The 132141-nt window shown below is 44.8% G+C and overlaps 1 protein-coding gene across 3 annotated transcripts; it reads right to left on the bottom strand.

Annotated features, from left to right (window-relative positions):
• Nucleotides 1-22008: 22008 nt before the first annotated feature.
• Nucleotides 22009-130197, bottom strand: LOC138491986 (gastrokine-1-like). 3 transcript variants are annotated; one of them, XM_069618884.1, is made up of 8 exons: nt 130148-130178; nt 129701-129770; nt 129571-129605; nt 28989-29042; nt 28197-28334; nt 26398-26508; nt 25094-25232; nt 22009-22331 (listed from the first exon to the last, which is right to left on the bottom strand). In XM_069618884.1, exons 6-8 carry the CDS (start codon nt 26488-26490, stop codon nt 22237-22239), a joined length of 327 nt encoding a protein of 108 aa, XP_069474985.1. In that variant the 5' UTR covers nt 26491-26508; nt 28197-28334; nt 28989-29042; nt 129571-129605; nt 129701-129770; nt 130148-130178; the 3' UTR covers nt 22009-22236. The 3 variants fall into 3 exon arrangements, with proteins under 3 accessions (XP_069474985.1, XP_069474986.1, XP_069474984.1); XM_069618885.1 differs by lacking the exons at nt 129571-129605; nt 129701-129770 and having other exon boundaries at nt 130148-130197; XM_069618883.1 differs by lacking the exons at nt 129571-129605; nt 129701-129770; nt 130148-130178 and adding an exon at nt 38384-38472.
• Between the last annotated feature and the right edge of the window lie 1944 nt (nt 130198-132141).

Raw genomic sequence — 132141 nt, 5'->3', positions numbered from 1 at the left:
GCCCTTTCCCCTTCCTGACACTCCTACAACTCTCCTAGGTCGCACGTGCTCACCTTAGATAGATGAAAGCGGCGCTCTCCATCCTGCGTCTGTGCAGGGGCGCTGTAGCCAGTTACTTCACTGGACGATAGTTCAGCCTTTTATTGCGGAGGTAGAGTCCAGAAGGCAAGACCGTCGTTAGCTGCACGAACGGTGAGTGCCTTATATGAGTCTTTTTATTGTCCTTTCAGAGCCTTGCCTCTTTGCAGGTTCGGTATGCTGATCCGGTAAGTGGAGAAGTCCGGAGTTTTTGCAGGCAAGCAAAAGGTTCATCTGAAGTTAAATCCCCTTTTAAAAGTCTTTTTCCTTTTCTTTCAGGTTGCAGTGCAATCGGCGATGAAGACTGATACCGAAGGATCGTGCCGGAGGATGGACAGGTATCCCCACTTAAGGTACGTGAGTAGAAATGGAGTCCTGAGCTCTAATAATGTCCTTCTTGTATTTTTACAGGTGCGGACAAATGCCGCTGAACGGAGCTCGCGGAGACCGTGGCACAGGTAAGCAGGTATCACGGAGTTATCGCTAACCTGTATTCTTTGTAGTTGCAGATGGCTGGAGAACGAAGAATCGCAGCACGAGGCCTTGGAAGGCGCCGGAAGGTGGTAAGAGCGGCTCTGGTACTTTCTCGTGCTACTCTAATGTTCTCGTTTTCCTTTTCAGATGTCGCGGAAGGCTGGAGCTGGATTCAGGAAGGTAAGTTGAAGATTTTCCTGTTTTCAGGTGCAGAAGAAGAAGATCAGCTGGAGCCGACACGGTGAGCGTCCTGCTGCTATTGCAGAATAACGCGAAGCACGTGAAACCAATCGGGTGTGGTTTAAATAGCCTTCAGTAGTGCTTAGGCGTCTTCTTCCACAGCTTTCAGAGATAAGAAAAGAGTTCCAGTATGTAATTCTTGGGAGTGGTGCTGGCCCCACCCAGCAGTTAAAGTAGTCCCTGCAGGATTGGATGAAGAGTTCATCCTGCAGGTAGGAAAGCAGCATGGTCTGCAGGAGGTAAGTCCACCCAAGCACCAATCCTTTTTATATGAGCCCGGCGCTTCCAGTGCCGGGACTGGGTCCCTTTATGAGCATGAGCCTGGCGCCGCTGGCGCCAGGACAAGGTCCAAAAGGCCCCTACGGGGACCGGCTTGTGCCTGGAATAAGGGTCGTGACCCTGCTTCCAAGGATGTTGGGCTAGGTCTGACACCTTGGAGGCAGTGGTCATGACAGCACCCCCCCTCAAGGCCCCTCCCAAATTGGTCTTCCTCGGAGGCTTTGGTTTGTTGGGGCAGGTCCGATGAAATTTTCTGATTAGACGAGAAGCATGGACATTTTCTGAAGGTTCCCAAGATCTCTCCTGGGGACCATACCCTTTCCAATCAATCAGGTAATACAGTTTCGACTTGAAAAACTTAGAATCCAAGATGTTCCGAACCTCGTATTCGTTTTCTCCGTCTACTTGGATTGGCTCTGGAGGTTTAGTCAGACGGGTTCCGGGTTGCATAGGTTTCAGGAGTGAAACATGGAAGACAGGATGTATTTTCATTCGAGTGGGCAATTCTAATTTAACCGCCACAGGATTTATCACAGCCGTGATCGTGTAGGGTCCTAAGTACTTTGGATTGAAGGTGCGTGGTCCTTTTAGAGACAGATGTTTAGTAGATAGCCAGACTTGGTCTCCTACTTGGTACTGAGGGGCCTCTTTCCGATGTTGATCAGCACCTTTCTTATAAGATTCTTTGGCTCGTTGAAGGTGTGCGACGGCTTCCTTAAATGTTTGAGTTATGGTCGCATGAAGATGGTCCACAGCGGGTGTTCCGAGATCTTGAGGCGGATCTAAATTAGAGGTCCGAGGGTGAACCCCATACAACAGGAAGAAAGGGGTTTTACCTGTTCCGGTATGTATTGAGTTGTTGTACGCATATTCAGCAATCCAAAGAATGTCCCTCCAAGTACCCTCTGATTGTTGTAACATGCAACGAAGATACTGTTCCAAAGTTTAGTTAGTCCTCTCAGTCTGCCCGTCAGTTTGATGGTGGTGGCTGGTAGAGAGTCGCGCGTCAATTTGTGCAAGACGACAACAACTTCTCCAGAAATGGGAAATGAATTGGCTCCCTCGATCAGAGATTAGGACTGAAGGGAACCCGTGCAAGCGAACAATGTTTTCAAGGAATTCTCAGGCTAGAATGGCAGCTGTGGGTAATCCTTTCAGTGGAACAAAATGAGCCATCTTTGAAAAAAGATCAACAATTACTAGAATTGTATTATATCCGGAACAAGGGGGTAAATCCGTGATAAAATCCATTGAGAGGGTGTGCCAAGGGCACGGTGGAATGTCTATCGGATGCAGTAGCCCGGCTGGTTTTTCTCTCTGGCTCTTGTTTTGTGCACAGATGCCGCATGAGGCCACAAAGTCTTTGATATCCTTTCTCCAGGACGGCCACCAGAAATGTCTTTTAATTTTTTCGGAGGTTTTGGCTACACCCGGATGTCCCTCTATTAAGGAATCATGATAGCAGGTGATGACCTGTTTCTGTAAGTCATCACACGGTAAATAAAGTCTGCCTTGGAAGTATAATAGATCTTGATCTATCGTAAAATCCTTTCCCTTTTGCAGCCAAGTCAAGGAATCTTCGGGAGTTATTATTTGCTTGATTTTCCTTTTTATGTCGTCAAGAGACATTGTGTTGATGACTCCCAAAATCTTTTGTTCGGGGATTATGGGTACTGGTTCTGGATTAGCTGCGAGTTCGTTAACGCCTATTCGTGAAAGGGCATCAGCTTTTCCGTTTTTTACGCCCGGCCGGAACGTAATCACAAAATCAAATTCCGCGAAAAATAAAGCCCAACGGAGTTGTCTTGAAGATTGGGCCTTGGCTGACTTCAAATATTGGAGGTTACGATGATCAGTAATTACAGTGACAGTGTGCCGGGCTCCTAGGAGATAATGCCGCCAGGCCTTAAATGCGGACTTCATTGCCAGAAGTTCCTTGTCCGTGATTGTGTAGTTGATTTCCGGGGCCGAAAATTTGCGGGACCAAAACGCCACAGGGTGTAATTGGTGTGTTTCAGGATCTCTTTGTGACAAAACTGCCCCCATTGCAAGACTAGATGCGTCGGTCTCGACGATATAAGGAAGTTCTGGACGAGGATGTTTCAGGACTGGAGCAGAAATAAATTTGGCTTTCAAATCTTGGAAGGCTTGTTCGGCCTCTGGAGTCCACTCGAATTTTTTGTTCTTTTTTAGGAGAGCCGTGATGGGTTGGACTATTCGAGAGAATTCGGGGATAAACCTTCGATAAAAATTAGCGAAGCCCAACATGCTCTGTACTCCTTTTACCGAAGTCGGAGACGGCCATTTGGTGATTGTATCCACTTTTCTTGTGTCCATGTGAACACCGTTGGGTGACAAAATGAACCCCAAAAATTCGACTTCCTTTACATGAAAGGTACACTTTTCCAACTTAGCAAATAAACGATGGTGGCGAAGCCTCTGCAAAACTGCGGTGACATGTCGTCGGTGTTCATCTTCTGAGGAGGAGTATACCAGGAAGTCATCAATGTAGACGACTACACAAACATCAATAAGCTCTCGGAGAACGTCATTCATAAAGAACTGGAAGGCGGCCGGTGCATTACATAATCCAAAAGGCATTACTTGATAGTCGAATAATCCGTATTTTGTGCGAAAGGCCGTCTTCCATTCGTCACCCTCCCTGATTCGTACCAAGTGGTAAGCTCCTCTGAGATCTAGTTTTGTGTAAATGCAGGCGCCTTTTACTTGGTCCAATAGTTCGGAATCAGAGGCAGCGGGTACCTGTTTTTGACTGTAATCTGGTTCAGGGCGCAGTAATCTATACACGTTCTCAGGTCACCTTCCTTTTTCGGGACGAAGAACAAAGCTGAAGAAGCTGGAGATTTTGAGGGACGAATAAATCCGTTAGCCAGGTACTGGTCTAAGTATTGTCTGAGGTGAAGATTTTCTGGCTCAGTAAGAGCATATATTCTACTGCACGGTGGAGTGGATCCGGTATCAGGTCTATCTGGCAGTCGTATGATCTGTGCGGGGGCAAGGTGTTGGCCTGATCTTTCTGGAAGACATCACTAAACTCTTGGTATTCAGGAGGCAATTAGAGGTTCTCGGAAGCGATGGCTGCCAGCCTGATGTCGGGCCGAGAATAACAAGTTTGGGCGCACTCTGGAAACCGGATCACCTTGGCTCGCCAGTCGATCTGAGGATTGTGTTTTTCCAACCAAGGAACTCCTAGAATTACTTGAAACTGCGGGGCCTTGATTACGTCAAACACGATTCCTTCCCGATGTCCGTCCTGGCAGAGCAGCGTCACTTCCACGGTGGTGTGAGAGACTGGTCCGGAAACTATTTCTGTACCATCCACTGTAGTGATTACATCTTTTACCAATTTAGGACATAAAGGAAGATTCATCCTAGTTGCCATATCTTGGTCCATGTAGTTACCGATTGATCCGCTATCAATGAATGCCTTAATAGCATGCATACGATTTGGTTGGTCGGGGCTTATGAGGACCATGGGCAGTACGAAATGCGAGGTCAAGGAACTGGTTTTTACGCTCGGCAAGCGGACCTCTACGCTTGCCGGGCGAGGTCGTTTCCCGATTCTTGTTGTTTTGCATCCTTATCGGAAGCTCCCAAGGCTTTCTTGACCGGTTTTACTGAACAATCTCGAAGGAAGTGTCCAGACTTCCCACAGTAGAGGCACAGCTGTAACTGTCTTCGCCTTTCTCGTTCCTTTTGAGTTAAAGGTCCTTTCACGATGCCTATCTGCATGGGTTCCACGGAATCATTTCCTTTAGCAGGGTTTTGAGTCTTTGAGAACGTCCGGGTTTCAAATCTGGAGCGATCGGCCTTTCTGTTCTGTAGTTGATGATCTAATTGAACTACTAGGTCGATATAATCGGAGCACTCTTGCGGAGGATTTACCACCTGTGCTAAGACATCTTTAAGTTCTCCACGAAGCCCCCTGTGGAAAAGTGTGATCCTCTTGTCTTCTGGCCACATGGTTTCAACCACCAGTCTGTTAAAAGATGCTATGTACGCCAGGAGATCTTGGTTACCTTGTCTTAGCGATAGGAGTTCATTGTCCAAGGCCTGCCCTTGTGAGTGTCGTGCGAACAACTTTTCCATACTGGCCTGAAAGTCTTGGAAGTTTTGGAGGACCGGATCATCCTGTGTCACTAAAGGAATGGACCAATCAGCCGCATTGCCACTAAGATAGGAAAGTACAAACGCTACTTTAGCTTGGTCAGTTGGGAATGCAGCGGGTCTACACAAAAAGTGCAAGCGGCATTGGTTGATGAATACTGCGTAGCGTTTAGGATCACCTGAGAAACGTTCTGGTGGAGCCAGGGGCACATTCCCTGGCAGATTAATCTGCACCGGATTGCTTGAGGTTGTAAGTGGATAATTCCCTCCCGAGGTAGGCAAAGGTGCTTGCCCAGCTTGAATTTGTAGCAATTGCCTGGCCAGGTCGTCCGCTCTTTCTTTGGAAACGATCAATTCCCTTCGTAAGGCATTTGTTTCTTGACGAGATGCATGCACCTCGGCTCTCAGCTCCCCAAGCAATTGGGCCAATTGGTCTGTATCCGAGGTTTCCATTGCGCCTGGGTGGGATATTTGTGGTAGGCTTCGCGTTCTGTAACGCTCACCTGAATCCCTCGGAGGCACGGGTCTGGTCTGGGCGTTCTCCGAACCTTCCAAAGTCACTCGCAGGTCTTTGGCACCACCCTGGAAGGGCCCCCTCCTTACTGTGATCTTAATCTGGAGAGTGAGATGTCTGTGGGCAGAGAAGAAACAGGGGTTAACGTCTGCCTGACGGGGTTTCGGCCCTTTCCCCTTCCTGACACTCCTACAACTCTCCTAGGTCGCACGTGCCCACCTTAGATAGATAAAAGCGGCGCTCTCCATCCTGCGTCTGTGCAGGGGCGCTGTAGCCAGTTACTTCACTGGACGATAGTTCAGCCTTTTATTGCGGAGGTAGAGTCCAGAAGGCAAGACCGTCGTTAGCTGCACGAACGGTGAGTGCCTTATATGAGTCTTTTTATTGTCCTTTCAGAGCCTTGCCTCTTTGCAGGTTCGGTATGCTGATCCGGTAAGTGGAGAAGTCCGGAGTTTTTGCAGGCAAGCAAAAGGTTCATCTGAAGTTAAATCCCCTTTTAAAAGTCTTTTTCCTTTTCTTTCAGGTCGCGGTGCAATCGGCGATGAAGACTGATACCGAAGGATCGTGCCAGAGGATGGACAGGTATCCCCACTTAAGGTACGTGAGTAGAAATGGAGTCCTGAGCTCTAATAATGTCCTTGTATTTTTACAGGTGCGGACAAATGGCGCTGAACGGAGCTCGCGGAGACCGTGGCACAGGTAAGCAGGTATCACGGAGTTATCGCTAACCTGTATTCTTTGTAGTTGCAGATGGCTGGAGAACGAAGAATCGCGGCACGAGGCCTTGGAAGGCGCCGGAAGGTGGTAAGAGCGGCTCTGGTACTTTCTCGTGCTACTCTAATGTTCTCGTTTTCCTTTTCAGATGTCGCGGAAGGCTGGAGCTGGATTCAGGAAGGTAAGTTGAAGATTTTCCTGTTTTCAGGTGCAGAAGAAGAAGATCAGCTGGAGCCGACATGGTGAGCGTCCTGCTGCTATTGCAGAATAACGCGAAGCACGTGAAACCAATCGGGTGTGGTTTAAATAGCCTTCAATAGTGCTTAGGCGTCTTCTTCCACAGCTTTCAGAGATAAGAAAAGAGTTCCAGTATGTAATTCTTGGGAGTGGTGCTGGCCCCACCCAGCAGTTAAAGTAGTCCCTGCAGGATTGGATGAAGAGTTCATCCTGCAGGTAGGAAAGCAGCATGGTCTGCAGGAGGTAAGTCCACCCAAGCACCAATCCTTTTTATATGAGCCTGGCGCTTCCAGTGCCGGGACTGGGTCCCTTTATGAGCATGAGCCTGGCGCCGCTGGCGCCAGGACAAGGTCCAAAAGGCCCCTACGGGGGCCGGCTTGTGCCTGGAATAAGGGTCGTGACCCTGCTTCCAAGGATGTTGGGCTAGGTCTGACACCTTGGAGGCAGTGGTCATGACAGTGCTACATTCTCACTCACTCCGTGCTGACCCTGTCTCCAGCTTTTCTTTTCATTCAGCACCTCGAGTGTGTATGTACCACTGCTAATTACATTCAATTTTAGTTCATTAACTTTACCATCAGCTTTTCTTGGAACTGGGATAACTATATAGTGTCTGGGTGCTTTTCTGGGACCCAGGCGCTCATTATCAGGTGGGTGCACTGAAATTGGTATGCTTCGAGCACCGATAAAAATGCAGTTCTGATAGTCAAAAACAGAAATACAATGATAATTACTACGCATATCAACATTATAGACTTATAGCACAGTTGGCAGCATTTCCTGTTACTGTTCCGGGCCCCCATCTCGGACATAAGTCTATTTTCAGCGTTTACTTCTTTTATTACTCTGATTTCGTTGCTCAAACGTTCATTGAATTTCTAAAGTGACGAGGGATCCTCAAGTGTCCACCCTCTTGCAAGTGATGACAGTAGTCTCTAGATATAGAGTATAGTTATTTTGCTAGACTATGGAAAAAGGTTACGCTAGCATCTTTGGCACATCACATTCATTATGCATATCTATGATAGGTAGGATCCTGGTGCAGTCCGCGAACTTGCTTTGGCCCTGAGGACCTGCTAGAACCTATTCAATGTGAAGGAATGAAAAGATGCAACTGCTAAAAAATCACACAAAAATAAAATGTCATAAAATAAAACAAAAATAAAAATAAAAGTAAACATGGAAAAACAAAAAAAAAAAACGAGAAAAAGAAAAGAAAAGCAAGAAGAAAAATAAGATGCTTTAGTTCTCGTTTCTGCTCTTCTCGATCTGTCCCACAGCGAGAAGATGAAGAACTGTGCCTCTGTCTCCTCGATCTGTCCCACGGCGGAAAGTCTCACTGGAATCTCCTTAAGTATTCTCGGTGGAAAGTGGACAGTTCTATCTGGAGCATTATGCCGTGGAGGAGTGTGCCCATGTGTGGGATGTTGGCTTGATCTCTGAGGAAGGTGATGACGTCAATGTCTGCAGGCCTTCCCACCATTTCCGGATAGTCTGTGACTAGACTGAATAGGACATTATGGGCCAGCTGGGTGTCCTCGGGCGATAGGGACATTTGTCCAGTTTTGCTGGGTCCTGATCACAAGCTTTTCTTTTGACTCAAACAGTCTCTGCACTTTCCTGTTGTGTGGATTGCCACCAGGTAATTTAGTTTAGTCCACAGCTGGTTCAATTGCGGTAGGTTTCTTGGGTCTCTGATGAAAGTGCGTGTGTCCGTGGTTCTTCCGACAAGTGCCAGACACTTCTCGATTATTTGAAAGAACAGTGCGAAGGTGAGTTCATCAGTGTCTAGCGGTGGTGGAAGCATTTGTGTCCTTTCGCTGTGCTCTGGTAGCTCGGTGAAGGCTTCCACGATGACAGTCAGCAGTTGTCAGATTACTTTCTTGTTTTCAGGATCTTGAATAAAGTCTGTGACACTGGTTTCTCTCTCCACAAGTGATGGAAATGATATCACCACCAACTGGAAATATGTGAGCACATCCCACTTGAGATTTCTGCTGGAAGATACCATAAGTTCTGAAAACAAAGTCTCGACACTGGTTGCTTCAGGATGCTGTGTTATGCTCTCAGAAATGTCTTATTTGCGGTCTATCAGAGTCTTGATTCTTTGTACTACTTGAGCGTGACGTGATTTCAACAGTTTGTTTTTATCAACGTTGTTGTGGCTTTGTATGTGTAGTTTTCTTCTTCACCCTGCAACTGTGATGCACAGAGTGTCCGTATTATTGTTCTTTATCACCTTTCTCTTAGTTTGAGGAAAAGTCTTGTTTCGAAGCCACAATTTAAAAGAGAGTTCTTTTGCCTTTATTTTGCTGCTCACGCGTCCTTCTTCCTCACCATGGATCTTGTCTGCATGTGCTGAGGTTCTTCCCCGTTGTCTGTGGTTTCTTCACGGTTGAATGCAGATGGAGGGCTTTTCCCTATATATGGTTTAATGTTGTTTAGGAAGAGCCATGCCCTTCTTCCCTGAAGCTTGACAGCTGAAGGGGTGCAGTCTTCTACGATGAAAGGGCCATTGAATCTTGGTTCGTCCCACTTTTTCCTTGTAAAGTTCCTTATAAGTACAGCATCACCAGGGAAGATGAGAGGCGCACGTAGACTTTGCGCAGTGTCTGTTTCAGCACTTCCTGTTGTGTTTTGTGCTGCGCTGCACCCTTTTCTCCGTTGCTTCAGATGGCCTGAAATGACAGAGACGCTGGATGTCATACAGTTCAAGTAATCCTGTATCTCTGTTCCCAAGACCTCTTTTGTTTGCTGGGCATCACATCTAGCTCTATCGCAGGGGATAAAAGGGCTCCTCATTCTTCTGCCCGTGACTATCTCGTGCGGCGTGAGATGATGGTCAGAACCGGGTTGGTTCCGAAGTGCATACAATGCCAGTGGTAGACAGTGCAGCCATCCCTTTTTTAATGTGAGCTTCAACTTGGCTATCCTCTCTTTTAGCAAGCCGTTGAGCCTCTCACATATGTCATTCCCCTCCGGATGATATGCTGACGAGAACTTGTGCTTTATACCAAGCAACAAGCTGATTTGCTCAAACACTGAATTGACAAAGTGAGCCCCATTATCTGACCTCATTATCTCACACACCCCCCATCTAGGGAACACTTCCCTCACCAGAAATTTTGCAGCACAGGTAGCGTCTGGGTGTGTACAGGGACCTGCTTCTATCCATCTAGAGAATGGACACACCACCACAATAAAATACCTGTACCCATTGCACACTTGAATCATGTCGACATAGTCGATGTGCAAGTGCTGGAATGGCCCGTTGGGCCGGGGGATAACTCCTCTCATTACTTTTAATGTGTGCCCAGTGGTGAATTGCTGGCAGATAATGCAGTTCACCATGAAAAATGCAACATGCTCTGCTAAATTCGGTGTAAACCAGTCTTCTGCGAGCGTTGCGGCAAGATTTTCTTTTGTCATATGTATAGGGTAGTGTAATTGCTCCAATGCTACCTTCAGTAGGGCGACAGGCATTACTGGTTTACCAGTGCTGTCTTGCCTCCACAATCCGTCAGAGGGGCTTAAAGAGCACCCTCAATGCTTCCATACATTCTTTCCCTCTTGAGGTGCCTCCCCCTGGAGCTCCATCAGCTGAGTCTGCCCCATGTTGCTATAGGCCTCTGGTGTGGCTCGTGCTACCATCATCCTTTCATGGGTACGTGCCACCTCCACATCCATGACTGTTTCACTCTTGGATGCCATCCGCTTGGCTTCCGTGTCCGCTTCATGATTTCCACGCGACACGAAATCCATCCCTTTGGTGTGGGCGGCGCATTTCACGACCGCTATGCCCACTGGGAGCTGTAGTGCTTTTATCAGTCTGTCCAATAAGGCTGCATGTTGCACTGGCGTGCCATCCACCCGGAGGTAGCCCCTCCTTTCCAATGTGCTAAGCCTGCGTGCACGGTAGATGTCACAGAGGCGGAGTCACTGTACACCGTTACTTTCTGGTCTGCATGATTCTCAATGGCGAGTATTCGTGCCACTAGTTCTGCAGCTTGTGCTGAATAGTGAGATGGTATTCGCACACTGACGAGTACCTGAAACTCTCCATTCGCTAGGTGTTTCACCACGGCCACGCCTGTGTATCTTTGTCCATCCTCTTGGTCGATTCTTGATGAACCGTCAATGAACACAATCTCACCACCTGTCAGGGCATTTTCCTTTACCCTGGGAATTTCATCATAGTATTCCTCATAATTCGCACAGTCATGTACAGGTTCTCCGTCTGTGACTGGCTCAGCTATGAACGTAGCTGGGTTTACTGTTTTACATTGAACTATTTTGATCGATGGGTTAGAGATGATCACCTCATATGTGGATGCTCTCTGAGATGTCAGCGTGCCCTTTGGTTTCTCTAGTATGGTGAATAATGAATGCTCGACGTACAAAGTCATGGAGCACACAATTACAATGGATGATGCCTTCTTGATGACGAATGTGGCAGCAGCTAGATTTTGTTCATATGGGAAGTGGCCCCTTATAACTGGGTCCAGACTCCTGCTGTAATACACTAAGGGCTTATACCCCAGCGAGGTTCGCTGAGCGAGTACCGCTGTCATAAAATTGCCATTGGTGTGTGAAAACAGGTAAAATTCCTTTGCATAATTTGGAATCCCTAGTACTGGGGCCTTACAAATCGCCCCCATGAGTTCTGCAAACCCCTTATCCATTGCCTCAGTCCATTTGATTTTCTCATTTGTCGCCTGTGCCTTTTTTAGGGCCTGAAGCAAGGGTTTGGTATAGGAGCTATAATCGAAGACCCATGCTCTGACATAACTGCACAGGCCTAAGAAGCTTTGCATTTGTTTTATCGTGAGCGGCTTAGCCGTGTTCATGATAGCTTCAGCCCTTTCTGGGGTTTCCTTTTTCCCTTCATATGAGATCAGCTGGCCTATGTACAGCACTTCTTGGTGACAGTATTGTAACTTTTCCTTATCAACTTTATATCCTTTCTCAGCCAGGATAGTCAGTAGCTGGACAGAGTCTCGCCTGCGTTGTTCCTCAGTGACGCTGCAGATCAGAATGTCGTCCACATATTGCAAAACGACACTGTCTACCGCAATATTACTTAGGTCCATTTGCAGGACTCCATTGAAATCTTGTGCTTTTCAGACGCATTTGTCTGAAAGTAAATGATGTCAGGTCTTTCGAATCATGGTGCAACGGGATTGAAAAAAACGCATTTTTCAAGTCAATCACCGTGAAATATTTTGCCTCAGTGGGTATGTTGCATAAAATTGTGGATGGATTAGGGACTAGAGGGAACTCGGCTTCAACAATATTGTTTAATGCTCTTAAATCTTGGATTAAACGCCAAGATCCTCCTTTCGATTTCTTGACGGGGTAAATCACTGTGTTGCAAGGTGATTCTGACGTCACTGGGATGCCCTGCTCCATCATGGCGCCAATTGTCTTCGCAATCCCTTCATCTGCTTCTCTGGACATGGGATATTGTCGAGCTCTTGGTAAAATTGCTCCTGGTTTCAGTTTCATTTTCACTTCATCTGCTCCCTTCAAGAGGCCCACGTCATAGAGCCCTGTTGTCCATACTGTGACAGGTACTTGGGCTATGTCATCATCAAAGTATTCTGGACGTATCAGTGCCAACATCATTCTTTGTGGCACTTCTCGTTTGATCATTTTGACCCAAAATATGAGACTCACTTCCACCCTTGTCTCTTCTAGATCATGGTGTTCTTCGAACAGATCATCATCAGTGACATCAGTCACTCGATACCCTTTTTCGATGGCGATAATCGTGCACCATTGCCTACCTTTGTCATCGTATCATTCGACCAATACCACTTTCCCTCGCACTGCTGCAGATTGTATCATTCAGGGAAATACTTGTCCCTCTTCTTCATGCATCGGTATTCTTGGTCTGAATAGGAACTCATCAGGTGTCCTCATAGTTCTATCTATGAGGCCTGGCAATCCTGCATGAGCACCCGCACGCCGTATGCGAAGACTTCTGGCTCTAATGGTATAGCTCTCATGGCTATACGTCCTGAGTATGCTCTGATCATTTCGCACACGTTTGAATAATGCATTCCTGGAGTGGAGCACAATATACTATTCTCAGTAAACAAGATTGTCATATTCAACTTTGTCATCAAGTCCCGACCCAGGATGTTTACTGGGGTCTGACGTGAATACAATAAGGGCACATTCATTTCACACTCTCCTACAGAGACTGGGAGATTATCCGTAAAGGGAACACTACTGTGAGCTCCTGTGAAACTCTGAGTATCTATGGCTTCACCAGACAAGGAAGACTTGCCTTCTCGTATGCACAAGCGTGTTGCACCCGTGTCAACTAAGAAGGAATATTCTTTACCCCCTATGACGACATCCACCCTAGGTTCCCTACTAGGGTCTGGTGTCACTGATAGGATAGAGGACATCAGAGTCCCCCGTGAGCTGTCCTATTTCATGTATAAGTTCGGCCCATTGTATACTTGTGGATTTCCCCCATTTCCAGGGTTGACTCCCCCTCAGAGTTAGTGCCCCGAGGCATTTGCGGTGGTTTCTGTTGGGACTGTCCCTGCTCCCACTACTTCGAGTGACATCCTCAGTGTCATACAGCTGAGTGCTCTCCAATCGCTCGTCTTCCCTTCCTCCTTGGGAAATTTGTTCCAGCCCCATCTTATCATATATTTTATCGATCGTTTCCCTGATGCTTCTGGTGTCGAAAGTCATCTTCAATAATTGTCCCACTTGTACCTTGACTGAGTCATTCGCAGGAAAAAATTCTTCTATGTCTTCCCATTCTACAACAGAATTGGGTTTTTTAACTTCCCGCTCCAAATATTCAAGATCCCGTGCCCTCTGTCTGCACTTACGTTCTACTTCCTCATCTATTTCCTTGCGCTTCCTCGCTTCTTCTCTAGCCTTATCTACTTCCCTCATTCTTTCGTTTCTACATTCCTTTGCCCTTCTAATTTCCTCATCTTCTCTTCTCTTCACTCTCTTCTCACGTACCCTTTGCTCTTCTTCCAACCTTTGCTTATTCTGTTTGTGCAGGTCATAGGCTGCCTTCTTTTTGTGATCTAGCTGTTTCTCTTGCTCTTCGCGATAGAGTTGTTCTCGCCTCAGCCTATCCATCCTTCTTATCCTTTCGTCCCTTATTTCCTTCTCTTTTCCTCTCTCCCTCCTTTGCATCTCATCAGACCTCTCCCTCGGTCTCACACCATCACTTCCTTTTCCATCTAGTTTCAACAATATCTGCCCTCCCATCCATTTGTCTTTTACAAATGTTATCTCATCAGTTCTACCTTTGTTTCCCTTCCATTTCTTTCCCTCCCTCTCCTTAGCGAGAGGTGCACTAATCTGTACCTGGTCCTTCCTTTCATCTTTGCATCTCTCCTTGTCCCTCGGGACTGCGGAGGTAAGATTGCATTCTTGTTCCTTTCCTTTATTGTCGTCACTACTGTATGTAGGCAAGTCATATGCGGGATTGCTATACCCCGTGGCTGCCTTAAGTTCTCTTAGCGGGTAGAGTCCCTCTGAATTACTTCCCTCGATCACTGGCTCAGGCGGGGCTGGTGGCGCGGTAGGCATCTCACCCCCCTCCGTGCATACGTTTAATATCCAGTCAGCAGGCGGTTCTTCCTCCTTCGTCTGTTCGAACATTTTCCAAAGTTCTAGAGCAGCGAGGCATTTCTCTAATTTTTTTTCCCGTATATTTGGCATGCAGGTAAGTCATCATATGTTGTAACACGGATTTAGATAGGGACCCATTCTGTGGCCAAGGCATAAAAATCTTGTGGGTGGTACCCTTAATCCACTATGTGCTGTAGTTTTTAAGTTTAGGTGCATGTTTAGGTAACTGCTTACACAGATGCACAAGTGGGGTAACCTTTTCCATTCTCACTTTCGTTACCACCAGTATTTATGCAGCTTTGATCCAATCAATAGTATGAGCGAGCACCAAATACGCAAGCTCCAATCCACACTTTTCCAGCCAAACTGTATACTATCAATTTACTCAACACCATCAATTCATTGGCGATTCCCTCTTAGTCACGGAATCACGTAAAAACCAAATTTCATTTCAAACAACCAATAATGCAGTTCTTTTACATTTGACATACAACAGAACACATATGACAGACACTTGACAGACTAGACGGACACCAGCTGGTCATACATATACCTGCCTTCTAATGCATACCCCGACATGGGGTTTAAACTAACTCCTTTGATGCATTTTTTAATGTCACCGTAGTCTAATTGTCCCTCATTATGTGGGCAATGAGTTCACGTTTCTTCTGACCACTGTATTAAAGTGCAGGAACAAGGCGAATCCTTTTGTTTTTATCTCAGGTGCCCCCCTGGTAACCACTCGTTTTTATCTCAGGTGCCCCACTGGTAATCACTTGTTTTTATCTCAGTTGCCCCCCTGGTAACCACTAGTTTTTATCTCAGGTGCCCCCCTGGTAACTACTTTTTATCTCGGGTGTCTATCCTGGTAACCATTTTTATCTCTTATGCTCGAGTCATTGTCCCTTATATATATACAGTCTTCTCTACTTCTGACTATTTTATTTTTTTCTGCGCCACCCTCCGTTACCTTTCCCTTGCTTGTTCTAATTCTTACAAGACATTTCCCAAAGTGACGAGTCTATTGTTTCACTCACCGCTCGCATCTTTTCCTCTCTGGAGCTTCGGGATCACCGCCCCTTCCTCTTTAGCCTCTTGCAGTCTTTTCGTCCGATTGGCTGCCCGTGGGAATGAGAAGGGTCATGCTTGGAAAGGCGGGTTCCTTCAGACCCACTGCAGATTTTATGGACTTACACTATCATTGTCCACGGGAAGCTTCTCAGTCTACTCAGCCGGAATGGCGAAAGGACTTGTGATATTGCCGAAGGCCTAGAGTTACTTCGTGCCGTCGGTCTATAGGTGTTTTAGAATTATATAATCAATAATCAATAATCGATGGGCGAAACCATCCTCATGCTACCAAGTGTACAGGAGGGCGTTTTTTTCCACTGACGGGCCCATAGGTCAGTGCTCACCCTCTAGTACCTGTAAAACAAGATAGCTGCACCACGTGAGGAATGGGTGGTGCAGGATTCACTTACTCCAACACGACTCAATAATGAGTAATTTGGCAAAGGGAAGTCTGTTTAAAGACAAGTACATCAAACAGGGAAACAATTGGAATCCAGCATCATGGCGAGCTCCTGTCTCGCTTCAACTTCCTCGGACTTCAGTTGAACAGCAACTTTTATACATAAAACTCAACATCACTGACGTCTAACTCTACTAATTCATCATGCAATATAATTGGTTAGGGAAGGTAACTTAAGTATAGGTGCAATATCTGTATATGGTAACAGAGCATGCGGATTGGATAACTCTTATCGGGTGGGCGTCTATCCCCAACCCTCTACATCACACATGATAGACGTCACTACAACCACGACGTCCCATTGATTCTACTATCTATAGGACCCTAGATAACTTGGTCCATCGTGATTGGGCACGTTACACCCCAGACGTAAATCTCCATTTTAATTAGCAGCATGCAGACTGGACACTCAGGTGCCTAGTGTCCCAAGATTCACCCTGCCTCCCTTCCATCAATCAGGGCTTTTGAGCTATGTGTCAGTTAGTTGGCTGGGTATGGCCTTGAAACTGTAGCCTCTTATCTGGAGAAGTTATGGCACCCTTGTATCTGGGTGATATCAGACATTGGGAATTATTCGCGCCTGACTGGTCACATGCTTGTTCACTGTGAATCTGCTTCAGTTTCTAGCTTTTCGAGTATTTGATTCTTCTTTAGCCTCGCCACCTGCCTGGGCCCCTCTTATCTTGACCTCCACGGGGCAGGCTGGTATGTTCTGAAGTTTCTATTCTCTAGCGTTGCCGCTCTCCCCCTTTCCTTGGGTTGCCCTATGATTCCCAGGCATGAGCTGCTTTTTGTTGAGTTTCGATTCCGCTCTTCTTCCTGGCTTCAGCTGGAATATGAAACCTGGCCTAGTAGGCCTCTGTCCGCCTGGGCATACTTCTTCTTACAAAATGGAGTCGCACTTGTATAATGTGCCGTATTGAGGTAGATATTTGGTTGGCGCTTGCCGCTCTATCCTTCTACTAAGCACTGCAAGCTGTATCGTTCTCTTAACTTCTTGCGTTTCAAGCCTATTTACACGCGTTAACTGGTTGGTTACTTCTGTCTTGTCTCATCACAACGTTTCCTTATGGTTTAACATTGTCTCTTTCCTGTGTCCATTACATCTATTTTTCATAGCTGCTCGCACCGGCGTGTTATTCTTGATAGCTGCTTTCGTTCATTCGCGAGACTGTCCAGGCCCTTGTGTCATTTCCACTGGCCCTCCATTAAGGCTTTTTGGGTCTCTTTGTGTTCCGTCTGTAGGTACTCTTCATTTCGTCTCAGCTGCTGGTATGGTTGCCTAACAGGGTATCGTGCAGCCCATGGCTGTCTGGTTATGGGTGCTTCAACAGGTACGGCTCTTCTGATGTACACTGGGCAGAGTCCCAGCGCGGCTCTCTGTTGGTTCATTTGCTCTTCATACGTCACATACCTTGGCGAGTATGCTCCTGGTACCTCGAACTGGGGGGCACGGGTGCAGGCCATGCTTGGGACCGCCTCTACACTTTCACTCTTTCTCTCATGTTTTCCTTTGTTCTCTCAATATATTTCTCTCACTAACCCCATCTCGTTTCTTCTCCCCTAGCCCCCTCTCTACCTCTCCCTATCTCCCTCTCAATCTCGCATGGACTCTTTTGAGCCCTACCTCTCTATCTATCCTTTTCACAGCTTCACCGTTTTCACTCTTTCTCGCTGATATTTCCTCTGCCCTCTCAATCAGCCTATCTATTGCACTCTCCTTTTCTCTGCCTACCTCTCTCTGCCCTCGTTCTAGCTCTCACATTGTTGTCCTTTCTCTCTCTCTCTCTCTCTCTCTCTCTCTCCCTCTCTATTCCCCTCTCTTTTACAGCTCCCACTCCCTGTTTCCTCTCATTCTCCCTTTTTTGCTCTTTCTATCTTTTTCAACCTCTGCCTATCACTCTTTCCTTCCTTCTGTCTTTCTTCCTCTCCCTTGTTTCAAGGTTGGTGTCTCTGGACTGCTGATGTCTGCCAATGGCAGACCGCTGGTATTCAAAGAAAGAAGAAAAGTGAAGACAACAGATGTCACAGCCATGAAACTGTCTACTGTTCTCCTGCTTTCTCTCTGCTTTCAGGCCTACTGTTGTTAGGTGGCTGATGTCTGCTACTGGCAGACCGTTGTGTGATGTCATTGTTGACGTCAAAGAAATAGCAAAAAGTGAACATGATGGATGTTGCAGGCATGGGACACACTAATGCGTTCTTTTGTTCTATCCAGTGCTTAATTTGTGGGGGTGTTTGCCAGGACCCAGCCCTGGCGCTTATTTCTGAGCCCTGGCACTTATTGTCTCAGACCCAATTCCATTGTGATTTGGTGTTTTGGCAACTTTATTATTTTAACTGTCAGTCACCTAAGAAGCACCTATAAAATCAGAGCAAAATGTTAACAATGGTTGTGTTTAAAGAAACATTTAAATATTTGACTCAAATAAACTATTGCCTCATAGCAAGGCACATCAAGAATGTTATTTTATGTTACGTTGATTGGAATTTGTAAATCACACATCTGCCATAGTCAGTACATCCAGCAACCCCAATGAGCCAGTGGGAGTTGCAGATTTAACCCCAGACCTACCGGAACTGAAGGGAGTAGCCATGGGTTGTGGCAATCCGTCCCGATGTGTCATGGGTGTTCTTGAAAATATTTGAGCCCTGGCACTTATTTTATCACAAATTAAGCACTGATTATATCTCCTTGCGGCCTTAGTGTTGTCCGGCTGCTGATGTTTGTTGGTTGGTGACTGGAGTCACCGGATTGCCGCTGTGCAGGTGAGAGGGTGAGCTGGTGCATGTGCTTTGTGATGGGGCTGCACCAAAGAAACAAACTCGTACACTATCGAGATTGAATGACCCACATCTACCCCGGCTGCCAATGTAATAGTTTAGTGGGGAGCCGACATGCTTTTTCTCCATTGTATCAATTGTTGTCTAGGTCCCTATCTGCAGGGCGGCTATCTTACAACTTGGCACGGAGCACCGCCTACTAAATTCCAGAGACCGCCTCAGATTCTTTCAACCTATTTAGTTGATATGAGCCCCCGAGCATCGAGTGGGGGCCCCAACAGCTACCCTCCAAGTTGACAGTCTTGTCACACAGCAAACCATTTTAATTTAGGACATTACATGGACGCTTTGCGGCATGCACATTACATGCTACCCTTGCTGGTGCCCTCAGGCCATCTCCTCCCTCAGGCCTCTCGTAGCATCCCGCAATGTTCTTATAACCTCATTGTCTTTTACTCTGCCTTTGTCTACCCTAGCTCCTTGCTCACAAAGAGCAATTAATAGCATTTCAGAGGACGTTTAGTGTTTCAGCCACCGACCCGCTGCCCGTCCCGTGATAATCTGCAGCTATTAATCCCCTTAATGCATTCCTTTGTGTCCAAATTTAAGTACCTCATGGATGCCTCAGACTGTTTTTCCTAGTGGCAGACATGGAGGGGTCCAACATCTTGTTGAAATAGGTCGCCGTGAACATTGACACACTGGTAGATACAGTGTGAGGGCAAAAGCTACACTTGCTCTTTAAATTCTTGTCCTGATACTAGTCTTTCAACACACCCAGCTAATCACAATGAAGCCCGTTTTGTGATTGACTCTTAAATTGATATTTTCTTGCATGATCTCTTTCTCTCCATCGATCCGGGAGGGATAGTGTGAGCAGGTAATGTGGCGTCTGCCTTGAGTTGTGGTTTATTCTTCTGTATGCAAATAAAGATAGGACAGTCATCCCTGTGTAATGCAGGTCCTACAGTGGCTTTGATGGTGTGATGGTGAAAAAGACTATACTTTACATGAGATAGAAGATTCAGTGGTTTTGTTCCCTTACTGCCCATTGTTTTTTTTCAAGTGACTCCTGGGACATTTCTAAGCTATATCCTTTCTATGGATCAAATCCCAGCTGGTGTCAGTTTCTATATAAGTTCTATTTTTAGTTTGGGCTATTAGATGTTGCTTGCGACACCTTTAAGCAGAAACTATTGCATTATAGTACAGATATGGGGAAATGGCATTTTGTATTGTATTGTATTGTATCGTAGTTTTCATTTATATAGTGCCTTTTACCATTATTATAGTTTCAATATGCAGGTGGCTGAACATCCTTGGCGACCGAAGTCCAGAGTGTTGGAGGTCATGGAATACGATTAAGATGCATGTGTGCATTTGGCAAATAAAGCTTTTCAGGGCTGGCCAGGCTCCAGTAGAGGGCAACCCATGAGATCCGGCATGTGGATGGGTGCTGGGAGGGGTCCGCAGATGGCGTGAGTTCTAGAGACTTGCTATATGTCCTGCGTGCCCATATTTGTTGTAGGTCTTCACTGAATACTGATGTCAGCGATGTTGAGGCGTAGTCTGGTCTGAGTAGGCTTAAAAACATTAAGTATCCATCTAGCAGGAATGTTGTTGTAGGTCGTAGCTGCATTGTACTGTGAGTGGAAGGGTAGCCGTGCCTGCGGTGGATGTCCACCAAAGTGGTGCATTTATACGTACCGAGAGTACAGATGGAGCTTATCTTTGATGTCGCTGTGTTGTCAGAAAGTCTGTGGAAAAAGACCAGCTACCCTCGTAGATTCTTCTAGGCAGTATGGGGTGGGAGGGCTACCCTTAAGTCTTTTAGGAGCGATAGACTGGCTGGCCTAGTAAATCTACCCAGTGGTTACCAGAGAATTTAGGATGGATGGATTCTCTAGGCACCATGAAACGGCTACCTTTATAGTCTTACTAGATATCTTCCTGGTTCCATGTATGCTGCTGACAGCTGTCTACTAACTGGGATATCAGGATACCAAGGCTGAGTTAGGATCTTTAAGTTTAATGAACAGATTACCAGCGTAGATCTGGGGTGAAAGGCGGGCTAACATTGTAGGTGCAGCACAATTGACCATTCCCAGATCAGATTAATGCGCACACTGGCCACCCTCATAACATAAATGAGGAGGGATACATGGCCTGTATGTATTGTTTGGTATTTGACCACCCCTTGACTGCCGATGGCCGTGCTAATCCCTGTGGCCATTCCCACCCGGCCTTGAAGCCTTTGCATCAAACTTTGCACTCAAAGTGCCTGCCAGTGTTTTTTCAAAGCAGTCTTCTGAGATTTATTTGACTTGTAAACCTGCTACTGGTGTAATAAAAATGTCTTACCAGATCTGCCTTCAGCCACTCGATTTATACGCATTCTGCATGTCCTTTATTGAGGACGTGCTACAAACAGGCAATGACAAAGCTATGAGTTTTGGCTTTTGCATAAGTGTTATGCATTTTCCAGGCACTGCTATTATATGCCCATTTTTCAGCTGCTGCGATCAATGGCCAGCTAATAACACTACGGCTTTGCCTTGCAAGTGCCTTTCCCATGTCTACACACAAACCCAAACAGTTGGCATTGCCTTCTAACAGGACCTGAAGAAAGGCCTGCAGAGTCTGTGCAACTCACCGTCTGATTGAATCCGTTTGCCGAGGAGTCTCAGATGTCATTCGGTGCATGTTTCTCCCTGGCGGGGACGATTCATTTGAAAAACCTCATAGTTAGCTGCTTTGGTTGAGGTGCATTTTTGTTCTCTTACAATGAACCCACATTGGATGTTTATAGGGCCGGCATGGCCGGGCTGACTGCCTGTCTGTTTATCGCCCTAGAAAAAAGCGGCCTAGAATTCTCAAATTGCAACAACAGCTTGTATGTTATGGATGTTTTACAGGGCTCAAGTCGAGGGTACACGCGGGTGGGCGGAGTACCCCCACTTTTTCAGAAGTCCCCCCACTTTTTTCAAAGTGCACCTTGATATGCTAATTTATGGTGATACCACATGCAATTGGTATGTTAATGAGTGACCGCACTTTTTTATTTAGAGCTTGACCCCTGATGTTTTATATATTAAACCATCTGTGACAAACAAGGGTAGACTGTGACAAATAGTCCTGTGCAGACTATTTGGGGGAGGGAGGCGTTAGGCATAAACACATATATGCATCTCGTGTATGGGCACTAAATTACCAAACCAGACATCCGTAAAACCATTCATTCATTCATTCATTCATTCATTCATTCATTCATTCATTCATTCATTCATTCATTCATTCATTCATACATTCGTTCTGTTCATTCATTCGCTCTCGTACGTTTGTGAACACTAGTAGGTGACATCAATACCTGCAGAACAAACACATCGGAAAAGTAGAGAGCCAAGAAAAGAGGACCGATTGAACCACATTCTTTTTTATTTGCTACACAAGCACACTGCCGTTTGGACCCCTTCTTCAGAATGTTAACGTGCACGGTAGATATGCAACACGCTCGTGCCACCATCCGACTTTCTATCTTTGCTGTTAAATTCCACCGGGGGCATAGCCTCTGTGTCCACGGTGAAACGGCTCTTCGTGATAGGAACGCGGACAGTGCAGTAACAGGAAGAATTGCTGGGGGGACTTAGAACAGGTGCACACCACCGCACAGGCCGACGTTCAGGAAGAGGAACTTGGCTCCTACACAGCCCTGTGCGCCAATCCCTTGACTCCGTGGCCCTGCAATTGAAAGAACGAAGTTAATTTATTTGTAAAAACAAATCTATTCTCAATACAGTTGCATTTTTCCCCAATATCACGTCAAAACAGAGACCATGTACGCAAGGAGGACTTCCATCAAAGCCAGGCCCTGCTGTGTCATTGCAGAGCAGGAACTTTCATAGGGCTTGGTCCCTGCCTCGAAAGGGGCAGGCTAGGTGCTAGCTCTCATCTCTTGTGCATCAGACAACAACCAACCCCAGATATGTTTCAACCTCAGCAGGTGCCAGTGAGGTATTGCTTGGGACTTTAGGAACAGTAAGGGTAGGACACATTAATTAATTTGTTTTATTACGCACTTAACACCAGAGAGCAGTCTCTAAGTGTGGGACCGGGATGCAAAACTGTGTTGCTCTGCCTTCCCTTGCTACCAGACCAATGCGTTGCAGGGCTGCCTCTTTTTTGGTTGGGACAAAGGGCCTCATTACAACCCTGGCTATTAGCACCATGGTCCATGCCGAATTCCGCCATGGTGGATGGCGGATTTACCGCCCCATTCCAAGGTTGGCGGGGGGGTAAATCCCCATTCACCATGGCCCCTTCCCCATTCCCATTTTTGGCCTATAGGGCTCAATGGGAATGGGGAAGGCGCTAATTACGGCACCGTAAATTACGTTGCCGTAATTAGCACCAAGGTCCCTTAGCAGGTTGGACTTTAATGCCTGCAAAAAGTAGGCGTTAAAGTGTGAATCGGGCGTTAAGGGTTTAACGGCGCCGCAGCCTTTTACGGCGCCGTTAACCCCTTAACGCCAGGGTTGTAATGAGGCCCAAAGACTTATTTGCATGAGGCCGCTCCCCTTCTTTGTTGAAGTCAGCCAATTTGGAGAAGGTATGCTCAGATGTGGGTTACTCACGCATGAATCCAAATTAGGTCTTGACATGTGCAAGGGGAGGCGGGGGGGGGAGTCAGGGTTTTCTTTTGCAGATGTAATGCGACTCAGTTGTTCAGACTGAACTGCCACTTTCGGGGTGGCACTTAGCCTAATTTTCACACAGGCTTTACCCAGGGCTTTAACTGGGGTAAGAAATCGTGGGGTGGGGTGGGGGGCTTATTTGGGGCCATGGCTTGTGGGATGGGCGTGGCCTTAAAAACATACACAAACCATAGTAAGTTACGAAGGTACGCAAACATTTTATATATTTGTATGCGTACCTTTCCGAGATGTCTTTGTCTGAAAAGCTTTATAAAAGATGACTTGAATTGTGCACTTTTCAAGCCATCTTTTATAAACCTCGAAATATGTCGAGGAGTCCCCAGGTTAGCCGAGGGTTAAAGACGCCCCGGCGACCTCGAGAAACAAAGGGGTAGTAACTTCCTCTGGTGACCTGTCGCGTGAGGGGTCACCAGTGGAAGTTACAGTGACTGACAGAAGTGTCAGCCAGCTACAGCGACGCTGTGGCTTTCTGGCACTTCTGTCAGCTTGCCTGACCTAATGGCGGACGCATATACCGTCGCGGCTGCAGCAGTAACAGGATAATGCATTCTGCCATTGTTGTGGTGGGACCAGGGGGCCCCGGTAGGGCCCCAGCTCAACCCCACTTTTAGGAGACTGTCGGTGCCTGGCACCGACAGGCCCCGGCCCACTTAAAGCACTGACTTTACCCTTCTGTTATGACCCAAAAGGCTGAAAATGGGTGGTTTGGAGGGTTTCCCACAACAATGCCCAAATGTATGCTCTCTCCAAAACCCTCGATCGATTTTTTGTTTAGCATTCTGCAGCGGGCGAATTAACACGCAGAGCTATCTAGATTGCTTTCAAACAAAATGATTATGCTGTTTCAAGGCATGCATCAAGACACACTGAAGTCTTATAGGACAAATACACAAGTTTCCTCATCCGCTGTTTTTAATGCTCCCCAAGGGCACTTCAATATAATCCACACAAGACCCACTCTGGCTCTCCTTACAATCACTCATAAAGCCTTTGCAAACATTGTTTTAATGAAGCTTATATATTTTTTGCACTTTATCGAGGCCACCATCCAGGTCTTATCTGGTGGCCGTGCGAGCACCCTCGTGGCGCTGTAGTCTGATGTCTAACTTAGTCATTTTGGATGGTAAAACAGTAAAGAAAACATTGAGACCTGTTGCAGAGAACCTTGTGTAACAATTAGCTTGCAGCTTCGAATTCTGGCAGGTTGGACCCAGCTTTTCATCATTCTAATGTTCAAATATAGTTGACAATACTAATATGTTATATACAAAGCACTTTCGCCAAAGCACCTTACATAGAGCATGTCTATTCACAATTATTACCCAACACAAATTGGTAGTGATTATCAACCTTGGAAGGATGAAATGCTGAATTAGCCTTGCTGGGGTTTGAACCTGTAATCTGCAGGCTACGCAAAGATTTGAGCAGTGAGTGCTGAACCCACTGAGCTACCACATTTTATCCAAATATTAATACATATTTCTATTTAAGTGCCAGGATACATTATTCTTGTGAGTGCTACATGAATGGTCAAAATTATCAGTACTTTGTAAAAGGGTTCAGTTCATACCTTCGATTTCTTTTTGCTCGGAGGGAGATAGAGAAAGAGAGAGAGGGAGTACAACTGGCTCAGGGCCTTGTCCTAGAGCATGCCTCCCACCAGTACCCACACCCATCTTTATATTCCCTGGAAGCACCACAGCAACGGGCACCTTTCTCCAGCCGTAGACTGTCAAACCTAAGGTTTTCTGTCTGGTGCAGTTGCCCAGTGCTCTCCTTTCAACTTACCTTCGTACTCGACGGCCCAGTAGGTGGGGACATCCCAGCAGAGACCCTGGACCGCGCCGGTAAACTGTGAAAGGTTGCTGACTTGGTCATTGGTGATCTCGTAGTGCTTTTCCAGAGCCTTCAGGTCTTTCTTCAGGTCCTGTTACAAGACAGGCCCCAAAAAGAGGTTATTTACAATCTGACAGCAGATTCGGTGTTATAGACAATGACGGATGCAAGACACATTGAGAGCAGATTAGTATGCGCAACTAGTACTCAGCGTGTAAGCTGCAGAAGAGCGCAATTGACCATGAGTGACACAGCATGCATAGAGACACTACAGTTTAGATAGTGTGCTCGCATTAAGATGAGATAGAGAGATGGATAGATAGATAGATGACAGGTTATTTCTAATGCGCTTAATACCCAGAGGTTTCTAAGCACGGACGCGGGGATCAAACCTGTGATGCTCTGTGTCCTCTTGCTTCCAAGGCAAGCACGTTGCCGCTGAGCTATCCTCCCGAGACAAATGGATAGAGAGATAGATGGATAGATAGAGAGATAGAGAGATGGATAGATAGAGATGGATAGATAAAGAGATAGATAGATGGCTAGATACATATATATCCTCCCGAGACAAATAGATAGATAGAGAGATAGATGGATGGAGAGATAGAGAGATGGATAGATAGATATAAAGAGAGATGGATCGATAAATAGATAGATATAGAGAAAGAGAGAGAGGGAGAGAGAGAGAGAGAGAGAGAGAGAGAGATGGATAAATAGATCGATATATAGATAGATAGATACATAGATAGACAGATAGATGGATAAATATATAGAGGGATAGATATAAATAAAATGCAATAGTCACAGCATGCTCTTCATTCTAATTTGTAGTTGTAGGTAGATATCATGTTACACAGGAAGCAGAGTTTGGAGTGAGTCAAAAAGTCCCTGCTCTCCCTTGAATTTGACGACGAAGAGCACTTTATAGTCATACCATCAGCGTATGTGTTATATGGCAGGCTGTTTTTTTTTCACATGTAAAATGGATTAAGGCTATAACCTGACCTTGACAATTGCACTCCACGCCTGCATTAGAGTGCCTGTATGTATTAGAACCATCCTTTAATAGGCCAATCCAACTCTGCCAGCTCCTTTTCCAGTGCAATGTACTATGCTCTGGTGCACCACTATCACTGGTTTTTACCACCGGAGAACCAGGCTCTGGATACATAGAAACTATTATTCCAAAATGCTATCCATCAACTCATGGAAGGGTGCCAGCAACTTAGCAAATTCCTTAAATTAGCTAAACTTACCCTCTTGCTGTGGATGAATTCTTCAAATCGTCCGAGTTCTGGGAAAGAGCTGAGGTGCATATGGGCCACCACACAGATACCTCTGTAGGGCATGTGGTAAGCGATGATGTTCTGCAGGAGAAAAATAGACAACAGTGTTAAGTGCACAATACCTTGTCTGCTAAATTGGCTCTGGTGTAGATGAGCAATCTCTTGTGCTGGTATTAGGATGTTTTGCGGCCGTAAAAGGCCATGGTGTGTCCTGACTTGAGAACGGGGAAGTAGTCGGCAGTTTGACTCAAAATTCATAGCATGGCTCCCCACACTGTGCAGTGACTGGAAAGTAATCGCAGAAAGGTACAGACATCCGACTAGTGCATAGGAGAAGATGGGATGCTATGCCCATTCAACCAATACCTGGAACTTCTTGCCCACCACATTGCCGCTCTCTCCCCCAACTTTCAGTGCTATGCGGATGACACTCAACTCATTTTCAGGCTCCCTTCCGCCACCTCTTCTCCTTCTCTCACCTCTGACTGCCTGTCTGCTATCCAGGAGTGGTGTGCTGCCAATGATCTCTGCCTTAATGCCAGTAAGACTGAGATTCTCCTCATCGGCACACCTGCTCCCTCCTTTCCTGTTACTCTCTGGCCGGCCTCTCTTGGCCCTCCTCCTGCTCCCACCTGTGGGGCTAAAATGTTCAGGGTCATCTTCGACTCCACACTCTCCTTCTCTCTTCACATCTCCGATGTCTCTGAGAAGTCACACTACCAGCTACACCTTCTCAGAGGTATTCTTCCTTTCCTCTCCTTCCCCCAGAAGTTCACTGTCTCCAGAGCACTGGTTCTCTCTAGGCTGGTCTCCTGCAACAGCCTTTTTCAAAATCTGCCTACTTCTACTCTCCGCCCTCTGCAACTCATCCAGAACAGAACTGCAAGACTTGTCCTTGGCCTCAAGCCCAGGGATCGTATCTCTCCGGGACGGAAATCTCTGCACTGGCTCCCAGTGGCTGTGAAGATTAAGTTTAATACCCTCTGCATTGTCCACAAGGCCTTCTGGGGCCTGGGGTGTCAATACCTACAACTCTCTCTTCCTAAATATCTTCCTTCTTGAGCTCTTCTCTAATCCGCCTCCAACTCCCTCAGGGTTAGTCACTTCTCCAAGCAACGAGTTGGCGGTAGATCTCTTTCTTCGGTTGGGGCTTCCCTCTGGAACAGCCTCCCTGCCTCCCTGAAACTTGAGGAGAACCATCTCCGGTTCAGGAAGCACTTCAAAACTTTACTCTTGGCTTCTGCTTTCTTTCCTCCTCTCCCCTGCTGAACACCTGGCTGAAACTGAAACTGCACTGGTCACCTGGCCACCCTCTGATCTCGGGCCCAGGTCCCCCCCGCCAGTTGCACCACTGCACTACCTCCCTGATAACCCCCCCGCACTTGGTGACTGTATTCTGTATCCCTACAGTCCCCTACCAGCACCACTTGACACCTGATGTCTGTACTTACCCTTGCAGTTGCGGTGGCACCTGGTGAGCTGGCTGCACTTTTTACTTATTCCGTATCTATTCTATTTTTTTATTTTATCTAATTTTTTATTTTTACTGTCACTCCCATGTACTGCACTGCCCCCTCCACACCCCTGCACTTTTCCCCTACCCCCATCCCCTGTACTTGTGCTTGCGCAATCTCAATGTTACTGGGCCTAGTAAGATCGTTGTCTCTGTCTTCCCTCTGTTTCCCCTCCCTTGCATCATTGCGCCTTGAAACTGTGTGTATAGGCGCATTATAAATGCCATATCATGTCATATCATGCTTGCTACTTACCTGGTTGTAATCCAGGACAACGTTGCTTGTGCGACGCCCAGCATAGGCATTGAAAACAGCCACGTTGGTTTGTCTGTTGATGTTCACTGTCTGGTACACATTGCCGCCGTCGTTCCCCTGGTTTATTATCTGGATTGACTATGGAGAGAAGACACAAAAAACAAAGGTTAAAAACAGAATCAAGCTGCAGCTGGAAGGATGCATGCATGAATAACTGGATGGTTTTAGTTTAGAGAAGCGGTGAGAGAGAGAGAGTGATGGACCATCCGCTGCTAAGGTGCAGGGCGGAGACCTGTGCACACAGGGTCTGAACAGAGCAATGCAGACTTGACTTTGCTGGAGGATACACTGCGGTCCGAGGATACAGAAAGAAATGATGTCCCATGGCAGCAAAAGAATTAAAGTATGTACGCTGGGCTTCTGCGGAAGCGTGTGTTTGTGTGTCTGTGTGCACATGTGTGTGCATGTCTGCACGTAAAACAAAGAGTTATGGTAAGAGACCTTTCAAAGCTAGAGATATATAAGAAAGAGTAGTGAGGTAGAAATAAAAGAAAGACTGAAATAAAGAGGCAGAATGAGGCAGACAGAAAGAGGGAAGGGTGTTTACACGAGGGAAAGAAATAGAGAAAAAAAGAAATGCAGACAGAAGGGCAGAGACAGAAGGTAAGAAGGGTAGAGGATGAGGAGCAGAGAGGGAAAGAGGCAGGGGGAGAGAGGTGCGTGGAAGGGCCATAGTCTCGGTCCTAGCCTAAAGGGCGAAGCCTCGGGCACTGTTTCATTTCTGGCTCTTACCTCGTCAGCTAATGCTGGTGCCAAGAAGACTCCCAGAAGCACACCCACGAGAATCTGTGTTGGAAAAGAGAACACCTGTGAGTGAAACAGATAATTCTGATGCTTGCCTGCCCAAGCACTGACACTCTTACAGAGGCAGCAGTCTGCTAGGCTGATTACTGTCAGGCCCATCTACATACCAATATGATTGGGCGGTGTACATCCTAACTATATGCCTAACTATGCCTGTCTTTTCCTTAAATGGGTCTATCTATGCCACTTAATGGCTGTCTATTGATATGCCCAGGTACTCTACCAATATGTCGATCAGGCCCTACGAATATGACAACATACCATACCATACTGATATATCACCTACCTACCAATTTGTCTTTCTATCCGCCGATATTATATTGTATTGTAGTTCTCATATATCTAGCACCATTTCCCCATTTGTATGGCCTGAATGCGCTTTGTGGTTGGAACGCCCTTGGGGACCGAAGTCCGTCTATGGGAACATTTTAAGAATTTACTTTAAGATGCGTTTGTGCATTCTGCCGGGTTAGGACCTGGGGGGCTGGCTGGGCCCTAGTAACCACAAATGTCTCTATTTACCTCACAGTTATGTCTACCTACCCACCAGTATATCAACGCAACCCCACTGTGATGTCTGTCTTCCTACTGATTAGTCAGTCCACACTGGTGCAGGGAGCACAAACGTATGCAGACCATAGATAAGGAAGCTCTCACACAGGCCAGGCTGTATGGCAAGTTTCTCAGTCCTGCTGAAATACCTGTTGTTTGGAGAAAAGTAGGGCTGTCCTACTGACAGGGTGGGAGAGGTTCAAAAACCACATATTTTGCCAAAGGTGTCAGTGAAGCCTCTCCCTGTTCTCCCAGGAGGCGACTCTTTGACAGCCCCTGCCACTATCATCACAATCCTACATCCGTAGCCCTTCCATAATGCAGGGCTTGAGCTGCAACAATCATGAAAGATACAGCTCTGACCAAGGAAAGTGGACAGGTTCTCCCGAACACTACATGGCCCGCGAAAAGCTCTAAAGTTGGGGACTGAGCCGGCCATGTGTTCCGTCCCCGGTCCAGAAAAGATTCTGGAGTGAGAATATTGTACTTCCCATGCTTTTACGTTGGGATTGGGAGCAGGGCTCAAGTCGAGGGTACACGCGGGTGGACGGAGTCCCCCACTTCTTTCAAAGGACATTTTGATAGGCTAATTTATGGTGACGGCACATTCAATTGGTACTTTTTTTTAGGACTTGACCTCTGGTTTTGAGTAAAATGATATATCACTGTGTAAAAAAGTAATTCACATTTTCCAGCAAATGGAAGCATATTCTAACTCTAACGCCGGTATTGGTGTTGAATCTTTACTCCTGTTCACCTCGTGATGCAGGCGCATGTAAGGATGCATAATAAACCCCCTCTTCAGAGCCGCCATAATAACATTGGAGCCGCTTCCTGCAGCTCAGCTTTTCTGGCCGCACTGGTCTGAACATATCTGTGGCGCTATATGCAGATTTGGCACTACATCCTAAAGGTGTATCCTGTTTCTGTCAGTTCCTCCCTGATATATCTCATTATACTCCCCCTCCACCAGCTGGTTTACTTGTATCCAGGCAGCTATCACCTACTGTAAAGAAGCCCTCTCCTGATTACACTCCCATCGCCCAAAATCTATCCTATGAAGGCCATTATGGTAGAACTGACATCCCAATTGCTTAATTAATGAAAATATCAATACAAAATGTGTCTTTTGATCCCTATTTCTTTTGTTCAGAGTATTTAAACTCCCTCATTGTTTTGTTGGAAGTATTTGCCTGATTTTAGGGAGCAAAAGTGGATCCTATACTGCTGATCTGCAGGGCTGGTCCCTGCTCTATATCATTGGTAAAACAGAGCGCGCGCGCACACGCACGAGCGCACACGCGTGCGCGTAATGGGACTAAACCACACCTCTGCATGCACCTAAGTGAATGGAAATAACATCACAGTCACGTATTTAGAGGCCAGAAAGGCACACCTGTGGAATAGTGGTATTTGAGTAAATGGGCATGCCACATTCTCTCACATAAAATGAACTGTGCAGATTTTTTGAGGCATCTACTTAATTTCACCCTGATCCTTTTCCGTCTACAAACTAAAATATGGATATCCCTGGTAGACCCAACTCTCAGACAAGTCTAGGCACTCTAAGAATACCACTAAAATATGTATACTCCTGTTGGGCACACAATACGCCAACTCTCGGACAAGTCGAGGCTCTCTAAGAATTCCACTAAAATATGGATACCCCATGGTGGGGACGCGGTTCGCCAACTCTCAGACAAGTCTAGGCACTCTGAGAATACCAAAGTGGGGATTTATTATAATATAATAGTGTTTTGTAGGCTACTCCATCTTCCGTCAGGCCTGCCAAGCCCACTGTTTTAACAAAGAAATTTATCAAAAGAATACGACGCTTAATAGCCTTAGAAAAATTATCTGGAGTACTTACTGCTGCCCTCATAGTGTCTGCTGCGCGGCACCTTTGGGAGTCAATAGTTAGGAGGTGAAATGCCAGCGATGGTTCAGCTGCCTAAAGGCTGTGCTCGCCTTATATGCCCCAACACAGGCCCAGCCCACATCCCTGACCCCCACACCCTGCACCACAAATATTTGCCTACCTTGTGAAGGTGCCCGCGTAACACCAGTATCAGAACCATTTATTTGCCAAATAGGACTGGTTTGGATTTTGGCCCCGAGATGGCCCCACCCAGTGCCTCGTACTGAGAGTTCTAACAGAGTCGCCTGGAAAATCCGGGGGCGGGCTATGATTATTGGGTGAGTGGGAGCAGCCTGATAAATTACAGAAAAGGGGATGGCATTAGTGTTTGGAATCAAATTAATTTAAAGGGGCAGCATCGGCTGTGTGTGCAACTGTATGGCCAACTTGTGCCGTGGTGAAATGGCATAATGCCATCCATTAATGGGTGAGTGGATACGTTTCCATGAGTCACCCAGTGTTAACAGTGAGCTAGAGAGCTGTGTGATTTGCACACTGCATTCTGAATCACCTCGGTGCCCTATGGCCCTTTTACAATATGTGCATTTAAAACATTGACCACTTGCCTGGTGCACACTACTTTTACTAAATACCACGAGTACCATTTATTGGGGTGTTAATAATAATACCTTTTATTACAGCACTCAGGAGGACTCTGCATGAAGTCATATAAGAGCACGCATTATTGTTCATACAAACCTTCCTCCTGGACTGGATTGAAACCATTAATCACATGTGTGACTTAACTCTAGCAAAATCATTGCTATACAACGATGGACAGTGCCTTACATCTTGTTGAAGAGGTTGTCATTGTCCAAGTAGAGAAATAGCACACACCACACACAAATTTGCGAGAATGATAGATTGGAAGTTTGTGGAGTTCTGTAAAGTTTCAGCCAGGGGACTAAAAGGCAAATTACAAAAGAAAATGCTAACGTGGGATTTTGTGGGGCACTCCAGTACCACCTGATAAACCAAGGAAATAATACAAAAAAAAGGTAAAAGAAACATTTGAATGTGGATGGATTGATAGAAGTTATTCATTTTCAGAAATGACTCAAGTCCTCCACTTGGAGTGAGAGAAAGAACATCACGGAATACCCAGGGATGTTATTAGAAATGAGTACACACAGAATAGAAATGCTGATGCGCCCTAGCACCAATAATGTGGGCAGAAGCATTGCCCTGAGGGAAAGACAATTCACTGTTTTGCTTTGACTTTTATTGATTTATACCACGCTGTCCATGGACCCGAAGGCTTAAGGGTGCCAATACAGAGAACAAAAACCAAAAAACACGAGAACCAACAACAACAAAGGTATAGCATGAACACATCTGGAAAACTAGGAAAAGTTAACTAAAAAGCCAAGTCTTCAGTTTCTTTTTAAAAGCATCAATTGATTTGATACCCCTTAAGTCACTGGAAAGGGGACACCACATGAATACAACTTCAAGGCTATCTGTGGAGTGCTCTGGAGTTGTTCTTTCAAGAGCAGGGTCTTTCGGTCCTTTGCGAAGTGCAGGAGTTTGAGGGGGGATGTGCGTGGTGACATGGTGGCAGCATTTTGATTGATGAAGGCTTTTTATTCCACCATCTTTGTGCATACCAGGAGAAGGCCTATTTTTCTAGTCCTCACTTTCTGACACATCTTGGTTTTCAGCCTGATGATGTTATTGCTTCTGGTGGAACTGAAATCGCTTCGATGCCATAACCCATGGCAGGAGGCACTATACAAATGCAATATAGCATAACATTACTAAATAATTATTTGACCTTGTAATGAATCAACTTCCGGGGCACCAGTAGTCCAGGAATGAATATCGCTTTCTAAACCATCAATCAGCCCCACACCTATTTTACACCAGAAGGGATCTGAACAGATTGGAAACACAAGTAAATTATAAACCTCCTTGTCCAATTTTGGTAACGTGAATGGAACGGCAGGCCAATCTCCAAAAGGTTGTGGATCATTGGTTAGTTGCATCACAGTGAAAATACAATTATTATCCAATGATAAAAGGGACTGTCCTGTCAAGGTTGTATAAACATATCTACTTTATTATTATAACAACAGACAGTTCTAGCACACTACAAAATGCAACGCCCCCTGTAAAGGAAAGAGGAGGACAGACAGCTTCAAAGAAGGAAAAACAATGCACTCTGGATACGGACAGGAGGGTATTCGTTATAGTAATTAATCACAATAGTTCAAGGATACTTGATTTTAACACAAAGGGAGCAATGTGCCGTAAAATGTCACTAGGGGCTTTCGGAGAAGGACCAGGGGGACAGAACCACAATGTGCCTTGTGCTTCTTGTAATTCTTAGTGTCCGACAGTGTAGAGTCGGTTTTAGGGTGCTTGGTAGCTTCTGCGACACAGGGCATGACGGGAGGCAGCTTCAGGTATCAGGCGGCAGGCAGTTCAGCGAGCGAGGCTGGACGGACGACTGCAGCCTGGCCTACACAGCGGCTCAAGGTCAGGAATCGTTGTCACAGTGCTAGTCGGTTGGTCTGAAGCACTGGTCGAGGCGTCTCGGATGGCGTGAGCAACGGCGGTGTAACAACAGTCAGTAGGGCAGTCAGTTACACCTCAAGGGGCTCGACTGGCTTGTAAAGGCCCTTTAAGGCGGAATTTGGTAGATGCTTGTCGACACACTCCTCCTAGCTTCTTCACTGGGCTTGTGTCGTCCTTTAAGGTGGACTGCCCAAAGCTGAGGAGGGTGTTGCAAGCAGCTGCCTTGTGCTAAGTTTGGTTCAGAGACTCTTTAGCACTTCCCACATAGGAAGCTTGCTGCACAGCCTGTCATGGCACGCTGTGTGCTGGCTGAGTAATGCTTCTGGAGCTGCTGGAGGGTCTTCTGGATTCTGTATTTCCCCCTGTTCCCTGGTAGATGTTTAGTTGAGGAATGGAGCTGCTGGAGGGTCTTCTGGATTCGGTATCTCCCTCTGTTCCCTGGAAGATGTTTAGTTGAGGGGTCTTTCTTCCCTCTTGGATGTCCTGGCCTTCCTTCACCGGCAGAAGATGTAAGGCAGACTGCACCATCAGCCATGGTCCAATGCTGAGTTCTTCTTGCTACTTCTTGCACAGTCTTCAGATGATCTTCCCAAAAGAGGGGCTCAGCCCTCTTTTAAAGCCAAATGGGCCAGAGTGATTGGTGTAGGCTAAGCCAACTTTAATGAAACAATCCTGGGTCTCCACCAACAATCTCCTGTATGCATGAGGACATAACCAGAGTGCTTTGCAACAGAAAAGGTAAAGGGGTGAAAACATGTAATACTAAGTTCTACCCATCTTCCTGTCTGTTGTGGATCAAAGGGTCTCTCTAGTTATTGGAGCTCTCTGTGGTTCCTGATTATAGCGGAAGGTCTCCCTTGAAGTTGCAGCGAGAACAGACATTCTGTCTCCATCAATCCACACACTTGTACTTCTATATGAGGTCCCCCTGCGGGAATCACTACTGTAAACAAGCAGTCCCAGGCATGACACTTCACTGCCCTTGATACTGAAGGGCGGAAGCTGGCTTCAGGTTGACACAGTGCATATCAAAGGTTGTTGGGGTTTTCCAATCCTTTGTTAGTCCTGCGACCAGGCTGCCCGTAGGCCTGTTTTTAATTAACTCTGATTAGTATGCAAAGCTGCCACCAGTAGAGCTAACGAAGGATAGGGTGGATCCATGGAGTCTTTGTTAGTTAATTTGGCTGGCCATGGCAGGAGGAAGGTGTTTCCTTCACCATTCTGAGATGCCTAGATGTACTCTTGGCTGTCATATTCCAACTAGATATCACAGGGTGGAGGGGCCTGTAGGTTTTGTCCACCCAGAGTACACAAGTCTATGTGTATGTCATGCAGTGAGGATAGGAAAATGTGTGCAGTGCCCTCATTCAATTTCAGTAAACATTTCCAAAAAGCTCAGGCGTGCGCACACCAACCGTGTAGATGGTCGAATTCCTCACAGGCCTTCGAAGCATAGGCCTTTGTTATCATGGCTTTGCAGGTGATGTAGGCAGTTTTCAAGGTGATGCATGCCGGCAGGGGTAGCCAGTGCAGCTCCTTGAAGGAGATAAAGGGGGATGTGATTGAATTTATTTGTATATGGCACTTTGGATGGCTTTTAGGGGTGCCAAGCCAGACGTTGGAGCTAAGGTATCAGGCAAATCAATGAGGATGAGTAAATCGTGTCTCAGTTTGAAGGAATTCTAGAGTCCTGTTTCTTTGAGCATGTATCAAAGCATCACTGAAACCAGATTTTTCTTTGACATTCTCGTTAGTGTAATTGTTCAGGGCAAGTGACCAACAAATGTGCTCCTGTGTGGGCTCTGAGTACAAGGCCCTGTGATCAGGATGAAGAAAAGTGAAAAGGGAAGAAGCGGCATTTATATCGTTAAAGTATCAGGATATGTGCCATGACCTGATGACAAGAGTGCAAAATACCGACCATGTCAAAATAAGGGAGCAACCATATCGATTTAGCTTGAAGATTTATAATGGTGAAGGAATAGAACTGAGAATTCTTTTGGAAGGTTGATTGTCTTCATAGAATAAGATTGAAATGAATATGGGGCGATATATTTGCATCAGGTGAAATATAATCAATAGAAAATCAACATTCAGACTTCCATCATTTGGAGGTCAAAATTGTGGTCCTCCTTACTTTTCTACAAGAAAGACATGGAAATGTAGACAGGAATCTGAACCCGCAGACGGGCTCGTCCAATGATGTCCCCCAGTTGAAGAGCTCCAGAATTGAGCTCCCAGAATTCCAGGGTGAGTTGTCACAGGACTCTGGGTAGACAGATGCCCTCGGACAACAATGGGCATGATTTATGCTGCCATGCATATGCTTGCATTCCACCACATTTCTGAGGCAGCAAATTGACCTTGCCAACCTTTGCATGGTTGCATTTGCAAGGGGCCAACGCATTGCTGATTCTGATGCCCTGCACGTGCCCAAGCCAGACTGACAGGCAGCCGGCAACATTGTCCATGGAGGACATGGACAGGAGGACATGAAAACCACGTCTCCTGCCTGGCTTGGAAAGCTCATGTATGCTGCAACGTAGCCGCTCACGAAAGGTTCACATGAGGGGATTTCCATGGACAAAGACTGCCGCCGAGACACGTCAATGGGTGTGACGAACAGCTAATGCTCACTCTGATCTGAGGACTTGCGAAGATAGAGGGCTAACCAGTAATCCAGGGTGGACTGGCCTATAGGGAACTCTGGAGATTTCCTGCTGGGCCTCTGAATCATGTACCTCTTTTGTGTGGTTATCTATTTTATTTCCAACCGTTTCCATGGAAGTGGGGTTGTGCTTGCTCACACTGTCTAATATGGGGCCACTTTGAAAAAAAGATCTCGAGGGTCTCTTCTGGTTCCCCGTCCACACCTGACTAAAACCAGCGTCCTTTAAACTGTGGGGCTGCCCCCCGCCCCTTGCGAGGGCCCAAAGGATGACCCAGGGGGCACAAGGCTCTTCCAAAAGGGGGACGCTGACGGCTTTTAATAGAAAATATAAGCATAAATGGCATTTGAGGGGGCTAGCAACAATATTTTTACTCATGGGGGGCTCAGCATACACAAGTTTGAATACCACTTCCTTAAACCTGCATAGGGCACGTTTATATTGAGTAAGTACCAAGCAGGCTTACTTACCACCTGCTATAAATGCTCTCAATTCGGTTGTACCCCTCTTTAAGACAAATGTGCATTTCCTAAAGATTTAGGGCCTGATTCACAAAAGCATTTTATAATAGTGCAATCCCATAGGAAAACACTCTGTGAATAAGGCCCTTCAGTTTTCAAATAAGATTTTCTTTTCATATTTCGTTGTGTGATCACAAATACGTAGTATCATCACAAAACTCCCCACCCTTCCTGCATATTCGGCCTTACAAGTTCGGCAGCGGGTTATATGCTGCACCACCCAACTATGAGTTAGGCAGAAAGTTGGTGGATTCTCTAGCAGCTATGGGCCGGAGGTAAATTCGCCAATTTACTGCCCAATTTCAGCAGAATTACCACTTGCGGTAATTCTGCCGAAATGCCCCATGGAGTTCTATGCACTCCAATGAAATGGAGACTTTCGCCACCACCGCCACTTGTAATCTGGCGGGGATACTGCTGGACCAAGTGGTGGTAACGGTTATACAGTTTGGTGGTATCTCAGCAGATTTACCACTGATATACCACCAAACCTAAAATGAGGCCATTAATGTCATGCGCAGTTCTGCATCACAGGAATTGGCTTTGTAAGTTTTCTGTTAACGTCATAATGATGAGTTGATGAGTTTCAAATACAAAGGATGACAACAATCCAGTGCATACATTTTATTGGAACAGATAAAGTAACAGCCATGCAGCTTTCGTCACACACCGAAGGGGTACTGCAGGGGCAGTATAACGCACGCTTCAGTCACACGAAGAAGAGTTGAAGCACAAGCAGAAGCAGCATCCGCTTCTCACACACACATACACACACACACAGAGCACATACAACATGAAATCTGCAACTCAGTATCACTCAAAAGCACTTGCACTGATAGCTTCAGGCGAAGTCTTTTGATTTGCATGAGCTCCCTTGGTCATGTGACTTCACCTTCTCTCTGGTATGATAAGGTATCAGGCGTACATTGTGTGCTTCACCCACCCCACCTTTATTTATACAAACCACCCAGTTTGAGTCACTTGCATTACTCAAAGGGCCTCAATAAATTAGTTTTACCCTACAGAAATATCCCAGCCCACCCATAACATTTTGTAAGCCTTTGTTTCCTGATAACGGGCGTCGGAGGTTCGCACTCTCTAACATGCGCTAGCTTGGGGGATCTGTTGACAGAAAGAAAACAATACCGAGAATTACGAAGCATTAGTACCCGGCACCTTGCATCCACGGGAAATACTGAACGTGGATTGGCTCGTTTCCGAGCCATACCACAGTGTAATCCTGTGGATGCACATACGTTGTTCGTGTGCCGGGTACACTCTTTTTTTTTTTTCAAGGCAACCTTGGAAATGGAGAAGGGACCACACGTAGTCCCTTCTTCCTTTTCAAGGTGGCCAGTTTCCTCCATTTCATTAGTACAGAGCAGCTTGGCCCAAAATGGTGCCCTGTTGCTACAAAATAATGAGGCAGTACGCACGCTCTAGTGTTCCTAGAACTAACGCGTACTGCAACAAAACCTTTTCAAACGGCAAAATAAATGCTGCTTGAAAAGATTTTGTCAGCCATTAGTGTTCTGGGGCTGGGCACTCTGAAAAACTAGTTTACCGAGCCTGCGGACCCCGGAATACTAATGGCAATAAGCCCCTCGACGGTGGGACAAAACTGCCTGCGATAATGCCCCCGTGGCCTTCGTTAACTATGCCCTGTAACTATGGGCTCCGGGGCGGTTTACCTGGGGCGGTATTGGCCCACCGTCTCGGCGCTTATTGCCACAGTGAAGGTCCCTGTGAAGGTTCCAGAGAACCTCGACAGTGTGGCAAGAAGAATAGCACAGGGAATGTTCCGTCCACTGCAACGTGTTGTGCGGGAGAAACTCTCTGCATAATTACTTATCCCAACTGCTCCACTCACGCAATTTGCATCCCTACATCATGGTGACAGAGACATTTAGCTCGGGCTATACTGGGCGTTATGGTCCCCAATAGCTCATTACCCAGCACAATGCAGTGGCAGAGGGCAATCTCTTTCGACATTACTTGTTTTAAACAGAATATTTTATCATCACTGGGTGGAATGTTTTAATAGCGTTATCTATCTGCGGTAAGGGCCATACCATACATGTAAGAAATCTCCTTTGTTTTTACCAATCCCCTTCCCATAAAGATCCTCAGCCACTGGCAAGTTTCCTGTCTATTTTCCTTGTCTCCCCAGGTTTATCCCTGCAGAGGACTGTTCCTGTCTCCTTTTCATGTGAGCTGAATTTTATTTATTTATTTATTTCAGCATTTATTTCAGGGCCCACAACCCTAAGGCATCTAGGCGCTATCTATGCTCATGTTATCTGTCTTTCATTTAAATAACATCGCACACATAGAGCAATCATAAAGGACCATGGATGTCTGGTGTATGTCTGACAAAAATGACTACTGCTCTGCAGGAGTACAGGAGTACAGGGATGAGCAGTGAATACAACTCCTACTCAGTCAAATACAATCATAAAGGTGACAAGGACACAGCCTGACAGGTATGCGTCCTTTGTCTCTTATGGAAGTGCAGGCCGAGGGCAGGCTAGACACTTCAGGAGGGATGTGAGCTGGTCCATAAGCAAACAAAACAACAATAGTACTGTAGTTCCAAAATAAAAAAATGTCCAACCAAAATTCTATAAAATTAGGGCTTTTCAATTAAACCAGAAAATACATACAGCTAATAAAAACACTAACAACCCAACCCTGAAGGGGAAAAAAGAGCGAATGCAGACTTTGGGACAAAGGGGCATTCTGATTTTGATGACATGCGTGCAGGCAATCATTACAGCAGCAATTGACAAAGTTACTGAGAATATCTTTCACGAGGTAGAGAGGCAGGACCTACAAGCCACTAGCGCTCTTTAAAGTGGGCCTGGGAGACATAATCACTTCAATTCCTTAGAATTCTTGTCTTTGGGGCTCAACAGCTTTGGATCACGCTTCTAGTCCCTTTAAATGGGTTGAGTCGGCATCTAGACATCGTGTGGCAGTTATTCCGACTGGATCGCAGGCTTTGAGACAATTGATTCGAGACGGTCCATCGATGAAATGCAGTCCTATAGTAGTGATAGAATTGAATTTGGATGAAGGAACAAGGCGCGTTGAGTCAAGTTAGCGTCTTCAATAGGTAAAAGTGGTTCAAAAGGGTTCCATAAAGAGATGCACTTCTTCAGTGGTAATCTGCTCAAAAACACTGAAGTGAAGGCAGGCGATGGATCTAGTCAGTGGATCGACAGCTCCTGAGGGTATTCAAAAGGTGGCGATTGTCACAGGCCTGGGTGCTGGCAGTGTCTTGAAAAGCACCACAAAGCTGTCAAGCCAGCTCAACAACATCCGGAAGCTTGAAAATAGTGTCTAGAACTAGTGATTTCAAGGGTGCTGGTGGGATCCTGTCCAACTTCTTCAGAGACAAGGTAAATCCTTTCTTTTGCGCTGCCCAGCCTGGAAAGTCCCAGAAAGCACTTGCAGGGTTATTCTACCTCCATTGAGCAGGTCCTGGGTGCCAGCGATCTCAGCTGAAGTGGACCTTTTCCAGCCAGCTGTCACCCCAATCACTCTCTTAGGATGGTTGTGGAGAAGAGCTTACCTCTTTTTTGGAAATTATGGTTGTCAACTCTATTGCAGAGGATTTGGAACAGATAGTACTCAACCAGGTTCCACATGAATCCTTCTTCTTCAAGTGTCCAAAGATGAATCCGCTGGCAGGAGGGTCTCCACTTTTTATAGGCAAAAGAACACAACAGATTAGTTCCCTTCTAGGCTTCTTCATGTGGTCACACCCTAAATGCTGTTTCAGAATATTCTTGCCTGGTGATATCATACCCAAGGGGCTTAGTCTGAAGGAAATTTAGGGGACATAAGGTTTTGGGAACCTTTGAGAAATCAAAGATTGTCAATCCCTTCTCTCACTGGAAAGTCCAATCCCGGACTGCTGAACTCCACCCCCTTCCTCTATTTGCCTACATCAAAAGGTCTCTGGTAATTATCAGCCTGGTGTGACTTTTCCTGGCCCTTTAAAGCTAGCCCTGTGAAGCACTGGACCACTGCAAAAGGCTGTCAATACACAGGAGACATTGTTCAGGAAGTTGGCAAATAATCGTAGCTGTTAATAAAATGACATCAATAGGTTTTGGCCAATATAATTAGAGAATCCTAGAGTTGAAGAGATCAGCATGTCATAACAAGTTATGGCTTGCATTTAGATTTCAGATCCACGGCCCACATGTATTTAATTTAATGTAGGCTTAGGATTGCCCACAATAAAAAGGCAGATACTGTCATGCCAGCCTTTTGGTCCAACATTTGCTGGCAGGAATACACATGCCATTAAAGCACTGCCATGTTACTAAAACACAGGTCAGCCCCTGAGAGGTGTAGGTAGACATGCTCAACAAAGTCATATGTCTGCACTGTGCTTTTTCTAGCATTTTGCATTATGAATGGGGGACTTCACCAATCTGTGGCTCCCTTCATGGTGTGGTGATATAGCTAGCCACATGTGTAGAGAGGACAGGGAGGATCTCTTATTTCCTCTCTGGCCTCGCTGCAGGGACCCTCTTGGAAAATGGCTCTTCCCTCCGCCATGTGGCTATTCATGCAGCCGTGCTCAGTGGCTCAGTAAGGCAGGCGAGGGAGGAGAGGGAGGAGAATAGCACCCTGCTGATTCACATAGGTGTACATTAAAGAAGACTATAGCTTCTTGACAAAAGGGTCACCATGTTTGAAGTGACCAGAGAGTAGAATGTAACCTACATCCCCAGGCCTTGATTCCTCCCCTGAGGGGGAATCTGGACATGCCCATCAATGAAAGCCTCAGTGCAGTCAAAGAAAAGGAAGCTGGGTTCTCTAGTTAGACAAACTGCATTGGATATGTTATGGTCCCCTTCAATAAAAGTACTTTAAGTAGTGTAGTGAGTGACCAATATATGCTGACCCCCATGATGGATTTCTGGTTTCATTTGTATTGCTACTTTTATCTTGGTCTTTTGTTTTGGTTATGTTTTCATTTCCTTGTATTTGGGTAATCGTGGCCATGGCATTCCTGGCCCCTGGTATTACCTGCTTCACATCTATCCCTGTATTTCCAAGTGGGCATGGACATGCTTATCTCCTGTAGTTGATAACCAATTAAAGATGGAACCTGTGCCTCCAGGAATGGAGTATTAAAGGGACCCTCACTGAAGATGACTCATTGAAGGACAAGGCTTCTTTGGAGGTTCTTTAGAACTATTCACCATTTGCTATTTGCTAATTTCACCACCACCTGAGGACATGCTTTCTCTCATTCATGCCCTTAGATATCCACTGCCGGCTTTGCTCTCGGTCTATCAAATTGTCTAAACTGACCATCACAGAGCTCTCACACTCTCTATAACGACCTCCCAACTGCTACTTGCTTACCATTCGCACCAGAATCACAAAGGTTTTCACTGGAAAAAATCAGGAGACGTCAGTGAACTTCTCATATTTGCACTTGCTACCTTATACTTGATTCACAAAGCTTAAAACTGGAGCAAATCTGGAGATTTTATTTATTTATTTTTATTTTTTTTACATTTGTAGAGAGCACTGCAGCCCATAGACATCGAGGCGCTATTACCTGAAGGCGTAAGCAGCAAGATTATGTAAACATAGGAAACATAAGTTACTTAGTTACAGAGAGAGGAGCGGAGCATAGTTACAAATGACGTTCGTCTGCCTGTAGATATAAAGGCAGGTAGGTTTAGACAAACAGCCTAGTTTTTAAGGCTTTGCGGAAGGCTAGGTGAGAGTCAATCCCCCTGAGGAGCGAAGGTAGGGCGTTCCAATGTGAGGCTGCTAGGGCTGAGAAGCTCAAACCGCCCGCACGTACTCTACAAGTCTTGGGGGTAGAAATCAGGTTGGTGTAGGCAGATCTGGTGGGCCTGGCCGAGGTGGGTCGTGAAATTCTCTGGGCAAGGTAGGGGGGAGCAAGGTCATGAAGGCATTTATGGGTGAGGGAGAGGGTTTTAAAGATGATCCTCTGCCTAATGGGCAGCCAGTGGACCTGCCTCCTAAGGTCAGAAATGTGGTCTTTCCTGGAAAAAACTGTAGCGGCCCTGAGGGCGTTGTTCTGGGCAAGCTGGAGCTTAGCGATGTTTTTACTGGCGGTCCCACCAAGGAGTGCATTGCAGTAGTCCAACCTGGATCCTATGATGGCCCTAGCAATAGTGAGGCCATTTTGTGAGGATAGGAAGGGTCTTGCTGCGTAGATGAGTTTGGAGTAGTGTGCCGATGAGGAGGCTATGGCATTAACATGCCTGTCCATGGTGAGATTAGATTTGAGGTAGACTCCTAGAGTCTTGACTGTTTGGGATACCACAATCGGTATGTTGTCGGTGGTAAAAGAGGTGCATTGTTTGTCAAGGTTGCCTAGAATGGTTGGTGACCCAATAAGTAAAAGCTGGGTCTTCTCGCTATTGAGACAAAGCCAGTTGTCTGCCATCCAGGCTTGGATGGTGGCGTAGATGGAGTTGAGGATGTTCTTGTCCAGCTCATAGTCACCTATAGCACTTGGGTGTCATCCGCATAGTTCGTGTATGAGATGCCCATAGAATCGAGGAGATTGAAGAGAGGCCATGTGAACAGGTTGTAGAGGGTGGGTGCTATGCAGGAGCCCTGGGGCACCCCACATTTGATGTGGCTAGGAGATGCGCATGCTGAGTCCGAGAAGACTTTCATGGCCCTTTCCTGTAGGAATGAGGTGATCCATGCACATGCTTTTGGGGAGAAGTTGGCTGCTATAGAGAGATGGTGGCAGAGTGTGTTGTGATCAACGAGGTCGAATGCTGCAGATAGATCGAGGAGGAGCACGAGTGCTGGTTTGCCTGCATCACGAATGTCATCCATTTGATTTTTCAGGTCAAGTAGAGCTGTTTCCGTCCCGTGACGAGGTCTGAAACCAGACTGCCGAAGGCCGAGAAGGCGGTGCTCTTCGAGGAATTTTTGGACTTGATGGTAGGCCGCTTTGTCCAAAACTTTCAATAGAAAGGGGACAGTAGTGATGGGCCTGTAGTTCCCTGGTACTGATGGGTCAAGTGAGGGCTTTTTGAGGAACGGACGGACCCAGGCTTCCTTAAGATCAGTTGGAACATGGCCAGACTGAAAGGATGCATTTATGAAGGCTGTGAGGAAGGGGGCCAGAGTAGGACCGTAGTCTTTGACTAGCTGTGCAGGGCATACGTCACCTTTACAGTTAGATGTTTTGATGGTTTTTAAGAGCGTGATGACCTCAGATTTAGTGATGTCTTTGAAGTCGAAAGGCGGACAGGAGTGGGCTTTGGTCTCTTTGTTGGTGTTAGTATTCTGGTTGGCGATTAGGAGGGTCATAGCTTTTTGGTGTGCCTGAATTTTAGTTTGCAGGGTATTTAGTTTATTAAACATGGCGGATTGGATGTCGCCCTTAGGCAGATGTTTGTGAAATGCATTTGTATGTGAGAATATTACAGATGCTCCAATCACCTCCAGGTAAAAATAAAATGGAGAACATCATCATCGTCTCCATTTAATTTTTTATTTTTTATGAATGGAATGTGCTTATTAATTTAGACAATATACACATACTACTTATACATACGGACTACAAATACCTTTTTAGGCTGCAGACTATAAACCATAGTAACATGCCATAATATCATAATATCCATATCATTTTTGTATTCATCCTATAGTCTTGCACAATGAACCCACTACCCAATACAAAATCCAATGTAAAGCTGAGTATGGTGAATAACACATACAGACAATGCAGCAGAGCACAACCACAACAAGACAGAAAGAAAGAAGAGGAAGAAAAAAAATATGTTTTAAATGCATTCCACACATCCTACAAGTTCCCTTCAAGGCAGAAGACCTTATGGTGAAATGTGTATTTTCTGATTCTTTTCCTCTTGCTTTATATTTATGTTTATGGAAATTATATAGCATTTTCGCCATAGTTTTTGTACACGTAAAAAATGGTACAATCATGCAACATCATGTAATTAAGAAATGTTTTCAGTATTACCAAGAGGTCACAGTGGATCCATAGGAAGAAGTAGAAGAAAGAAGGAAATGTTCTTTAAGTGAAGACTGGAAAATAGCCAAGGAAGAAGCAGGTCCCTCATTCATAGGTTAAGAATTCCATCATTTAGGAGCCATTGAAACAAAGCCACGGAAAAAGGATTGCGCACAGGGAGCAAGGGGAAAAAAAATGATCTGCAGAATGATGAGAGTGCGAGGAAGAACATCGAGAGATACAAGACGATAGACACACGCTAAACCATAATCACGTTTAAATACTATACAAAGAAAATGAAAAAGAATATAGTAATGAAACAGAAGCTAACAAAGGGAAGTCAAAGAATAGTCAAAGAATAGAACGAGAGGATATAGATAATTGAGGAGATAAGTTAAGTTAGGGATAAATAGAAAAGTTAACCATTGAGTGAGGAGGCACAAGAACAAACCCCAGGAGAGGAACCAGAAGTGCTGAATAATATTCAAGTGGTGGAAGAGTGAGAGTAGTGGTCAGCTGTTTAGTAGCATGGAAGGTAAGGAAATGTCTTATTTTATCAGTTTCATGTAGAAAGAATAGAGCCAAACGTGCTCTACGGTAGATGTAAAGAGAAACAAAAGGAGAGGGGTCAAAAATGACCCATAAATTGCGAGCAGATATAGAAAGCTGAAGGTGAGAAGGGTTGGGGGTGGGGGAAACCAATAAGGGAGGTGGAAAGGGAGATGGAGAAGAGGCAGGAAAGTAAAGGACTTGAGTTTTAGACTTTTCTTCTCATTTACTTCCAGGTCTGAGGCTTCCTTTCCCAATGTGTTATCTGAACTCACTGCCCAGCTCCTACTAAACACTGGTCCAACTCCCATCTTGGACGATCTAAACATTTGGGTGTATGATCCCTATACCCCAACACTATCAAATATCTTTTCACATTTAGATTACCTGGTATTCGAGCCTGGCATTCCACCATCCTCCCCGAGATCCCTGTGAACTTGCCACGTTTCTGCCAAATTCAGTATCTTTCTGCCATCTTGCTCCCATTCCAGCTCTATGTCGCCCCTAACTCTGTAACGCGGACCTGAATACGTGGACTTTCAGGGGTGGCCGAGGAGCTCCACGCCACCCGCCAGCAGATTCCTAATGTGCTTCTAAGAGCTTAAAAGGGCATACATGGGGGAGGGGCAGGAGTGTTGCCAGCTACTCTTCCATGTGCGAGTGGTTTCTGTGTCGCTGCACTCTACTTTCAGGAGCTGAGACTGGATATCACCTGCAGCATGAGGGGTGATTATTGGTTGTGTTCTGCATGACACTACCTCTCACCCGTATGTCCCTTAAGCCCACTCCCCTTGCTTGTACCTGCGTAAATTCTTGCGAGCGCTGTGGAGTTGCGTGGAGCCGTTGCTTCACTGTATCCAATGACGTGGTACTGCTAAAGTCGACTCCTGCTGGCTCAGGACGTCTCTCCTCAGTGTCAGGAATGTACTGTTGTTATGGTCTTTATTGGTATGCAATGTTCATGAGCAGCTCACTAATGGAAGTGAAGCATGGGCAAGTCCCTGCAGAATCACCAAACCAGTCTTTACAGGTGAGTCCAAACAATTTAAGTCTTGGTAAGGTTACCAGTGGGTTTAGGGTGCTCCCTCGTGTTGCGTTGTGACCCAGGTAAGTCGATGGATGGTAAGTACAATCGTAATGCAATGTCCAGGCGTTCCGGAGGTAGCAGGTAAGGTCCCTCATTGGCCTCCACGATGCTGTGTAGCGCCTACGGCCCCTGGCGAAGTCGGTGATATGAGCTGGGAGACAGCTCACACGAGGTGGTGACCTCGTTAGATTTTAATAATGCTAAGCGCGCACCTTCGGAAAGGTCTTGCTTATATATGGGTCAGGTCCAAAATGGCTGACGAGATTATACATTTGTGCGAGAGTTTGATTTCGGTCCTGCACATGTTTTCTGTGTTTTCTGTCTTCTGTGGCCCATTGCCTTGTCTTCTGGCCATTTCCTTCATCTCCACTGGTGTACTAGTTGCTTCCAGGATACCAAGTGGGTATGTGTTTTCCCGTGTTTTTTCTAGGGGGCGTGGATGTTCTTGCTGCTGTGTGTGATCTTGTTGCCCAGACCAGACGTTTGGAAGAACCGTCCTCCTGACAACCACATCCACCCCATCCAGCTGGGATTCAAGTCACACATTTAACATGTATATGCTTGCCATTATTCAAATCAGAGAAAGAATACTATACTGCGACAATAAGCAAGGCTGACATTGATCATTAGAAATATTCCCCATTTGCAGGTACGTCTTGATCATCAATAATACCACCTGCATCTCTTCATCTCTTCATCCCTACTGGTCAGTACTCTTTTCGGCTAATCAGCCCATCTGCATGTACATGTCTTACCCAGTTTGTGTGCCTCATTCTTCAGACACCCCGAACCGCTGTATCGCACATTGAGGCAGGTGATGATGTACCCTCCTACTGGAAGACTGTTGGTAACACTAGTTATCAGAGCCTCATAGTGCCACCTGAATTCCGGCTGTAGGGATTTTTTTCCTCCCATATGTCGTTTTATGGTCATTACTTACCATATGCACTTTTGTTTTGGGGCATCATACAAAGCTTTCCATTTGCTTTAATACTGAGCTATGACCAGCTATCTACATATAGGCATCATTATATATTTTTCCGCACAGGTGCACCTAATCTGGCAGTTGCGTTGCCACACGTCAGACTACTGCAACACCATACATGTGTGGTAGTTTTGGCAAGTACGCATTTACCAGGACCTTGATGTCTACATGCGGTTCTACATTGAACATAGGTGAGTTTGGACCCGCACACCTGTCCACATTCTAACCCATTCTTAGCATCTTCCCCTTTCATTTGCCCTCCCCTCTGCTCCCCCATTCAAATGGGGTTATTACTTTTGGTCGCATTTTGGTCGTGGGACCCACGTTAAGGTTTTTTTTTTCTGGTAGCAGGGGTACAGCAACCTTGATTTTATTTTCCCCGGGAACTTTTCTTACTTATAGTCAGAATTTTTTTTCCCTACAATTGGGACTTTAAACTTGGTCTGGAGTCTGTTATTTGGGACATTTTTAACCATTTAGTTTATTGCATATTCCATACATATAGACCTTGCCACCTTGCTTGACACTTTCTCCCTTTCTACTTTGTTGTCCTCTCCACAGCAACTCTTCATTTATTCTTTCTGTCCTTTCCTTGAATCATAGGGTCTTGTCACCTACTGTCACGAAATGGGGATTTATCCGTAATGTCCAAATCACTTTTTAGTTCTGTTTCCTCCCCCTCCTTCTCACCTGAAGAAATATCCTTGGGGGTTTTCTTTCTTCTTTCTTTGACGGATGATTTCTTTTTATGAGATACGGTCTACCACGGAACGACGCCACCCTGGTTGCGGAAGACTTCCGGAAACCAGTGGCCCCGGGACTGTGATAGCCAGAACGGGGAAAAAGCCATGTAGGCAAATAAAACCCAGAACCTTCTTGCAGGAGGGATGGTAACCACGAGGCACTGAAGATCGATGAGTGACACGATAGCTGCGAGCAGGCAAGTGCGTGTCAGACTGCGGAACAGGGACTGAGAGTAATCCCCTGTAGAAACCGAAGCGCTCGGGGAAAACCTCGAGAAGGCGCCGCTAAGAGCGACCCCACTGGAAAGGAGAGACGAGAAGCCGAGGCACAAATACGCCAAAGCTTCCCGGAGGGCAGTGCAGAGAGACAGAGAGAGCGAAGGGAGTGGAACGGAGTGAGGGTTCCAGCAGGTAATAAAGAGAAGGTACGGAGAGAGGGGCGAGGACCCAAGGAAAAGCAGGGCTCAGCAGAGCCTAGAGAAATGAACAGGACCGTGACAACAGCAGGATAGCGAAACACACACAGTTGCAACGCGGCGAGTCGACAGCAACTGAACACTGATATACTGAGAGCTGCCATGTTGGAAAAAGACTAGACCGCAGCTCAGAAAACGTGTCAAACGTAATGGAACAAATGATGGCGGCCCAACTTCCATCAATCCCAATGCTTGGTAAAAAAGGGGCACATGATAGTATGCCCCCCTCCAGTGCGGGAAAACCCTGGTTAACCCTGATGGGCCCGATAGAATTGTTTAACCAGACGGGGGGCATGTACATTGGAACTAGGTTCCCAGGAGTCTTCTGATGACGGGTAACCCTTCCAAGAAAGCAGAAATTCCAAACTTCCATGATGATAACGGGAATCCTTGATCTTGGCTACTTCATATTCTTTCCCCTCAGGTCCTTGTTCCTCCACCAAAGGACCCAAAGGGGCTGTCGGAATGTCAGCCAAAGCCGGGCGTAACTGGGAAGCATGAAACACAGGATGAATTATTTTCATGCTGTTAGGCAGCTGTAGTCGGAAAGCGACCGGATTTATTTGAGAAGTCAATGTATAGGGTCCCACAAACCTGGGTGACAACTTAGATGGGTGAATCCACCGGAGAAGAACTCTGGTGGACAGCCAGACCCTTGATCCTGTCTTAATTGTGGGTGCCTCAACACGTTTTCGATCTGCCAAGCGCTTGTATCGATCTCGAGCTTGAATCAGGGCTGTCTTGGCCGTTCGGTGTGCTTCCGTAATTTGCTGTAGACGGTCCTCAATAGTGGGACATACTGATGTGGAATCCGAGACTGGTAAAATACTTCTCGGATGTACTCCGAAGGTATTTAAAAAAGGACTCAGTCTCGTGGCAGAATGGATGCAATTATTATAAGCAAATTCGGCAGTAGGTAATAGATCGTACCAGTTGTCCTGTGTATCATTGCTATAGCATCGAAGATATTATTCCAATGTACCATCGAGTCTCTCGTTCTGCCCATTGGTCTGAGGATGGAAGCCAGAGGATAGTGCTCGTTCGATACCCAATCTCTGACAGAGTGCTGTCCAGAATTTCGAGGTATATTGACTTCCTCGGTCCGAGATAATTTTAGTAGGCAATCCGTGCAACCAAAATATATCTCGTACAAATACCTCAGCCATCTGGGAGGCCGTAGGAATTCTCGGGAAGGGGGAAAAATGAGCCAACTTAGTGAGTGTATCGATAGTGACCATGATACACGTGTGGCCTCGAGGTTCTGGAAGGTCCACTACAGAATCTGTAGAAATCTGTTCCCAAGGGACCTTGGGTAAGGGAATCTGTTCTAATAATCCGATGGGTTTTTTATTACAATTCTTGTTCCAGGTACATTGAGCACATGCTTGGATGTACTTCTTTATGTCAGAGGACATTCCTTGCCAAAAGAACGATCTTTGAACTAGAGCCTCTGTGTTCTTCATACCCCGATGCCCTGCAGTGGGGTGGTCGTGACACCCAGATAACACCTTCTGCTGCAAGATGACCTTCGGCAAGAACAATCTCTTGTCATCAAAGCACAAACCATCTCTCATGTCCACTTGAATATGAGGTGAACAAGAAACAGGTAATGGTGCTTTAGTGGTGGCGGACCTGACTTGAGAGAGGAATGACGAGACAAAGGCAATAAATACTCTGTCGGGAAACAACCTTTTGTCTTGATTAGGTTGAACCAGAATGGGTGCCAAACTAAATCTTTGCTTCAAGGCCAGAAATGCTGTTTCAGCTGCAGGAGACCAAACAAAGGGTTGATTTTCTTTCTTTAAAAGAGTGGTAATGGGAGCTACTGTGGCAGAAAAATCTTGAATAAATTTCCTGTAAAAATTAGTGAAACCCAGGAATCTCTGGACCTCCTTTATAGTCTTCGGAGATGGCCAGACCAAGATGGCTGAGACCTTCTTATTGTCCATCTTTATCCCCTCTTGGGAGAGTATAAATCCCAAATATGGGACAGATGAGACAAGGAATTCACATTTACTGGGTTTTACTAAAAGATGGTTCTCTTGAAGACGATGGAAGACTTCGTGGAGATGAATGATGTGATCTTGGTGGGTTTTTGAAAATACCAGGATGTCGTCAAGGTAAATGATCACTGAATGAAATAACAGGTCTGAAAAAGTGCGATCCATGAATCGTTGAAAAATGGCAGGGGCATTGACCAAACCAAAAGGCATGACCTTATACTCATACAGGCCGTAGGGTGTTCGGAACGCAGTTTTCCATTCATCACCTGTCCGGATGTGCAAGAGATGATAAGCATTTCTTAAGTAGAGCTTAGAAAAAACTGTGGCTCCTCTCACAGCTTCCAGTATGTCTGCAATAAGGGGCATGGGGTATCTATCACGAATAGTTACCAAGTTGAGCCCACGATAGTCAATGCAGGGTCTAAGCTCCGTGGAGTCTCTCTTAGCGATGAAAAACAATGGGGCACCAGCAGGAGATTTTGAGGGTTGAATAAGGCCATTGGTTAAGTAGGCGTCCAAGTATTTCCGGAGTACTTCCTTTTCTTTTAGGGACAGAGACAACATTCTGCCAAAAAGGAACTAAGGCATCAGGTACTAAATCGATGGCCCAGTCTTCGGGACGGTGTGGAGGAAGATCATGCTCTGCCTTTTCCATGAAGACTTGATGATATACCTGAAACTGAGGAGGAATCAAGTGAATAGTTCGTGATTGAGCTTCGACTGATTGTAGAATCGCAGGTTGGTAGCTTGCAGATTGTAGGCAGTATTGTTGGCAATGAGGTGAAAGGAAACTGAGGGTATTTTTCGACCAGTCTATGGTGGAATTGTGTAGACGAAGTCAGGCAATGCCCAGGATGATGTGGAAATGAGCTGCCCGAATATTCTTGAAGGAAATTTCCTCCTTATGCTGTTTAATGATAAGGTTGATCAGTTTCGTGGAATGGGTAATGGGACCTGAGCAAAGAGGAGTACCATCAACTCCCTCTACCCTGAGATCTTCCTGATTGAGAATGCGCTGGATACCCATCTTCTCAGCTCAGCCCACAAGGTGTCCACAAAATTTCCAGCTGCTCCGCAATCTATGAGAGCGGGAGTCTCTACTGACTTATCCCTCCAGGACAAGTGTAGAGTAACCACCATCAAACGGGTGTCTTCTGACTGCGTGGAAGGTGTGATGGATAATGAAACATAGGGACTTTCTGTAATTCCTCGAACCGTGGTCCCCCCTAGGTTCGAGGCACCCCGTTTCCTGACCTTTTTGGAGGGACTTCGGGACAATTCCGAAGCAGATGCGAAGAGGATCCACAATACATGCAGAGACCTAAGTCTCTGCGTCTCTTCCATTCTTCCTGAGCAAGTGGAGCCCTCATGGATCCAATTTGCATTGGTTCTTCCTTGTTTAGGGTTGTAGATGAAGGTGAGGGAGGTGGAACGGGGGCAGGAAAACCTGTTATTCCTTTCCCTCTCTTCTTCTCTTGTCTGCGTTCATTTATTCAGTGTTCCATCTGTAGGACTACTGACACAAGTTCTGAGAAAGAGGTGGGACTGGGAACTCTTACCAATTCAGCCTTTAGTTCCTTCTTGAGACCTCTGCGAAATATGGTGAATTGCGCCTGTTCTGACCAGGTGAATTCGGTAGCTAGTTGCTTAAACTTTGTGATGTAGGACAAAAGATCCATCTGGCCTTGGTGTACCTCCAGGAGCTCCTCACACGCCATGTAGGTTATTTCTGGTCTTTCAAAAGTCTGTCTTAGCTTGGTAAGGAATGCTTCCCAATCTTGTAGGACCGAATCATTTCCGGTGACCAATGGGTTGGCCCAGGCCAAAGCGTTTCCGGACATATTGGAAACTGCAAACCCTACTTTGCTCAGACCTTTCGAGTATGCTGTGGGTCGGAAGGCAAAGTACACATTACAGGCTTCAATGAATTCTTTAAGTGATTTAGGTGTGCCATCAAATCTACCCACAGACAGAGGTAGTGAAGGGAGATCAGAACATGTTTCCCGGGTAGACACCAATTGTCTAAGTACATTGTTCTCCACCTTAAGGTTTTGTACTTCTTGATTGAGATTACGGACTTCCACATTAAGGGACTGGACTGCCGTAACCAATTCCTGGAGTTGTTCAGGTGTAGCCATCTCGGTTTGTTTTTGGCATTGCAAACTGTCAAGAATTGGGGATTTATCCGTAATGTCCAAATCAATTTTTAGTTCTGTTTCCTCCCCCTCCTCCTCACCTGAAGAAATATCCTTGGGGGTTTTCTTTCTTCTTTCTTTGACGGATGATTTATTTGTTATGAGATACGGTCTACCACGGAACAATGCCACCCTGGTTGGGGAAGACTTCTGGAAACCCGTGGCCCCAGGACCGTGATAGCCAGAACGGGGAAAAAGCCACGTAGGCAAAAAAAAAAACGGAACCTTCTTGCAGGAGGGATGGTAACCATGAGGCACTGAAGATCGATGAGTGACACGATAGCTGCGAGCAGGCAAGTGCGTGTCAAAATGCAGAACAGGGACTGAGAGTAATCCCCTGTAGAAACGGAAGCGCTCGGGGAAAACCTTGAGAAGGCGCCGCTAAGAGCGACCCCACTGGAAAGGAGAGATGAGAAGCCAAGGCACAAATACGTCAAAGCTTCCCAGAGGGCAGTGCAGAGAGACTGATAGAGCGAAGGGAGTGGAACGGAGTGAAGGTTCCAGCAGGTAAGAAAAAGAAGGTACGGAGAGAGGGGCGAGGACCCAAGGAAAGGCAGGGCTCAGCAGAGCCTAGAGAAATGAACAGGAGCGTGACAACAGCAGGATAGCGAAACACACCCAGTTGAAACGTGGCAAGCCGACAGCAACTGAACGCTGATATGCTGAAAGCGGCCATGTTGGAAAAAGACTAGACCGCAGCTCAGAAAACGTGTCAAACGTAATGGAACAAACGATGGTGGCCCAACTTCCATCGATCCCAATGCTTGGTAAAAAAGGCGCGCATGACACCTACTGCCCTGATGAAGGCGGATTACTTCCTTCTGGTTTGAAAGAAAGATTTCATGACTGCCGAAACGCACATTGTGAGAGGGGAACCTTGCATCTTGGACTGTGGACCTTTGGATGTCCTCCATTTTAAGAACACTTTTTCTAGTTAATCCTCTAGTTTTTCCCCCTCTCTGCATTGGCAGACCCAAACCTTAGATTAGATCAATTCTAATTATGGTGCTTTGTTGTGTATTTTGCAAAGTAATAAGCTTTATTTTTGATTGAACAGATACATTGAGTATGAAATTAATTGATGTCTTTCTCCATGCTAAATTTGCTCTTTAAATCTCTAATCGCTTGTTTGATTATGTTTTTATATTTATTTTTATTTTTACTTGATTTCCTGTTTTGAGTTTATGTCCTTCAATGTATGCTTTGTATGTTTAGGTCCCAGAATGGTTATTCATTTCATTGATGTTGTTTCAATATACTTTTATGAGTTGGATCATACTGTATATCATTGTTTCCTAGCATAACAAAACACTGTTTATCTATTATACTTTTTGTAAATATAACACATCAAATGATACTTTACTCATTCTTCCTTTTCTTTTGACTTGATGGCGTTATTCTCTCTTCTTTTCTTTCAATTATATTACTGTGCCTCTTTTAAGGCTCAGGTAATGTCAAGGTGTCCTTTGTTTTGTATGATGGAATACAGCTAGAATTACCTTTGCGGTTTAAGAGGATTGGACCAAGTAATTGTATTGTAATAAGTTTAACCTGATAGCGCCAATCTACGACGCACCAGTATCTTTTGTTGGTTAGGGATTATGGCAGCTCATGTCAAAGGAATGTTTGATTTTGCAGATTACAGATCACACACTCGAACTGTATGAGACCTGATCCCCATTGATCCCTGAACAAGCGGTTCAAAATAGAAACATGACTTGCTCAAGGTGGCGGATGCTCCTGGTTAGTGTTTCTCCATTGGCAACTTATATATTGCCACAAGGACACATAACTCTGCCTATGGAGAGGAGCCTAAAACAAGGTTTTCACACACACTGCCTAATGCTGCTCTCTGAGTGTGTGCCAACACAGGTGTAAGGGGCAAGACAATTAGGTGCAGTGTTCCTCAAACGGATCTATCGGGTAATTTCGATGAAAAAACTGCAAATCCCGAAATACCACCTGATTCACTGCATATATATATATGCATGGGGAGACCCCCAGCACTCCCATAACCCTCCACATTTGTTATTAACTTTACCCAACCCCTTAAATATATATGCAGTGAAGTGCGTCATCCTAAATTTGGTATTTTGGGATTTACAGTGATTGTCGGCGATATTTTGGGGAGGATAACCCTCCAACCAGGGACAGATCGACCACAATGGGAGTCAGGGCGTCAACCCACCACTCATTATAGACGAGCCAAGCCAGCTCAGTGAAACATTGAGCACTCCTAAACCGCAGCAAGCAGCCGAGAGAGCATCCCTGAGCTGGCCTAACTGTCAAAGGGAAATGTGGATTCCCTTTGACTTTTTACAGTATCCCAGTGTGCATGTCCAATGGACCATGGAAGGCCGTGGGTGTTTTGCTTCCTTAACCTTGCACAGACAATTGGGAATGCAGGATGGGGTACTGCAGGCGTGAATATGCCTATGGGGTGCTCTTGATTGGTTGGTTCATTCTCCCTTACTACGATTGGTCATGCCCAGATATTTGAGGCAAACTTTTACACCCTCCAATTTAAAAATGCTCCAGCTGCGACTGCCTAGGATGAGGATTTGTGATATCACCCACCATCCTAATCCTCAGTTTGGAGCCTGCCTTTAAGACTTGTTCATGCTAAAAGGTAGAATGGCCCTAAATCAAGTACAGCACACCAACAATTTACACCACGAAATTAAAATATCTCGGGACACCATGTGTTGGAGCCAAACTCCACCGGAAAAGATGCTAAACTTCCCATCAATGCTAAGGGCCAATGCAGTTAGGTATTCTGTATTAAAAGGTATATACACACACTGTTAATAACTCAACAGTCTCTGCAGTGGCCCAAACTAAGGAGAGCCGTTCAGAGCTGTTATGTTTTCGGAGCTGAATGGTGGGCGCAAGAGGGTGTCAAAGTGTTTACCTCGGCCCGAGGCTAAGGCCTTCACTGACGGCATGTATTTCCCTGCCTACAAGCCCAACAACTCGTTTAATGTGTGTATTTTTTATTTTCTTTAGATAAATTCGTATATGCATTATGTCAAATACATTTTTATTTTTTATTTTATTGTACTTAGCTCAAAATTAGAACCTTTCACAATAAGAAAATTAAAAAAAAACAATAAGCAATAAACAATTATCACTCCAGTATCGTACTGTCACATAATACATAATTAAACATATAAAACCACATCATATTTCATAGTTTCCCAAAAGTCTAGCTAACAAGTTAATATTTCACAATTCATCGACAATAATTATTTAAAAAAAATAGTGTTACTCTAAAATGTGAACCCCTAAAATTGAGAAACAGTAACAGCCTTAAATAGTCCTTAACCTCGCCCCCACAACATGATCTGTATTGACATGCCAACGGCAAATGAATGCCAAATTAATTGCATCTCGCCAAGAAGGCCCACTTTCAGCTTCAACTCCTCAGAGGCATTCTCCCTTTGATCACCATCTCCCAGAATCTCAATGTCTCCAGAGCTCTGGTCCTCTCCAGGCTAGACTACTGCAACAGCCTCTTACCTGATCTGCCTAACTCCTCCCTTCGCCCCCTTCAACTAATCCAGAATAGGACAGCAAGCCTTATCCTTGGCCTCAAGCCCAGGGACCGCATCACTCTTGCCGCAAAACCTCTCCACTGGCTCCCGGGTTGCTGCAAGTATTAGGTTCAAGAACCTCTGCATCATCCACAAGGCTTTCTCGGTTTGGGACCCCTCTACATCCAACTCTCTCTCCCTAAATACCTACCTGCTAGAACCCTTTGGTCTTCAAGCTGTAACTCCCTGCAGAGCAGATGCTTTTCAAAGCAGTGAGTGGGGGGTACATCTCTCTCCTCTGCAGGTTCCCCCTGCAATGACCTTCCTGCCTGTCTCATACTTGAGCCAGATCTCCTTAGGTTCCAGAAGCTTCTCAAGACCTTCCTTTTCTCTTCTTCCTTTCCTCTCCCTGCTAATGTCCCTGTCTGATACTTGACTGACTGCCTGGTTCCTTCAGAGTGTTTAGGGCATCAGCCCACCCCCCCCACTCCAGTCTACCCCTGCACTTAGTCTCCTCGGACCCCCACCCTTCTACCTGCACTTGCCCTTCCGGACCCCTCCCTCCACACTTGCCTGGCTGGGACTGCAGCCTTGTTCCCTTCCAGCCCGTTAGCTCGGATTTAGCTCATGGACCATCCTTCCCCTACACTCTCTGCTTTCCCCCATCCCTGTCCACCTGGCCTCCCCGGCACTCACTTTCTCTCAGACCCTCCCGCTGTAACGCGCACTCCCCCCTCCCCTTTGCACCTCTCTCACTGCATATGCATGATCCCAATGTTACAAGGCCTAGAAGGATAGTTTTTTGTTGTCCTCCCTATTTGTCCCCCACTCCCCTGTCTTCTTGTAACTCAAAACACATTGTTTATAGGCTCGTTATAAATACCCAATCAAATCTAATAATAAATCTCCCATGCGCAGCTCCAGTAACCTCAGACACGTCTCCTAGTGAATCAATGAAATCCACACTGGTTCATAAGGACTAGCATCATTTTATCACAAGTGCAAATAACAATTTGGCTAAAAAACGCACGTTCTCAAATATTTCAATATCTTCATATAAAGGTTAATTGCTATTATCTCAAAACAACACTTGCCAAGACTGATTACTGTGAGAAATAATTTTAGTAATACCCATCACTTGTTATCCTATCAGAATAAAAGCAAACAAGTCAGAAAAACAGCAACAACTTATAAATGCCCCCTTTATTCAACCTCACAAATACTCCATCCAAGTACTCTCGTAATTATTTCATTTACCTGAGGGTTTTAGGACTTGGAGAGTATGGTTGTTATGGAGACACATGCCGGGAGACCTGCTTCTCCGAGGGAATCCTTGTGAATGGGAAATTGAATCAGCCTGTTTAGATTTACTCCCCCATATACAACCCCAACCCCAAATGAGAGAAACAAGTTTACTAAATCCTTTCCTTTAACACTCAAGGAGATATTTATGTGTTTCCTTGGCTGTTCATCTTTGAACTGGAACAATGCACTCAAATAGTTAGTGTGCTTTAATATGAAAACAGAATTCAAAGATTCCTACTTCTTCAAGTCTTTTGAGGAGTGTTTCATGGTGGACTGTGTCGTAGGTTGCTGATAGATCTAGTAGTATTATTGCTGATTTGAAGTTGGAGTCTGAGCTGGTTTTTAGATCAACCCATGTAGATAGTAATGCTGTTTCCATTCCTCTCATGGGTCTCAAGACGACTTGTGCCTGGTCTAGTATCCAATTGGTTTCTACATCTTCCAGGATACATTAGTAAACATAGCTTTCTAGGAGTTGTGCCACATAAGGGATGTTTGAAATTGGTTGGCAAATGTTAAGGTCTGCCAGGTCTTCAAGAAGTGTCTTGATGTGTGCCGATTTGAAGGTTCATGGCACATTTCCTGTTGCTTGTGAGTGGTTGAAGAGAGTATTCTGTAGGTGTTTTTTGGGTGAGGATGGTCTTGTAGATATCTTTTGGGCAATGAGCTGTTGGCGAACCGGCTCTGTTGCTGTAGTCACTAGGCTCATGAATTTTTCTGTCGAAATCGGCAAGTAGTTGATTAGTGTTGTACTTGGTTCCGGCATTGGCTGGTTCAAGGAGCTATTGTTGTTTTTGTGCCTTCTCTTGATGACTTGCTGGATGTTTGTGATTTTGTTGTGAACTGGTCCGCAAGCTCATCGCAAAGGTTTTGTGAGGATGTGGTTGTGTTGTTACAGGTAGTTGCATTTCTTAGCCCGTTGATGAGGTTCAACATCTCTTTCTGGGTGTTGCTTGCTGGGTTGGGTTGCTGGGTGATAGATTAATTGTAGTATATGTGCTTGCTTTGACTATTTCGGCTAAAAGTAGTCATATCTGTCTTTTATATATAATTTATTTCTGTTGATCGTAGTCCCCCCCCCCATTCTTGTACCAGTTTCCTGTTCGTTTTCTTCAGGGCTCTGAGGTGTCGTGTGAACCATCTCGCCATTATTTTCTTTAGCAAGCGGGTGAATGTTTTTTCCGATGCAACGTCATCTAGTGTTTCTGGGATTCATTTTTGGATTGTCTCAGTTCTTCCAAATTCGGTTAGCAGACCCATGAATAGAAAAGGGGGTATCCCTTGTACTTTCTGGTGACATTACCAGCTCGGGTATGTGCACATGGATTACTGAAATGTTTGCTTCACGTACTTGTATTAGCTGTAGGAACACTATATGACGTGACATGGTTCTTGGTATGTTGCTAACCACCATGCATGGCAGTAATATTATGCCCACTGATATAGGCACCCTGCCTACCTGCATCAGCCACACATCTTGGAATATGTATACTTGGGTGAGCCTTTTCTCCATGTCCTATATTGACCCCAAGTGCACTGGCACACAGTAGCCACAGTGACAGTGACAGCGTATTTGCCAGCATGGTGACTTGCACATTGCAGACTGCATTTATGCTTTTTTTGCCTAAAATGACCATGCATCATGCTTGGCCATCTTCTAGTTAATTTCACTTCAGTCAATGTTTAATGTAGATATCATTTCCTGAACAGTTCAACATGGAAAAGACAGATCCACGATAAACAATTCACCTGCTGATCAGATCTTTGTCAGCTTCCTTGTACACACTGGGACCCCATGTGACCGGGAAACACCATTATAACACTATGGGACTCTAGCAGCAAAGCTTTCCTGCATCTTGCAGAGAAGTCTGTCACTGGTTTCATGTAGCTTGCTCCGGAGACGACTGATAGAAGGGGGCCACTAGTTTCACGTGGCTGGAGAGATGGATATCGGCTGGGTCACAATAGTCTTTCCTCTCTTTTTTCACTCAGAAATGTGCACGAACAGACAGGGGTCACAGGATCTCACACTGCAGTTTCTAATTGGACTGGGTGGGGTATTACCTACATTTTCGTTATTCCAGTATGTGTGATAGCCCATTTGCATCAGCCATTCACAGATCTTGCAGACGTTCACTCATTCATTATTTAAGTGTGCACTTATATATGGTGCATCCTAAGCCCCCAGGGTAGTCTGAGTATTATGCAATGAGAACTAGAATTGTACGAAACATAGACATATAGACATAGGGTTGACGAAAATCCCAAAGTGGAACAATGGGGAAGAGTGAGATCACATGCAATGGATTGGAACAGGAATATTTGGCATATTCAGAAAAACATGTCAAGCATAGTTCACATAATTGTGAAATAGAAAATAAATAGGTAATTAACTATTAGTGGAGAAGTGTGTAACTCTTAATGGGCAAGAGCAGGTTGGAACTAGAAAAGAATAGCTGAGCACTCGACATTCTCCAACATAGGATGTACCCCCAGTCCTGTACCCTTACTACCGCATGCTTTAGCCAGGGGTGATTGAGGGCGCCCTCTCACTGGCATGAGCGCCATTGTTGGCACACTGGCGTACAAGGACACAGTCTCTGTCAGATAGATGACCATCATGCAAAACACCTGACATCTTAAAACTCAGGGCACATTCAGTCTTAGCATGTTTTTAGCACACATCTAGACTATGGTCTTCTGGCATCAGGGAGTGTTCAGTGAGGAGCCATCAGATAGAAAAAGTCCCCAGAGACCATAACAATGGCAGCTGTGACCTACATACATGCCAAGCACTGGGGTCCTCCCTGCAATAGTCATGGAGGTCTCTCTGCGAGGTCTCTCTGCATTACAGTAGTTTTACAATTATCTACAACAGGGTAGTCTGTGAACAGGTAATGCAATCAGTGATATTATTTTCCTAAGGGAGTGACAACTCAACAAAAAGAGCCTAACATAGGGCGTGTGAACCCGTCAATCCTCTGATACTCTTAAGGCGTGGAGATTGGGACCCCCTTGATAACACATCAGACTCCTGCCTGCCCTCTGGCCACCTATGACTAACTTCCTAGGTGCATAATGGTGAGTCAGCACATCCAGGGAAGGAACACTGGTAACCTTGGCAGGAATGTGAATAAAATACACAAAAGGGGTGCCTGCTTGTAGTCCAAGGTCCTTCAGGCGTCATATACTCAAAACCAGGAAGAGGGATTTGGACCTAACGGACAGGGAATAGCCGCTTAGTACATTTATTTTTTCATAAATACCAATAAATGTTCAAATTTCATTTCTAAAATGTATTTATTTTTATAAACAATTCATATATAATGTTAAAACATTTAAATAAACAATTCAATATCAATTCAACTCAGACTGATTCACTCCTACCATTCATACTGTTTTTACTTTTTGGAACACACTACTAACATTTATATTTTAGCCTTATATAAAAAGGCCTCTTGTTTTATTAACATAATTCCACAATAGTCCTCCATCCACTGTTCTGATGGTTCCGTCTGTGTGTGTTTATCACGCAGACTTTAGTCTACACGTGTTTCAGTTGTCTATTTTCGGGACGTCAATATTCGTCGACCCACAATTGATACAACCTTCTTCAGGACAAGATTAATGGGAGCTTGTTTATTCCCACAGTGATCAAGTAGGGTGAGTATCACCACCTAGAATACAATATAAAAGTTTAGAACGCTAAAGACTAACACAGCATTTAAAACAAATTTTAAATCCATTCGATATTGGCTATTCCCTCTTATTTGGAACACAGTAAATGTGAAAATATGATTCTCAAAAGTAATCATAGTGCAATATCCGTGAGTGATTACCTTTCCACCCACTTATATTACTACCTGGATAAATCCTATTTGCATTTTTTGATTAATGGCCGTCCTATTCTACCCACCAACCTAGATGCAAACAAACAAACCGTTCTATTTTAGAAACATTTGAGGAAAAAGGGCCAATTGTATTGTATAAATAGAGGGAACCATTTGGATTCCATGTTAAGTAAGTATCACGTTCTAAAAATAGAACGGTTTGTTTGTTTGCATCTAGGTTGGTGGGTAGAATAGGACGGCCATTAATCAAAAAATGCAAATAGGATTTATCCAGGTAGTAATATAAGTGGGTGGAAAGGTAATCACTCACGGATATTGCACTATGATTACTTTTGAGCCCATGTCACTAGACACCTACTGCCAACCAATGCACCCTTGCGCATCACCCAACACACAGCGTCACCAGATGCTCGTGCACCCCACATGCAGGTGGATAGCATGCACCCGTGCGTCAGAATTGGAAACTCATACCTTAGTGAGACATCAATAAGCGGTACTTAACCTAGAATGACAATTAGCTTAAAACTAGCAAAGACCGTATATAATCAACTGACCCCTGTGCTTAAAGTCCGGACTTAGCCAACAATATCCCAGTGCCTATGTTTAAGCTTGCTTGTTCCCCAAGTGCTGACTCACGACCTATACACCTCAATATACCTATATGTGTCCCGAACATTGGAGACATTAAATCAACAATCACACACATTTTTTGCACAGTTCTCCGAGGCCACAGCACTTAACATAGAGTTAATTGAAAGCAACGCAACAACAGCCTCGTGACAAGTAAACCCCCCGTTAGGGAAAACTAAATTCAACCCCAATCTAGACCGAGGGCAGGGTAGCTACTTCAAAACCCTACTCAAGTAATAGCCATGGATCGGCGTGATTAACTTTACAAACCTAACATGACTGAAGCAATCCAGCCAGACTCGCCTGACCCTAGTCCCTGTTTATAAGATTGTGTGAATGTCCAGCTAGTCCGCGGCAGATTGGCCAGAGGAGCTGCAGGAGAAACCATCTCATCCTGGGGGTTCTCCAGAGGTTGCAGTTTCTGTTCCCCAAATAGTTCCTTGAATGAGGCTAATCCTCCCTGGAATTCCAGTCAATATTAGAGGAACATTCCAAGAGCTCCCCTAGGGTGTGCCGTTCATTGATAGGATAGGATGTGCCGTTACACCTGTCCTGAAGAATGTACTTTTCTGGTGCACTAGTGTAAAATGCTGCACCTGCCAGGACCTCGCCGACAGAGAGGCGCCGGAGCACGGCGAGACATGCTCAGACTGGCGTAGCATCAGCGCATCAAGGAGACGCCCCTGTTTCGCTGGGAATTGGTCATTCATTCATTCATCCATTTGTTATATCGCCTTTCACCATAATTAGTTTTCCAACATGCTTTTTGGTTCAACACCCTCAGAGGGACAGGAGTCCGGAGATTTGGGAGACATTGGAAGTTGCTGTTATGTTTTTCGGCCGAAAAAAATCGGAAAAAAGCAGAATGCACCATTAGTGCGCATTCAGCAAGGGAAAAAAACAAAGCTCATAATGTCGTACAATGTGATCAGGGGTTCTGGGGATGTCCCCTGTCACTTTAATTCGGCATTAAGGGCCTCAGGGGTTTTGGTGGTTTCCTCCGCTCCCATGACATTGATAGGGGTGGACAATAAAGTTTAAAAAGAAAAAGAAAGAAGAAAGGACCCTGCGGCGCCAGCTCTGATCCACATTAGTGAGCGACAACTGACGCTGCAGGGATAGAGGGAAGTCAGCAGCACACACAGAAGTGTGCTGCCAAACAAAGGTAAGTAGGAGTAAAAGAATAGCGGGTATGCGGGAGAAAGTGATCTGTGTGATCACTGCGCAGCGCAGTTTTCTAATTCGACATTTTCGGATTCGGTATTTCGCGCCACGCAGTAATCACGTAGATCACTATTATGCGTGTGTGCATTTCAGCCGTTAAAGTTATTTGAGGGTGGCCAAGACCTTGCTATTCATCCATGTCTAAATGGAGTGTGCATGGGTGGAAGTATACTATGGACTAAAGGGGGGGATTGTGTTTAAGGAGGTAGAGAGTTATGTGGAAATTTTATTTGAATTTTTGTCGTTAAAAGTAGCTTAATTCGTATGGCAGAGGTGATGTACAATAGTGTTTGTGTTATATGCGAATTGAGTTAGCTGTAAAAACAACAATGTCTACTTCTTGGGTGACATCTAAGTACAAGGAGCAGTACTACATTTCACAGGCGTTCTAAGAGCTAAATGCATGAATAATACTCACCCTATCAGGGAACTAATTATTGTAAAATTAAATAAACCACATACGGAGTCGCACAAAATAAACAATATAAGCTTAGTTTCCTCTCAGTCGGGGAAACAGCCAACTTCCGGTTCACATCCTGCTTAGGAAGACCATGCAGGACTTTGCTTATAAAGTGAACATTCAAAGACATCAACTCATTTAAAGTGGCATTGAACAGTATAAAGCGCCCAGCCACTTTACTGCCCAGCCCCCATTAGTGTTATATCACTGTAGCTGTGGACGTGCTGGCAGCCGGTTGTAGGAACAAAGACGCCAGCACAGCCTCATGTGGCACCCACCCGCGGTCTGTCACGAGACCATTTGCCTATACATGGTGCACCACAAATATTCAGGATTCTACAAGCAGGGGATGTCTGGTTAGTTTAGGTATGATGTTGCATGGGCGTGCCAGTGGCACTCAATACTAGGATAAATGTTAAATCCAAACCCAGATGTACCCACTCTGATGTTAAATCTCTGATTGGATCCAATATGAAAGATGCCTGAATTGAAGGAAACCCTGTTTTTCCATACCCATGTGCTGTGCTCCTTCCATTGCTCCTGCAGCCTTAAGTACATTTGATGCTTGCCAAGTCAAAGGCTGCATACTTGGAGGCACATATTGTTTATGTAAAAATATTTGTATTGCCATTTTTAGATAAAATAAAGTTAACCACTCCCCCTCTACCCCCCCCGCCACCCGAGCAAAGTTGTGATATCATAACTTCCATTTCACAGGTGATTGCTAATTTTCTTATTTACATAACATTCAATATCCTCAAATTGTGAAGGCACCATTGCCTTACAAAGTTTCCTTTAAGAAAATTCAAGACCATTGCCCAGTCCTGTTGGAATCTCACATAGTCCCCTTGTAGATTATACGTCAACTACTCCATTGCCATGAAGCCCCACAGTTTAAACAGCCGGTCCCTTATTGTTGGTGGCCGCATCTGTTGGCAGTAGTTTGCTATCACCAACCATGCCGCTATGACCATCAACATAAAGGCTTTACTATGTAACTTGCTTGACAAGCAAATCAAAAGGTAAAACAAGCCACACATCCATTCTCTAGGTCTCAAAATTATATCGGGGGTTACCATCGTCTTTATCTGGGTTATGAACACAAAGTTTCTCCAAACTTGGGCACTCCCACCAAATATGTCTCCAGTCCCTTTCGTGCCACAGCCCCTCCAACACGTATCCCCTTTGTAGGAAACATTGTATGTCGTCCCTCAGGGGTATAATGCCATTGGACCATTATTTTAGCCCACGCCTCCCTGACCTGGATTGACCTTGTCAGTTTGGGAATGTTAGCCCATAGATGTTTCCAGTGCACCCTTGGTAGGTCCACCCCCAAAGTCTTTTCCCACTTATACATGTATGCCAAGATCTGTTCTAACTCCTCCTCCATTACAATAGTGCATAACCTTGACACCATTTGTCTATTACCCATATGAGTGGTAATACATTTCTCTAAAGTTGTGAGCTCTCTCCCCGCCACTGCTTGTCCCCCTGAACTAGCTATCCAGTGTCGTATTTGGTAATACTCCAGCCTATCCTTCTCCGATAAACCCACCAACTGTTTGCATTCCTCAAATGTATAGATGTCCTCGCTCTGCATCATATCCCGTAGCTTTGTACATCCCACGTTCCACCACTGTCTAAACTCCCCTTGCGGGTTCCCAAATATTGGAGTAAATAGAGACAGGCGTGTAGACACATTTCCCCTTTCTATTCACCGGTCCCATATATCGCAAACCACTGCCAGTACTTGGCTGTTCTGTGTATTTTGGGGCCTATCCTGTCTATGCAGCCAGAGGACCCCTTACAAGGGACACCCCTCTGCCGCCCTATCCATCCTTGCCCAGGGTTTTGAGGTATCACCCACAAACAATTTGTGAAGTACACGCAACTTCGCTGCCTCAAAATACTTCCCAAAATTCAGAAGGTCCCCTCCTCTGCCCTCTGTAAGTGCCATTAGCGTACACAAACGTCAAGGTTTTGTTTCACCAAATAAATCTCAACACTATCTTATTCAGTGCCACAAAGAATGAAAGTGGGACCGGTATCGGGACAGCTTGAAAGTAGTAGAGTAATCTTGGAGAGTCACCATTTTAATAGTAGCAACCCTTCCCAACCATGAGATTCTAAGCAGGATCGATTTCCCTAGATCTTCCTTCACCTTTTGTAGCACACTTGTTTATTGCCATCGAATATCCGTGAAACCTCCTTAGTTATATTGACACCCAGGTATTTAATGCATCTGTATGCCCTTGCAAATGGAGAGTAGGAAGCTAAAGCCTCTTTCTCTGTTATAGATATGCCCAAACCCAGCAGCTCCAACTTCCCCATGTTAACCTTGAGGCCTTCCACTCGTTCTATGTTTGCCAATTCTTCCACCAGTATCGGTATTGGCTGTTCAGGATGTGTTAATGTTATCAATATATCATTTGCGAAGGCCACTATCTTCTGATCCTCCCCCCAGCCTTGCTCTGAGTATAAGCATAAATGGCTGTAAATATATAGCATAGAGAAGTGGTGACAGTGGGCATCCCTGCCTCGTTCATGATTTATATCTATACTGCGGGACATTTGTTTGTTAACCGACAGGATTATCCTAGGAGCCTGATACTTTGCCCGTAGCATCTGTATAAACTTAGTTCCCATTCCCATTTGCTTGATCGCTGCGAACAAAAAGGCCCACTCCATCCGATCAAACACCTTGTCGGCGCTAGCGACACTAACACTGCTGGAATCTGTTCAAAGTTCACTTTTTCTATTAGGTGAATAACTCTCCTAATTTTGTCAGAGGTTTGTTTTCCCATATTGAACCCTAATTGATCAGTATTGATCAAGTCGGGAAAGAGAGGTGCTAACCTCGCTGCCAGAATGCCAGTATACCGTTTCGCATCTATATACATCAATGCGATGGGTCTATATGACTCACATTTCGTTAAGTCTTGACTTGGTTTCCCCAACACCACCACCTTTGCATCCGTCATAGTTGGTGTTACCCCCCACTAGCCGCCACTGCATTGAATACCTCTGCCAGCCTCAGAGTTAATTGCCTAGCATATTTCTTATAAAAGGCTGCTGGAAAACCATCTGGTACAAGCGCTTTATTCAATGGCAATGCCTTAATAGCTGCCGCCACCTCCTCTTCCTTTATGTCTCCATGTAAGATGTCCTGCTCCCTAACCATTATCTTTTATACTGATATATCTGAGAAATACCGATGTATTTCCTGTGAGCCGGGTTGCTCTGATGTATATAATGACTCATAGAATTGAGTGAAAGCCTCTATTATAGCTCCTGTATCGGTTGCACTCGATCTATCAGAAAGTATAATACGTTGGATCGTCCTAGCTGCTTCTGATCCCTTCAGCTGTCGAGCTAACTTGTCTGCTTTATTAGCATGCACATAATTCCTCTGTTTGGTCAATAACGAAGATCTCTCTGGCCTGCGGGTCTGCAGCAAGTCTAGCTGGCTATGTAGCTCCTTTAGCCTTTCATGTAAATCTCTCGTTCTACATTTAACTATAGCCTGTTGGGTATCACATAATCGAGCTTCTCTTCCACTCTTGCCCTTTGTTTCTCCTGGTGAGATCGGAATGCAAAAAGTCCCCCCCCGGATTACTGCCTTAAAAGTGTCCCAGGTCCCCTCTGGCGATACCGCTTGCTTATTATTAACAGCAAAATATACATCAATCTTGTCCCCTATCACCTCTACTGCCGCCACATCACTTAGTAGTTCAGTTGGAAACATCCAAGCCCACAACCCCATACGCAGCCCCATATCCCTAACCGTCATCAACATAGGGGCATGATCACACAATGATATAGACCCCAAGTCTTATTCCTTTACCTCCCCCATTAGCCCAGCTGTTACCCACATATAATCAATTCTAGACAGAAATTGGTAAATGTACGAGAAACACGTATATCTGCCTTCATCACCTCTCTTAGTCCACCATATGGCACATAGTGTTACAATTTCAAAACATTCCTTTAACGCCCACGAGGGGAGTAATGTCACCAGTGCCTAGTCTTGCAACAGCTGTACATGTACTCCATTCACTCAGATATTTCCTTTCACTCTTGCCGCCCACAAAATGTTTTCCTTTAAGCCATATGATGTTACAGCAACCAAAACATCCCTAGGTCTAGCTCCCGGTTCCCTTCTCCTCGGGCGGACTCTAGGAACTTGGTCAATTCCTATGTCTTCCGGCTGTACGTTTCCAAAGCATTGCTGAATTGTACACTTCAAGTCTATATCCAATATTGTCTCAGTTAAACTCTTCACCCAGATGTTTAATCCTCCGTGATCGGTTTTCTAAATCCTCTGCCTGCAGTTCCAAGTTATGTGAGACTCTGACCAGTTGATCTAGTAATTCACTGTTCTACCCTACCTCATCTGACATCTCTGCCAGGCCCTGTTCTGTGACAACCACCCTTTCGCCTAGTTCTTTCACGTTCCCTTTAACGTCCGTCAGGGAGTCTCTCATTTCTTCTCGCAATGATGCAAACTGTTCCTGGAGGTTTTTCTTGCTTTTCCCTTAATGTCCCTAAGGCATTCCTTAAGATCTTCCTTACTGAAGGCCATCTCTCTCTGCTCCAGGGCATCCCGACTTTTATCCTCAGTGTCTTTCTTTTTGGTACTAGTTGTTACCTCTCCGCTGTGCTTCCAACACCGCTCCAATTGTTCTATCTGCACAGTTTGGGCTTGTTTTCTTCTGGCCAGTGTGTCATTTTCTTTAGGCTTTGGCATCTGGGAGGGGTCTTTTGCCCTATATATCCTGTGTTTCTCTCAGTCACCTCTTGCTAGGGGGCAGCCCACCACTTTGTGTATGAGCCTCTCCTCCACTTCGGAACATCTTATTTATTCACTCTCCTATATATTGAGTCTCAATATATCAATCTCTCTGCACACATTGTCCGGCGGTAATTCGTAATTCTTCTCCTTTTCAATGCTTTCTACACTTCCAGCTATTTTCCTTTAGTGGCACCCCCACGCATCCTGCTGTAGTAATTTATCCAGCCACAACCCACTGTTCTGCCTCCTCCAGGGCACTTACCCTCTGGACAGCTTCACTCTCGTCTAGAGGGGCGTGCTTTCCAATTAACTTTCCCTCAGGTAGTCATTTGCACCTTTTCAACTTGGCCCCCGCTCTTTGCTTGTCCCCTCCTCTATCTGCTGTTATTCACCCTTATTGCACCATTCAGGCTTTATCTCCATAAGCATGAATTGCTGCAATGACCTTTTTGTGTCCCCCTCTGGCTGCCTACCTTCCCAGAGGCTTTATTCTTGTCGCAATCCGTTTGGGGAAATGTGCCTCACTTCACTGTAATCGGGATCCCCTCTTCAATCAGTAGCACCGCTGGGCCCACCTACCTCCAATACCCCTTTTTCTCCATTCTGCGGAATCTTCACTTTGCACGATGGGGGCAGGGGGCGAGCGCCTCTGAGTGTCTCCTGCTGCTCCCTCACTTCACTGTGTGGTTTTGCTATCGCCCAGCCCACCTTCGGGGTCTGAAGCAAGGCCTGCTTATTTAGCCCAGAGGGGAGTAAGGGACTAACAAGTCCTTACTCACTGGTAGACGTCTTGGAATCCTGGAGGCACATATTTTAGAGCAGCTTTGAACTGTGGTAGACGGAGGGGATTCTCAGCACTCATTCCCCTTTTCAGCCAATTAAAAACAATAAATATAATAGAATGGGTGACGCCTCTGGGGCTTGGCAGGTGGTCTATCTGGCACTGCTCTCCCCACTAAAATCCTCCTTACTTGCTAGGACAGTTGCTCACGATCCTGAGGGTCCTTTTTCTGCTCATCGCCAAATGTAGTGAAGTTAAAGAGGATGGAAAGTGTACTGGATGGACCCCAGCCGGCCCATAAGACTGGGGGTCTCCAAACAGCCCTTTAAGATGAGCAGCAGAAGCCTTGAGATAGATGGGGATGCAGATTCATACTCTTGCACTAAATAATAATGACAACCTCATAGTTTAGCAAAGGAAGTCCGTTTAATAACAAGTACAGAAAACGGGGAGTGCAATGACCATCAGCAACCGCTCGATTTTCCTTCTCGCTCAAACTCCAATTAATTTCAGAAAAAACACAACATTTATACCCAAAACTCATCAGCATTGATGCATAATCTTAAAAACCTAACATGTAACTTGATTGGTTATAGGAAGGTAACTTTAACATAGGTACTATATCTGTTTATGATAACGGGGAGAGGGGATTGGATAATCAATGTCAGGTGGGGCAACTAAGCCCTTCCTTCAAACTGGCCACTGCAAATGTCACTAAAAGTACAATGTCCCATTAGCTCTACTCTATAGGACTCTAGATTACTCTGTCCACTATGATTGGGTTGGCATCAACCCCACTCATACTTTTCCATTTGCACTTAGCAGCATGCAGAATAATCAGCCAGGTGTAGGGAGTAGGTCTGCACCCCAGCTTCCCTCCAATTATGGTACAATCATTCATCACCTCAGTGGCTTTCTGTGAAATACTGCTTTGTAGTTTGGTCTTGAGTCTGCTTCTTGGTCTGAGAAAGTTAAGGAGTATGGGTACGCAGGGCTCCATGCATAGGTGTGAAAGTCTCATCCCTTCCTGCCTGCCTTGCCTCGTGATTAGGACACCGTGAAATCGGCTTCTTCTTCATTCAATTTTGTGTATCTGATTAATTCTGCCAGTCATCTACCATCTGTGGCTTATCTTGACCTTTCTGAACAGGATACTCTGTTCTTTTTCTCTTTAATTGTATCCACTGTTAGCTGCTTCCAGCCTGATATGACCTTGGCTTCTTGGCATGGTTACCTTCAGCTGGGTTTCTCTCCGTCTTAATACTTGATTTGTTTGCTACGGCACTCTCCTCTTGAGACCTTTAGTAACCTCTGTTCAATTCTACTCATGTGCATAGTGGATTTTCACTCATCTATAAAGTACTTTTGAGGTAGATATATGTATAGTTGCCGCTTGCCGCAATCTATTTTATTACTAAGCATAAGCAAGCTTCACGATTTCTTTGCTTCTTGCGGTTTCTTGCATCTGTACACATTTAAACTAACTTAATATCTTCATCGTGCATATGGCATAAGTTTCTTCATCTTGAAATCAACTGTTTCACCTTAGGCTCAAGATGTCACTTATCCATGGTATTTCATCTCTTTGTCAGTATTCTCAGGTCATTATATCTTCTATATGTGCATCAGTCCGATTTCTCATGACATCACCATTCGTCTTCTTTTAGTATCCTCTTGGCTTCTTCAGGTATTTCATTCTGACAAACGTCTTTTTGTCTTGCCTGTGTATATGGTCTTCTCAATGGGTACCTGTTACGCTCACCTGGCTCCCACAGGGGCGTCGATCTGAACTGGACAGCTGCGTCTCCACCAATGTGATGCGTAGTGCCGAGATGACGGACTGGACTGGCCCACCTAACTTCGTTTGCTTGGCCCACAGGAATAGTCTTCTGATGGTTTGGAAAGATGAGCTCTCCATCCTGCCTTGAGCACAGGGGCGCGTAGATAACCAGTTGCTTCACTGGCTCAAAGGAATTGGTGAGTTCCAGAACAATATTGACTCTGAGATTTCTGGCAAGACGCCGTAAGTATATAGTTCATAAGAGTTCAAATGTCTGACTTTCACTCTTGTCCGATTCCTTGCAGGTTGCAGCTTGACCCTAGCGAAGAGTTCCTTGTGGCAACTGGTAATATTCAGGTAAGGATTTGTATTATCCAACACAGTTCGATAAAATAATGTCAGCATGTAACCTTATTCAGGCGCTGAGAGAAAGAATGAAGTCTCGGGGAATAATGCCTCCGGCGGTAAAATCAGGTAAGTCTATTGTGGTGAGGAGGTTTCCTCTTGTTTGTCCCTTTGTTTCAACTTGCTGTCCTTTTGTTTCCCCTTAGGGGCCGGGGTACAGCGAGGATGCAGTGGAAGCTGCGCCGACCCGTGAAGAGGAATAGTACCCCCGGTGGTAAAATCAGGTAAGCCTATGGGGGGTAACTAATATTGCCTCTGTTTATTCCCTTGGCTCACCTTGCTGTTCTTGTGTTCCCCTTAGGTGCCGGAGTGCGGCGGGAACATGCAGAAGGATGCAGTGGAATGTGAAGATGCTGCAAAGGCCGGTGAGTTCAGCGCGGCGCTGCAGCAGGCGAGGTGACGCATTTAAAATAACTTCTTTCTTCCAGCTCGAAGGCGCGGTGGATCGGGAATTCAGGCAAGGATCAAAGGTATTGCTCTTGTTCTAACCTTTTCTCCTTCTTTCTCCCTTTTTCTAGGAGCTCCAGACTCGAGGCGGGCGTGGCAGAAGACTGGATGCAGACTTGCAGGCATGGTGAGCGTTACGCTGCTGGATGCAGAATAACATGAAGCGTGTGCTGCTCTTCGGGTGTGGTTTAAATAGCCTCCAAAGTAGTTCCAGGTAAGTATTCCTCCCCAGCCCCACCCGAGTAAAAAATAGTCCCTAGGTAAAGTAGTCCCTTCCAAGCCTCTTTTGGCTTGGAGCTCTTGCAGCATGGTCTGCATCAGGTAAGTTTGCAGCATGGTCTGCATCAGGTAAGTTTTAATCTATGAGCCTGGCGCCTATGGCGCCAGGACTGACTCTCCATATAAACCTGGCACCATAGACGCCAGGACTGCACCCAAATAGCTCCTAGCAGGGGTTGTTGGGCTTGCTTGGAATAACTTGATACTTGCTTCTGGGGTTGCTGGACTTGGTCTGGGTCCCCGGGGGTAGGCATCATGACAGTACCTTACTGTCCAGGTTTTCTTGGGTGTTGGTACTTCCTTTGGGTTCCATATCCTTATCACTCCCTTTAAACATCCTGCTGTTCTTACATGCTCATCTTTGTTCCATGTCATTAGTTGACATTCTCCACTTGGATTGCAATAGATCAATTTTCCCACATATTTTCTATGTTTCTTCGGATACTGAAACTTTGTTCCTTCTGGTGCATAAATGCTGGCCTTCACAAAGTCTCTTATTTCTTCATCAGTCAGGTCTTTGGGCTTCCATCCTGACTCGACGTCAATCATGATTTTCATCCCTATGGCCTTTTTCGCAGTTATCTGGCACTGAGAGATTATTATCTTGATAACACAGAATCCAAGCAATATCATCACCAACAAGGCTCCCTGGAACTTGAACGTGTCTGCCATCCATTGTGGAACCCATGAAAACAGTGATCCAAACCAACTATCATCGTCGACTTCGCCAACTTCATTTATCATCTGATTCTGTAGTTTTGTCAGCATACCTATGGCTTCTGTTAAGGTTCCATTTTCGTCATCGTGAGATGGTATAAATGAGCAACGTGATTCTCCGATTTTTGCACAAACACCTCCATCCTTAGCTATGATCATGTCTAGGACATATCTGTTCTGGAGAGTCATTAGTCGAATTGCTCTGAACTCTTCTTTGATTGCATTGAATCCCTTTATGGTTGTGTTGATGGTCTGCAGTAACTCCCACCTGGTTATCTGCAACCATTTAGTATTTGCTCCAATCTGAACTTTTGGCATAAGGATTGTCGTGAACACTGATGAGGTCAAGCTGAACAACCTGCGTTCGTATGGGATTGCATGAAAGGCTTCTTCTGATTGGGCAGAGAAGTAATTCTCTCTCTTCATTCGGCTCATCAGTTCCACAGATCTCTATTTCCTCATGCGAGCATCTGATTTCGGGAAACTGTCAATATTCAGGTCGCCTTTTGGAATCACCAGCGCTGGAACATGGACATTCACCAATGTGAATATACCTCCCCAATTCTTCGGCAATCTGATAAATGCTTTGGATCCACATGCCCAATAATGATCCATGATCACTGCAGTACTATGTACCATTGCTGTAGCATCGAAGATTCGTCCAGAGTTCTTATTTTCCCCCATTTTTCTTGTACCACTGTTTCTGAAGCACAGTTTGGAATTCTCTAATGGCACTATCTTCATGGGTCCTCCTCTGTCTTCGACCCATGTTAGCAGTCTTGCCAGTCTCGGCCATAATGGTTTGCATATCATCTGTGCATTTTCAATGGTTTCCTTATAGTATCCAATCATCATCCATGCTCTGCAGATCACTACTCCTTTCTCCCATCCGTCTGGTGAAAGCACTGTTCCCCAGATTTGCATTTGACCTCTGTTCTTCCATCTTCGAGCTTCTTCTGGAGATTTCCCTTTGACGTTCAGCTTTTTGTTTGTTTCTCTCCTAAACTCCGCTCCTTTAACTCCAGGCTTTTCATTTCTTATCACAATGTTCTTTGTTTTGCCATTGTTTCTTGTCTTTATGTCTTGGACATAATCATCTTCATCATCTTTATCTAGATCAGTCGCTTCAGTTGCCCATTTGAGTGATGCATCACTCTCCATGAACTGGCCTCTGGTTGGGGACTTACAGAATTCCGCCTCCGGAATTACCGGGTCACCGGGGTTGTAATGCCCCAGTGATTCTGGGAATCACGGAGGTAGAATGGTATTACCGGTCTGGCGGCAGCCTGCCGGTTTTTCCAGCACGGCTACTGCCGGACTCGTAATGAGGCCCAATGCCTCTTAACTGTTTCACTCCAGACAAAATGTCATTCCATTGTCAATATACACAAGAGTGAAGTCCTTCGCAACACCTTCACAATCTGTCCTTCGAGGAAAAGTTTTACAATCTTCTCCCGTGATTCTGCTGATGATTATAAAGTTCAACCTGCATTATGATACCATGCAGGAGCATACTCATCTTTGTAGAGTTTGCTGGGAATCTATTGAAAGTGAGGACATCAACACTGGCATGTCTCCCCACAAGTTCTGGAAAGTCTTCAATCAAGTGAAAAAATATGTTACTAGCTAGTCTGCTATCTTCTTGTGACAGGGCCATTTGGCTTGTCCTCGCTGTATTCCAGAAGCAAAAGAAACTGCTCTACAATCACTGTGAGCAGCCTCCTTATTGTCTTTTTGTTTTCAGGATCTTGAAGAAACTCTGTTATGCTTGTGATTCTTCTTCCAATGACGGGTATGACCTCAATACTAACTCGAAATAGATCAGAATGTCTTTGGTGAGGTCACTATTGCGTGACACCATGAGTAAGTCCAAATAAGGCTTCTGTATCAAAAGAGTTGGGATACTGTACTCTCTTTCAATTTATGTATACTCGATCAAAATCTGGCATATCTTTTCTTTTCAAGGCTTCAGTGTGCCTCAGTGCAAAGTCCAAAATCAACAAACTATTTTGTGGCTTATACGAGCAATTCTTCTTCTTCACCCTGCAACTAGGATGCACAGAGTGTCCGTGTTTTTATGTCCCTTTTTCTCTTATTCTGCTCAAAGGAAGTGTCCAAAACTAAGCCACAACTTGCACAAAATGTTCTTTGTCTCTGCTTTGCTGGTCATGCGTCGTTCTTCCTCATCATGGATTTCGTCTGCATGTGCTGTGGTTCTTCCCTGTTGTCTGTAGTCTCTACGTGGTTGGGTGCGGGCAGAGGGTCTTCTCCAATGTATGGCTTGATGTCACACAGAAAGATCCAAGCTCTTCTTCCCTGTAGCTTGACTGCAGAGGGTGTAACGTCGTCCACTCTAAAGGGGCCGTTGAACCTTGGCTTGTCCCACTTTTTTTTGTGTGGTTTCTCACCAGGACCGTGTCCCCAGGGAATACTGGAGGAACACATCATTTTGGAACTTGGTCTTTTGTAGTATCTCCTTCTGTGTTCTGTGCTGCCCTGCACCCTTCTTGTTGTTGCTGCAGCTGTCCTGAAAATACAGTAAGACAAGATGTCATGCAATTCAAGTAATTTTGCATTTCCAATCCTAACACTTCTATTGTTGGCTGGGCATCACATCTAGCTCTATTTTGAGGTGTCAATGGCGTGCGCATCCTTCTGCCTGTCACGATTTCGTGCGGCGTAAGATGATGGTCAGAACCAGGCTGGTTTCTGAGTGCATAAAGTGTCAGTGGAAGACAGTGTAGCCATCCCTTCTTCAGAATAAGCTTCAACTTAGCTATTCTTTCCTTTAACAATCCATTAAGCTTCTCACATATGCCATTCCTTTGAGAATAAAACGCTAAAGAAAATGTGTGCTTTATACCAAGCAACAAGTTAATCTGTTCAAATACTGCATTAACAAAATGAGGACCATTGTCTGACCTCATGGCTTCACACAATCCTCATCTGGGAAACACCTCCCTCACCAAGAATTTGGCCGCAGAGGTAGAAGCTGGGTGTGTACATGGATCTGCTTCTATCCATCTAGAGAACGGACACACCACAACAATTAGATACCTGTACCCGTTACATACTTGAATCATATCGACATAATCGATATGCAAGTGCTGAAAAGGCCCATTAGGCCTTGGGATAACTCCTCTAATCACATGTAGTGTATGCCCAGGCGTGAACCGCTGACAAATTATACAGTTCACCATAAAAAATGCAACGTGTTCTGCCAAGTTCGGTATGAACCAGTCTTCACCAATCGTTGCTGCTAGATTCTCCTTTGTCATGTGCGCTGGATAGTATAACTATTCCAGTGCTATCTTTAATAAGGCTATATGCATCACCGGTTTACCAGATCTGTCTTGTTGCCACAAGCTCTCTGAGGGGTTTAAAGAACACCCTTGTCGAGTACATGGGTTCTTCCCTTCCTGTGGTGCCTCCCCTTGGAGCTCCACTAACTGAGTTTTTGCCATTTTGCTGTAGCCTTCAGGCTTGCTTCGTTCAACAGTCATTCTCTCATGCACATTGGTTATTTCCACTCTCATGATTTAGTTGCCACACGCGTAGCTTCAGTGTCTGCTGCTTGATTTCCACATGAGATAAAATCTGTCCCTTTCGTGTGGGCAGCGCATTTCACGACCGCTATGCCCACAGGGAGCTGTAGTGCCTTAATGAGCCTGTCCAATAAGGTTGCGTGTTGCACTGGCGTTCCGTCCACTCAGAGGTAGCCCCTCCTTTTCCAGCGCGCTAGGCCTGCGTGCCCTGTTGACGTCACATAGACAGAGTCACTGTACACCATCACTTCCTGGTCTGCGTGATTCTCGAGTGCGAGTATCAACGGCAATAATTCTGCAGCTTGTGCTGAATAATATGAGGGTAATCATGCACTAATGAGTACTTGAAATTCACCATTTGCCATGTGTTTCATCACAGTGGCACCTGTATAGCTCTGTCCATCATTTTGATCTATCCTCGAAGAACCAACAACAAAGACGATCTCACCTTCAGCCAATGCATTTTCTTTCAATTTGGGAATCTCATCATAGAATTCTACATAGTTTGCGCAATCATGTATTGGCTCTCCTACAGTGACTGGCTCTGCTATAAACATAGCTGGGTTCACTATTTTGCATCAAACTATTTTTTAATCATTGGATTTGATATGACCACTTCATAAGCAGAAGCTCTCTGGGATGTCAATGTGCCTTTTGGTTTCTCTAAAATGGCAAATAGTGCGTGCTCAACGAATAACGTCAACAATGGTTGTAGCCTTTTCTACGGCAAACGCTGCGGCAGCTAAACTTTGTTCGCACGGGAAGTGACCCCTCATCATTGGGTCTAAGTTCCCACTGTAGTATGCAAGCGGCTTGTACCCCAACGTGGTTCTCTGTGTGAGTACTGCTGTCATAACACTGCCATTCATGTGTGAAAACAGGTAGAATTCCTCTGCATAATTGGGAATCCCTAAAACTGGTTCCATGCAAATGGCCTTTTTTTATTTCAACAAACCCTTCTTCCATGGTCTCGGGCCACGTGATTTTTTTATTTGTTGCCTGTGCTTTCTTCATGGCTTGTAACAAGGGTCTGGTAAAGGAACTGTAGTCAAAGACCCATGCCCTGACATAGTTGCATAATCTGAGAAAACTCTGCATTTGTTTTATCGTGTGTGGTTTGGCTGTCTTTGAAATGGCTTCAGCTCTTTCAGGGGTATCCCTTTTCCCCTCTTGTGAAATTAGCTGGCCTATATACAACACTTCTTGTTGACAATATTGTAACTTCTCTTTGTCAACTTTATATCCTTTCTCAGCCAGTATAGTCAATAGCTGACTAGAATCATGTGTGCACTTTTCCTCTGTCGTACTGCAAATTAGAATGTCATCCACCTAGTGCAAGACAACACTCTCTAATGCGATATTGCTTAAGTCCATCTGCAGGACTCTGTTGAAAATCAAAGGAGATTCACAGTACCCTTGAGGCAGCCTTGTGCTTTTCAAACAAACTTGTCTGAACGTGAACAATGTCAAATCTTGTGAGTCTTTGTGCAATGGGATTGAGAAAAATGCATTTTTCAAGTCAATCACTGTGAAATACCTTGCTTCAAAAGGTATATTACATAGGATCGTTTGACGGGATAGGGACTAGAGGGAACTCGGCCTCTACTATCTGGTTTATCAGGCGTAGATCTTGCACTAGCCTCCAAAACCCCCCTTTCCATTTTTTCACAGGGTAAATCGAAGTATTGCACGACAACTCTGATGTCACTAAGATGCCCTGCTCCATCATGGCAGAAACTGTCTTAAAAATCCCTTAATCTGCTTCTCTAGACATGGGATACTGTCGTGCTTTTGGTAAAATTGCTCCTGGTTTCAATTTAATCTTCACTTCTCCAACTCCTTTCAGTATGCCTACATCATAAGGGCCTGTAGTCCATACCGTGACAGGCACTTTTGCCATATCGTCATCAAAATATTCAGGACGTTTTTGTGCCAACATCATTCTCTGAGACACTTCTCTGTTGATTATTTTTTCCAAATAGATGAAATTAACCTCAAACTGTCATCTCATCTTCACTTGTTTGTTTTTCAAACAGATCCTCATCAGTGACGTCAGTCAATCTGTGACCTTCCTCAATGGTGATTACTGCACACCATTGTCTGCCTTCATCATCACAACCATCAAGCAGAACCTGCTCTCCTAGCACTATGGCTGTTTGTATTGTCAAGGGAAACACTCGTTCCTTTTCCTTGTGCATAGGTAGTCTTGGTCTGAATAAAAACTCATCTGGGGTTCTCATGGTTTTGTCTGCAAGGCCTAATAGCCATGACATTAATATGCGCACTTCATAAGCGAATATTTCTGGTTCTAATGGAATAGCTCTCATACCCATTTGTCATACGTATGCTCTATTCATTTTGCATATGTTCAAATAATGCATTCTTGGAGTTGAACATACTATGCCCTTCTCCGTGAACGAGATTGTCATGTTTAACTTTGTCATTAGGTCTCGTCCCAATATATTCACTGGGGTTTGCCTTTAATATAGCACTGGCACATTCATGTCACATTCTCCTGTGGAGACTGGAAGTTCTTTTGTAAAAGGAACACGACTTGTTGCTCCTGTGAAAACCTGAGTATTTATGGCATCGCCGGACAAAGAAAACTTGCATTCACGTATACATGCGCATGTCGCACCTGTGTCAATTAAGAAAGAATATATTTTATCCCCTATACAGACCTCTACCCTTGGTTCCTCGTGAGGGTTCGGTGTCACTAATACGATATAACACATCAGGTCTCTCAGTGAGCTGTCCTAGCCCATATATAATCTTGTCCCATTCTGAGTGAACGGATTTTCCATGCCACTTGTCGCATTTCTCATTCCTGAATTCAGTATCTGTCCTGTACCTGTTGTTTGTGATAGTTGCATTGGCGACTGTTGAGACTGGCCCTGTGGAAAATTTGTCACATTCTGGGGTTGCAAACTTTGCTGTTCCCCTAGCGCTTGCTGCTGCACCATGTGATTCTGCGCAACTTAATTTCCACCCTGCTGTGAGAACGCAGATGGATTCACCATCCCTCCTCTTGTGAATTGTTTTTTTTGCACCATGCCTTGACTTCTGCATGTGCGTGCTAGATGCCCTGTCATTCCACACATCCAACATGTTCGCGGTGGTCTGATTATTTGCCCCTTTTGCATACCCTGGTTCCCATTTTGCATATTTTGAAAACCTCCTTGATTGTTTTGAAAACCTCCCTGATTACTCTGCCATCCTCTTCCTCGAAAGCCTCTTCCCCTTGGGTAAAGGCCGTTATTGATTTGATCAAACTGCTTTTTATTATTGATCTGCAGCGTGTTAGATCCGTCTGTGTTAGTTATTATTGCCTCTTCAATGGCATACTTTGATAATTTTTTCTGCACCGATTTAGCCTCTTCACCGTTTCGTGCAGCATCCTTTTTGAGATTCTTCTCATGCAGCAGCCTGCAATAGTGTGCAATGGTCAACTGTTTTTCAGACCATGGCTTAGCCTCAATCCCTACCCATTTCTTGAGCTGCTTCTGTACCTGTTCTGGCAGCCCTTGGCATAATATATGGTAAAACACAGGTATAGATTTCCCCCAAAATTCACGAGTTTCCAGCACCCAGGTGTCATGGAAATTCTGAATGTAATGCAAAGGATCATCCGACTCCTTTATCTTGCGTGTCATTATAACTCCCATATCAGAAGTGTCCAGGTATAGCACTCGAAGCGCTTTCCATACTGCGGTTCTGCAATTGTTAAACGGCACTCCGTCATGCGTGGTATTAACTGTAGTCACTCCAGGGTAATCTGCCCGTGTCCACACATCATCAGCTCTATCACCAAGTATGGCGATTAAAAGAACCTTAATATCCCCTATAGCTGACGTGTTCCCTCCTGTCATTTTTGTTACTCATGTATCCATTTTCTGGCTCCCATGTCAACATTGGGAGCTTATTTTTCAGGTTTTCTCTGTCCATGTGAGGCCAGGGTATATATTGTGGCCTTGTTCCTCCTTTTTCTAGTAAAGGGAACTGCGACAAATGACACTCCTTTTCCTCTCTCATCATTTTTCTGACTACCATAGGGGTAATATTCCTGCATCGCCGTCTACCTGGCAATGTCCTTAGTCTGCTCACATAGGGTGGTGGAGACTCCTCCCCTCTGACCATATGATACTCCTTCATGCCAATCTGATTGTGTGGCTGAATCTGATGTCGTAGGTGCAGACCCACTAGAATCTGACCATCTTATTCCCTTTCCCCTAGAGAAGCATTTTCGCATCTTCTCTCGTCTTCTCTTTCTTCACATTCTTCTCTTTCTGCGTCCGATATTGTCTGTGCCCAACTCGTGCAACTTCTATCATCCTCCTCATCTCTGGTCAGAGTCAGCCTATATAATGACAGCTCTCTATTTCTGCTACTTCACGAGGCGTCCTCAGTATCATACAATTGAGTGCTCTCAAGATGCTCATACTTTCCTTTCCTTTGGGGTACCTTTTCTAGCCCCATCTCGTCATATATTCTAGCGATCGTCTCTCTGATGCTTCTGGTGTCGAAGTCATCTTCGATATTTGGCCTAGACGTGCCTGGTACTGAATCGTATTCAGGGAAGAATTTTTCTATATCTTCCCAGCCTACTACTGGATCAGGTTTTTTAACCTCTCTTTCCAGATATTCAAGATCCTGTGCTCTCTGTCTTCGCTTATGTTCTATGTCGTCATCAAACCCTCTACGCTTCCTCGCATCCTCTCTGACCCTATCTTCTTCTTGTTTTCTCGCATTTCTTTGTTCATTTTCCCTCTGTATTTCCTCATCCCTTCATCTTTTTATTCTCTTCTCCTGTATCTTTTGTTCTTCTTCTTCTATTCTCCTTTGTTCTATTCTATTTCGATCATCAGCTGTTCTCTGCTTATGATCGCGTTTTCTTTGCTCTTTTGCCTTTTCCTGTTTTTTGACATGTTCATTATGATATAACTGCTCTCGTTTCTGTCCATCCTTTTTATTAGCCCCTTCATCTCTCGATCGGTTTTCCTTTTCCTTCCTTTCTAATTCGTCACATTCTCCTTTTTGTCTCATATCCTCAATGCCTTTACCATCAAGTTTCAATAAAATCTGACCTCCCATCTATTCGTTCTGTGCGAATGCCATCTCATCAGTCCTATCCTCATCTCCTTTCCATCTCTTTCCCTCTCTTCCCATATCTAGAGATGTACTTTGGTCTCCTTTTTCCTTTTCGCACCTCTCCTTGTCCTTCGGGACTTTGGAGGTAATATCTCTTTCTCTATCCTTTTCTGGGCTTTCGTCACTACTTTGCATAGGCGACTCATATGACGGGTTGCTACATGCTGTGGCTGCTTTAAGTTCCCTCAACGGGTATAAACCTTCATCTTTACTAGCTTCGCTTTTCGCTTCAGACGGGGCGGGTGGCACAAAAGGCTCTTTACCCCCCTCTGTGCATATGTTCAGTATCCAATCTAACGGTGGTTCCTCCTCGTTTTCTTGTTGGTACATCTTTCAAAGTTCTAAACTAGCTAGGCGTTTATCTAACTTTTTACCTGTGTATGTGGTGTGCAAATATGTCGTCATGTGCTGTAGGACCGTTTTAGATAGCTATCCTCCTTGAGGCCATGGCATAAACATTTTGTCTGCGGTCCCTTTAACCCATTCTGCACTGTACTGTTTAAGCTTAGGTGCATGTTTCGGCAGCTGTTTGCACATGTGTGCCAATGGGGTAAAGTCTTCCATGTTTAACCTGTTTATCTTATCTTTGTATAACACTTTATTATGCTTTATGTTTCACAAACAAGATCAACAATATGAGCGAGCACCAATCGTCGCAAGCTCCAATCCCGCTTTTCAAAAAAAAAAATGACTTTTACTTTTTACAAACAACACCCATCAATTCATGCCATGCAACATTTTATCTATTCAATCGCACAATTTTCATGCTCCTCTTTTAAAATGTTTTTACCTTCTGAGGTCATTGGAAAAAAACATAAAACAGACAAGACAGACTCCAGCCGGCTACACAAATCTCATGCCATCTGCTTCCTCAGATGCATTCTGCCCCTAATTGTATTCTGACATGGAATTTAAGCCCATTTCTTTCAGATCATCTTTAATCGATTCTGGTCTCCTATGACATTCTATCAATTCAGGACCTTAAATGAAGGCTTCTTCTAGTGCTCTTTTAAAACCTAGGAAATGGGCGTATACTCTTTACCTCGGTCACTCCCGGTATCTCTCTGTATTTCTTGGCCACCCTTGAGTCAATATTTTCCCCTTATATATACATTATACTTATACTCTGATGTTTGTCCCACCTCCCTCTGTTACCTTCCTTTTACTTGTTGTAAGGCATGCAACTTTTTGCCAAAGCATTCAGTCTTTTTCACTCACCTTTCGCATTTTTTTCCTCTCCGGACTCTCGGGATCACCACCTTCGTTACCTCCTTTCCGTGCTGCTCATCTGATCAGCTGCTCATAGAAGTGGGAAGGGGTTCTTAGGAGAAAGCAAAGGTTCCTTCTCACCTAACCTGCAGGGTCTTGAATTAAACTAGCCACTATCTATGGGGAGCTTCTCGTTCTTTCAGCCGGATGGCAAAGGACTTGTGATATTGCCGAGGACCCGAAGTTACTTATGTCGACGGTCAATGGGTGTCTTATCTAATCTACCCATCTAATATCTGCTACCAAGTGAACTGGATGGACCCCAGCCGCCCATAAGACTGAGGGTCTCCAAACAGCCCTTTAAGATGAGCAGCAGCAGCCTTGAGATAGATGGGGATGCAGATTCCTACTCTTGCACCAAATAATAATGACAACTCAATAGACTGGCAAAGGGAGTCCGTTTAATGACAAGTACAGAAAACGGGGAGTTCAATGAACATCAGCAACCGCTTGATCTTCCTTCTCACTTAAACTCCAATTAATTTCAGGAAAAACACAATATTTATGCCCAAAACTCGTCATCATTGATGCATAATCTTAAAAATCTAGCATGCAACTTGATTGGTTATAGGAAGGTAACTTTAACATATGTACTATATCTGTATATGGTAACGAGGGAGGGGATTGGATAATCGATGTCAGTTGGGGCAACTAAGCCTTTCCTTCAAACTGGCCACTGCAAACGTCACTAAAAGTATGATGTCCCATTGGCTCTACTCTCTATAGGACCCTAGATTAAACGGTCCACTATGATTGGGCTGGCATCAACCCCACTCATACTTTTCCACTTGCACTTAGCAGCATGCTGAATAATCACCCAGGTGCAGGGAGTAAGTCTGCACCCCAGCTTCCCTCCAATTATGTTACAATCATTCATCACCTCAGTGGTCATGTGTCAATTACTGCTTTGTAGTTTGGCCTTGAGTCTGTTTCTTGGTCTGAGAAAGTTAAGGAGTATGGGTGCGGCAGGGCTCCATGCGTAGGAGTGAAAGTCTCATCCCTTCCTGCCTGCCTTGCCATGTGATTAGGACACCATGAAATCGGCCACTTCTTCATGTCATTTTGTGTATTTGATTTAATTCTGCCAGTCGTCTACCATCTGTGGCTTATCTTGACCTTTCTGAACAGGATACTCTGTTCTTTTTCTCTTTAATTGTATCCACTGTTAGCTGCTTCCAGCCTGATATGACCTTGGCTTCTTGGCATGGTTACCTTCAGCTGGGTTTCTCTCCGTCTTAATACTTGATTTGTTTGCTACGGCACTCTCCTCTTGAGACCTTTAGTAACCTCTGTTCAATTCTACTCATGTGCATAGTGGATTTTCACTCATCTATAAAGTGCTTTTGAGGTAGATATATGTATAGTTGGCGCTTGCCGCAATCCATTTTATTACTAAGCATAAGCAAGCTTCACGATTTCTTTGCTTCTTGCAGTTTCTTGCATCTATCAGTACACATTTAAACTAACTTAATATCTTCATCATGCATATGGCATAAGTTTCTTCATCTTGAAACCAACTGTTTCACCTTAGGCTCAAGATGTCACTTATCCATGGTATTTTGTCTCTTTGTCAGTATTCTCAGGTCATTATATCTTCTATATGCACGTCAGTCCGATTTCTGATGACGTCACCATTCGTCTTCTTTTAGTATCCTCTTGGCTTCTTCAGGTATTTCATTCTGACAAACGTCCTTTTGTTTTGCCTGTAGATATGGTCTTCTCAATGGGTACCTTACTGTCCAGGTTTTCTTTGGTGTCGGTACTTCAATAGGTGCTGTTATTCTGATAGGCACTGGGCAGAGCCCAACTGCGGCTCTATGCTGGTTTATCTGTTCTCCATACATCACATATTTTGCCGTGAACGTTCCTGGCACTTTCGAAGGGGGTGGCTGGAGTGTGATGCTACCTGGCACTTCCTCTTCAAATACCTTCAGGCACAGACAAGCTGTGTGCTTCTTGATTAGACAGCCCAGGTAGCTTTATTATACATAAACACAGTTGTTTCAGGTTCTAGTTACTCTTGACTATATCACAGGTAAGACCACCCACTGGGCATCCTCATGCACTCCATCTTAGCCCTCAATGGACACATTCATAACATTCACACACCAAGCACTCATCAACATTCTTCTGAGCTGTCAGTCACACTATGCTAATCAATCCTTTATTTTGGCATAGCCATAAAACAAGCAGACATAATGCATAGCAAAGAAGACACCATTTGATAAGACCATTATCTAATAAAAAATGTCACTTTGTTGAGCATGCACATAAATACAGCCTTTAACAACTATACAGCTACGTCCTAAACATTCTTATGAAATTAATTTAATAGGATAAAATCCAGGCTGCTAAAATTCTGAGCCTTGGAAATAAAGTGCTATATTCCAAAAAAGAACAATTAACGTTGATTGCAATAAATACGCTTATAAAAAATAAGAATGCATTAGAATTTACAAAAATAAAGTGCCATGCACCATATTAAAACAAGTTAACCGCAGAATGCAGAGATACCATTGAATTGGCTGATAAATCAAACATTAAGCATTTGTCAGTATGTATCTTGCTATTTTCCCTAAAGTGTCAGATACAAATTTGGGCAAAATGTTTCTCACTGTAAAGATCGTTTGAGATTTTGCAGAGACATATTGCTTTGTGTGCATTCCTGATATCTTTGGCTATTAGCAAGGTTTCAGCCCACGGTCTCTCAGATTAGTACAGGAGAAAAACAAAAGGAAGTGGGTTACCGTTGTTGAGTCCCCAGCCGGTGCTGCTGGGGGGAGCGGGCTCATGATGGGCCGGACATGTAGGCCCTGTGGTGCGAGACACAGAGGCAAGAAACACGTCTCACTCCAGTTACTTTCTCACGTCCCGAAATGCCGGCTTTCAGCAGCCCAGGTCCTTTATTAGCACCTCAAGTCACCGCGCACGTGAGACGTGAGGCAGATGTAACATTTCTCCTTTACCCCAAATAACAAAATGTGAAATACAACATACACTGTTCCCTGTGCTATCTAATCCTGCACAGGTTTGTTCACCCAAACATGATAGTCAACATAGCCACATGGGCTTTCACCACTCATAGGGCCTCATTACGACCCCGGCGCTAAACCATGGTGCTATTAGCACCATGGTCCATGCCGGGGTCCGCCATGGTGAATGGCGGAATTACCGCCCCATTCCAAGGTTGGCGGGGCGGTAATTCCCCATTCACCATGGGCCCTTCCCCATTCCCATTTTGCCCCTTAAAAGCAGGTTTTAAGGTCGGGTCCCGCAAAGGGAACTCATAATCAGGAGTTGAGGGTTTAACGGCGCCAACACCTTTTACGGCGCCGTTAAACCCTTAACGCCAGGGTCGTAATGAGGCCCATAGTCTCTCAGCTTCCCCGGGGCCATGAGCTGCCCTTAGGTTATACTCACTGGGTCGCTACCGTGGCATTGTCTCTGATTCCCATCCCCCTTCTGGCTCACCTTCAACTTGGGGAGGTGGTTTGTCACCATCTGATACATCTCCTAAGGTTACAGCCTTGTGTAGCATCTTCCTCAGTCCTTTGTCTTGGTACTTGCCGTGTGTGTATCCCTTTTTCTCATGGCTGTCTATCCCCGTCAGTCCACATCTCTTCAGGTACCTTTTTGAACCACGATGCATTTCTGGACATTTTCGCTTGTCCTCGGCTTGCTGTCACCATTGTTCCCTTAGTTCGGATTATCCTCCAAGGCTTGTGGTCATACCGAGTTTTCGCCTTTGTTTTTGTGGGGTTTCCTAACACCAGGACCTTGTTGCCAACCTTGTGCTTAGATTATCTTGCTCTTCTCCTGATGCTCATGTGTTTGTTTGCCACTACTCTCTTGACTTGTGTATGTTCACTGTTGAGATCATCTACACTCCTGTTGGGGTGATGTGGTATTGATTAATTCACTATCGTCCCATACATAAGGTCTGCTGTGGGTATGTTTGTGGAGCTGTGGGGAGTCACTTTGTAGTTTTGTAGAAACTGGTACAGGTCAACTTGCAATGGGCTGTTCTGGGCTTTGGCTAGGCATCAGACTTTATTGAATGTTTTCATGAATCTCTCCACGTCTCTGTTTGCTTGCGGCCACCTGGGTGTGACCTGATGGTACTGGATGTGTAGGTCGTCGATGTACTTTTTTAGCTCCATCCCTTGGAGCGGTGGTCCATTGTTGCTTTTGACATGCCTCGGCAGTCCATGTGTGGCAAATTTTTTTTGGAGTGCTGGAATCACTGTGTCCGCCGCTTTTGAGGACACTATTTCCACCTCTGGATACCACGAGTAGTCGTCGATAGCCATCAGCAGTTATGTCCCCTCCTTTACTGTGCAGAAGTCAATGCTAATGGCTTCCCATTTTGATGACCCTGACTCCACTGACTGGATTGGCTCAGGGTTTGACGGTGCCCTCGTTTTTTGGCATGGGTGGCAGGATGTAATGGTTTCTTAAACTTTGGCATCTATTTGGGGGAACCACACTCGGTGTCGTATCCTGGCCTTTGTTCTGACCATTCCTTGATGTCCTTTGTGGGCTAGTTTGACAATCTTGTCTTGTAGGCTGATGGGGATTAGTATGCATGCACCCCTCAGAATTAGTCCCTCGCTGGTGACTGATAGTTCATGCCATACCGGGAACATTGCTGTGAGGAAGTCTCTTGCCTCTAGCATGCGATTGTGTATGTGGCGGAGGAAGGTTGTGTCCTTTCTGATGTCGCAGCACGGGTCAGCTTGTGTGGCTTCCATGATGTCAGCGATACTGATTGCCTTAGGCTTCATGGTGTTGAGGATCTGGCAGATGTGCTCTTTTCCGTCTCTTCCGATTTTTCCACCTCACTGAGTGTTGCGGCTCTTGGTCTCTGGACAAGAAGTCTGTCCGATTGTCGGTGTCTGACGGCTTTGCTAGTTCAAACTCATTTTGTTGGAGGTGTAGCAGCCACTTCCCAATTCTCGCTGGTGGGTGTGCTGTTGAGCCAGTGAAGATCGGGATCAGAGGCTTGTGGTCGGTGTAGGCTTTGAACTTCCACCCATAGAGATAGATGTGAAAATGTCTGCAGCCCCAAGGAACTGGCCTGGCCTCCTTCTCTATATATGTGTACCGTTGTTCATTGGGCATGAGAGCTCAGAAGGTGTAGGCCATGGTTCTGGTCTTGCCAGTTCTTGATTGTTGTACCAGGATTGCTCCGAGTCCGACGTATAATTCTGTTGGTAGGCTTGGATCATAGTATGCCATGGTTGTGCCTCTGACCCACGTTTGAGGCATAAACTGTTTTCGTTCTAAGACCTTCCAAGGCATCATCAATTTCTGATCTAAGGACCTCTTTAACTCTAGAGAATGGTTTCTGAGGACTGTTTTGCAACATAAATAGGTTGTTGCACCATGACACTACTGGCTACATGAAGAAAATGTTTCCATTGATGTTTTTCTTTTTTGAATGTCTTCATTGAATTGATTATATGAGATGTATGGTTTTTCAGTTTTTTTAATGTTGTTAAACTCAACAGAATTAGTGCATTTGATTCTCATTTTGAAGATGTGCATATATGTGGATACATTACTAAATGACCCATTAGTGGGTATGTTCAATACGAGCTACGTTTACTTTCCTTTTTTCAAACATTTATTATTGGGATTGTTCTTTACTTTATTCTTTTCTGTTATTAACCTCATTGTTTTATTGCCTTGTTCCATCATTAATTCTTAGGTCATTGACACCAGTTTTTTGTGTTTTTTTTCTGTTCAACTCATTACAATGTGTTCAGCATTAAGTAAATAGCTGATTGTATTCAAATTACAACACCTGTTTGGCTCTCTGCGTGTTTCTTTCTGGCATTTAATGTGAATGCTTTGATCATCAGTCTCTAATCAACTATTGGGTGAACCAATAAGGCTTTGAATAATACAGCCATTTTTTGCTATCACCCCCAGGTAGCAGCACCTTTCCTTTGTTGATTGTTCCCATATTTGCCCCTGTCTGCTACCTGTCACTCAGGGCAACCAAACCCTTTTTGTTTTATGGTTGTGTCTGACGACAATGATGCCTTGATCCATTCAAATGCCTCCTCACATTTAGGGCTCCAGTCCCACTTGATGTTGGATTTGGTGAGTTGTCTGAGTGGTTCTGACATGGTTGCAAGTAGGGGCTAAACCTACCGCATTATATGGCCATGTAAGAAAACTGTGCACTTCTGTAGGTGTGTTTGTTGGGGTGGCTACTTGTGGTGGACACCAGATATTCCATCACTGTTGAAAATGTACCCGAAGAATGTTTTTTCTTCTTTTAGGAATTCACATTTGTCACAGTGAATTGTGAGGCCTCCTCCCTGTTGCTGGCGTGAACGAGGATGTCATCACTGACATTTAACACTTCCGGAATTCCTTGGATTACCTCTTGGATGGCTGGTTGGAACACCTCCACCACCAATGATATTCCAAAACTTAACCTCTTGTACTGCCTCAGGCCCAGGTGAGTCGAAAATGTTTTGACATATCTCGAATCACGAGGCAGTTTCAGCTGATGCTAACCTGCGTTGAGGTCTAGTTTTGAAAAGATTTTGGACCCTGTGAGGTCTGTGATTATTTCATCGACTGTGGGGTTGATATGCTGTTCCCTTTTATGGCTGTGTTGGGTAGGTGGTTGTCTATACAGATTTTTACTTTTCCAGGTTGATTCGGTTTCTTCGTGACAACCATTGGGGATACCCATGGCGTTGGGCCAGTCACTTGTTGGATAATGCCAGCCTTCTCCAGTTTCTGTAGTTCTTTTCCACCAGGTGTCGCATGTGAAACAGAGTTATTCTGTGGTGTATGGCTCGGGGTTGAACTGTAAGGTCGATGTGTAGCTTTACCAGCTTGCCTTTCAGGCATCCTATCCCTTGGAGAATGCTTGGGTGCTTGGCAAGCGTGTTTGTGATGTCCTTGGAGTCGATGGTTTTGCACATGAAACTTAAGAGTCATAGCTCCTCAGCTGACTCCCAGCTGAGTAGGTATTCAATTCCTGTGTTAACTATGTACATTTTTGACTGAATTGTCCTTGCTCAGTATAGTTCTGAAACGTCACACCACCAGCAGTAGTGTGTTGCTGCCGTAGGCAAATAGTAGTGTCTCTGTATGTTTGAGTTCTGGCCATGGACAAAATCATCGGAACATTTCGGTCGGCATGACATTCACTGATGCTCCTGTGTCGATTGTTATCATTATTCCCTGACCTTGTATATTGGCAAGGCACTTTGGTCTTCTCTTTTTCCTTTTCGGTGTGTCGCCTCCTCGTTCCAATGCTGAGATGAGGTGGATCTTGCCTCTTCTCCTCGTTCTTCCCGCTTCCACAGCTGTTGCTGCTTCTTCACTCTTGTCCCCTGATTCATCAGTTGAAGAGTCATTGCCGGTTACCACCAGACGTGTGTTGGGTTTCTTTTTCTTCTTGGGGATCGGTTTCGGCTTCTGTGGTTCTGTGGTGTGGCCATGATTATCTGCAGACACGTGCATAGTGGTCTTTCTTGTCGCATCCTCCGCACATGGTCCTTTGTGCTGGACAATTTCTTTTCCTGTGTCGCACTCCTCTACACCATCCGCATTCGATCAACCCTGGTATTCTGGGTTGCCACTGTGTTGTGTTGTGCGCTTCACTGCCTTTATCCCTTGGTGCTGGACGGTTAGTGATTTGTGCAATCATTGGTGTGAGTTGTAATTTTTGTATGGTGGTACCCATTTATGCTGCTTTTGCTTGTGATAGCTCCCTCTGGCACCCGTATTCCAGTATTCTTGCTAGAGTGATTCCTTTTTCACTCAGTACAATTGTTCGTAGCTTTTCCGAGCTCATCCTGTTTCTTTTTCAATGTCATCTAATTTGCATGATAGTGCTAGTCTCTTGAGTCTTGTGTGGTATGCATCGAGTGTTTCTTGTTCAGTTTGCACTGTGGTGCAGAAGTTGAAAGTTTTGTAATCGGGATTCAATTGTGGCACTTTATAGAAATCCACACCATCGCCCACAGCCAAGGAGTTGAAAATGTGCAGCACGTTGTTGCCAATATTGAGCAGGAGATGTGATCTCAGTTTTCTCAGCATTGTGACGTCTTTACAATCCATCGCCATCTCGAACTTTTGAATCCAGATCATCCAGCGGGACCCCACTGATGATGGATCTATGTACGTGTCAAAAGGACCCAGCGCCGCTGTGGCACCCGCGTGGTTTTGAAGTCATGGTGCCACGCTGCTATTCTTGTTGGAGTGCTAGGCCATGGTATGGATAGTCCAGTGACAATGTTGGATTTTGTGCTTGCGCCCACCCATGGTTGTGAGTGCTAGGTGACCACTCCTCCTCACCTGTTGGTTTGCTGAGCGAGGTGCAGGTTGTTTGGGGTCAGGATGTGCCTCCTGTGGCTTCACTTGTGCTGTTTGTTGAGTGTCAGGTGTGAACAGATGTTAGCGATCCTTCCACGTTTGGAGGAGACACACTCCTCAGTGTTTCCAAAAATTCTGACGTTGTTTTCATTTAGCAGAATGTTAGTAGGTTGCCAGCCGCGTGCGCGCGTTAGTTTCTCGTGCTCATCGCCAGTGTTGAGTCCCCAGCCGGTGCTGCTGGCGGGGAGCGGGGTTGTGATGGGCCGGACATGTAGGCCCTGTGGTGCGAGAAGCAGAGGCAAGAAACACCCATCGCACCAGTTACTTTCTCATGTACCGAACTGCCGACTTCCTGCAGCCCGGGTCCTTTATTAGCGCCTCATGTAATGGCACATGCGGGACGTGAGGCGGATGCAACAACCGTTTCATCTTGCATTATACAATATTGACACTTTACAGAACAATTTCCACCCCACTGACTCGTGAATTCTCACGCAGGGAGAATCCCCAGGCAGATATTTAGCAAAAGGGCTCATTCCTTAACCTCAAGTCTCTCGAGATAATGTTCAAAACCAGCAAAGCGCTTAATGTTCAAGTAATATCTGATTAAAGGGCCCTACTTGCTAACATGGTCCATTTCACTGATTACCCATTTCCCACAGGCCTCCTTCAGTATAGCATTTGCCGTGGGCTAAAGCGGCGGGGATTAGATCATAGACCAGAGAGATTTAATATAGAAAAAAATATTTAACATATTTAAACTGATGGAAGTCACCTAGGGCGGGAATTGCAGAAAATGTTTTCACATTTCAGAATAGTCATTAAGATGTTTGCTATTCTAAATTCTCAGCCAGTAAGTGAGCAGTGTTTATCTCAATTTAAAAACCATCCACTCTATGGCTATTTCCATTTTGGTTGAAAGTGATGATGCACTATAGGGCGCAGATAGAAGTCCTTAGGATCTAGATTTCGTTTATTTCCACTGCAGTAACATTGCAATGGCAGCACACATCTGAGCCATTGGCAGCTGAATTATACACCTCAAGCACGCTGATCTTGGGAGGATAGCTCAGGGGTAGTGCGCTTGCCTTGGAAGCAAGACGACGTGGAGCAACACAAGTTTGATCCCCGGGTCCGTGCTTAGAAACCTCTGGGTATTAAGTGCGTTATAAATAACCAATTATAATGTATAATGTAGGCGGAGCCTGATCATTGCAATGCTTAGAAAACTTTATCGTTGCTTCTCCCCTGTTGCTTACGATATTAACACTTTTCCCTATTTGTGATCTCCAGTTAATTGTGTTATGAATGTGAACGAAATCAAAAGTTTCTATGATGTCTACTGTCGTGTCTTCTGTTACAAACGCACTTTTGTATCAGCATTCCACCAGCATTCAAAGATGGCCAGCAGGACAGGACATCCTTCAGCCAGTCTCCACAAAGCACCGCTGCCATCGTGCCACATTGGCAAGGACACCGGTGCACGCAGTGAGAAGGAGAGACCCACTGGCTCGGACAAGAGTAAAACATCCACCACAGACCATACCGGGAGCGCATCGGGGAGGGGGGTGGGGGTCGGGGGTTCACATTGGTGAAAAGATGAGGGCGGAGGAGATAGGACTGGCAGAGAAAGATAACTTTCTAGGAACCCTAGCCACAATGAGAGAGAGAAAGGGAGAGAGAGAGATAGACAGAGAGCGCCATACATGTCCAGAGACTGTGATTTGTTGGGCCAGGCTAAATGTTCGTAAGGAATGGGGATTTCAGGTGAGTCATGGATGGTAAAAATAACTCTGGTGATTTCACTTCACTAGTTAGCCACCTTATGATTTAAGTACATTTGAGACAAACATTGACAGCACCAGTAGATTTGGCTTTTTTTGTACAGCTTATTGATATGAAATTAGCAGAACAAGATGCATGTAGTGCGAAGGTCACTATTTCAGCATATTTTAAAGTCACTGTATAATATACCTGAATGATAGCCTTCAAAGCATCAGCCCAGCTAGTCATTAAGAAAAATGTTTCAAATTCTGCACCTGCTGATTGGACCTCGCGTATCTGGATGTAGAGTCTCTTTTATGTTCAGGTCCTCTGTCGTTGTGAGATAGTCATTTGTACTGACATGGCACTGAACGTCTGCCGCAGCCCTTCCACTTCAGTTACGGTGGCTTTTTTATATGTTTATTACTGAATGGCATTCAGAATACCATGTTTTCTTACCATGTCACTTTGTCACATGTCATATCATGTCACTTTGCTCCGCTCTGTGAATTAAACCCGGTGCAAAGTGTATTTTTGCAGTTCACTTTAAACCGCGCTAAAAGTTCTGTGAATTAGGCCCAAAGAGATTTGTCTTGAAATCTGGTATATTGACTTTAGAAGATCAACATCGCCATCTAAGGATCAAACAAAAATATGCTTCCTTTCCCATGTCAGCAATGATCGTGCTTTGGAAATATTATCTATCAATGGTGACTCGATACTGCATACTGCCAGTGGGCAAAACAACACACTTTGACACTAGCTTGCAGGTTCCACAGAATCAGCAATGTATTAACTGAGGTGCATGGAAAAAAGTAGTGGATCAACCAAAAAGCTTACTTGCAAGCTCATCACCGCCTGTCGCCCGTTCCTAACCACTGCCAACTGCGTAACCTTGGCCAGGACCCTTGTTCTATCCAAGGTTGACTACTGTAATGCCCTCTATCTAGGTACTAATCTCCGCAACTTAAATAAGCTACAAATTGTCCAAAACAATGCGATCAGAGCGGCCCTTAACATTCCTAGGCGCCAGCATATATCTGACACCAGGCGCAACCTGCACTGGCTCTCTATCCCACAGCGCATCTCCTTGAAGTCCTTGGCTCTCACACACAAATGCCTCCACAACCAAGCCCCTCGCTACCTGGCAAACAGATTCTCTTTCCACAATTCCACCAGACCTCGCAGAGCGGCCCAAGCCAACTGCCTTGTCATCCCGCGCTTTAATCTCCTAAGATCTGGTGGAACCAGCTTCCCCATCCTGGCAGCCAAACTTTGGAACTCACTCCCCAATGACCTTAGAGCAGAACCTTCCTTCCTGAAATTCAAATACCTTACCAAAGCATGGCTATCCGCCCAAGACTGCTAACATCAGCTTACTGCCCTACTTGCACTTTGACCTACTCGGCATCCCTTATTAACTATCCTGTAAATCACTGCCTTATCGATATTCATTTGAATGTATATGTTGTAAATTTTGTATATCTTCCTGTAATAATCTTGTAATACTCTGTCACATTGCCTTGTCATGCTTTCATCTTGTTGTAACTAAGTTAAGCGCCCGGATGCCCCTGGGCCTGGTGCGCTATAGAAATAAATAAAATACTAAATACTAAATACTTTGCTGTCCGCCTATTGCAACGTAAAAGTGGCATCCGATCAAGGCACATGAAGTCCAGTATTGCCAAACCTTTCCTAGAACAAAAACACACAGTCTTGCAATTAAGAGGTCAGGTTTTGGAAGTAATACACCCTCATCCCAGATAGCAGCTTGCGCCTGCAGCTCCTGCTCCCCCACTCTATGGATTATTGAAGAACACCTGACTCATATGTTATAATGAATAACAATAGCAAGAAGTAGATTGAGGTCACGGAAAATCAACAAGCTAAAAAAAGAAAAAAACAAGGCACAGAAGTGTAAGAAACACCGGGACCTATAGACATCTGTACCCTCCTGTGGAAAGTAGCACAGTATGTGGGAAACATTAAATCTTCCTTTACTGAGCTATCCCTGAAGGTTATCCACCTGGAAAGCAGAATATCTAAAGTGGAGAAAGATAACTGTGAGCTGGCATCAGAGGTTTCAGGAAGCTTCAGGGCTTATAATGAGCGAAAGAGTGAATTGTAAGCCTGACAAAGCTCTGTGAAAAGGTACATTTCTTGAAGGCAGCCAGACAATAAGGAAAGGTTTTATATGGTGGAACATCATTTTCAGTACAGCCAAAGGAAGTTGTGGAGAAAAGGAGATCATTTATGAAAGCCAAAGCAGTGGTGCGGCGGAAAAACGTTATGGCTATCCTGGTCAAACCTGCAATTATGAAGATATTCATGGTGGATGGGGTAAAGACCACAGAAGACCCGGAGGAAGCACTGAGATGGCTCAAGGACCACCAAAGTTTAGCCTTGAACATTGGATCATCCAATAGAAGGAATGCAGCTTAATCTACGGATTCAATTTACTTTGATTTACTTGTTTCTGGTTTTCCTTTTCACATTGTTTTTGTTCTACGTATTTGATAATGATATGTTTTATTAATACCACAAGGGCACCAATGCACAATTTCCATTAGCATTCCACCTCGGATTGTTTCTGAAGTCTGAGTTCCAGAGCCGAGTAAGGTCCCCTTCTTTTTGTCAGTGAAGCATCAGCATTTACGCGTGTTGTGTACACGATGTACACAACCTGCTAGGTAGGAGCCACACAGGCTTGATATGGCTACGCCATCTCTGAAAGCTAGAAAAGACCTGATCCGGGACGATAGACATGGCTCCGAAGCCCCCTCCTGGAGGCACTCTTGTATCAATCTAGATAAGTCCTTAGTGGAAGGGCGGTTTGGAGTATCTCGCTTATTAGAGTGAGGCTACAGGAGCTCTACATGAGGTGTTAAATATTTGATGTCAGGTTCGTTAGTGGAGTCTGTGCATAAAAGAGGAGGCTGGAACCAGGAGACATGAATTGAAAGCACACACCCTAATTGTGTGGCTAAATGAAATAATATAACATCTATTGACTAATGATAATGCAAGCTGGTTCACAGTGTGTGGGGGGTTCATCAGAGAAAGAATATGGCAGATGTCTTTCGAAAATGGGTTAATATGTAAGGCTATGCTAGTCTTATGTGTCATGTGAGTGGCATAGTCAGGAGACTATGGATTGTGGAGGAGGGGCGTTGGCATAACATGCCATCTGATGACACACACTCTTATAACAAACACTGTTATGACACATGATCCTACAACACACATGACACACAATACAATACAGAAACTTGCAACACACGCACTTACAACACATACACTTACACCATGCACATTTATGCAACATGCTCTTATGCCAAACACACACTTATTCATGACCTTACAAAACACGCAAGTACTCAAATACTCAAAACCAATAATCACGTAGCGAAAACAAGTTCGAAAATATTAAAACATTTTTATAAATAAAATAATTATGCTTCAACCAACAAAAACATAAAGTCTACAAACATCAGAAATAATAATTGTAGGGTACCAACAAATACCAACACAATAAACGTTATTAATACATTTAAAAAAATGACATTAAAATAAAATATTATGGTAAACTTAACTGACCACACTTACAAGCATACAATATTACCATCAAAGTATAGCAATTGTTCACATCAAAACAAGTCATTATTTAAAATTTCAATCATTCAAAAGTACATCAAATGAAGACCTATAATATATGCTAAAAGAAAGTATAACATATTTTGTAATGCAAAATTATTACATAACAAAACTTAAAATATAATGAACACAAGCATGATTCCTCCAAAAAATTGCAGTTAAAAAAAAAGAATATTTAAAAAATGTATTCACAATAGCAAAAGATACACAAGCATTTAAGTGTCATGCTTTGCATGTTATGTTATGTTTTTATACTAAGTTGATTTATAACGCGTGCCATTGCCATTCGCATGGTCTCCAGGCGCTCATATACAACAATAGCAATTAACAACGTACATGTCATTATTGTACATAAATATAATTTACTGAACAATAAACATAACATTATAAAAAAAGCATACACTAAACAACTAAAAACAATTAAAATATCATGTACAGTAAAAGTTAAGTAACATTTACTTCCACAAATAACAATATATAGACAACATTTATAGTCATTATCCTGTGCATAAAAAATGCAAACATGAAATGTATGTGCTACATTTAATTTAGTAATACATGCAAACTGTAAATACTAACACAAGCAGCACAAATGGAATGCACATTACAAACATACATGAATACATAAATAAACATAGTTTCACTTTTTTATTAAAACAAATATTCACTCAACACATTAAACTACTTTCACTATAAAGCGTTTTAAAGCAAACACAAAATATTGCTAAACAAAGACAGGGTGAATTAAGGTTACCATGTTTGATTTTAATGTAATATTTATTTATTTATTGAAGTTCATTATGTTGTTAGCTTAGCATTATTATTTCTGATGTTTGTAGACTTTATGTTTTTTTTGGTTTTTACAAATAATATAATAACCACCTTTCTTGATGTTAATCTGAAAATATTTATCAATATCTTGCCAGTGAACTCCATAGAAAACCTACAGTAAATAATACTCCCCTCCATGCCATGAGTGGACATCCCAAAAATGTAATATGGAGTATCCTGTATGGCGAATTAATTAGACTTATGATAAAGAAAGCAAAACTACAGCATGGGGTTTTCAAAAACAGGCTTATCCGGGAAGGGCTATCGAACATGCCTACATCAAAGCCCACCTTTGTGACAGACACACGGGCCTAGTTACAAGTCTGGCGGTTCCCATGCCGGTAAAGCCGGCAGGTTGCGGCCAGACTTGCAAATTTTACCAGCGCCTGGCTTGCCGGAAACACTGGGGTATTACAGCTCCGGCGGTCCCAATGTTAATCCTCATTCTCCAAGGACTCTATGGGAGTGGGGAACACGGAAGCACCAGCACCATTAAGAACGGTGCCGGTGCTTCCGTGTAACTCTGCGGGCGGGTGCCATTCTGCCCGCCAGGTCTGACCCTGGTGGGCAGGGTGGCCCCCGCCTGCAGACTCGTAGTGTGCCGGTCCGGTAACAACGGTGCTGGTAGACTTACCGGCACTGATGTTACTGGAGCGGGACACTTGAAATGAGGCCCATAGTCTCTTATCGGGATACACCAAAGAAAATAATGCCAGTACAGACAAGGACACCACACGCCTGATTCTAACTTTTGGCATATGAGCACAATCCATTTGATATGCCTTAAAAAAGCATTGGATTTTTTTTGGGTTGATAGCAATCTATCTAGCACGCTCAATGAGAACCCAGACATCAGTTTATGCAAGAACCGCTCGTTTAAAGATACATTAGTCAGCAGTTTCTTGAACTGTAAAGACAGAAATGGATCCAGCAAGTGGCCTACCAACCAAGGCGTTTTCAAATGTACCTGGTGTAACATTTGCAAGTATGCACACTGTTGCACCTCATATAAACATGCCACATTAGGTCATTCCATCACTAACGCCAAAAAGATAACCTGCGAGTCAGACTTTTTAGTTTATGTCTTGAGATGTACGTGCAACACATGGTATATTGGAAGTTTGTATCTAATAACATGTACGAGCTACCTTTAACAAAGATACAACCTATCACATGGCCAAACATTTTGTGGAATTCCACAAAGGCAAGCTCCTAAGTTTTACTTTTTTTGGAATCCACAAGATCGAAACAGGACCCCAAGGGGGAGACAAAGAATGTCTACTTCGACAAGACACACAATGGCCCTCATTACGACCCTGGCGGAGTGGGTTTACGCCAGCGGTATTCGCGGCGGACCCGTCCGCCCTACTACGAGTTCCCGTAGCGCCATGGAGCGTTTTCCGCCTGGTTTTTCCGGGCGGAGAAATCCATGGCGCTACGGGACCTTGTTGTTAATTACGCCACCGTATTTTACGGTGGCGTAATTAACGCCTTCCCCACTCCCATTATACCCTATGGGGCAAAAATGGGAATGGGGAAGGGTAAAATGGGGAATGGGGATTTACCGCCCCGCCAAGGTCGGAATGGGGCGGTAAATCCGCCAACCCCCATGGCGCTATCGGCAGCTTTCCGCCGTGCTCCATGGTGCATATTGCGCCACGATTTCCGCCAGGGTCGTAATGAGGGCCAATGTATTATAGATTTCAAAAGCAAAAATCCCATTCGACACAATATTGATGAGGAATTGTATTCGTTTGTAGAACAAGATCAGTATAACTGAAATATGTCTTTTCCATTATGTGTGTTCCAATTGAACATCGGGCCCAACTTAACATTGGGATTTCTCTGCCCAGTCTGTGACGTCTCCGGAATGCTTTCGAGCAAGAAGCTGTATCTCTTTCCATCTTTATTTCTATTTCTTTGTTTAGTTCTTTGCCTCCTTTTCTTCACATTTTTCACACTCTTTCCACAATCTGTTTTACAAACACTTTTTTTGTTAGTTCAGTGATTATTTTAGTGATTTAATATGAGTATGTTTTTTATGTTTTCTCTTTAGAGGGGTTGGGCAGCTGTTTTCAGTCTCAGTCTCATTTCAGTGCACAGTACATCCCATGTACAGTATTACACTTGTATGTCTGTCTATTACAATGGCGACCAGGAGTTTACTGTGGATGCAACACAGTAAGTTATTTTTTAGCCCCACATGGTCTTGAGTCTTGAGTCATAATTGAGTATTTTAGATTTGTAGACTTGCACATTGTTTAATAGTTTGACCACCATTGATGCTGCTAGAGATCCATCCCATTACTATCAGTTTACAGCACTAAGCACTTTCCATGGATTTTGCTGCTAGAAATGTATCTAATTTTTCCAAGTTTACAGTTCCAAGCACTGAGCACTTTTTAACGATCATTGTTTAAAGATCTACAGCTAGAGATTTATCTCATCATCTCAGGTTTACAGTACTAAGCACTAAGCACTTCTTACTGACAATCATTTAAGATTTGCAGTAACCTGCACAGGGATTTATTGTGCAATTAGTGATCCGTGTCAACACCGTGATTAGTACTGTCGCCGACATAGACATATTACACCCATCCTAATACACTCTATTTTGGACTGTATGTATGTATTGAAGAGTCTTTAAAGGAAGGAATTATCCTTCATTTATTCAGCATATATTTGCAGCATGGTACACAGGTATGCATATTGTAAATTACGAGCATTGTCTACTCTGGCAGATATTGATTCTGATGATGGAGACATTAGAGACTTATCTCTTTTACTTGAAGATATAGCATTATGTTTCTCCATTGGATAAACACAATGATATGCACTGCATTTTAAAATGTATAATGACGATTATGTACTTTGTATTGTATTTTATATTGTCTGGGACTTGATGTTTACTTTATGATTGACAGCATGGATCGCTCCACTTTTACATATTAATAATACCACAACAGACCCTCGGTTTCCACTTACCGTTGGGAGATTACTTCAGTTTGCTTCGCCTACCAGAATGCTTGAGTGCAGCTAATTTTTCTCTCTAAAATTAACCTGTATGCTGACATAAGATGCATAATCAAGCATACTCAGGGGTCATGTATGTCTATGGTACACGGCCTATACACACATAATATGGTAGAGTGGGGCATGCTTGTTTCTGTCTCTCAAAGTTTTGCAGAGTGATCTAGATGGATCGGACACATTGGTACATTATACTCATGCAACATGGCTGACATTTTTCTCCACTTCATACGGGTGTGTCCCCCCTCACCATTGTTCATACTCATATATTAGAATGTGTTCGATGAATGGGCATATTGTGTGTATAAGAGAAGGGAACATCGCAAAACACGTCATTTTCCCACACTTTTGGCTTTATATTTTGGGAACATCAATGCAATGATTTTTATTGATTTCTGCAATGAAGAAGATATTTTGAATTCATGGACTCTGGCTAATCGTTTCTTCTGGGAGTGCAACTCAACGTCTGGTGTCCACACCAGTAAGGAGAAAATGTACAAATAATATATACATATTATTTTTGATATCAGTGTTGGAGAGCACTACTGAAGGAAGTTAATGATGTTTCCATAAAATTAGTAATTATCATTGAATATGTATTATTATTATGTATTCCATATCCCACAAGTCTTTTTTGATAAACAGAGTTTAAAAAAAATATGATAATTGCTGTGCCCATACATTTCCATTCTGGATGCCTGAATTTGTATGAATGTAGGTCAGTATTCACATATAATAACTTATTGAAGTTTGCTTTGTTCATCATGCCAGTAATGAATGTATAAGAAAACATGTCCATGCTGGCTCTGCCAATACATGCCACGATACCCTGATAAGAATATATTGTTGTTGGCTTTGCCGATACAAATGCCATGCCACAATAAGAAAACATGTCCATACTGGCTCCACCAATGTAGGCCAGTATAGCAAAGTAAGACCACCCATAATGTTTGTTTTACCCTTGATGCCCAGTAAACCTTGCCCTGCCACAGTAAGAATCTATGTCCAGACTTGCTACACCAATTTAGGTGAGTATGGCAATATAAGAGCACTCATCATGTAGGCATTATCCAAGATGCCAGTAAAAAAGCATAATACCATAAGTCACATGTCCAGACTGGCTGCACCTATGTAGGCGAATATAGAAACACAAAGATACTTACCATGTTTCCTTTACCCTTGATGCGCAGTAAAAAATGCCATGGGACACCAAGAAAATGTATCCGAATTGGCTGCACCAATGTAGGATGGTCTAGCCCCATAATCACATTTATCATGTTTGCTTTACCCTGGATGGTTAGTAAAAAGTATATGCAAAAGTAAGCAAATATATCTAGACTGTGTGCACCAATGTAGGCCAGACTAGCCACATAATGACACTTATCATGTTTTTACTTTATCATTAATGCTGAGTAAAAATTGCCATGTCATAGTAAGAAAATAAATCCATACTGGCTGCTACGCAAATTAGCCACTCTAAAAAATCTGAGCCCTGCCACTGGCCTGGCACACATGTTTTCATACACCATACACTTGCTCAATCACACATGCACCTGTACACTATACATACATGCATTAATTCACCCGGGCACCAATATGTCATATAATTTCTCATTTTCACCTGTACCCACACAACAAACACTACCTCATTCACAAAACTTGCCATATCCGCATACATGAATACATTATTTAATTAATTCCTTTTACATACATAATACTTATTGTTTTCTTACTTGCAACATTCGACTGAACTCCGCTCAGCCTCTGCTACCTCAGGCTCCCATTATGGGCCTCTCGCTCCAGTTGTGAAGGATTGGCATCTGGCAAGTGCATAGAAGCATTGGCATTTTTGATTCATATTAATAATAAAATGATGCAGGTAATTCTCATGAAGGGTGGCCAGCTAACATGAACCCACCTTTCAGCAAACTCCAGGCTAAAAGTAGAGTGTACACCGAGGCCCTGCTGAATCAGTATACTGATTTGTAGCACCTGGTCTCCAGTGGCACAGAGCAGGTGTAGTGGTCGCAGGGGACCTCCTGCCCTCATGACAACTGCAGTGACAGCCAAGACACTTCTGCACAGGGGCTGCATTTAAAACATGCACCTCTGTTCCCAAACCACACAACTATAAGAATTACCATCCGGGTGGCAGTTGAAACTTTAAATATATGCCATACCTGAGTTTAAGGTAGGGTGGCTAGTATCTCTCATAATTATTAAAGCCACATCAAATTGGTATCATACACATTTCTGCCTTGTGAGTCCAGATCAGCCTGGACAGGCTATGTGTATTCTTGCTAGACTGGCTATCTTGTTGCACTCAGCAGGACAGGAGCCAGCAAGATCTGTACCTCTTTTGACACTTGGGAGGTCAGTTAGCACCTCTCCCAGGCAAGACTGCCCATCAGCAGGAGCTGTCCTGGGAAACAGGAATCAAAGGGTACACCCTAAACAAAATGACTAGCCTCACACCACACTGCTGCATACCAAAAGGGCTTTAATGCTATGGACAAGGGGCAGGGTTAGTGTAGACAGAGGATGATCAGCATAGTTGGAGGAGGGTTCCACCATCTTGTTTTTCTCTGTAACTCTCTTTCCCTTCCTATCCCCTCCATTTTCTTTAACACAAGGCACTTTTGATATTATGCAAGGAGGCAAGAACAGGGATTGGGTACCTTAAAGCCAGGAATAACCTGTGGACTTTTGCCTATCAAAAGCCCTCATCAATTGAAACAGTCCAAGGCAGATGTAAGCTCTGCTCCCTACCCACTCCCAGAGCATATTGGAGGTGACTCTTGCTGAGGACAGGACCTTCCACTCGGCAACAAGCCTCTGTAGCCCTGGATAGTGGGACCTGAACAGACTCATCCTGTCCCAGTGCCCATGGAGCCGGTCTCACAGCATCTGGCAATCCACATTTACCAAAGCCCCCTGTTTTGTGGCATCAGACCAGGTGAAATGCATTTGAACCCTGTTCACTGGACTCATAACCAGAGGGATTTTCCAGTGTTGCTTTTGGCACTGTGTAGATCTTCGAACTACTGCTGCATTGCACCTGTCGAATTGGCATGTCGTCACACTGCGCCAGGTGGAGCATCTAACCTGTTTGGCTGCAACAGCCTGCTTGCCAGTGCAGACCAAACTCAAACTGCAGCCTCTTCAAACCCTGCATTGGAACACCAAGGTCACTGCATCAAACCAATATACCTCAACCCGAAATACTTGAACATCGCATCAGACACACCAACCTGAACCAGCAGTTACGAGCATCTGGAACCAATTCAACTCCCAATCTGACCCGGGTGATCCATCTGAACTGAATGACCTGAAAACTGCATTCAAACTGCACCAAGCTCCCGATCCAAACCGGCTAGAGGCTACCTCGCAGTTTGACTCATCATGACTCACCAGACCTGAACCTGGTTGGTCCTGCACCCCAGCACAGCTCAGGGCCTGTCAAACTGGCTAAGAACAGAAAGAAGTTACTATAGGCTCCTATCTGTTCCCCCGATCACATCCTTTGGCAATAGAGACTGACCAGGTCACTTTTTATCCTTTTCCTGCCTGCAGCCATTTCCTTTTTACTTCATTTAGATGCTCATTTTCCTTTCATCCCTGTTTCATTACACTAAGTGATGCATCTTTCTAACTTTTGAATATTCTGTGTTCTCTCTACAGAAGTGGGTATTTATACAGTAGTTTTAATAGTTATTTGTACATTGGTGGGTTTAATTAAAGTGTATATATTTTAATAGAACTTTGATTAGACATTCCTTTATTTTGGACTCTTGTACCTTTCTGTTTGGATTGCTACCTCATCACATTCACACCCCTTATGAGAATATAGCCTTCTCTCAGCTCATGATACCACAAAAGGTGAAGTAGGCATATATCTTGACTGTGCCTCTTTAACCTTTATGATTGGGCTACCTGTTGGTTTGTAGAGGTGTGGGGGTGAGTAATTTTGCCACACCTGCACAGAATGAAAAGAAACCATTATGTCCGAAAAGCTTCCTGGTTGATGCAAATGCGTAGTCAAGCAGAAGCACCTCTATTTCACTGACCCTGAGCCTGTGACTAGGCAGGGAGGCTTATGATTGCCTCTACCACATCCGGCCCTGCAGTACCCCAGCCTACATCCCCAATGGAACAATTAAGGGTGTGGAAGCAAAACACCCACAGCCTTTCTGTGGCCCTTTGGGCATGCACAATGGGGAATTCAAATGTTAAAGAGAAACAATATTTGCCTGTCCAGTTAAAGCCAGCCCAGGAGCACTCCCTCAGCCAGTTGCTGTAGCTGAGGGAGTGCTCTGTGTTTTCAGCCATGCCTTAGGCCTCGCCAGGCCACCCAAAGTATTCACTGGGCTTGGCCTGTGGCCAATGACAGTGGCCACTTGACCCCATTGCAGATACCTGATTATGGTACATTTCTGTTGGAATGCACCACACATACACCTATACAATATGTTTGCCATATGTTTTGAAATTGACCAAGCAAATGTATTATTCTGATGGGTAGTTTTCTCATGATATGCATTGCGATGTCATCAGTGATCTCATCTGTGATGTCATAAACATGCTGTACTTTCTGGTAATTATATCAGTAATGAGAGTGGAGCACTGTAGAATTTTACAAAAATAATGTTTCTCCAAAGGTTTTATATGTATATATATATAAATTGTTCAGGAATACTTTTTGGTGCTCATCAGTTTAATCCTTGGCTAATGGGATTTGGAAATCTATAACAATATCACATTGAGTACAATACATCTCTAAATCCTTCTACAATAAACCTAAATAACATTTACTAATGGGATTCTTTTAAATTCATAAAAAACCTCAAGAAAAAAGATTTCATCACATGTATTCCTTATATTCACAAATTCAAAATATTATTTCATGAAAATAAATATACGAATTGTCTCATACACTTTTCGAAACAGATTCACATTGGAATATATTACAAGAAGATACTAATTCTATTTCCACAATAGATCGAATTCACATGTGTCTGTTTATCAATTTATAGAAGTTTACATGCTTATATCCAAATTAGATTCAATGCCTTCCTCTATGCATTTTGGGCCCATTGTGAAGATCATGCCAGTATTTTGGAAGTGAAAAGAAAAAAAAATACGAGGATTCTCTATACATAAATTGACTACAACTATTCAGAATATGAAGTAAAGGAAGACAATTTGGGAATTCTTGAAGAAATCATCAAGGGCTTCATCACAAGTCCGGCAGAATTTTGGCGCAGTTGCCACCGAGTGGAATTAGCGTGACCGCAGTGTCATGCGCGGTATAAGCGCTGCATCCCAGCCTGGTGTGAACAAACGCCCCACTGCTGCGGTAGTGCTAATATCACCTGGCAGAAACTGTGCTGCAACAAGGTCCACTGCCAAAATAATGGCACTACGACCGCTACCACCGGCGTCTCTGGTGATATCAGCGCCGTGCAATCAGCACCGGCGGAAATTGTTTCATCGCAGCCATCTTTAAAAACTCAATTCAACCAGAATCACCTACTTCATGCAGCCATCCGGACCTGTAAAACAGCAAACATTTCACAGGAGAGGACCTAAGGCAAGGTGCCTGAAAATCGTCTATGAAAAACCCAAATTCAGTACGGGAGAACTGCTGGTCCACACTGATGAGGTTGTGGCCCACTGCGACAAACTGTATGGCAGCAGGCAAAGAAAAACATTGGCCCAGCGCGGCACTGCCATCTAGCCTACCATCAGACAGAAAGTGACAGCGGTGTCCATCGTTCCCTGTGATGCCGAAGACTGCCGAACGTGGTGGCACGTACTCAGGGTCAGAGTGCAGGGGCTCCTGTCCCAGCTCCACCAAGAGTCCCTGGCAACAGGAGGTGGAACTGTTGATCCACTGGTCCTGATGGCCTAGGAAGAGAAGTGCAGCACCTTCCTTGATATGGAGGGCATTGAGGGAGTTGGAGGTGTGGAGGCAGGTACCAGTAGCCAGGAGGCAGGAGGTAAGCAAACCCTCCACCGCACAACAAAAGACCATGCACAAATGTTAGCCTAGCACAATATACCGCAGTGGACAGGGACACATGTCAGCAGACCAAGCAGCTGGGCGGGCTATCAGGGTGAAGTGACAGGGTGCCACATCAGTCACCCTCCACAGCAGCCAGTGGGCAGGGCACAAAGTGCACCCCTGAGCGACACAGCAGTGTTAAGTGGTGTTACGTGACCAATTCAAGTGCCATGCACACACAGACCCCTGCTGGTGCACCTTGTGCCATCAGAATTGCAGTGCATCAGTAACCACAACACCGTGCAGCAGTCACACCAACATGTTGTGGGCACAGTTGGCCTGCTCCATGTTGGAATGGCATAAGGGTCCCATAGAAGTACATGTCCCCCTCCACTGGCATGGGCGCAGCTACCCAATCACTGAACACAACAGCGCAACCCTGCTGGCTTCACAGCAGCACCCCATAGAGCCATGGCAGTGCCATAGACAAAGAGAGAAAAACATACACGTGTTAGGCAACCCCTCCCTCTACTGTGCAGACCAGTCAGCCGACTGTGGAACATGCACATATATGAAACAAATGCTGCACAATACCTCAACTCTTCATTTCTCATAAAGGACAATTTATTTAAAAAAAATACTTATTGCATGTATAAAATTCAAGAGACATTAAGACCATTATAACATTCTTCAAAACATCGCAAAACTACCACGACATTGTGTAGTATACAGATTTCATAGAACACAATTGCATAGCAAATAGCAGCAAATCTAGAAATCATTTTGCCTGCTCGTTCATGTGCATAAGAGCAAAAAAGTGGGGTTAGTGCATTGAAGTGCTGTGTATGCAGAGCAGCAATTTCTTTGATAATGTTTCTATTCATACAGGTTGGTATGAGCATAGAGACAAAACACATATTATGAACCGCCTAGTCGATAGATCTGAATCTGGATGTTCGTAACAGATTTATTTGGCTACCAGTTCTAACAGTGGTTTCTGTATGCATAGATTTCCCTGCGGTTAGGTTAGGTTATTCTGTTTCAATTCAGCTTCTAAGAAGGGTGTGATATACAATATTTGGTCTGCATAGTAGAGGGAGGAGTAGCCTAACACATGTTTTTTCTCTGTTTACTGCTCCCCATTTTTTGAGTGAGGACCCCCGTAAACAGAAAATTAAGGGGAAAACCCATTTTGTTATAGAAATGCATAGAGAAAAAACAGAAGCATGCATGCCATACATCAGCTGACCCAGCATGGACACCCTACCCTCCCCACACACAGGCAAAAGGCTACCTGGCCATGTGTCACACACACATGGTTGTAACCATTCCCACAATGATGTGCCCACATCCAATGTCCCATGACCAACCATGCCCATCTGCCCAAATGTGTGGGATGCTACTCTGTACCATAACAAATGTGTCTTGAGTGCCAACCCACGCACCATACCCAGCAACATTTCATATGTCAAAGGAAAAGATCCATGGGTAGGACCCTTGCGTTCCCTGCACACTATAAAGTACTGAAAGATCTGTCAATATTCAAACAAAGTTCAAATAAACTCTCTAGTCAACATATTATGTAATTAGTACACAACCATATAATTCAACCCAAAATATTTTTTAATAACATCAAGGTTTCCAAAGGTGGTTGTTAGTCCGAAAGGAGCTGACGCGTTTCCATGTATGCATCCCTTCTTCAAGAGCAAATTCGGACTAAAAAAGAAAATAACAGGTAAAAACCATATAAATCTTGTGTACTTTTTGCAGTCAATAAAGATCCAATTATATTCAAAAGGAAACTATGAGACCTGTGAAAGAGCGTTAGATCGAACACAAGTCCAACGTTAGGTGCAACAACCCTAGCTCCAGTGGCAAGACATTTTCAAGACATCAACATACTGCAGCCTAACTAAAGTTCAAGGTACTGGAAGTAGTTAAATGCCCACAGGGGGGGGTTATTACCAGTCCCTCCTCTATCAGAGAGAGATGTACTGGGTACACTAACTTGATACTGTACAACCTAGGGGCCTCAATGAGGATTTTTCCCTGAATTGCTTTGTATAATGGTGAACTATTGTTTCTACGGTGTTGAGACTTCAGGCATTTTCTTTGGCTTGCTTTCCATTGCAGGGATTTCTTTTCTACTTAAGAACATGATCTACCATTTGTACTATATCGCACGTGGAGGCTTAGGCAATCAGTGGCGGGTCATCTCGAAGTGGACTAGTCTGGACATTTTCAGGTGTGTAATCGCAGGCTCAAGTTACGATATATCGACTTTGGAATGCGGATATTGAAATATTTATTAGCCCGAGTTATAGTTTGTGCTTTCTCTACTTATTGTAGATAAAACTTGATAGACTTTCCTCTGCATTTCATCATTTGCTTACTTTTTAAACCTTGTTTAAGGTGCTCAGGCAAACCCCTTTTATGAATGGCCACATGGCCTTCTGGGGCCTGGCGCCTCAATACCTTCAACTCTTTCTTCCTAAATATCTTCCTTCTCGAGCTCTTCGCTCATCCGCCTCCAACTCCCTTAGGGTCAGTCGCTTCTCCAAGCAACGAGTTGGTGGTAGGCCTCTTTCTTTAGCTGGGGCCTTCCTCTGAAACAGCCTCCCTGCCTCCCTGAAACTTGTGAACTGTCTCCTTTTCCAGAAGCACCTCAAAACCTTCCTCTTTGCTTCTGCTTTCTCTCCTCCTCTCCCCTGCTGAACAACTTGTTGAAACTGAAACTGCACTGGTCACCTGGCCACCCCCTGATCTCGGGCCCAGGTCCTCTCCCCCGCCATTTGCACCCCCCGCACTTGGGGACTGTATTCTGTATCCCTACAGTCCCCTACAAGCACTTGACACCTGATGTCTGCACTTACCCTTACACTTGCCACCAGTTGGCCGCAAGTTTCACTTATTATTACTTTTATTTATTCTATTTAATTGTTTTTTACTGTCGATCCCATGTATGCACTGCCCCCTCCCCATTCCCCCACACTTTTCCCTTTCCCCCTTCACCTGCACTTGCGCAATCTCAATGTCACCTGGCCTAGTAAGATCGTTGTCTCTGTCTTCCCTCTGTTCCCCCTCCCTTGCCACGTCGCACCGTGAAATACTTGTGTATAGGCGCATTATAAATGCCATATCATATCATATCATATCATATCAATGGCCTTGTTCTACATGAATGGGCAACACAAGTTTGAAACACTTGTGTATAGGCGCGTTAGAAATGCCATATCATATCATATCATATCATGCATGGTGAACAGCATATTATACACAATGATTCTTTTGCCTCTATTCTTGGTCACATCCAGCTTTCTCTTGGTGATGGATATTTATCCATTAACATGTTTTTAGCCTTATCTTTGTAAAATCACAGGTTCTGTCATGTTTTCCTTTTGAATATAATTTGATATTTAATGACCGCAAAAAGTACACAAGATATATATGGTTTTACCTGTTATTTTCATTTTTAGTCCGAATTTGCTCTTGAAGAAGGGGTACATACCCCAAAACACATCAGCTCCTTTCGAACTAACAACCACCTTTGAAAACATTGATGATTTAAAAAAATAATTTGGGTTTGAATAATACAGTTGTGTATTAATTGCATAATATTTTGAATAGAGAGTTTATTTGAACTTTTTTTTTAATATTGGCTGATCTTTCAGTACTTTATAGTGCGCAGGGGACAGGAGGGTCCTATCCATGGACTATCTTTTCCTTTAGTATTGTGTTGTGATTCTGTGCCAGGATCATAGTTCCTCCCCTGCACCTTTAATTTCTTAACTTGTTTTGCTTCGACTATTAAATTAGACTTATTTAAATTGGTGTGCCCTATCGTCGCCTTGGTTTAACATTTCCTATGTCCCCTGCAGGCACTCACGCATCACCAGAAGCATCGGTGGAGGATGAGGGGGCAGGCCCCTCGGGAAGTGGTGCCTCCAGGCTTTCAAGGTCAGCCACCAACACCACCCCACACAGGCCACGCCTAGGCGCATGGACCACTGTGAAACCCCTCGACCCAGCAAGGCCAAGCCCGCAGGTGGCACCACAGGGCCTGCACCAACATCACAGACCACCAGGAGCACATCCAAGCCTACTGCACCCACCCCTGCAGCTGCAGTGTCAGACACAGAGGCCACACCTGCTGGCAGGGCCTCCGTCAAGGTACAGGGGGACATCAGCCCAGTGATAGAGCCTGATGAAGAGCCACAAACCCCTGAGAGCCCTCACCACTGCCACCGTACCCAAACACCTGAACCGGATGTGGGCACGCCTTCCTCCGACTCACCAGCCTACAGCCCTGAGCCTCTGCATAGCCCCCCTCCCTTTCAGCATACACCACCAATCAACACCATCCTACAGAGGCTGTATGAGATCGAGAAGCGGCAATGGCAGATTGAAGCCATTGGGCTCACCCATTCCGAACACCTCCAGGCAATCTGCGATTGCTTGGAAGGAGCCACGGCAGAATCAAGCGGGCAATGGGCCGGAACAGGGTAGGGGCAGCTGCCAGTACTGCCACCCTGACTGTGTATGGGCAAAGAGTCAGGGAGATGACAGAAGGGATCTTGGCCCTTGCAGAGGCCATCCGTCAGAGCACAAAAGTCACACTGCAGCACATCCGTGGCCAGAGTCAATACCCTGGAGATCCACTGCACCCACTGAGGGGTCGCAGCCGAGCACACCCAGGTGTGGGTCTGAGCACCAAGTGGGTCCCAGATCACTAGGGTCTGCCATGGGGGGAAAGAGGCCATGGAAATTACATTGAGACACATTTTGCCCTGAGAGGCCATGCTGGGGAGTTGGTGGTGTGAAAGGCTAGAGGGGATAGTGTGCTGGTGTGTTGGTGGTGGTGGGGGGTTAGAGGGATAGTGTGCTGGGATGTTGGTGGTGGGAGGGTAGGGGCATAGATAGTGTTCTGGCGTGTCAGTGGTGGGAGTGGGAGGGGGGATAGTGTGCTAGGGTGTTGGTGTTGGGAGGGGGTAAGTGGGTTAGTGTGCTGGGGTGTTGGTGGTGGGAGGGGGAGGGGGATAGTGTGCTGGGGTGTTGGTGGTGGGATGGGGAGGGGGATAGTGTGCTGGGATGTTGGTGGTGGGAGGGGTTAGGCAAATATTTTCTGCACATCATTTCCTTAAACTGTTGAACTTCATCAATGCGAGACATTCCTGATTGTGTCATTGTTGTGTTTATTAATGGAAGTGAGTGTCACACGGTGGTGCATCGCTTTTGCCATGTGAATGTGTCAAAAGAAATTGTCTATCCGTCCTTGCCGAGCCAGTCTCCCATCCCTCATGTCAACTCTGTCTCTGCCACAGGCACTGCATCCTCATCCTCTGGGGGTGGCATTTCCACATCAGAGGGTAGTGATATGTTTCTCTGTAGGCAGATATTGTGCAGCATGGCAAACACAAGCACAATTCTACACACTTTCTCAGGAGCGTACATCAGGGCTCCAACAGTACGGTTGAGGCAGCGGACATGTGCCTTCAGGAGGCCGAAGGTATGCTTGATGCACACACAGGCCCTGCTGTGAGTGTCGTTGTAGGCAATATCCTGCAGTGTTTGTGGATCACACACAGGGCTCATTACCCAGGGCAGCTGCAGGTATCCAGAGTCACCTACATGGGGGGAGGCACAGCCATTAGTCACAATGTAATGTGTGGGGGTGGCCTTACACAGTATCAGGGCAATGGACGTCATGTGCATTCATATGGGGCTTTATTCCGTGGGATGTGTCTGTACATTGTCTGTGCATGCTGTGTCACCTGAATCATGCATTGTTTCTACTTTTCATGCCCCCTGTTCCCTTGCAGCAGATGTTATGTAATGTGTCTGTCGGTGACATGTGGACCTGACATGGTGGATGTATTAAGGCAGTGTATTGCTCTAATGCATGTGGCATGCTGGCTTTCCTTTCAGCACTTCCTAGGCTTCTGCGGCCAGCGGGTCGTCATTGTGGGATGCGTATACATGGGAACATGGCTGTGCTACTGGCATGGTTGCTGTTGTGTGATGTGATGTGGCATTTTCTTTGCATTGCTCTGGATTATGCATGCTGCATTGTGGTATCTGTAATCATGTGTGTGTTTGGAGTTCTACTCTATGGGCCTCATTACGAGTCAGGCGTTAAGGGGTTAACGGCGCCGTAAACGGCGCCGACACTTAACGCCTGATTACAAGGTCCCTTAGCGCCATGGTGATTTTAACGCCTGCTTTTTGCAGGCGTTAAAATCCATGGCGCTAAGGGACAATGGTGCTAATTACGCCACCGTAATTTACGGTGGCGTAATTAGCGCCTTCCCCACTCCCATTATGCCCTATGGGGCAAAAATGGGAATGGGGAAGGGTAAAATGGGAAATGGGGATTTACCGCCCCACTCACCTTGGAATGGGGCGGTAAATCCGCCATCCACCATGGTGTAAACATAGTTTACACCATGGTGGTAAGGGTAAGACCAAGGCGGTAACTTACCGCCTGGGTTGTAATGAGGCCCTATCTGTTCAACGGCTTCTCCATGCAGATATGTCCGATATGTGCATGCTCCCTGGGTTATACTGTGATGTTGGTGCGGTAGGTGGTCAGGAACAACTTCTGCATTCCCTTGTCATGCCATGCTTTGTGTAGTTGTTCACATCCCTGGTTTGGTCAGGTGCTTTGCATTACAAGCGTGCAGTTTTACTCACCCACTATCCACGTTCATTGTCCTCTGTGCCTCTCCATGTATTCAGGCAGTGTGCTGTTCCATAGTGGGTGGAACCAGGGTATCTGGCACATCAGTGGGTGATGTACTGGTTGGGGTCACAGGTCACCTGCACATTCTGGGAGTGGTAGTGCTTCCGGTTATGGTACAATGCTTCATGAGCCTGGGGGGTCACCAATGCGCATGGGTACAGCCCAGGGCTGTGATCACATTAGCCATTTGGGCAATGGCATAGAAGTGTGCCTTCATAGCATTGACCTGGGCTGGGGTGGTCGAAAGTGAGAGGTGGTGTTGCACATGCCGCAGGAGGGCATCTAGCACATGGGCCAACACTGCACAAAATGTGGGCTGTACCATGCTGTGCATCACCGCCACAGAGTGCAGGAAGGTGCCAGTTCTTAAGAATTGTATGACGGAAAACTAGCTTCAGCAGTAGGGCCGGAGCTGACCGGATGTTAATCCTGCTCCCTAAGTTGTCCTGTATTGTAATGAGCAGCTCAGTTATGGTCTCCCTGTTGAGGCGGTACAGGGTCACCAACTGGCTGTCAGTGAGTTTCCAGGGAGAGAGCTTAACCCTGCAGATTGGTGCATGCCTTGCTTGGACTCTCATGCTCCCCCCACCCCTGTACTCCCTGTGCCTGTTGTCCTGCATCTCTACTTCCAGTGCAGCATGAGCAGCTGCATGTCCAAGCTCACAATTGCAAGCGGAAGCATGGTGTTGGAAACAGTGTTAGGGGAGGGGTGTGCCTTATGTAGCCCCCATTGGTGGATTGGGATCAACTGTGGTTTCATTTCTGCCACCTGTGTTCATTTACCTCCAATTGGAGGCTGGGGCTAATTATGCTGTTGTTTTGGTGGTATTAGCAACTGTTTTCGACGCTAATACTGCTGCACATGGACTTGTGATGCAGTGGTGATTGCAGTTCATCTTATTGGTGATGATTCCGTCAGCTGTAATTGCGCCAGCAGCAATAGTGCTGGCTGTAATAGCGCTGGATGTTTTAACAGTCGGCAGAATTTGTGCCGGCTCGTGATCCGGCAGAGCAGTATTCCATAACCGACACTTTTTGGGCTTACCGGCCAACTCCTGATGAGGCCCTAACTGTCCGGAATGCATAGAGGAAGAGATTGAGAGGGGGGTTAAGAATTATGGCGGTCTAGCTTACTACAATTGGAGAATTCCAATGATTTTGTTGCATAAAACCATCACCTTAACGTCACTTCAACTAAAGTTTTTTCACTTAATTTCAAGAGTTTTGTTTTGTTATGCTGCTTCAAAGTAACACTGTCTTAACTATCCTTATTTCAGTGAACTTCAAGCGTTTTATTATGCTCTACCTCACACAACCTCTCGTACGTAGTGAGAAATTGGGTATGTTTTAGCATGCCTTTTGAAAAGGTTTTTGTTACCCCCCTGCATCTCACAATAAAATCTCATGAGGTTTTCCCACACATTTCACCAAAAGAAAATTTCACAGAAAGGTTTTTTGTATGTAATTATTTAGTTATTGAGAGGATACCTCTCATGAGAAATCACCATTTGAATCATGACAGGCTTATCGAGCGTAAGATTCTCGAGACTATTGGCCTCATTACAACCCAGGCAGTAAGTTCCCTACTTTACCACCATGGTGTAAACTCTGTTTACACCATGGTGGATGGCGGATTTACTGCCCCATTCCAAGGTGAGTGGGGCGGTAAATCCCCATTCCCCATTTACCCTTCCCCATTCCCATTTTTGCCCCATAGGGCATAATGGGAGTGGGGAAGGCGCTAATTACGGCACCGTAAATTACGGTGCCGTAATTAGCACCAAGGCGGGTTAGCGCCTTGCATTTTAACGCCTGCTAAAAGCAGGCGTTAAAATGGTAATCAGGCATTAAGGGTTAACGGCGCCGACGGTGCCGTTAAACCCTTAACACCTGGGTTGTAATGAGGCCCTATGTTATTTCGACTTTGGAGAAGAAAACATTGATAAAAATGTGTTATCCCAAGCCACATACACGTTTGAAATGTGCCCAAATTCTACTATTTTACTCTCTCCATGTTCAACCTGAAGGCAAAACCTCTCAAGCCCCCTCCCAATATCATTTAAATGATGGTCTTCTTACTGTTATACACTTCAAATTTACAAATCATATTCTTGCAAAAACATCAGCATTCTCGCAAGAAGAAATACTATCCTTACCTTACCAGAAACTTGCATTCTTCCCATTTGCTACTGTTTCTGCCTCCCAACATCCACTCACACTGAAGTCATACATCCACATTCCCCTACCTAATATAATTTTAAGTACTTTGTAATTGGGCATTCTCATGACAATGCTTGTGAACATGCCTTGCTTCAGTGAAAAGAAAACGGTGTCTTTTCATTTCTGAAAACCCTCAGTTGCTGCAATGCACATTGGGAGATACATAACAGATTTTGTTGATGGGTTACCCTGATTTCCACCACATTTTAGAGACTGAACGGATTTACACCAACCCACGAAAGGCAAAGTGGCACTTCTGTGAAGCCCACGGGTTCAAGGATGCAGGTTTTGGGCTCCCGCAGTACCCCCCCCCCCCACCTTACCTAAGCTTCTTGGCCCAGGAGGGGCTCCATATTAGCACAAACTTTGACCACGCCCCCAATAGCTTCAAGCGCTCCTGCTACACCCCACTAGGGTGAAAGCCTGCAGGTTCGAATGTGCGGGTGTTGGGCTGGGCTCCCGAAGTGCCCCCAATCCCCCCATTTTACCTCTGCTTCTTGGCACAGGAGAGTATCCATACTTGCACGAACGTAGGGCATGCCCCCAACTTCTTCCAGAGCTCCTGCTACAGCCCGCTAGGGAGAAAGCCCTCTGGTTCAAGGGTGCGGGTGTTGGGCTCCCACAGGGTGTTCAGCGACTGCAGGGGGTAAGTTCAAGCGAGTGGATGCCTGATTTTGCTGCTTCAACCTCTGCTTGTGATTGCTAACCAGCACCAGGCGTGGGTTCTGAAGGGTATTCCTACAAGAGTGATGAACTGGAAGAAAAGAAGGAAGAAAGGAAGGACTGTGAATGAGATGAGAGCGAGCCAAACAGGGCTGGGCCTGGGTGGGGGAGCCGTCTATTCAGTCCTAACTTGTCCTTTGGTTAATGGTATAGCTGGAAGTCTCTAATGGAGGTGGCAGAGGTCTTACCAACCTCTCCCTTTCCCCACTCCTCCTCTGCAGGCAGTCTGCCTTCATATCCAATCTGCTAGATCACCCCAATCCTGAATTTAGCACTAAACAGAAGATCTTGGCGGTGAAAAGGAAACAGGGGGATTGTCCATTGGTCCAAGGCAAGGAATGTGCAACTACTACTGGTAGGGACCTCGCCACTATTTCCGTTGCTGACCTTGCTCTTGGGGGGGTGGGGACCGGGAAGAACTCTAGGAAGATTACAAGGGAGCCGATAGATGGCAATGCCAATTCCACAGGGGATGTTCATACTCTAATCAATGAAATTCATTATTGCTTGAGGGCCAATTATAACATGCCAGGTAGGGACTGACTATGGGCCTCATTACGACCCAGGCGGTAAGTTACCGCCTGGGCCGTGACTTTACCACCATGGCGTAAACTACGTTTACGCCATGGTGGTTGGCGGACTTACCGCCCCATTCCGACCTAGGCGGGGCGGTAAGTCCCCAATCCCCATTTACCCTTCCCCATTCCCATTTTTGCCCCATAGGGCATAATGGGAGTGGGGAAGGCGTTAATTACGCCACCGTAAATTACGGTGGCGTAATTAACTCCATGGTCCCTTAGCGCCATGGATTTTAACACCTGCTAAAAGCAGGTGTTAAAAGCACCATGGCGCTAGGGGACCTCGTAATCAGGCGGTAAGGGTCGGCGCTGTTAACGCTGCCGTAAACCCCTTACCGCCTGAGTTGTAATGAGGCCCTATATCCGCTGGGCCATACGGGGGGAGCCACCTAGTAATCTGGCTATCCTGTGAAATCAGAAAATACAATATTAAGGCTTTTACACCATGCAAAGTGAAATACACCAACACAGGCTTGTAAAGATTCCCAGAATCTTTATTGCAATACTGAACAGTTTACGAAACAAAGTACATAAATAGCTATTTGGCCGTCAGTACTTCACAGAGACCACCAGAAGGTTCAATGTGAGCAGTGAACAGAAATTGCTAGCTGGACATCAGCATATTTATACAGTTTCTTCATAACGATGTCCAGCCTCCTACAAGTTAATCATGTACTGGGCTAGGGTTCGCGCCAGGTTCATTCTTAATTTACATATCTCGTGCATGCGCTTTACTTCTTAATACATTTACTAACAAGCACTATTGTTTCTCTGGGTTTAACCTTAAATTCTTTACACATTTGTTTCAATGCAGGTCAAACAGATGTTTCGCATGTCATGTTTAAATAGCGTTATTGTTCTTCTATACTTGTAGGTTAGCATCGCCTGATTCAAGTAATTCCCTGATCCCGAGGTCAACAAAGGACAAGGTCTACATGACCCTAACATGTAGCCTGCAGGCAGGTTGGACATTAACTCGCCTACAGAGGTTGAAGAAGTTAAGTAAGAACAAGAGAACACAGGTCGGCGATTTTAGGCCACAGGGTGACTTTGCAGGACTAACTAAAATGGCGGCTTTAACCTAAAAGGGAGGCTCGATTAACTTAAGGTTACGACCTTGCGATCCGGATTTCCTCGCAGAGCGACTGGGCATAGGCCAACATATACAATGAGGATGAAACAATATTATATCAGTTTTAACAAACCCTCCTTTTGGCCTATGCCAAGTGCTAAACTACCTCCAATCACTTTACGACTAATTTCAACGTCTATACACCCTGAATCATTATCAGACCTATCTATTGCCATTAGATCAGACACTAGAGTTTCTTTCAACACATACTCCTTGGTAACCTTATCTGGGGAGTATATTTTATGCCCTAATACACTTGTTGCTTGCGCACAACACCCCCCTAATACCGAACATATACCAGGGAGATATGGGCCTCATTCCGGGTTTGGAGCTAACCATGGAGTAATTAGCTCCATGGTTGCCTCCGAAACCGTCCCAAATCCGGCATGGTGAATGGAGTAATTACGGGTTCATTCCAGGGTTGGAGGGGAATGGGGAAGGAGGTAATTACAGCACTGTAAATTATGGTACCGTAATTACCTCCGAAGTACCTTTGCGGGTCCCGTACTGCTAAAAGCAGGAGGTAAGGAAGGACCCGCAAAGGGACCTCGGAATATGGTGGCAAGGGATTACCGGCATCGGCACCCTTACCGGTGCCGGTAATTCCTTACCTCCAACCTCGGAATGACCCCCACTGTATACAACAACAAAGGAATAGAAAACTACCCAAGATAATCAGCAGGGCCGAAAACAATTTCCATCCCCACGACTGTAGGAGGTCCCAAAACCATGCACTAAGTTCCCAGTTTCCCTCAGGAACATGTACTTCCGAACTAAGAACATGTAGATTTTGGATCGCCCTAAAGATCGTTGGGGAGGAGTCTGGTACGTAAACGCAGCAAGCGGACCCCACTAATTAACATACTCCTCCAAGCTCTGCCAGAATGACATCTAATGCCATCCGGTTCTGAAGAGCTACTAATCTTATCGCTTTCTGTTCTAACGTCAGTGGTCCGGTTGATGGTTTTCTCCAGTACTCTCGCTAGTCCCCTGATATCTTCTGAATTCATAATTTGTCCAAAAAATGGCACAAAGGATTTCATGATGTCTCCTAGAGTTTGCGCTGGAGTATCCCCCTTCACAACTCGTCGTGGACGAGTCTTCAAAATTTCTGCAGTACTGGCAATAAATACCCCAGGTAATAAAATCCCTAAATAGCAGGTTCCTTGCCAATCCCTGGGCAACCATGGAAATGCCACATTACCGCAAACGAAATAGACAGGTTCACCTACATACAGAGGTCTGTTCTCACTAGTCAAATTCGCAACCTTGGCGCATCTTCTAAAATTACCCATTGACTGTTTTCCATTCCTCTGTATGCAGAAGGAAACTGAATCGGGGCTATGGTTAACAGAATAAGATGGAGGCGTGGCATCCTTATTGCCTATAGGAGCCATTTTGAAAGAGATCAAAGACTGAAAAGGATGAGATAATCTAACAGAGGGCCTAACAGAAGCAACGTTTGGCTTACTCCTATTTGCAAACAGCGAGCATCCCAGGGGCATCAAAACACGTTTTTCAAAACTATTCAAATTTGTACCATCAAAGTTCCCTGAGATGCTGTCATTCCAACGGCCAAAGAATAATGCTCTAAGAGAAGCATAGCAAGCAGTTGTCAAAGGTAAAGGATGAATGTACCAACCTAGCACCTTATCCCCATGTTGCGGTAAATGCGAGCAGATCCAGCAGTTGGTTCTATTAAAAATTGCATGAGTGGCATTCATTATTAACAAAAGAGTATTATTCTGATAGTTCCGTCTATGCGAAGAATCTCTAGGCAACAAGGTATGCAATTGCACGGAAGGAGTGGGTATAACAGATACATTTTCAACAGGTAAAAAGTCCCCTAGCGGATATGCTTCTTCCAGGTACCATAACCCAAAACCAATAGTTACTAAAAACCAAGTTATTATTACAAAAAGGCAAGAATACATTTTCGGGGTCCCCTCACACGCTTGATCATTGTCTCTGCTAGTCACATATTTATCTAAAAGTTCAGTACGAGCGGTAGCGGGTGCAGGCATCGTAGTCTTCAATCGAAAAAACACCAATTGTTCGTTTGCTGGTGACTCCAGTCGCGTATCTTCTGAATGTCTTTCCCACAACCCTTAGCCAACAGAATCCTTTCGCACAGTCGGGCCAAAAGGCAAGCCCTCAAATGATTTCTTCAATCGCACAGTCAAACCGTGCCGTACATCTATCTTCTTAGACGTAAATTATATTTCACAATTTCCGGTGCTAACGGGTCAGAAAACAGTATGTCGTCACTTCCCACTGAGGGTGGCGAGTGAACGGAAATGGGATCAGAAAATGGATGATCCGGAAGTACCACTGTTGGAGAGCGCAGAGACAAGATGGCCGTTTTGTCTGGTCTTACGAACTCTGGAACGGTCTCCAATACTCTCTTGTCGGTTGTTGCTGTTTCGGGCACGTTGGTTACAGCATTGGAAAGGGATTCTGTGTGTTCTGTATCGTATGGCACTGGCTGCGGGATCCGTTTGGTATGTGTTGCATGCATCCAGTTCTTTCGTCCTGCTACCCGCACCGCAGTCTGGGTGACTAGCAGGACCTGATAGGGACCCCTCCACCGAGGTGCAAGGCAAGACGACCTTTCGAAAACTTTCATGAGGATCCAGTCCTCTGGTCGTAGACTGTGACCGGGTCTCTCGTACCGTACAGGTAATGCATCTCGCACCTTGTGATAAATTGAAAATAGATTTTTAGTCAACTGGTTACAGTAATCTTAAAGAAGCACATTCTCTATATCCCGCAATGAGTGACTCTTTGGCTTACCTCAAATATTAGCAGGCCTCCCCATTACCACCTCAAAGGGAGAGAGCCCAATCTTAGTTTGAGGGGTTGTTCTCATCGACAGCAGCACGATCGGTAAGGCGTCCGGCCATTTTAACTTGGTGCCAGCACACGTCTTAGCAAGCTTGTTCTTTATAATGCCGTTGTGCCTTTCCACTAATCCGGCACTTTGGGCATGTCTGGCCGAATGGAACCGTTTATTAATCTGTAATCCCTCGCATATTTGTAGGATTACAGCAGCGATAAAGTGTGGCCCATTATCCGACCAGATGACTCTCGGCAGCCCGAACCTAGGGAAGAACTCTTTCAACAGAGTTTTTGCCGTGGTTATGGCTGTTGCATCTCTAACAGGGAAGGCCTCAACCCACTTGCTAAATGCACAAATGACAACCAGTATGTATTCAAGATTGTTACAACGTTCCATCTCAATAAAATCAAAGTGGATGACCTCAAACGGAAAAGAAGGTGGAGCGAAACTTCCTATAGGAGTCGAGGTACCTTTTCCTACATTGTGTTGCAAGCAGACCATGCACCCTTGGACAAAACGCTCCGCAATTTTGAAAATGTTATCATTGGCCGATATACTATGTAAAATTTTAGTCAATTTAGGCGCACAGACATGGGTCGGACCATGAGCCATAATGACCATCATTGTAATGTAGGCGTCACGGTGTAACCATTTTCCTTCAACATTGTCCACCCAACACCCATCACCATCCAATCTCCCTGCACCCTCGACCCATTTCTTGGTCTCCTCTGCAGTAGCATCTGCTTAAATGTCTTTTACAGAATCGATACTTTCACCAAAAAGTACAATCATTTACAGTTTCCCTTACAGCATACATTTCTGAACTAAAATCAGTAGCAGTTTGATCAGCGAAAGCATTCCCTTTTCCTATATCATCTGTAACCTTCTGATGTGCTGTACATTTTACAATGGCTAACTGAACAGGGAGTGCGAGCGCTGAAAGTAATCGCACTATTAAAGTGCTGTGCTGTATTTTTGTGCCATGTGAGAACCTCGTTCTTTTCAAAGCCTACCAAAGTTGTGAACTACCCCAAAGGCATACTGACTGTCGGTATATATACTTACTGTGAGCTCTTCAGAAAGTTCACAAGCTCGAGTTAATGCTATAATTTCTGCGGCCTGTGCGGAAGTATGCATAATTCTTTTGGTTTCCACAATCGTGCTTAAGGTAGTGACGGCATAAGCAGCCATGGATGTACCATTCGGAAGTTTGAAACAGGAGCCATCACAAAATAGCTCTCCTTGTGGACTATTCAAAGGCGTGTCTTTCAAATCGATTCTACCATTAGTCTCTTGTTCTGTAGTGTAAAGGCAATCGTGTGACGTTTCGTCACCATCAACAGTATCTTGCGGGACAGGTAAAAGTTCAGCCGGATTTAATACACAATACCTCTGAATTTGAATGTGGGGAGCAAACAAGATCAATTCGTATCTTGTCCATCGTGCGGAAGTAAGGTGTTGCGTTTGAGTTCTATTTAATAAAATATCTACAGATTGAGGTACCATTAGGGTTAAAGCATGACCCAGGACCATTCCCTCGCTCTGTTTTACAGACGCAGCAGCAGCAGCGACAGCTCTCAAACATCTCGGCAAAGCGCATGCAACAGGATCAAGGACGGATGAGAAATAGCCGCATGGCCTATTCTTCCCTCCATGTTCCTGCGTTAACACAGCCAAAGCACATCCATCACGTTCATGCACATACAACACGAAGGCCTTTTCATAATTTGGAGTTCCTAAAACCGGCGCCGAACACAGCGCGGTTTTGAGCAAATCAAATGCTGTCTGGTGTTCCAAAGTCCATGGCAATGGCAAAGAAATGCCCTTCTTTGTCAAAGCCAGCATTGGTTTAATCGTTACAGAAAAGTTAGGGATCCACAATCTACGGTAAGAAGCCATACCTATCAGGGCTCTAACTTCCTTCTGTTTAGTTGGGACAGACATGCCAGAAATAGTTTTTATTCGTTCAGGTGTCAACCTTCTTCCCTCCTTCTATTGGAATTTTTTGAGTGAAGCTTTGTAGCCATGTTTTGCCAGATGACAAAGCAACAACATGGTGCCTTCCTTACACGCACTCTCAGAATCAGCAGCCAAGAGGAGATCATCTACAAACTGTAGCAACGAGCAAGTAGTAGGCAACTCGAGAGTATCGAGTTGCTCTTTCAATGCTCTACTATAAATACTTGGACTCTCAGTGTACCCTTGTGATGCACGAGTGAATGTGAACGAGCGTCCACCTAGGGTAAATGCGAACAAATACCTACTATCCTTGTGTATAGGAATACTGAAAAACGCGTTTTTGAGGTCAACAACGCTAAAGTGAGTGGCAGAAGCCGGAATCATAGTTAGTATCGTCGTAACATCAGGTACAATGGGAAATTGAGGAGCCACAATTTTGTTAATAGCACTCAAATCAATTATAAACCGAAAAGGAATTGCATTATCACCTTTTTTATATACTGGCAAAATCGGGCTGTTACACAAACTACCTGTAATTTCCTCAATTACTCCACGATGTACAAAATCAGAAACTATACATTTCAAAGCCTGTTCGCCTTCAACTGAGATCTTATATTGTGGAATGCGAGGCAATTTTACTCCATGTTTCAGAATAATTTTAACAGGTTCAATTTGAAGAATGCCCACATCATTATCATCAATTGCCTATAAGCATTCCGGAATGTTACTGAATTCTGGCGGTAAATGTTGAGTCAAAAACTGAGAGGCAAGTGATTGCTGAGGTGAAATTGTTAACCGAACTCCGTCTGAGGAGCAATATATTACTGCATTCAATTCCTTCAGCAAATTTAACCCCAGCAAATTCTCCCCACAGTTTGTAGTAAGTAAAAATGGACACTGCTCCGTGAAGGGACCCAGTGTTATCGGTACCGGCAAAGAGACTGTACAAACTACAGGTGTGCCTGAAAACCCTACGGAGACGTTGGACTGCCCTGACAGGGGAATGTTTGGAACCCTTGAATGGTCAATGGAACACTTTTGTGCTCCCGTATCTACTAAAAATAGATGCTTCCTATTTCCCACCACCATCTCAACGTAGGGACCTTTCTGATGAACGAGAATGGGCGTTGGTTCCAAATCCTGCTTCGGGCAATCCTAACGAAACAGAATGTCGTCAAAAGGAAGCTCTTCAGAGAGGTACGCGGCAGAAGAATGATCAAAAATGTTTCTATTATCCACACTTGAAACTTGTTTATCCTGTGAAGAAGGTTGCTGTGATTATGGAGCAAACTGACTTCTGCCAGGGCCCACTGCACCTGGGCGACCTCTGGATCGTCTACCCATGTTCCCAAATGACCTTTGCTGCAAGGTCGGACATTGTGCGTGCCAGTGACCTTCCTGTCGACAATAGGCACACTGGTTAATGGTTACCCGGCGCCAGAGGCGTACTTCCCTGTGGAATGTATTGACCTCTAAATTGATTATCCCTCTAGGGTTTCTAACGATCTGTTGCAATAGTACTTTTGCTTTCAGGTTACCCTTTCTTTTCTCAAGTTTTTCCTTTTCATTATTTACACGATTCTCATAGTACTGAGCCATGTGCAGTACTTCTGATTGAGACTTCGCCTGCCAAGCGCTTTCGGAGGACATAATGTGTAACTGGATGTCAGGCAGAAATCCACGTACAAATTTGTTGACAAACAGCCTTTTCCCTGACTCTATGCCTAAGTCTTGTCCACTGAAATCTGAAAATACCTGTTCAAAACGATTGAAGAACTCGGTAGCACCCTCAGACTTTCCTTGGACACAGGCTGTAAGCTTGTCCCAAATGATTCTTTTTTCAGAAACTATAGTTTTTAATTTTACAATAATCCTATCAGGCAAAGTTAATATTACTTGAGGCGGTCGCTCCCCAGCTGGTCTTTCTCTGTCGAGCCTAACCATGCTATCCTATGTATCTCCTAACCCAGGTACATCCTATACAGTCCTAATCTGTTTCCACAAATCAACTGGCAGGAGTACGGGAAATAATTAATCAATATCACTTAAGGTGAATACCGATGATTGTAAGACTGAGTCTATTTCTTTATAGAACCCCGTCGGATTCTTTCTTATATCAGGAATAGATTGTTTTATGTTGTTCACTTCCTGTCTCGAGAACGGGACGTGAACAAACTGCGATACATAATGTGCAGGAAGTCCACAGCGACTATACCTTGTGCAGCATCGGCCGCAATCTCAACTTTTGGGACAAATGTCGGAGGGACCTCTCTCATAGGCAACTGAGAAGTAGGTAGCTCAGAACGCTTACTAAGCAACACAGCCAAATCAAGCGCTAAGGCTCTCTTATAAACACTCAACAATTCTGCGGGACAACAAATCTTTCTTTTTACACACTCATTCTGCAGGTATTCTACTATAACCTGTATCACTTTCTTTTGCATTTCTAGCGTATACTGACCATAGGTGTCATATACTTCATCTGGAGTTATCGACATATCCGAAATCCATTTTATCACATCGTTTGTACAAATTTGCGCTTCCTAACCTATCAATTCACGGCGAGGAGAAAACCTTTTCTTTAAGAACATAGTACCTGAACTATCACCATCTACTTCTTCATTCTGTAACTCTTCTAACTCCTTCCTATACACAAAAAGCCTCTTGACATGCTCATATACTTTCTCCGCAGTATCTCTAGACAACTCTAAGGTGTTCAAATCCCGTAACCCTTGTGGGAGATCTACATCGTTTAATCTATTCCACATTATGCTCAATTGAATTCCTAACCCATCAATAAAAACATTTTTTTCAGGAATACATTTCAGATTTTCCAGTGTGGAAACATCAGCTTGTTCACCCTTCTCCATACAATGTTTAACCCAAGCAATTAATTCATTCTTTTTATCTGGGGACACAGTATTACGAGTCACAACCCTCGATCCCATTCCCTGGTCTACTACAAGCGATGCAGAATCACTTGGAAGAGGAAGAGTAGCCACATTCTGAATGTCAATAGGTGGAAGCAAGGGGGCAGGCAAAGAAGCAATGGTTGGAAGAACAGCAGGAAGAACAATAGGGAGGACCGGGGGAACTATAGGAGGAGGAATAACAACAGGAAGGGGCAAAGCACCAGGAGGAGGGACGTACGGGGGTGGAGCAGAGGCATCGGGCCTTCCTTCATGCAAACGTTTGTTAATCAATTCATCGGACGTATGAAAATCTTTTGAAGGGTACATTTTCTGAATGCCTAATTGAAATGCTCTGTCCGTGTTCCTAACTGTTTCCAATCGTTTATTTTGATCATATAACAGCGCCTTTTCGGCATTCGTCATATGTCGACGCATATGTTTTTCTCTACTTTTCTGTTGCTGCAAAGCTTCTGTTTTCCAATTGTGCAATGCGTCACATCATGCATTCCTCTGCAGTTTGTGTGTGTGTATTGTGTGTGTATGTGTGTGTGTGTATTGTGGGGTGGGAAGAAGAAAATGTTGGATTAGTTAGAGAGGATGATGATCATGGTTAGAAGATATGTATAAAGCCAGGGGGACATGGTTGTCTTTGGTTTTATTTTATTGTTTAAAGCGCAGATATAGCTCGAGAGCAGTGGGGCACTGTACAGAGTGTCCGTACCCAGAATTTGGGCTGGTATCTTTTTTTTAATATATATATATTTTTGTTATGATCAACAAGTGCAGAGCAGGTACATTACATCTTTTTGCAACATGAGACAAATGTGCAATCAAGAATGTTTAACTTTTGCATCAAACCCATCCCCACCACCCCTAAACTAGTGTTCATCAGGATTATAAGAGAGTCCGTAGAAGTCTTCCGGTCTCACACCTACATCAGAGAGATATCTAATTTGGGGGAGGCTTGCTATATAATGAATCTATTTCTCCACTGTGGACATGTTGATTTAAGTGGCAGGCTTGGGTCTTTTACGTCTGGGTATCATTTGGGATCATCCCTGAGGACCTGGGGTTTCATTATCATGCTGTTAAGGACCATGTCTCTCAGATTTCAAGGGGCTGAATTGTTAATTTCCCAAAACTCAAGGAAGGGCAGCCACTGTGTATCAATGTGTGAATGGGACTCCAGAAGTGCCGCTGTGAGGCTTTCCATATCATACATTTACTTGGCTTTATGAAGCCATTCCATCTTTGCCGGCAAAATGCTACTCTTCTACTTCACAGTCACACACGAGCTGCCAAGAGCAAATTTCTGGGCAGATGGGGAAGAACTGTGTACTCTCTCTCCACTTGTTCGACCCCAAACAACGCTCCAAATGGGTGAGCTCTCTATCGATTCCCTCTATCTCATGTACCCATCCCAGGATCTCCATCCAATTAATGTTCATGCTGGACAGTCCCACCATTGGTGCCAATATGTGCAGACCAGTGAGCACCCACGCCAGCAGTAAGGGCTGATACCTTCGTACATTTTTGCTACTCGCTGGGTAGTTAGGTGACATTGTGTGAGTAGCCTACAATTATGCATCGTGTATTGGAGCGCTATTGATGACCTCCAAACCACTCTGTATATTGCTGCCCACTTCTCCTGATTGTGCTCCCAACCCAATTCCCTTTTCTACTTCAACTGAGTGCAGGGGGTTGGCAGATGACCCCGTTCTATGAGAGCCTGGTACATTTTGGCAAAAAGCCCTTTGGTCCCAGTTTGATTATTCAGAATATTCTCGAAGGGGCTGAGGGGGCGTTTCAGCTGTGCTTTTCACCGTGGATCCGTGAGGGCCCCTTTTAGTTGTAAGTATGGGAGAGGCCGGATCTTTAAGCCCTGTTGTGCATTTTCACGTTCTTCCCTGGACAGGAAAACCCCCTCCCTCGACATCCGGCCTGCTCTTACTAACCCCTGTTCGTATTGGGGCTGAAAACGAATTGGATCTGTGATAAGGTCTCTGATCAAGGGGCACAAATACAACTGAGAGGGGAGGGCCAGGTTGTGACTCGGCTCATGCTCGTGCTTCTCCTCCACACCGTCCATAATACCGCTAGAACTGGGTGTTCTCACACTTTGCATGGAATAGATTTCAGGGGGGCCCAGAGCCATTCACCTAGGGTGACCGGAGCAAAGCAGCCGTTCTTCAGGTGGACCTACTGTTTGCTCTTGGGTTTCAGTATATGATCTACGAGCACCCGCTGCTACACCTTCCTATAATATTCTTGGAGGTCTGGATATGCCATATCTCGCTTTTCCTTAGGGAGGATCAAGGTGTTATAAGTGATCCGGGGCCTTTTCTGCTCCCACAGGAATGCTAACACGGTGCTCTTGGCTTCAGCAAGAAAGAGGTCTGGGAAGGCCACTGGAAGTGACTGGAACAGAAAGAGAATCTGCAGTAGCACATTCATTTTTATCGCTGTGAATCTCCCTGCACAGGCAAGCTTTAATTTAGCCCAATTTCCTTTGTCCCTTTTTATGGCTGTCCAAAGCGGTTTGTAGTTTTCCTGATAAAGTTCTTTCAATTGCTTCCTTATAGCGATCCCTAGGTAGCAGAGATTATTACTGGCAACTTTTCTACACCATGTCGTGGACTGTGGTCTTGATGGGAGCCCTCGCCCTTCAGTGGGAGAGCAATGGTTTTGTTGTCTCAAGACCACCTGAGACCGGAAAACAGAATATCGACCCAAAAGCTGGTTGTTGCCAACCAACACCCCTGAGTGCACTCCTAGAGGGTATAAACCCCCAGTGTACCAATAAACGTACATTTGTAATTGTTCAAGCCTATAGGTTAAACCATTGTATTTTGTCCAAAAGCAATTTTGTGATGAGGAATTAAGTAGCCTAGTATAGTCACATTCAATAATGAAGATAATAAACATTTGAATACAGCAAAATTACCCTGTCTGTAATAAATGTCACACACAGGTCCAGGTCTCATATAAACAAGTATTATTAGAACTAGATTTTGAATGCCAACCTGGCATTTACATCACAAACATAATTCGAAAAAATAATACTACAATACACTGTTGTATGTTCATATAATACAATACACTGTTGTATGTTCATATACTTTTTCCTTCTTCATCAAAAGAAATCTGTACATGAAACAATTAGTCACAAATGTTTGTGTATCTCCTAACACACTCCATTGATGGTGAAAATATTGCCAACGCGTTTCAGATAATCATATCCTTCTTCAGGGCCATGGAGTACATATGTTCCTAGGCTCGATACAACATTTTTTTCAACAATGCATCTATAAAATAATGCAGAAAAAAAATACATGTCAGTAAAAGGATCTTCTCAAGTAATGAAGTGGTTGAATGCCAAATCTACTGGTCACTAACCTCATTGCCATCTCCGTTAGGTGCTCCAGACCTCCCTAAGGGCCAAAAAGTGTAAAGAGGGTAAAGGTGAATCACTCAAAATGTAAGTCCAATACTAGACTGCATGGCAAGTGACCAAGAGCCCACTTACCTGACACGCATCTAGTAGTGTGAGTCAGTTCAATCTAGTCCACCAAACAATTTTCACACAGTCTGACATACTGTAACCAAAAGGAATGGATGTTGAAGCGCTCGTGCAGTACACGTTAATACACATAAATACGTTATCTTGAAGAGGAAACCCTAACCAGTGTAGTAAGAATCGCCGTTGTTTCTATGTCCGCAGTTAACTCACAACTTCGAATTACTGTTCAATTACGAGTAACTCAGCCCGTACTATAGATAAAAGGAGCAGAGCTGAACTGCCAGAACACCAAAAGCTACATCTAAAGTAACAACGACTGAACACAAACGCCAACTGCCTTAATGGAAGATTTGGGGTAAAAGTTATAGTCAATTGCAACCGTATAACAGCACTCGACTATTAACTTCATATTATGTACATGGTTAGAGCTGTTTCATGATATGTGGTACTCACTCAGCGATACTGTCCGCAGCTCAGCTGTATGCAGAATGACGATCGCTACTCGATCGCATTCTGGCTGTATATGGCATCGCTAGGGGACCCTCGCGCATGCGCGGGAGGACCCTGACATGAACAATGGCCATATTGGTAGGGGCAAAGCCCTACGTTGGCATGGTAACCTGTACATCCAGGAAAATACGAGGTTAGCGGGTGTTGGGTCTATCTAAAATACTGTAAGAGGTTCGATAATCTATAGGTAATATACAGTGTCTTGGCCCCTCATGGGTAATATAAATGTTCGCTGCACTCGTGGGTAGCGATGGCAACTAATGGCCCACTGTCCTCGCTAAGGCCAGTGACGTCCCCAGGAATCAAATTTAGGAGGGGCACAGAGGGGGCCAAAGACAAAAGTAGGGGGGCACAGACAAATGTAGGGGAGAACATGGTCACTGCTCATCTTAATAGGGGGGCACAAGAGGGGGCACATGGTTTCACAGGGGGGCCCCACCCCCCTCAACAACCCCCCTCCCCTTAGCAGTGCCAATGGCTAAGGCCTTTGCCTCTCTCGGGACTACTTTGGCTTGGGCTATGTGCCGTTAATGGCCATCAGTGTCTGTGAACATGTATATGAACACAATATGAAAATAGTTTAAATATAAGGGCTTAGACCCCTTTTGCACAAGACATAGTTAAGGAATGTCCAATCAACTCTATTAAATGAGCTTTCCAAGTTATCATCCTCATTTTACTTCATTTCAGAAATTGCCTCCACAAAGTGTAATAAAATGCTAACCAATTAGATGCAGTTGTATACATTACATGACAATTAATAAAATGTAGAGCAATCAGCACATCCTATTGAAAGCAGATACATCGGATAGTGAATTAAACAGAAGCGAGGCACATTAAATGCATCCAATGTCACACATCATCAGAAACACCCTGTGGGGTAAAGTTGAAACCAAGTAGATCAAGAACAGTAATTTATAACTAGTCGTAGCTGGTCATAAATAAAATCTAAAATTGCACAAAACGGGCCAGGCCCGACAATGGCCCCAATGTAAGGACAAAAAATGAAAAGTGCAGTACAATTAGTCATACATTTTTCTTATTCTTAATGATACAATGAAACATGACTGGAGAGCCCATGCAACTGCATGCTCGGGAATTAGTTTCACATTCAGATAAATTGGTCAACACTGGGTAAAGCCTCTAGATCTTAAAGCCATCACCAAGTTTGTCCAACGGATACATTCACATTTGGGGCAGAAAAATGAAATCAGCTCCAAGCCCAATGTGCATTATGTACTTAGTGATTCAAACATACAACCCTTTTATCACAAACATTTTTCTCAAATAAAAAGATCTGTTGTCACTTTATGTTGACAAAATGCTCTTGGAATTTATTCAAAGCTGCCAAAAACCAACATTGGTGCTATTTGGATCTTTCTCTTCACAGGTGTATTTCAAATCAGTATCATAGGGGTGTACAAAGCAGTCTATTTTAGACTTATAACTCTAACAGAACTTAGTGCGTATGGTTATTCTAGGCTTTCATGTTTTGCTTTGCTTAATATGAAATTGTAACATTTTTATTTTTTCTGCAATATGTATTTTGGAAGTGATCATTAGAAAATAACATTGTAATTTCAAATGTTAGTATAAATTAATAAATATATTTTTTTTAAATCACTTTCTTTAAAGAAAATATACACCATTTTGTCTCTCGAAATGCCTTTCCTTCTTGGAAAGGGTCCCATGCACTGCACCTATCCACACCCATCTCAACTCCCTCTCTCTGAACAATAATACCTCAGTATGATGGCACCATTCCTGCCAGACATGCGTGATGACAATGGGGTTCATGCCGAGTTTGGCAGCGCAGTACATTTTCGGTGGTAATTCCACAACCACCATCTTTTCTTTGGTAACGTAATTACCAACAGTTTTCCCACACCACCAAATTCTGTCTTTGGAGGTGTAATCAAGGATTTACTTTGAGCATA

The sequence above is a fragment of the Ambystoma mexicanum genome, chromosome 10 (assembly GCF_040938575.1).
Source record: "Ambystoma mexicanum isolate Mex_15411 chromosome 10, UKY_AmexF1_1, whole genome shotgun sequence".
NCBI classification, from domain to species: Eukaryota; Metazoa; Chordata; class Amphibia; order Caudata; family Ambystomatidae; genus Ambystoma; species Ambystoma mexicanum.
Note: the sequence above shows the minus strand (reverse complement) of the source record. Positions and strands in the feature narration are given on the sequence as shown.

Coding starts and splice junctions, on each gene's coding strand:
- LOC138491986 (XM_069618885.1), bottom strand. CDS start 26,490: ATGCCCTACAGAGGTATCTGTGTGGTGGCCCATATGCACCTCAGCTCT. Junction 25,233..26,397: donor AATTCATCCACAGCAAGAGG/GTAAGTTTAGCT, acceptor GTCTTGTAACAG/GACCTGAAGAAAGACCTGAA. Junction 22,332..25,093: donor CTGGGCCGTCGAGTACGAAG/GTAAGTTGAAAG, acceptor TTTCAATTGCAG/GGCCACGGAGTCAAGGGATT.